Source organism: Vigna umbellata, chromosome 6 (genome assembly GCF_029865625.1).
Source record: "Vigna umbellata cultivar VRB3 chromosome 6, Vumbellata_1.0, whole genome shotgun sequence".
Lineage (NCBI taxonomy): Eukaryota > Viridiplantae > Streptophyta > Magnoliopsida > Fabales > Fabaceae > Vigna > Vigna umbellata.
This window is the reverse complement of record NC_142170.1, coordinates 11,818,307-11,961,654: the sequence shown is the minus strand read 5'-3', so window position 1 is coordinate 11,961,654 and position 143,348 is coordinate 11,818,307. Positions and strand designations below refer to the sequence as shown.

The 143,348-nt window shown below is 32.0% G+C and overlaps 14 protein-coding genes, 1 long non-coding RNA gene, 1 other non-coding gene and 1 pseudogene across 27 annotated transcripts in view; 12 read left to right on the top strand and 5 right to left on the bottom strand.

Moving 5' to 3' along the window:
• Positions 1-10,594, bottom strand: part of VHA-A1 (vacuolar proton ATPase A1) — a 17,508-nt gene extending 6,914 nt beyond the window's left edge. The window contains exons 1-11 of the mRNA XM_088092330.1: positions 10,546-10,594; positions 10,154-10,431; positions 9,419-9,463; positions 8,918-9,040; positions 8,597-8,704; positions 8,154-8,267; positions 7,859-8,032; positions 7,550-7,687; positions 7,069-7,176; positions 6,811-6,918; positions 6,578-6,726 (exon numbers count right to left, since the gene is read on the bottom strand). Coding sequence (XP_087948456.1) covers positions 6,578-6,726; positions 6,811-6,918; positions 7,069-7,176; positions 7,550-7,687; positions 7,859-8,032; positions 8,154-8,267; positions 8,597-8,704; positions 8,918-9,040; positions 9,419-9,463; positions 10,154-10,297 — 1,211 coding nt within the window. The 5' untranslated portion in view covers positions 10,298-10,431; positions 10,546-10,594. The remainder of the gene's footprint in view (positions 1-6,577; positions 6,727-6,810; positions 6,919-7,068; positions 7,177-7,549; positions 7,688-7,858; positions 8,033-8,153; positions 8,268-8,596; positions 8,705-8,917; positions 9,041-9,418; positions 9,464-10,153; positions 10,432-10,545) is intronic.
• On the top strand, positions 1,458-2,434 carry LOC148196799 (uncharacterized; annotated as a pseudogene).
• Positions 10,595-23,740: 13,146 nt separating the features above from the next.
• LOC124830794 (dof zinc finger protein DOF2.1-like) lies at positions 23,741-26,045 on the top strand. Of its 2 annotated transcripts, none has more exons than XM_047304616.2 (2): positions 23,741-24,064; positions 24,414-26,045. In XM_047304616.2, exons 1-2 carry the CDS (start codon positions 24,038-24,040, stop codon positions 25,248-25,250), a joined length of 864 nt encoding a protein of 287 aa, XP_047160572.1. In that variant the 5' UTR covers positions 23,741-24,037; the 3' UTR covers positions 25,251-26,045. The 2 variants fall into 2 exon arrangements, with proteins under 2 accessions (XP_047160572.1, XP_087948595.1); XM_088092469.1 differs by lacking the exon at positions 23,741-24,064 and adding an exon at positions 24,095-24,303.
• A 3,708-nt stretch (positions 26,046-29,753) lies between these two features.
• On the bottom strand, positions 29,754-35,920 carry LOC124830793 (interactor of constitutive active ROPs 3-like). Of its 2 annotated transcripts, none has more exons than XM_047304611.2 (5): positions 35,773-35,920; positions 35,545-35,627; positions 33,905-34,015; positions 32,385-32,556; positions 29,754-31,726 (listed from the first exon to the last, which is right to left on the bottom strand). In XM_047304611.2, the coding sequence occupies exons 3-5, from the start codon at positions 33,925-33,927 to the stop codon at positions 30,071-30,073; spliced, it is 1,851 nt and encodes a 616-aa protein (XP_047160567.1). In that variant the 5' UTR covers positions 33,928-34,015; positions 35,545-35,627; positions 35,773-35,920; the 3' UTR covers positions 29,754-30,070. The 2 variants fall into 2 exon arrangements, with proteins under 2 accessions (XP_047160567.1, XP_087949850.1); XM_088093724.1 differs by having other exon boundaries at positions 33,905-34,001.
• A 6,087-nt stretch (positions 35,921-42,007) lies between these two features.
• On the top strand, positions 42,008-44,523 carry LOC124833442 (tetraspanin-3-like). Its single transcript, XM_088093711.1, has 2 exons — positions 42,008-42,641; positions 44,194-44,523. The coding sequence occupies exons 1-2, from the start codon at positions 42,129-42,131 to the stop codon at positions 44,521-44,523; spliced, it is 843 nt and encodes a 280-aa protein (XP_087949837.1). The 5' UTR covers positions 42,008-42,128.
• Positions 44,524-48,446: 3,923 nt separating this feature from the next.
• CARB (carbamoyl phosphate synthetase B) lies at positions 48,447-53,145 on the top strand. The gene is made up of 4 exons (XM_088092926.1): positions 48,447-49,883; positions 50,165-50,857; positions 51,163-52,730; positions 52,938-53,145. The coding sequence occupies exons 1-3, from the start codon at positions 48,591-48,593 to the stop codon at positions 52,672-52,674; spliced, it is 3,498 nt and encodes a 1,165-aa protein (XP_087949052.1). The 5' UTR covers positions 48,447-48,590; the 3' UTR covers positions 52,675-52,730; positions 52,938-53,145.
• A 5,440-nt stretch (positions 53,146-58,585) lies between these two features.
• On the top strand, positions 58,586-59,703 carry LBD1 (LOB domain-containing protein 1). Its single transcript, XM_047307193.2, has 2 exons — positions 58,586-58,984; positions 59,067-59,703. Exons 1-2 carry the CDS (start codon positions 58,748-58,750, stop codon positions 59,424-59,426), a joined length of 597 nt encoding a protein of 198 aa, XP_047163149.1. The 5' UTR covers positions 58,586-58,747; the 3' UTR covers positions 59,427-59,703.
• Positions 59,704-66,769: 7,066 nt separating this feature from the next.
• On the top strand, positions 66,770-69,268 carry PDIL5-1 (PDI-like 5-1). 2 transcript variants are annotated; one of them, XM_088092266.1, is made up of 5 exons: positions 66,770-67,032; positions 67,233-67,291; positions 67,390-67,565; positions 68,454-68,556; positions 68,919-69,268. In XM_088092266.1, the coding sequence occupies exons 1-4, from the start codon at positions 66,907-66,909 to the stop codon at positions 68,543-68,545; spliced, it is 453 nt and encodes a 150-aa protein (XP_087948392.1). In that variant the 5' UTR covers positions 66,770-66,906; the 3' UTR covers positions 68,546-68,556; positions 68,919-69,268. The 2 variants fall into 2 exon arrangements, with proteins under 2 accessions (XP_087948392.1, XP_087948391.1); XM_088092265.1 differs by having other exon boundaries at positions 66,776-67,032; positions 68,928-69,268.
• Positions 69,269-71,384: 2,116 nt separating this feature from the next.
• Positions 71,385-72,752, bottom strand: LOC148196797 (uncharacterized). The gene is made up of 2 exons (XR_015780044.1): positions 71,924-72,752; positions 71,385-71,632 (listed from the first exon to the last, which is right to left on the bottom strand). It is a non-coding gene; the product is annotated as an uncharacterized LOC148196797 (long non-coding RNA).
• Positions 72,753-76,956: 4,204 nt separating this feature from the next.
• On the top strand, positions 76,957-94,087 carry LOC124845976 (E3 SUMO-protein ligase SIZ1-like). 6 transcript variants are annotated; one of them, XM_088093317.1, is made up of 18 exons: positions 76,959-77,157; positions 77,361-77,471; positions 77,874-77,954; positions 78,533-78,575; positions 80,170-80,242; positions 80,580-80,739; positions 80,927-81,057; positions 81,598-81,666; positions 82,227-82,314; positions 82,395-82,470; positions 82,649-82,722; positions 82,903-83,010; positions 84,787-84,948; positions 85,046-85,150; positions 85,233-85,313; positions 85,414-86,644; positions 93,231-93,331; positions 93,443-94,087. In XM_088093317.1, exons 2-18 carry the CDS (start codon positions 77,448-77,450, stop codon positions 93,491-93,493), a joined length of 2,658 nt encoding a protein of 885 aa, XP_087949443.1. In that variant the 5' UTR covers positions 76,959-77,157; positions 77,361-77,447; the 3' UTR covers positions 93,494-94,087. The 6 variants fall into 6 exon arrangements, with proteins under 6 accessions (XP_047179123.1, XP_087949441.1, XP_087949443.1 ...); XM_088093318.1 differs by having other exon boundaries at positions 93,231-93,378; positions 93,480-94,087; XM_088093319.1 differs by having other exon boundaries at positions 93,231-93,378; positions 93,464-93,642.
• A 1,357-nt stretch (positions 94,088-95,444) lies between these two features.
• LOC124845978 (auxin response factor 4-like) lies at positions 95,445-101,699 on the bottom strand. 3 transcript variants are annotated; one of them, XM_047323177.2, is made up of 12 exons: positions 100,826-101,699; positions 100,640-100,696; positions 100,312-100,497; positions 100,125-100,209; positions 99,944-100,034; positions 99,131-99,295; positions 97,863-97,982; positions 97,684-97,762; positions 97,097-97,259; positions 96,206-96,972; positions 95,926-96,116; positions 95,445-95,785 (listed from the first exon to the last, which is right to left on the bottom strand). In XM_047323177.2, exons 1-12 carry the CDS (start codon positions 101,162-101,164, stop codon positions 95,602-95,604), a joined length of 2,427 nt encoding a protein of 808 aa, XP_047179133.1. In that variant the 5' UTR covers positions 101,165-101,699; the 3' UTR covers positions 95,445-95,601. The 3 variants fall into 3 exon arrangements, with proteins under 3 accessions (XP_047179133.1, XP_047179132.1, XP_047179134.1); XM_047323176.2 differs by having other exon boundaries at positions 96,206-96,981; positions 100,826-101,697; XM_047323178.2 differs by having other exon boundaries at positions 96,206-96,969; positions 100,826-101,697.
• A 10,411-nt stretch (positions 101,700-112,110) lies between these two features.
• TRNAP-AGG (transfer RNA proline (anticodon AGG)) lies at positions 112,111-112,182 on the top strand. The gene has a single exon. It is a non-coding gene; the product is annotated as a tRNA-Pro (tRNA).
• Positions 112,183-113,205: 1,023 nt separating this feature from the next.
• Positions 113,206-119,158, top strand: LOC124845980 (MLO-like protein 6). 2 transcript variants are annotated; one of them, XM_088092631.1, is made up of 15 exons: positions 113,206-113,464; positions 113,583-113,640; positions 113,717-113,931; positions 114,794-114,910; positions 115,008-115,068; positions 115,432-115,520; positions 115,593-115,667; positions 117,377-117,471; positions 117,575-117,624; positions 117,718-117,758; positions 117,840-118,013; positions 118,105-118,140; positions 118,217-118,284; positions 118,372-118,460; positions 118,534-118,833. In XM_088092631.1, the coding sequence occupies exons 1-15, from the start codon at positions 113,345-113,347 to the stop codon at positions 118,698-118,700; spliced, it is 1,455 nt and encodes a 484-aa protein (XP_087948757.1). In that variant the 5' UTR covers positions 113,206-113,344; the 3' UTR covers positions 118,701-118,833. The 2 variants fall into 2 exon arrangements, with proteins under 2 accessions (XP_087948757.1, XP_087948756.1); XM_088092630.1 differs by having other exon boundaries at positions 113,208-113,464; positions 118,400-118,460; positions 118,534-119,158.
• A 5,218-nt stretch (positions 119,159-124,376) lies between these two features.
• On the top strand, positions 124,377-128,744 carry LOC124845979 (MLO-like protein 6). The gene is made up of 15 exons (XM_088092632.1): positions 124,377-124,628; positions 124,719-124,776; positions 124,881-125,107; positions 125,799-125,915; positions 126,006-126,066; positions 126,322-126,410; positions 126,630-126,704; positions 126,936-127,030; positions 127,124-127,173; positions 127,275-127,315; positions 127,407-127,580; positions 127,721-127,756; positions 127,910-127,977; positions 128,087-128,147; positions 128,271-128,744. The coding sequence occupies exons 1-15, from the start codon at positions 124,518-124,520 to the stop codon at positions 128,643-128,645; spliced, it is 1,638 nt and encodes a 545-aa protein (XP_087948758.1). The 5' UTR covers positions 124,377-124,517; the 3' UTR covers positions 128,646-128,744.
• Positions 128,745-132,283: 3,539 nt separating this feature from the next.
• On the top strand, positions 132,284-132,842 carry LOC148196796 (uncharacterized). The gene has a single exon (XM_088092633.1). The coding sequence runs from the start codon at positions 132,393-132,395 to the stop codon at positions 132,702-132,704; it is 312 nt and encodes a 103-aa protein (XP_087948759.1). The 5' UTR covers positions 132,284-132,392; the 3' UTR covers positions 132,705-132,842.
• Positions 132,843-133,951: 1,109 nt separating this feature from the next.
• Positions 133,952-136,792, top strand: LOC124843626 (syntaxin-71-like). The gene is made up of 9 exons (XM_047320422.2): positions 133,952-134,327; positions 134,415-134,540; positions 135,320-135,479; positions 135,572-135,657; positions 135,806-135,874; positions 135,978-136,022; positions 136,137-136,199; positions 136,291-136,367; positions 136,489-136,792. Exons 1-9 carry the CDS (start codon positions 134,172-134,174, stop codon positions 136,499-136,501), a joined length of 795 nt encoding a protein of 264 aa, XP_047176378.2. The 5' UTR covers positions 133,952-134,171; the 3' UTR covers positions 136,502-136,792.
• Positions 136,793-137,135: 343 nt separating this feature from the next.
• Positions 137,136-139,740, bottom strand: LOC124843625 (NAC transcription factor 56-like). Its single transcript, XM_047320421.2, has 3 exons — positions 139,482-139,740; positions 138,827-139,113; positions 137,136-138,145 (listed from the first exon to the last, which is right to left on the bottom strand). Exons 1-3 carry the CDS (start codon positions 139,654-139,656, stop codon positions 137,558-137,560), a joined length of 1,050 nt encoding a protein of 349 aa, XP_047176377.2. The 5' UTR covers positions 139,657-139,740; the 3' UTR covers positions 137,136-137,557.
• Between the last annotated feature and the right edge of the window lie 3,608 nt (positions 139,741-143,348).

Here is a 143,348-nt window from a genome sequence, read left to right as displayed (position 1 = left end):
GTCGTTGCATAAATCGGAGTACTTTGAATTTTTAGGGTTTCTCCCTCTCCATGGCTGCCCAACTTATGATCGGAGTCGGTCTCGCCAACCAGACCATCGCCGCTGTCCCCGCGCCGTTTGTCGCTGTCCCCGCGCCGTTTGTCGCTGTCCACGCGCCGTTTCCCGCTGTCCAGGCGCCGTTTCCCGCTGTCCGCGCCGTTTGACCACTGTCCGCGCCGTTTGACCACTGTCCAGCCACTATTGATCGCTGTCCAGGTGCCGTTTCCGCTGTCCGGCGCCGTTTAGTTTGCCGCTGTTCGGCCCTGTTTGCCACTTTTCGGTGCTAGAGTTAGCCCGATGTTTGGCCCTGTTTGCCGCTGTTCAGTGCTAGAGTTAGCACTGTTTGCTGCTGTTTGGTGCTAGAGTTAGCACTGTTTGCCGTTGTTCGATGCTAGAGTTTAGCCCGATCTTCTTGTGATACACTGCTAAGTATCACCACTTGGGAGTTGTCCAGCAAAGAATTTTGGACCTCCAACATGTCTTTGGATCTTTGATGCCTTTATTTCAGCATTGTAGCTTAATATTTTGTTTTGTTTTAGTGGTTCAGCAACTGTGATCTTTCAGATTTCCACCTTCACACTAAGGGGGAGTACGTTTCCAAGACACTGCAAGTCACATAAATATGGGTGTAGTCCCTGCAGTTTTGTAGATTTCAGCTACCACTGTTGATCCCGTCACCCATCCATCATTGATGAGGATTTAGTGTAGTCCCTGCAGTTTTGTAGCTCTTAGCTTTCAGCTACCACTGTTGATCCCGTCACTCATCCATCATTGATTGGGAATCAGTCCTTGCAGTTTGTCATTGTCCACCATTGCTCTCCTTCATCCACTTTTGAAGTTGAAGTTTCACAAGCTGCTGTGTTTGCCTCACACTCTGAAGACAAATCATCTAGTTCAACACTGAGTTCATCTATTCCAAGCTTAGTTCATACAATTTGTATGCTCCAGCTTGAGGGGGAGTGTTAGATATATTATATCTTTTATCTTTTAGTTAGTTTGTTATTATTTCTCATTTGTATTTTGGGCTTAGCCCATATTTCTTCTATTATAAATAGAGAACCCTATGTGTGTGTATTTAACACAAGGGAGATTAATCTAAATATAGTTTTTCACTATATTCAACAAGTTAGAAGAGAGAGAAAAAGAGTATGGGTTGTTATATATTCTGAGGTGTAGGATGTGAGAGGGGACACGTTTTGTTTTTGGTGGAGTGGGAGGAGAAGAATCTAGATCTTCTCAGGAGCTTGGCGCTGGGCAAAGGGTCCTGGAACCTTCTGAGTTTTCTGTTTTATCATAATAGTGAATTTTCACCATTCCACTTTTCACACTTCATATTTTCGATTGTTCCATTTATTCGTAAACTCTGATTTCTATTAATTGGTCCGACTTGCCGGAACAATATTTCTTGATTGGAAACCATGCCACCAAGAAAGAACAATGTTCAAGGAGAACCAGCAGTTGAGGAGAATGAGGCGGAGCTTGTAGTGGGTGAGGTCGCTAAACTCAAAGCGGTGGTCGAGGAGCTTGTGGTGCAATCATTGCAGAGCCAAACCAACTTAGAGAAGTTGCGTAAGGATTCAGCAGAACAGATCGTAACCCTACGTAGAGAAGCCGCTGAGAACCAATCAAAGCTCCTTAACTTAATGTCGAAGTTCACCAATGTTAATGAGGGGGAAAACAAAGAGTTGGGGTCAGGATTGGTGAATACGCAGAGAACGAAAAGTATGAGACAACTTGAGGGGGACAATTTGACCAATCGATGAAGAAAATAGAATTACCACCGTTCTATGGAGAAGACCCAGCGGGGTGGATTGCAAGAGCTGAAGTTTATTTTAACGTACAGGAGACACGAGAGGCAGTCTGGGTGAATCTCGCTCAACTTTGTATGGAAGGGAGCACGATTCATTTTTTCCACGCTCTATTGAATGAATATGATGAGTTAACTTGGGAAGAATTGAAATGAGAGATGTTGGAGCGATACGGAGGCAGGGGAGAAGGGAGTATTTATGATCAATTGACTGCCATTAAACAAATAGGAAGTATCGAAGAATATATTACAAGTTTTGAATGTCTCATTGCCCAGGTGCCACGAATGCCCGATGAACAATATTTTTAGTATTTTACGCAAGGGATGAAGTATGAAATACGTGCGAGAATACGAAGCTTGCACGTGCCACATCCTTTGTCCAGGGGGCACATGATGAATGTAGCTCGCGCCATCGATGTGGAGATATCAGGGAGAAATAAAGTATGGCAGGGAAGGGAAGAGTCACGAGGGGACAGATCTCAAGTAGAGTACCGACCCATTTCGACTGTGGTGGGAAAAACTGGTCCAAAACAAAATGGGGGAAGTTGGGGAGGAAATGGGCCTGGCCCAAGTGTTCAGAAGGATTGAGGTGCGAAGAGTAAAGGGGGGTCACGTGATAGAGGAGCAAATCATCTTTCCTGTCAAGAACTTCTTGACCAAAAACAAAGGGGCTTGTGTTTCAAATGCGGTGGGATGTACGGTCCCCTTCATCAATGTCCTATTAAGCAACTGAGGGTGGTCATGGTGAATGAGGAAATCCAAGTCGAATGCGAAGGTGATGAAGAGGAAAATGAGGAGAGGGATGACGAAGATGAGGTGGTGGCAGAATGCACAACGTTAAATCTTTGCTCCCTCACGAGAGACCGAAATGATCAACCGAGGACTATGAAGCTACGTGGGCTGATTGGGGAGATTCCGATGTTGTTCTTGGTCGATAGCGGAGCCACACACAATTTTATTTCGCGAAAGCTTGTTGAAGCTTTGGGTTGGCAGTGGGAAAGAACCAAACAAATGAAGATTTTGATGGGAGATGGACACAAATCCGAGACTCAAGGGATTTGTCGAGGTATCAAAGTAAGCATTGATGATGGTAAGTTTGAAATTGATGCTTTTCTCTTCGATTTGGAGGACATGGACGTGATATTGGGGATGTCGTGGTTAACGACGTTGGGAGAGACCACTGTGGATTGGAAAAAATAGCGGATGAAGATCCAAACCCAGCAAGGCGAGAAACTGCTAAGAGGGGTCCCTCATGGGGATTCATTATTAATTTCAGTGTGTGGGGTGTTGGAGGAAAGAGAGAAGATGGAAGTTGCAGAGTTGGGTCCAGAGCAACAGTGTGTCTTAAACCACTTGCCGCAGCATTTCAGAGATGTGTTTGAAGAGCCTAAGGGGCTACCTCCTATCCGTGTAAAGGAACACAAAATTCATCACAAACCAGGACAAGAACCCATTAACGTGAGGCCTTACAGATATGCGTATCATCAGAAGAATGAAATTGAGAGACAAGTGCAAGAGTTAATTGAAGTGGGTCATATCAGGCACAGCCAGAGTGCTTATTCTAGCCCAGTCATTTTGGTGAAGAAAAAAAATAACAAATGGCGCATGTGTGTTGATTATAGAGCTTTGAACAAGGCCACTATTCCAGATAAATTTCCAATCCCAGTTATTGAGGAGTTATTGGATGAGCTGCATGGGGCCAAATATTTCTCTAAGTTGGACCTCCGTTTAGGATAACATCAAGTCAGAATGAGGGAGGAAGACATTCCAAAGACAACATTCCGAACCCATGAAGGTCACTATGAATACCTCGTGATGCCCTTTGGACTTATGAACGCGTCGTCGACATTCCAAGCTCTCATGAATGAAGTTTTTCGGACGCTGTTGAGACGAGGGGTATTAGTGTGTTTTGATGACATACTCGCAGTTGGGAAGAGCATATGCAATTGCTTGAGAAGGTGTTGAGAGATCACCAATTATTTGCAAACAAGGAAAAATGTTTGTTTGGCCATGAGAAGGTGGAGTATTTGGGGCATATCATTTCCATACAGGGAGTTGCGGTGGACCCAGCGAAGGTTAGTAGTGTGTTAGAGTGGCCAATTCCCAAGAACGTGAAGGGAGTTCGTGGATTTTGGGGTCTCACAGGCTAAAATCGTAAGTTCATAAAAGATTATGGTAAGATAGCTAAACCACTAATAGAGCTTACTAGAAAGGATGGATTTGGGTGGAATGAACGAGCTCAAGAAGCATTTGATGAGCTCAAACGAAGGGTCACTTCAGCACCAGTGTTGAGGCTCCTTAATTTTGAAGAAGAGTTCGTCCGGGAATGTGATGTCTCGGGGACAGGGATTGGAGCGATCCTAATGCAGGGAAAAAGACCTATGGCGTACTATAGCAAGGCCTTGAGTTCACGCAACTTGACTAAGTCAGCCTACGAAAGAGAGTTGATGGCAGTGGCATTGGCTATCCAACATTGGAAGCCTTATCTTTTGGGTCGCAAATTTACTGTTTTTTCATACCAGAAGAGTCTTAAGCAATTAATGCAGCAAAGGATAACAACAGGAGGACAACAAAACTGGTTGGCTAGACTATTAGGCTATAATTTTGAGATTGTTTATAAGCCTGGCAAAGAAAATCAAGGGGCGGCAGATGCTCTATCCCGAAGTAGAGATGAAGGAGAAATGAAGAGCATGGTGTCTTTTCCAGTTTGGTTAGATTGGCAAGACCTTAATGCACCGGTAGATGTTAATGATAAATTGAAGAAGTTAATAGAAGAAATGAAGGTTGGACAAGTTTATGTGGGATATGAATATAAACAAGGTGTTTTATATTATAAGGACCGCTTAGTGGTACCGGAGAAATCTGTGTGGGTCAATAGGTTATTGGAAGAAGCTCACTCTACTTCGCAAGGGGGTCATTCAGGGTTCTACCGAACCTATAGAAGAATTGCAGCCAATGTGTATTGGAAAGGAATGAAGAAAGATGTCCAACAATTTGTCCAAGGATGTGATACCTGTCAGAGGCAGAAATACATAACAGCAGCCCCTAATGGTTTATTACAGCCTTTACCGATTCCGGAAAGAGTTTGGGAGGATATCAGTATGGACTTCATTACTAGATTGCCCCGGTCTAAAGGATTTGAAGCATAGTAGTGGATCATTTAACAAAATACTGCCATTTTGTTCCCCTTAAACATCCTTATACGGCAAAGTCCTTAGCTGAGATTTTTGTAAAAGAAGTAATAAGGCTGCATGGAGTACCAAATTCGGTGGTGAGTGATAGGGATCCTATATTCATGAGCTTGTTTTGGAGGGAGCTCTTTAAGATGCAAGGAACAAAGTTGAAAATGAGCACGGCATATCATCCGCAATCGGATGAACAGACTGAGGTAACTAATCGATGTCTAGAGACCTACCTCATGTTTTATTACTGATCAACGCAAAACATGGGTGATTTGGATGCCGTGGGCAGAGTTGTGGTTTAATACCACTTATCACAGCTCCACGCAAATGACTCCTTTTGAAGCGGTGTATGGAAGATCTCCTCCTAAGATTGTACAGGTGGTTCAAGGAGAGGTGAGGGTAGCAGCTGTTCAAAAGGATCTTCTGGAGAGGGATGAAGCATTAAGACAGTTGAAGTCTCATTTATTGCGTGCCCAAGACAGAATGATGATTCAGGCTAATAAGCATCGAAGGGAAAGACATTTTTCTGTGGGAGATCTTGTGTTTTTGAAGTTGAAACAGAATAGACAGCAGTCGGTCATAAGCAGAATTAATCATAAATTAAGTGCTAAATACTATGGACCATTTGAAGTAGAGGAGAAAGTAGGAGAGGTGGCATATCGTCTGAAATTACCACCTACTTCAAAGATCCATCATGTTTTTCATGTATCGTTGCTGAAGAAGGCGGTGGGCAAGTATAAGGTTGTGGATGCTCTCCCTACATGGTTAGATGATGCAGAGCCGAAGTATTAGTTCCTATGGCCATATTAGCCACTACGAACTACACCAAAAGAGGGGAAACTAAGAAACAAGAACTGGTTCAATGGAGGGAACATAATGTAGACGAAGCAACTTGGGAAGATGAAGTAAATATTAGAAGTCAATTTCCTGAGTTTAGCCTTGAGGACAAGGCTTTAATTCATGAAGAAGGCATTGATACGTACCCAGGTGTTAGGGAAGTCAATGAACCCTTGATTCAAGGAGGAGGAAATAATAAAAATAGGTAGGGCAGAGTTTATAAGAGGAGAGAAAAGGGTGACGTGGCTTTGTGAGGGAAATGTGTTAGTTAGAAGAGAGAGAAAAAGAGTATGGGTTGTTATATATTCTTAGGTGTAGGATGTGAGAGGGGACACGTTTTGTTTTCGATGGAGTGGGAGGAGAAGAATTATTACGATTCTTCTCAGGAGCTTGGCTCTGGACAGAGGGTCCTGGAACCTTCTGAGTTTTCTGTTTTATCATAATAGTGAATTTTCACTATTCCACTTTTCACACTTCATATTTTTGATTGTTCCATTTATTCGTAAACTCTGATTTCTATTAATAAACTCAACATGTTAGAGGTAGAACATATACCTATCAGACAGAGGTATGGCATATAATGCAAATTTCTAACTTCAGAAAAGACAATGCATATAAACCTCTCCAAAAATTACTACAAGATATTCAATAATTCATGTGGCAGCTACTAAAGAAACTATACAAGGTCAATATTAATAGTAACTACGCTCACCCGTATGCATCAACAATTTCTTGATATGGATTTGTGAAAGTGTTGGTCCGAAAGTATGTAGGTGGTGATTCCACTGCCTCTAGTGGATGGAAGATTATGCCAACTTGAGAATTGCTATCAAAAGTTGCACGTTGCAGTGCCTCCTGCATCTGGAAAATCATTAAATGCAAGCTCTTTATTAGAAAATGAATACTGATGATTTTTCAATTATTAAAATTTTTGGGAAGAAATACCTGTGTTTTGGCAAGCAGAGGGCACCAGCCCTCTCCCACAAGACATTTTTTTGTAACATCGAAGTTTAACATGTTCAGTGTATCGTACACAGCCTTCTCTCTTCTTACCTAGGACAAATTGATAAGGATGAGATCTATTGGTACAAAATATATATCTATTACACGTGCACATTAATCAGATATTAGGAATGGTTTGTAGTAGAAACTTAGATAAAATAAAGATCTTATTGAATAAGACATAAAGAAGCAAACTCTTACCATGTTCATCCATTTCCCTAGATGGTCTGCAACAGAAGCTAGAGCCTTGTTCCGGTGCCTAATCCCGGCTTCCAAAGTTGCCTCTAAGTCTGTAAGACGGGATGAAACCTGTACCAAAAAATAAACGTTTCCACTATAAGCATCATATTTGCAACTATTTGTATGTGTAGTTAGTTAAGGTGAAACATACAACAGGAATATTAAGTACAAGGTACAGTTGAATTCGATTGAGTATCCAAACTACACTTACCACATTCATACCATGAATGGTACTGCTAAAAAAGAAACTCAAAAAACTGATGGCATATAATTAGGTATAGGTGCTGCTAATTGAAAAAGAGTCTGTATTACAAGAGCAATATATGGAGTTCAAAAGTATTAGTTTAAATCACAGACAAATACGCTCGAACCACATTTCATAATGAAAAAACACTAATTTAAGAGACCAAAAATAACATATTCCTAGCTGAAGCACACTCACCTCTCTAGTTATTTGCCTCTGCTTGCTAATATCTTCAGGAACAGGATAACAATTTGCACCGAATGCCTCACAAATTTTCAGAATCTTTGTTCTTGCCTGTTCCCCAGAGAAAAACACGACAAACACTGTTTTTTCAATCTGAAAAGGAAAACCACAGAAGTCAGAGTTATTATGCATAGAAAATGGGAATACAAGCCAACTAGGATCAGGAACTCAAAATGACAAATACAGATTGAAAGAGGAGGGGGGAAGAAGGAAACAAAGAGCTCAATTATCAATCTTCTTAGAGGTAAAAAGAAGGAAGAAAACCATCTCAGTTGAAGCAGGATCCATGATTTGTTCATCAGCTGGTTCCTGGTTGAATAGCATATTGCCTCTTGTAGCACGAAATAACATTCTTTCAAACCTAAGAACCTTGGATTTACAGATTATCCCACTGATAAATCTTAAACCAGACGAATTTGATGACTGAGGCCTCCTTTCCTGTAATAAACAATTTAGAATAGTGCACTTGCAGAATGAAATAATATTTGAAAATTAGTGACAGTATCTGTCATAATCATGCTAAAAGATATGAAGGATGATAAAGGATACAACAAAAAACCTGTTCAAGCAAAGATGCTGTCTCTACATAGGCATCATTTGAAAATACATTCTCTTGTAGTTCTCTTTCATCTGAAAGTGCAAGGTTATGACTTGAAACAAGAAAGCCACATGCCTGAAATTTACCCAAAAACTTATATCTTGAATACATGACAAAAGGCATTGCGAAGATATTTTACTCATTAAAAGAACATGGTGAATTCATGAATTAAAAATAAATACAATACTGGAATTGGATGGAATACATTATAAAGAAAGCAGATAAAATAATATAAAAAAAGTGTATAACTAATGTTAAATTATGATAATCATAATCATTATTTGCTAACTCAACTTCAACAGGAAGCTTAATGTAACCAAAATAACAGGAAGCAAAAACATCTTCAGTACTTAAAGATAACCTGGAATATGCTCACCACAAAATATACCCAGGGAAAAACATACCTTTTGTAATACAATCTTGAATTCCAAGAGTTCATTATATGATTGCCGGAGTTTATCACTATTAGAGTTCATTTCAATCAGCTCATGTTCATGTTCAGCAAGTTGTATCTGGAATAAAAATAAAGCAAACAAAAAGTATATTGTCAGATTTAAGAATGAAAATCTTTGATCACACTCGCAAAACCGCAAAGTGATTACCACTAAATTATGTTAGAGCATCGTGTTACTATTGACAGCATGGCACAATGTAACCCAAGTGCTAACTCTAAGTCCGTCAGGCAGTAATCAACTGTGAGAAAAGAATAAAAAATAGAAACAGACCTCCAAATCCTCCAAGTCAATATCTGGTTGCAATGCAGTACGAGAAGAAGACAAGAGGCCAGCTTTACTGATTTGATCCTTGAAGAATCTTAGTTTTCTTGACATTTCTGCACATCGTTTGACCTGCCAAAGAGATGCAGTTAATATTAATCATTAGAAGAATCGGAAAGAGAATCTTAAAGTGAAGTTGTAATTCTCAATGTCTCAATGCGAGAGGGAGTACATTTATATAGACTCTGAGAACTGTTTCTAACAACCTAAACCTATACTAGTTGATGACTTAGCACTATATAGGACAGACATAACAGCTAGGCTAACTTGACTGAGAAAAGGCATGTCTCTCTATTATAGATACTGCTATATGATTACACAGTCACTATATAACGAACCCCTGCAGGGATTATATCTCCAACTGTAATAAGGGAGGACACAAAAACATTACCACAATCATAATTGTACCAGTAAATTAACAGGAATTCTCATTTGTGCAATGCAGATTACCTGATTAACAAATGTTCTCTGGAAGGGACTTTTATCAGCATTTAACTGCAAACAAGAAAACAGTATCAATAGAAATGCAATGATGACAAACCACAGAAAACTTTTACTCCAGCAACATCCAATCCATAAAATTTACAAGGCCGGCCAAAATGTATTTCTACTATACAAAGAAGGAAAGAAATTAGTTTGAACTACAAATGTTTCCTATAAGACCATCAAAAGCCCAACAACTCTCAAGACGCGTAGCGACTATTGCATGTTGTGTGGACAGATCTCGACCACTTATTAAGCAACTACCGAGGAGGGCGCCCTATAACATTCTAAAACAGATGCTAATGACCTAATAAAAACAACAACAGTTCTGAAAAAAAAAAGTAATCCCGAACACAACAAGACCTGAGCAATGAAACTGGTCAACCATAAGTGAAACCAAAAACCACTACGTCCTGAATTACTAGCCGAATTCACCGTTATCATCAGCATTTGAATATACATTGAATCCCACAGTGCTGCCTTTTCATCATTCCTAGAGGTCCACACTCAGTTCAACTAACATCCAAACAAAAGAACATACTAATTCAAGCTACACCGCGACGCAGGAATGTATAAGCGCCAAAACTCCACACTCAGCTCAAATAAGACCTTGAGAAGCAATGCAAAGAAGAAAAGTGCAAAGAAAAGAGGAAATGGCAAGGAATCTCGAAAGAGCTTGGTCGGATCTGGAAGAGAACTTACGTCGCGGAATTGGAGAAGACCGAGTTCGCCTAAATAGGAGATGGCGCGGTGTGCGGACTCGGCCGGAATGATGAGCTGAATAAAGGTCATCTTCTCAGATCGCATCAGATCCATCGGCGGCAGGTTTTCGATGAACTGCTCCATTTTCTCGATGGAGAAAATGGATCTTCCTCTAGATCTGAGCCCTGTCAAGTTTCGAGAAGTGGGAGAAGAAGACACTGTTTATCTGCTTTCAGTTCCCCTCTCCAACCGCAATTAGAATCGGAAATTTTCGGTGCCTTGCAAAGTATGATAGAAAAGAAATAAAGTGGGACAAATATTTATAATAACTATATAAAATATATATATGAAGAACTATAAGTTGTCTCTCTTTTGAGTAAAAATTCCCCAACCTCGTCCGCTACGAATGCACCGGGTGACGGTGCGGTCATATATCACAATCTAATGGCATGCGCCCTGTAATTTTAGCCGTCAATGGAGTAATGTGTATCTGGTATGACTTTATTTTTTTAATTGACTTTTTTCACTTTTAGAAGTTGAAAAAAAATAATTTTTATCTTAATGAGTAAAAACACTATCTAAACACAAGTAAAATGGTTTTTTAACTATCACCTAATTATAAAATCAAATTTAACACTCATCTGAAGTTATTTACTGTGTGTGATCATGGAAAATACTTACCACTAAAATTTATATTTACTAAGGTTATATCTTACAATATTTATTTTGATGTATAGAAAAAGAAAAGTTTTCTAAATATATAAACTTTATTGTAATCCGAATTTGTAATAAATGTATATGTATTGCAACAAATGTATATGTATATATGTTAAACACACACCTTATATTTTGGATCTTGAAAGAAAAACAATATTTTGACAAAATAACTAACCGTTTTTATTTGTACAGATTATTTTAATTACTCAGATTTTCTTTAAACTTTTTTAAGTTAAAATAAAAATAATTATTTAGTTTATGTAGTTGACCAAATTTTACAAATTGGCAACTATATTTATAAATAATTAATTTTAGTCTGTATAAACACTTTTTTTTATTTTTACCTTTTATAACTTTAGATGATAAAAACTAGAAAAAGCTAAAAATATGTATTATATAGGTTAAAAAATTTGCACAATTTATTTTAGTCTATATAGACACTCTTCTTATTTTTTACTTTTTATAACTTTAGATGATAAAGACTAGAAAAAGTTTAACGTATGTACTATATGGGTTAAAAATTTTGCACAATTTTTTTTTTAAGTATCATAAAGGTTAATTTCTGCCTAACATACTGTAATAATATAATATAGTTATAAACTAAAAAAACAAATAAAAGATTGGTAGTCTTTAAAAAGAGTCTGGATTTTTTTTTAATTTATTAATGGCATAAATACAAGATTAAAAATAGATGTCATTATGTCTGAAAATGACTAAAAACTTTTGTTTTTAATTTAGTATGTTTTTATTTATTTAGAAGTAGAATTACACTAGTTTTTATTTTCTTTTTCTTTTTGTCTTTTTTTGCATATTTACATTTTGTTTTTCACCAAGTATTAATTTGTTTTACTTTTCTATAGAATAAAAATGATACTTTGAAACAAACACTTACTTCAATAATATAATTTAAATCAACCAACATAACCAAAAATATTAAATTATGCTCATAATTTTCATTTTTGTAGATGTAGAACAAAATAACAAATATTTGGTCAGTTAAAACGATAGTAGAAAAAAAGAACGAGAATGTGAAACTTGTACACATTAGTAGAATATGGACATGGTGGTAACTGATTATGTCTCTTATGGACGTGGTGCGTTTTTTTTTTATAATAATAACTCATTAATAATAATAATAATACAAAAATTTTAAAAACAACAATGACAATTAAAATAAATTCATAAAATAACAATAGTAATAATACAAAATTGTAAATAATAATGATATTATTATTATTAAAATCATAAAACAGTAATAATAAAAATAAAGACACAATAATAATATGATGATATAGCAATAATAAAATATTAAAATAATAATAAAATTAAAATGTAATATTTAAATAAAATTAGTTTATATCAACATTTGATTAATTTGCTAAATATATAATTCAAATAATTTTTTTTTCTCTTAATATCTTTTATTTTTTAAAAGTGTTCATAGCGAACATTTTCTCTAACTAAGGCTATACTACTCACAGATTGATGAGAAAATACAAGAAAAAAATGAGAACGGGTTGCTTAAGAGAAAGAAAGTGAAAATTTGAGAGGAATAAAAAAATTGTGAAAATATGTGAATAATTTAATTTATATAAAAATAAATTTAAAAATAGTTATGATATTATATATTTATAAAATAAAATTATGACCTTTTTATCATAAATTAATATTAATTAATATTAAATTAAATTTATATTGTTATTGTCACTATTTAAGAATTTTAATATTAATTTTATTATCAATTCATAATTATATTTTTACTATGTAATAAATCTCATTACTATGATTATTATTTTATTTTTATTATATTATATAATTATTTATGTTAATACAATTAATTACGTATCAATATATAAAGTAATATGTATCTCTAGCCTAAAACATAGACTTTTTAAATGTTAGAATGTATACAATTATTTAAGAGAACATATAATTCTCAATAAAATATACAAAAAAAAACATATATATGTGAATACAATCAACATATCTAATTGTTCAAAGACATTAAAAGAGAGTCTCTCACAGTCACATATAAAATCACAAAAACTAAATATAACATGAACCATGAAAGAACAACAAATTACAACAAACATAAATTTTATTCAATATGTTACTTCGAAGAAAATTATAATAATACAATTAAACGATGCAAGTGTAATTGTTGAATGGTCTTCACAAATATTAACAAATAAATTATATGGTTACAATACAAGTGCACTAAATGTCTATTGTTTTTCAGAGTGGTATTTGCACTATTGCAAAAAGAAAAAACTTTAAAGCACATAACTTCAACATATACAACACACAAAAAGGAGTTCAAATGACATCTGTCGGAGTCAATCTATCACTACTTTTTAGTTGCTCTTTGTAAGAACTGTGGAGAAAAAGTATATCTTACATATTTTCTTTCAATTATTAGCCAATGTTATTTCATGTGAATGCAAACAAATACTACAAACATGTAATGAAAAAAAATAAATAAAAAGGGAATGATTATCAGGTAAAAAAACAACTATGATAATTTTGGATTTAAAAAAACTTATTATTTTTTATTGGATTATTCATATGACTTTTGTTATAACTTCACTTAGGCCTTATTCACTTGAGTGGATTTGAGAGAGTAATTGAGGAGATTTGAGAGGATTTGAAAATAAATTTTTTTATTGTTTATTTGAGTCAATTTGGAGGTAAGTCAGAATGAATTTAGAAGTAAAGTGTGTGAGAATTAGTGTAGGATTTGATTGACGTGACAGATTAAAAAAATTTACTTCCAAATCCAATCTCATTTACCTCCAAATTCACTCAAATAATCAACAAAAAAATTTATTTTCAAATCCTCTCAAATCCCCTCAATTACTCTCCCTCAAATCCACTCAAGTGAACAAGGCTTTAATGAAATTGTTAAGTGATTTAATGAAATTGTTAGGATCAATCACCGTACATTCAATATATTATTGATTTTAGATGTTGTAGTTCCGTCACAAATTTATTCTTAAAAAACACTTAAAAAAGTGAAAGAAATTTAGACATGATTAAGATCAATCATCATACATTCAAGATATTATTTATTTTAGAGACTAAAGTTTGATCGCAGTATTATTCCTAAAAAACACTTTAAAATATGAAATAAGTTTAAACATAATTAGGATTAATCACCATATATTTGATATATTAATTTTAGAGACAAATTTCGTCTTAGTTTTATTCTAAAACATGTTTTAAAAAGTGAAAAAAATCTGATAGAATTAATCATCATATATTTAAGATATTATTTATTTTAAAGATTGAAAAAAAAAACTCCTTTTGAAAGGTGAAAAAATATTTAAATTCGACTCTAAACTATTAGATGTGATAAACATATATATCAATGTCAATTTTAATTTCATTTTGCTCTAAGTGCTCTACCCATTACGAACATCATCATCGCTTTTCTTCTTAAAACTTCGGATAGATTACTTTGCGTACCACACATGCACTAACTAAAGAAAGCCTTTAAGAAAATGCTATTTTCTTTCTGTCAAAATCAGCAATATTTAAATCATTTATTCAAACATGACGAATTCCAAAGATGTTTGAGAATTGTTCTAAAAACAATTCAGTAAAACCTAAAAACATGAATAAACATGACGTTGTTTTCAATTTGCCTGATTCAAAATAATGTCAAAGGTGTCATATAAAATTTTCATTCGTATATCTGAATTTTTCTTATTACTGATTCATATATCAAAATAGAGTTTACGTGACCGAGCAATTTAAAATACCTTCTTTCCTAACAAAACTTGAATTTTAAACATGATAGTTTGAAACCGTGTGTTATAAACTTAATATAGAAGCCATGTGTTAGAAATAAAATTTGTGCTTCACGTGGGTAAGGTTAGGTTGGGAATTTTTAAATTTGTTTCATTTGATAGAAGTAATCCGGATTTAGTTGAATTGAATATGTTTTATTTTCTATTACATTCTATATTAATATTGGATTAAACCAATTTGATTAATATAAACTACATTAATAAGTACTTAAAAAATTCAATTTACTTTATGATTGAAAACATTTTTTTCTTTATCTATTTATTTTAACATAACATTTTGAATATCTGTATTGTGTATATATTTCGATAAAATAATATATTTCAAGTAATTAAACAAAAATTTCCAGGCTTAGAAGAATATTCTTCTACTTTTAGCACTTTTATTTTCATTTAAATCAAATATATTTATCATTACTTGTTAATTTTTTTCCATACGTTGCCCGTTAAAAGAATGCAGGTATAATAATCAGGGATGATAAACGAAATTGGGTATTATTAAAATCTATTTCCATTTTGAATGAAATTTTTTACATTAAATGCGTATAAGTATGAATACTCTTAAACAAATATTTTAAAGTATCTATATAGATGTATATAAATTTTTAGGAATACAAAATATATAAAATATATCTAAAGTGTCTATTATATAGTAACAATACATATATAATATCCATTTTTAAATTGGTTATGAGACGCAAAAGTATGTATTTATCATTTTTTGTCTCCGTCTTGTTATCATTTTAATTTTTAACTGTTTAAAATTTTAAAATATATTTAATTTATTAAATAATTTAAAAAAATTATATAAAAAATTATTTAATTTTTAGTTTCATAATATGATTATTTTTAATATTTTCTTCATTGACTGATATTCTTATTTGCTATTTACAAAATTATAAATTTGTTAATATTTTACGTTTGTAAAAAAATATGTATATTATTTTAACATTTAATATTGCAAAATATATTTGTTATTCTATACTGAAGTTATTAATTATTTTTTTCATAAGTTAATTGATATATTTTAAATAATATATTTCTTTTTCTTTTTTAATCGAATTATTATTTTTTAAATATTTTTATCGTAAATGATTTTTAAAAGTTTTAGAAACAGTTAATCCAAACATGGAGACCCATTGTGCTGACAACGTAAAGAAAAGTGTCTGTGCATTTCTCCACTTTTTTCCTTACACTCCCATTCCAAAAATATATTTTCTCAATGGATTTTGAAATTTAGTGAAACTTTTGAAAAAAAATTCAACGAATTTTGAAAATTGTTGAAAGATTTTTCTTTTAAAAAATTTCGAAATTCATTAAAAGAAGTGGAGTGTAGGATTTTTTTAAATGCAAAAATAGTTTTGAAATTTTTAAAAAATACGAGAGTACAGGAAAAAGGGTGGAGTGTTGCAGGGAGAAACACTCTGTAAACAGACAACTAACTGCAAACCTTGACAGATCTTAAAACAAAAGCCCATAAAGGGTGAAGCCCACAAGGGTTGCAAAAAATAAAAATGGGCCTGTTTCCTCGACTTAGACATAAAGCCCATTGGGCTGTGAACACGCTTTAGGCCTCGGCTAGGTCCACATATATCCTGTTTCTTTCCGCACTCCATCTAATTTCTTTCCTGCACCATGAATGCTAATTTTATTTTTTGAAACACATTTTGGAAATATTTTTCAGAAAGAAATTCATCTCACCTCTATTTGGGATCAAAATTTTCGCAAGCCTGTGTGACATGCAGGAAGAAATTTGATAGGATATAAGAAGAAACACCGGATAACATTTTATACAAGTTTTCAATATATTTGTATATCCACATATTAAAAATTGCTATTTGGTATTTACAGAAGAGTAATCGAGATGATCCAAAAGCATTTTTAAAAATTTATTCATCAACTTCAATTTGAATTTAATCAACGAGATAAATAAGAACTACTCATTAAAATTATAGATTTTAAAGGAAATAAAAGAGAGAGAATGAAGTGTAAATATGTTAAAGCCATTTTTTAATTAATTTGTTATATACTTAAAAAAAATTCGGAAGGAAAATAAACTCATCTTACTTAAATTTACTTCGACCAAAATGTGTAATTTTGAAAAAATTACTTGTACTGGTTACAAATATAAATAAAAAATGATTTTTTTAATTAAAGGTGTGTCCCTCCATGTATTTCAAAACAACATCTACATTAACTTATTTTGATAAATGAGATAGTTTCTCAAAATAGTTTCTTTTTAGCTTATGCTTTTTAAATAAATTTTAACCAAATATTTAATAAAAATATACAATAAACGTAATTTTTGTTTTAGAAAAAAACATCTGTCGTAGATGAAAACTAAACTAACCCATTAACTAATCTGATAAAATATTTTAAATTATATATGAATTTCAAACATTGGTGGTTGCATGAGTATGAAGAGATTAGAATGACGATTTTAAAACAAGTAGTTACACATGCGTTACATGTTCTGTAATCAATTGCCAAAAACTCCGTAAGCACTTCACTTAACATTCCACAATCTCGTTCAAATTCAAAATTCATATAATTTCTTCTTTTTTTTTTTTTTAAATGGACAACACAAATATGCGTGCCTGGCTAACGAAATTTGAAGTGACGCAAACCTAATCCCATAAAAAAAAAATGAGGACGGAAACAAGTTCCACCGACACACGTAAAAATCCATTTTCTTAAGACACCTCCTACATTCTTTATTCTTATCATCAATTATTAATTAGGGATCACAAAAAAAAATCCGAAGATATACAAGAATAAAATTTACGGAACGGATCGCACGTAAGTATTAAATTATCCGTCTTGCGGTACTTGCTACCCATAAAAAATAAAATAAAAATTTATTTTTTATTTTTAAAATTAAATTTAAAATTAATTTATATTTTATTAGGTTAAATTTAATTAAAATTAAATTTTAATTTATATTTAATTTACTTTATATTATATATATATATATATATATATATATATATATATATATATATTTTTTTTTTTTTTTAATTTTATTTTAAAAATGTATAAAATATATTTTTTTAACTTTTTTGTGGGTATTTGCATGTAATGCTGATTTTAAAATACTCGTGGATATTTTCTAAGTAGTACCCGTGCAGGTAACAAACGGGTAGTGAGTCAGATTTTTTTTGTGGGTCATGTTGCGGGTAGACACTATCCGTGTCCGACTCGACCCGTTGTCATCCGTATTCTATATTGTTTGATAAAAATATTGGTGTAGAGCTTCAAAATTGTTGGATGGTGAAATTATGATGATTAAGTCTACCAAGGTATTTTATATTTAAAATTAAGTGGAGGTTTAGTATGTATATAAAGTAAAATTTTTAATATATATCTTTTATATTGAGAAATATAAATATTGAGTGGAAGACTATATATACGAATAATAACATAAATTTAACAAATAATAAATAAAATTAGAATAAACTTTCAAAGCAGTCTCATAATTAAGAAGTAAATTTAAATTTAATTCAATTTTATAAAATAAGTTTAAAGTAATATTTTTATCTACTTGTATATTATAATATTTTATGTTTACCTGATCTTACATTTCAAATTATAAGGTTAAATAAAACGATTTTTAGTTTTAGTCCTCTGATCAAACTTTGACTAACATCTAGCCACGAACTTCTCTCTCTTCTCTACGTGTCTCGTCTCTACTTGTCCAACCATTTTTCGCAGTGGGCCCCTCTTTCTTTTACTGCATCCGTGTCACATGTGTACACCATGTTTCTTCCCCTCTTTTCGCTTCCTCTCTCCACTGCATCCACCTCCCATTTTATACTCACTATTCTCATAAAATCATAGTTAAGTATGTTTTTTTTTTTATCTGTCCACTAAATATAATCATCAAGCTCTATTAGTCACAACCATGGGAGGTCTCTGCGTAACTTCCATTCTATAAGCATCAGTCTTGATAAACTCACTAAGAATTTGTGCCTCGGTATACTAAGGATAGCGATAGTTCATACTGCCAGCGAGACAAAGTTATCCCTAAGCGATTCCTCTTCCAATTCTTCGAAGTAATGCTTAAACACCTGCTGCAAAAACAAGGATCAATCATTATTCGCACAAACTAAATCGAGAAACTCTGGATTTCGAAAGGATTTAATAAGAGGAGGCGTATGTCGACGATTCGGTGCAGGAAGAACAGGAGGCTGGCGGCATTGCAGTTCTGTCTGGTGGCTATCATGATGTAGACGTTGCTATGCTGAACGAACATGTAGGTTACGCCGTTGTCGACCACGACCAGATCTTGAGACTGCGGATCGGCCTTCAATGAAAAGGAGAGTAGCTAGAGAGTGAGGATTCGCGTTGCGAGAGTGAGTGGAAGACATAAGAGATGTAAAGCGGAAGGAATGTTTCTCGATGAGCTTGGTGAAGAAGCGTTTTGCGTCGGTAGTCAGGCCAGATGAGGACGCGACCTTTGATGTCGAGTAGGAACAGAGCCGAGGCTGCCCCTGCCATTGCTTGTTGCTGTAGTGATCGGATCCTGGGTTCCTATTAGATCAACGCCACCGTCAACAGAAAAAGAACATGAAAACTTGATTTGGTTATCTTCCAAAATTTGATTTGGCCATCTTCACCAGCAGCCAAGAAGCGATTTTGGGTTGTGTCAAACTACATGTGCTTGAAATCGTAGACGCGACATGGCAACCGGAGCACACCTGAGCACACCTGAGCACACCTTTCTGCTCATAGTCGTGGTTAAGGAGCGGAGATGGAGGCAGAGGGAGCGACCCAATAATGAAGAGAGTTCGGATAATGATGGAGATGAATAAAGGAGGGAAAAAACCCTAAGCGTGAAGACGCAGGAAGCAAGCAAGGATCGTTTAAAAAAAAAAAAAATACTTTGATAATTGAGTGTCTAAAAGTATATTTAATCCTTAACTATATTATTGAATTATCTACATGACTCATATATTTATGGATAGTCTAATAATAAATATATAGTATGACAAAGGACCATCTCCCAAAGTCTCGTTAAATCTTATACAAGAAGACTATATGAGCATAATTAAAGAATAAAATTTAGAAAATTAAATAAATTATAATATTAATTTTAAATAATATTAAATTTGTTCAACAAATCAGTTTGTGTTCGTTAGACTCGCAGATTCAGCTAAGTCCAGTTTGCGTTCATTAAGCGAGCGGGTTTAATTAGACAGAATTTTATAATTTTTGGTTTCTGTTAAGTTTATGTTGTGGGCTTTATGTTAGGGCTTATAAGTTTTGTTAACATATACAGAGGTACTAAAGACTCATGCAAACACTTTTAAGTCATATCATATTCTTTTGCATTATTTAAAAGAGAATTTTTTTTGTTATTAATTAAAACTCTGATTTTAATTAAAAATTAACATGCCAAAATTCACTTATCAATATGCTATATTGTGGTTTTTTATTATTATCTTATTATAGAATTTTCTCTTATTTATTTTTGTTATGTTTTTTTGAGGATTTAAATTTAAAAATGATCATATTCTTTCTTAGAGATATATCACATTATAATAAGTTTAACAAAGAATAAATTTTGCCAAAATAATTCTTTAAATAATTATGATGTCACTAAAAATAAATTATAAATCCAATTCAACCTAACCTAATTTATAAATTACAAATCTAAATGTTTCTTATCTCTACCGAACTATTTGTAAGATAAACCTCAATTTTTTTTCTTTGTTGCCCTTTTAATATAGGGTGGTCTAACTTTCTCCAAGTTAAAAGTATAAAATGTTTTTTTATAAAAAAAAAAAACAAAACAGAGAGCAAACACTTACATAAAAATTATTAGCGTAGAGTTCATGTCTTGCATGGGGAGCTTTTTCTCTTTTACGTTGAAAATCTCGATTGCTAATTACCAAAACGAAAACGAGTTTGGAAGCTGTAATTGAAACACCGTTTTGTTTTCATGATGATATCAATATTAGTATGAATATTTCCCTATTCACTCATCATTTTGATCACCTAACTCTTTGAAATTTCATGTGCATTCTCTTCATTCGTGTCTTCATCATTTTGTTCACGTGGCAATTATCATCATTCACCAAACATACTTGCCATATCTTACTCATAATCATAATACTACGTGCTTTTTTAATAAGTGCCAGATTGGTCTAAATTAAATGATTATTACAAGTTTATATGATTGCTTTTTAAGAAACTTTTTCGTTTTCGTTTTCGATCTATGCTTCCACTGAAACTAAGATTAAAAGTCAAACTCAACCTCTTAATCAATTCATCTCTTATATAAGACGATTAAATGAATTTGGCGATTCGACTACACCAAACCATTTAAACATGAAACTCGTAAACTCATTCCATCAAGTAAACTTAATTACGTTTTATATTAAGTTAAACTATTGGATTAGTCTTTATAATAATAAGATATTATTCGTTTTTGTATAAATTTGCTTTTAGTACCACCGGTTTTTTATTATGTAAGAAAAATATTCTTTCACATACTTAAAATTTTTATATTCATTTAGTACTATCCTTACTTTTTATATTTTTCTTTCTTAAAAAAATTAAAATTTTATATTTTTATGACCATTTTATTCTTATACTTTATGTCAAATAAATGTAAAAGTGTATCCATTAACTTCACTTTATTTTTATTTTTATTTGACTTGAGTAAAATCACTAAAGTGAAGTAAAGGTTTTCTTTAGAATTTAACCTTAGTTGAAGTCGAAAGTAGAAATGTAGAAATGGCATACAAAAACGATATATTTACAGTGTATTATGGCATGAGATGTTGGCACAATTTTCATCACTAACTTTTGCTTTATGCATTTGTGTTTCCTGCACTCAAATAAATTTGACTGGTCAACCAACATATCTGACCCACCATATTTTCCATCAATCTTTCATTAATTAACTTGTTTATATTCAACATTCTCCTCCTCCAAAACAATACAAACAAATCTTCTTTATCTCAATCACCCCATTAAAACAAACAACAAACCTACACCACTACTTACATTTTCACAGTATCCAATGGATATTTTATCCAACACTGACACCTTCAAAACCATTGGCTAACTTATTCCACAATCATATTCAAATCATAATAAAACCATTAAATCATACACTAATATTCATTTTGGAATATATAGTATATATATATATATATATTTAGCTGAATTAAAAAACAATAAAAAATTAAAATATATTACAGTTTCCTATATTATAGCTTCTTCTTTTTCTTTTTCTGAGAGTCAAAACCTAAAATCTCCGATGTTTACTTTAATAATTTTAAGTTTCTGACCATCTGTCACATGCCATGCATATTTATTTCTAATTTTATATAATCAATCCATTTTCGGGATTCGGATATGATAGCCATAGTTTATTCTCTCAGAGACTATATATGCAGTTTGGGTGGATTGCATGTTCGATATCTTCTTTGTAACCAGCACCAAAAAAGTGTTCATTATATGAATTATTTAAATTAATCAGGCTTAAATAATTATAAAATTAAAGAACAGAAGTTAACTTTTCTCTTGATTTCGGATAAAAAAAAACAAGTCCAAGATATGTATGGATTGCTTGTGGAAAAAGGACAGAGAGTGTGTTTTTTCTAGCAGCTAAGCGACAAATCAAGCATCGTGCATGTGAGGAAATGTTTAATTATTTGTAGATCAATAAAAAAAAGTAACGACACAGTGAATCTAATCATTTCATCATGCATTGCCAAATAAGAAGAATCACAACACATTCCATAGCTTCCCAAAATCATGAATCTGTTACACAGATTTATGTTGGATATGCAGTTTACAAAAGAGAGGAGAGTCTGAAGTATTTTCAAAGTATGCTTCGGTGAGTGTGATGTTTTGTTCCTACAAATTTCCAGTGAGTTGAAATTAACATCCTCTGGTTACTGACTTAGTATCTTTTAAGGAATGAATGTGCCAACATACTCAAACTTAGCTTGCAAGTTGCCATGATTACAACGTTCAACGATGGATATCATTTACAAATCACAGTATACAAATATTTGAACCAGAGCAGGGACAGCATGGATCGTGGATAAAATAAAAAACTCAGATATGTTAATGTATGACGTGGTCGTCTTTATAAAAAGAAATACATTGGTTTTGGTGTGAACTGACTACAATGGAAATTATGTCTCTCGAGTGGCAATAGAAACAAAACCAGTGAGTTCCATTGAATAGGTGTGTGAGTTAAGACACGTCGTTATAATTCATGATGATCAGATTGAGAGTATAGGAGGGACCACCAGCACCCAAATTGAAGGACCAAAAGACCCAACAAACTGAGAAAAGCAAAGGTGATTGATGAAATGAGAGTGAGTGATGATGAATAACTGGTGAGGTAGCATAGGTATTATGAGTGCACAACGTGTTCCGTGTAACAAATTAAAACGATAAAAGAAGCAACAAGATATACTAGCTTAGTGTGTGAACAAGTGAATGTGAATGATTTGAGTGTGATGAATACACACAAAAAATTGAAGATCCTCTTTCACAGTCATCAGTGTCTGCAACATCATTACCTGTCCACATCAAGCAGACATTCAACAAACAATGTCAAGAATAATTATTGTCTAATTGCTTGCTGTGTGGCCCCCACCACCTCGTCACACCCAGCAAAAACATCTACGCTCTCGCCTCTTTTTTGGACCAAAACCTCTGATTTTCTTTATGTCTGATTATGATACTTTTGTTTATTCACCAAATACACAGACGTGTATTTGGCTCGAATGTTAGTTAGAACTTAGAAACATGGGAATCCATATTGCACGAGGTTTAGGATTGAGGGCTGAGAAAATCGGCTCTGCATGCAAAAATTATTGAATGATTTGGACCACTTAATACTCATGTTAATTTGTATGTAGGTGGTGGTGGATGCATGGTGGGGCCATTGATGGTTGGGTCCACTGACCCACTATAGGGACAAGACAAAGACTGAGGTTAGTGATGGTATGAAACCGTTGCACAATAGATTTTAGTACAATTACTCGAATTTCGAATACTTACCTTCTCTGCGTGCAAGCTAACCTCATTCATCGACCACATTGTACGACAAAAAGAATCATTTTTCTCTTCCTCTCTCTCTATATATTGGGATTGTTTGCTTTATATATAGAGACAAGTCCTTCTGTTTCTATTACCATCCCTCACTTTGCATGAGAACTTCTCCCATCTATCTGTCTATCGATCTCGATTTTCTATATTTGCTCTCTCACTGTTCTCCTTCTCTTTTTGTCCCAGCACGCCTTAGACAAGCAGATAGAAACCACCCACATAACAAAATCACTCCTTTTCAGGTTCCAACCAAGGACTGCTTAGTCTGATTCTGATTCTGTGGATGGATCCTTCTAGTGAACAACCCCAGGTAGGAATTTGGATGCATCATGCAAACACGTTGATGTTGGCTTTTTAAGTTGTTCCTTAGAAGAAATTTACAAGTATAAGCAAGGATATCCATCTTAAACCCTGAGCAATTGGCAATTGATTTTCATTCTTACCCTTTTTTAGTTATATATGCAGTACAAGACTTTTTTATCAAGCTCTTTTATGTGTATATTTGACTGAAGATTTGTTATTTTTATCTTTTATGGTCTTATACTGGATGTATGTATTCCAATTGAACTCTCCTTTTTTTCTGATTATATATGTCTATGTGATTCAGCAACCATTTCATGATGCATTCATACTGATAGGATTTATGTATTATGTTGCAGCAAATGTCTAGCCAGACAGTGGAGAAGAAACCAAGGCCTAATCCAGAACAAGCTCTGAAATGCCCAAGATGCGATTCCACCAGCACAAAATTTTGCTACTACAACAACTATAGTCTTTCTCAGCCAAGATATTTCTGCAAGTCTTGCAGGAGATATTGGACCAAAGGAGGAACACTGAGGAATGTTCCAGTGGGAGGAGGATGCCGAAAGAAGCGATCATCATCATCATCATCGTTAAAGAGGGATCATGATCAGAGTTTCAAACCGAATCTTAACCCACTCACTACATTCCCTCAGCTGTGTTATGGCTCCAATGACTTCACTCTAGCATTAGCAAGACTTCAAAAACAATCATGTGGCCAATTGGGTTACAATGACAGTGAAATTTCTGCGCTGGGGAACCCCACAGGCTCGTTCTGTGACGTTCTGAGCAATTCAGGCATGAATCCCTACTCAGACCACCCTTCATTTTTGGACGCAATTCGAAGTGGGTTCCTTGAAACGCAAAACCATCTTCAGAATTTGTATTACATGTACGGAAATGGGGACATTGGGGAGGTAGATAATGGCAATTCTGGTGGAGTTGGAATCAGTGAAGAGATGATGCTCCCTTATAATCAAGTGATGAGCAATGCAGCCACTCAATCAGTGAGTGCATTACTGAAGCAAGAACAGTGTGGTGGCAGTGAGCAAAGTGAAAGGAAGCTGTTGGGAGGTTCGCCATGGCAGCTTAATGCAGACACAAACATTGCTGAAATTGATTCAGGAAGAGCAATTGAAAGTTGGAACAATTTCACATCTTCTTGGCATGGACTTCTCCAGAGTCCCCTAATGTAGAACCCCAACTGCAAGAAAAATCACAAGGCACTTTCTTGACTAAAATATCAGTCTTTATCAAACTGTCAATCCTCTTTAGTATTGGGTTAACAGGGATATGATTCACTTGGATCCTTTCTTTTCTTGTGTTTTTTTTTCCTCCTTCTGTTTAGTTCCCCAAAACTGTCAAATTTTCTGTACTGTTATCTTCTTATTGATGAATATGGATAAAATTTTAGAGGAGAGATTGCTGTGGCTGTGCTCACTGCAAGATATCTAAATTAAGATCACTGGAGATGGAAAACCGTGGATACCTGACTAAGGTTCTGTCCATCTGTAATGACTACATATTCTGGTTTACACACAAGCTTCTGTGAAGGTTCATGAGAGCAAACTATTCCATTTTTAATTGTTTTGACGACTCTGCTTCTTGAGAGCTAATTAACCAGGGCATTGTTGTGGACATTTTCTTCCTGGCTAGACCAGATAATCACTTTTGCTTCTTCTTCTTTTCCTTCATGTTTTGCTGGTCTGGTCTAACAACATCATACCTTTCATCATGAGAAATACCTCTGCGAAAGGAAAACCGATTGCTCATGTATCTTTCTCCAATTTTTCTGGTTGGTTTCTCTTCATTGTGATCATCTTCATAGGGTGATGGCTTTACATCTTTGGTGATTTGAGGCCACTGTGAATCTTTGTTTCCCTTTGTTTGTGAGCTAATCACGGAAAGAGTTTGACTTTTTTGTTTGTCTATATAGTTTCTGATAGTTAAAATGATGAAATACTTCATGATTATGTACTTTATAGAAGTAAGCCAAGGCAGTATTCAAGTTCTTCTTTACAAAATCAAGCTCCAAAAACAAAACTTCAGAATCAAATTCATCTCTAGTTGCTTTAGGCAAGAAAATTTTGGGAAAGAAATCTGTTTGGCCATAAATGCATTGGGCAGACCAAATCCAACGTAGGATTTGGGCGTGAGAAAGCAGCCAGACATAAGTTTGACAAATATGAATGTCAGAATGTGAGCCAGTAACAATTAACAAACAAGTACTACAAGACAAACACAAAGGGGTTCTGTCCAACTGCATTTGTGAAGAACTTTAAAACCAGCAAAATATGAAATAGAAATATCCTGTTTTTGTTTTAAGAAAACGAGTCTCGAAGCACAAAAGACAACCATGTTAGCTAAAAATAATGATATGTCAATGTGTAACTATTATTAACAACAAGTACTTTTAATGTACTAACGTTAGTATAACGGTGATTTAAAATTATATGACTGACATTGTAGTAATTCTTTTACAATTGCTAATTTATGTATTATTAATATTTACTATTTATTTTCAGGAATTCATTTGTTTCATCCAAAATTTGAGTGAACCTTTCGGTAACATATTTAATCACATGAATAATGACACTATGACACACTTATGTAACATCCCATCTTTAATAGTAAAATACTACTAAAATGAATATTACATATATGATAAACTAACTAATATAAGAAACAAACAAAGACAATATTTACACCTATAGATTCGTCCGACTTCTTTCTTGAATCTCTCCGATCACCTAACACTGAAGTAACTGAAACAGATGTCTCCCTAAGCTCACACCAATCAGGTGATCATCGCAAAACAGAAAACATACAAAGATAGACAACAGAAAAGCAAGAGTAAGCTAGTTTAAACAAAGATTAATCATATACTCATTTACTAAGTTTCATACAAGCATACTTATTCATTCACACCACATAACTCTTCATACATAACACCACACTGACTTTGACCGTCCGGACTTAAAATGATTGCCGAGCTATGGCGGGTCATGCACTCGTGGTGGCTTCTACTGCTTTGCAAAGCCATTGCCAATGAGTTTCACCCTACCACACTCACGAGGTTAGTCCGTTATCACTCACCTTGGGTCATACTGGAAGCACCCAAGACTAGGACCTCCTGCTACTCCTCACGACATGGATCAATCCTCTCTACTTGAGAATGAAATACCATTGGAGTTTCAGGATAACCTCCAAGACTGAGCTCCTGCATTCATTCTAAACATACTTGAATCTCAACAAGAGAATTCACTTTGGACCACAACATGAGGCACCACCATGTAATCTCCCCGTGAGGTCCATGGAATTACGTCCATAACATAGGACACCACAATGTAATCTCCCTGTGAGATCCATGGAATTACGTCCATCAACCATACTTTGAACTTTACACTTTGAATCACCAACTTACACTTTGAAATACAACATACATCAATAACCAATGATATTACATACCACAACTTTAACTTACTTCATACAACACTCAATGTTTCATTTAGAACAACTTAAGATCACAAGAAAAGTGAACTAGAACAGAACCCCTCGCACAGCGCACACATTCGCATAGCGAAACTAGAGGCTTCTCGCACAACGACTTAACTCGCTGTGCGAATCCTCAGACAGAGACACAACTCTCTAAACCATTCGCATATCGGTTAGACTCGCTATGCGAATAAACCTCGACTTGAATCAAACCCAGACCCCTCGCATAGAGTCCCAGCTCGCTACGCGAGAACCCCAAACAGTGGTTCATGCTCCTCAAGCACTCGCAGAGCGAAACTCATTCGTTGTTCGAATAAAAAGAATAATAACCCCAGACCCCAACCAGTAGCATAGCGACTTGATTCGCTATGCGAATCATCAAACAGAGAGCAACCTTCTCAATCCATTCGCACAACACACCCATTCGTTGTGCGAATGCCTTGGTAGAGAGCATCTCGCCAAGGTGACTCGCTATGCGAATCCATTTGCACAGCGAGTCTGCATAATATGCAGAACGAAATTCTACAGAATTATGCAACTCAACCACAACTTACCAATTCTGCTCAATTTTCCCAACTTCTAACACTCCTAGATTGTTGTACAAACTTAATTAGACTAGACTAAGTGATTCTAAACATTCCTAACATCAATCTAAAGTGTTTAAGCACCAAATCCTACTCTAAAACCTCAATTGCATCAACTTAGAGACTCAAATCCAATTTACCACTTTGAACCTGCTTTTGACCATTTTGATGACTCAAACAAGTCACATATGACTTATCTAGACTGCCCCAGCATACCCTAACATCACTTGACCTTAAATACTCAAATTCACTACCTCACTTCCTCCAAATTGACTTTAAACAAGCACCATTCACTTCACTTCCTATCTCATTATTATCACAACAGATTACTCACAACCAGTACCTCCAACATGCACAATTATAACAATTAGATCCATCCAAACCAGTTCATAATCATCATTTTACAGTTTGTTGCCTTCAACGCCAGGATCGCGTAAGCACCTCCTGATCGTCGAACAGATAACTCAGTAGAAAGAAAATCTAGAGAGAAGGCAAAGAACTATAGGAAAGTGGTTTCTAGATATGGTACGTTTTAAAATAATGAAACTCGTTTAGAACAAAACTATTTATAATAAGACCGTTTAATATTAAAATAATCGAGTCTCACTATTTTTAGACTACCACTACTTCTAAAACACCATTTTCTAGGCTTTTACAACTTACATTCCATCTATTTGACATAGATTTCGTAATGAAAAAATGAAGAATAATGTGTCTATGTTAAAAGTATATTTTTTTCTTAATGGTATTTCATCATGTTATTTAGTTTAATTTGATTTAAGTGTTGATATATATATATATATATATATCATCTGGTTTTTAAAGTTTTCGAAGGGCAAAAGTGTGGACTTTAAATTGGACTTTGGCCCCTTTACATAAACTCGCGAGCTGCACTTCCATAAATTTCTCCCTTCACTTTTATATGAATAAAATTTCATTTTTGTCCTCTCTTAAAAGTATAATAGTACAATCTGAAAGTCATTTTTTAAAGTTAGAATATTTTCAGACTCTATAATTTGAAAAAGAACAAAAACGAAATTGTGTAATTTAGAAATAATTCTTTTTCCTTTAAAAAAAGATTTTTGGATTATATAATTGGGATGCCAAATGACTTCTAAATTGAATTATGTAATTTAGAAACTATTTTTCTATAATTTTTTTAAAAATTTGAAAGTTATTTTTTATTTTTAGGTAAAAAGGACAAGAACATAAGTTTCTTTGTGTTCGGAGGAAATTTATGGAGGTCAAAGAATAAACTGACACTGATAATATACTTTCTTTTTGTCATCACTGTCGTATCTCCATTTTTCGCTGTAAAAGAAGAAAAGAGATAATCATTAGAAATTCACTTTTTCAAAGGGTAAAATAGCCATTGGAAAAATTATGGGGTGGGTGCAGTTAAAAATTATGGAGGGGGAGAGAGAAAAAGCCCATAACAAAAGCTCAAAGAGCCTCATTTTGAATCCTGGGTCTATGAAACATTGAGAATATCTTAATCTATAAAAGGAGAATGCTTTTAGGTGCAACTACTTAGGTTATGTTTGAATAAAATTTGGAAAAATATTTTTGTGAATTTTAGTATATATTTTTTAATTCCAACATACATAATTAAAAAAAAAATTGGCTAGAGAGTACAAATATTGAGAATTTCCATGAAATGGAGAAGAAACAAACATTGAGACATTATAAAATCAATGCTTCCTGATACTACAAAGTCACAAAGAAAATATAATTTCCTGGATTTTCTAGATAGTGAAATGGTAGATCATATAAAAGGGCTTAACTAAATAAATAGAATACAAGGCAGAAGTAGTAGACCATGTTCACCAAACAAGGAGAAAGGTTGTGATCAGACAAAATTGCATAACATAAACATTGCAGTAACATAAGATTACATTGCACTACAACATTAGAAAGTGGTCTAAACCAAACAGTGACTATTTTTGAGGTTTCCTCCACAAGATCCCAATCTTCTTCAGCATGTTGCCATTTTTCTTGGTCTGAAAATCATCATCAAGTTCTTCACAGAAAGGTGAGTACTTATTCATCATAGAGTTATAGTTGTTGTCTAAAGACATTGATCTCTCAGTCAGCTTCCCATTGTTCCCTGCTGAGAGCATAGCAGCAGCTGCTTCTGCAGCCTTCCTCCATTGATCAGACTGCACCTTCAATCTTCTCAGTTCAGCTTCTACTATTGAATTTGCTGCCTGAGACGCTTCTAGCTGCTCAGCCACCCTCTCCGCCTTTCGGTTGCTCCTTTCTGCATCTTCCATCAAAATACCAAGTTTCATAACAGCCTCACGTTCGGCAGCCTTAGCAGCCTCAAGTTCTGCAGCAACTTCCACCCCCACTTTACCACCGTGTCCAAACCTCTTACGAAGCTCCAACTTCAGCATTTCATTCTCTTCTGATATGTTTTGCAATGTTGTTTCCTTGTCCATTAGATCACCCTTTAACTCAGCCACACATTCATCTAGTTTTCGAAGCTCCTTTTTAAGTTCAAGCTCTCTTTGGGATGAATTTCTCTTTTGAAGCTGCAAATTCAACTTCTCATTCTCCTCCACAATGCCCTGCAACTCAGTTTCCTTATCCAATAGGTTAGCCTTCAAATGTTCAATATCAGCATTCTTTCTTTTCAATTCTACCTCTTGCTCGGATTCTCTCTGGCTTGATTCTGATTTTATCTGCTCAATCAACTCATAGGCTTTCCTGAGCTTCACTGAACACTGAATATGTTCTTCCAGGTGCTTAGTCTCGTCATCAGTCTCTATGGAAGACCTCAAAGAATAAATTTCTGCTTCAGTGTGATTAAGATCCTCACCCTTTTTTGATATCTCAGCTTTCAGCTCCATGTTCCCATCATCTGCAACATTTAAAGAATGGTTGCCTTTGTTACTAATGAGGCCAAACTCAAGTTTACTGACTAGTGTCTCTAGTGTGTCCACCCGTGTTCTAGATTGGTCTAATTCCGAAGCAGCAGAGTTGTAGCCATGCACAGCTTTTGCAGCATCAGCTCTCAGGAACTCAACAGTTCTTTTTGCAGCTTCAAGTTGTCGCAAAGTCTCGTTGACCAAAGCTTGTGCCTGACCTGACTCTTTAGAATCCCGGAGTTGATTTTTCATGTTCTCCACAAGGGAAAGTGATTCTGCCAAGTTATCCTTCAAGTTCAGTAATTCCACGTCCGATGATTCAGCAATTTGGGTGTGTGCATTCTCACAATTAGCTACCAATTCAAGTTGGACCTTGAGCTGCTGAATTTCATCGATAGCAGAGGTCAGTGCAGAAGTGTTGTCTGAGAGCTTCTGTTGGGCAGCCTTGAGTTCCGATTGCCACGCCTTATCATGCTCTTCTATAGTTTTCTGGAGCTCAATAACACGAGCTTGTTCAGTAGCAGAGAACTTCAGAAGTTGCTGTTGAGATTCTTCAAGTTCCACAGATACGGCAAATAGTTGTTTCTTGGACTCTTCTGCATCTTGCTGAGCTTGCTTCTTGGATGAGTCAGACAAACTGAGCTGGTTCCTCACAACCTTCAAATCCTCTTTGAGTTGAGAAATCTGAGATTCTAATTCAGATATTCTGCTAGGACGCTTCCTCTAAAACATCAATAGATTAGTTATTAGGAATTTTATAAAACAACAAGGATTAGAAAAACCTACGCCAACAAAATAACAAAACAAAAGAGGCCCAGAAGAAACCTAATCTTCCACAAAGCTTGAATATACAATGCCACCAAATATAGTATATAGAACCAATGACAAGTTATTACATGGCAGTGAAGTAGCTTATTCTACCAACTCAATTTATTTGAATGCATCAAACAGATGCTCGAGAACAGAATCCTTCAAAAAGACGACTTTAATATCTATCTAACAGATAACGTGCATTTGTACAGGAATTGAGTGCCCACATCAGTAGACGCCCCATTATTACGTTCTCATTAGCTATACCAGTACATTGTCCAAGAATATCAATAAAAATTAGTAGAATTAAACCCTTCAACGAATTAGACAGCAGTTAACACCGCCTTTCCAAAAAGCAAGCCTTGAAAAATATAAACATAATCATAACAACATCCGACAATTTAGGCAAAAAAACAAAAGCGCTTTAAGTAAGCATAAAGCTAAATTTTTAATTAAAGATAAAGAAAGAAACTAAAAACAGATTTGCCGTGCCTGCTACCTTCTCACGAAAGCACTTTCTAATAAAAAAGAACATTGATTTTGTTACACAAACAAAAGAAGTGTCACCTACCTCTGGAGCTGGACTTCTGGGTGATCTGCGCTCAGTGACTTTAGGACTTCTATGATCCTTTGAAGTTTTGTGAGCTTGGTTTGATGAAGATGCAGTATCTAGTGTGGCAGGCCTGAGTTGGCGTCCACCACCACGAGGGGACACTTTCTGAGGCACTTCAGAGGAGTTACTTCTGAAATCATAAAATCTAAGCGTTATGAATTATCATGTTAGCCAAAAAGTTGCATTGGTATGTGGAAACGCGCATCTCTGAACTCTAGCAATAAAGACCAGCAATAAACAATTTGCCATATAAATCAAAACCAATTTCTTTAAATCACAGGAAAATCTGAACTTGGTAGTTGCTAACACGTTACAGAGTTCCTTTATGTGGTTTGAACATAGAGTACGGTGGATGCTCCTAAACCCAAACCATTAGACAGATTTAAACAGACAAGTAGCTGAGTTAAATACATTTACTTTTGCTGTAATGAGTAATTGAGTAATAAATACGTGAGTAGTACTGCTTAAAGTTACGATCAAGTCTTGTCAGAAGTAACGAACGTAAATGTCATTAACCATTTAATTAATTAATTAATTCAACTTCAAAATTAAAACTTTCTCCAAGCATTGACATCCGTATTATGATTAATGATTTACATGGTAAAAAATATTCAAATTTGAACTTTAAAATTTACATATCTATCGTCAAACATTTACCATCGTACAATCAATGATAATTAGCGACTGGACTGTCTGATGCTTTTTCCTCCATCCAAGAAAATACGATAAAGTTGATACATAAAACATTATAGCCATTTGAAATAGACACTGCTGCAGCGAAATCAATTCCATTTAGAAAAACTAAAACTTTTGCGCACAGTATTAATGATTATAATTATAATTGTAACAGGGAATAAAAGCCCCAGGTCCAATCTTCAATTCCGCAGTTAACGCCGCCTATACAAAACGCACTTGAACAACAAATCATCAGTCTTTTGAAGAAAATGACAATTAAACCGTCAGCGACAAAAGCCCAACAAACGTATTTAACGTCAGAAACATGAGCTTTATGTTAAGGAATAAAATTAAACAAAAAAAAGACAACCATCAAAATTTAAGATTCTTACTACCGAGATTGCAGAATATTTCAACACCATAGCTAATAGCTCAATATGCAAATGACACGAACTATGTGAGGATATTTGTAAAAGTGGGGAAAGTTAAAAGTTGAATCGAAGAGGACAAATTGTGAATAGTTGAAAAACATTTGCTTGAGGTGGTGCTAGGTTAGTAACCATGTGTGAACTTTTAACTATACCCGTCAATTGGAACAGAGTTATATACAGTTTATGCATTAAAGTTTTACATCCATGAGCACATTATGTTCCAGATATAGTAGTTGACATTTGAATTTGAAAGTATGAGAATTGAGAAATGAGAGCATAATTTAAGGTGAACAAACCCGTTGATTTAGCCTTATCATAGCATTTAAACATTCCAATATAATTTTGAAGTAAGAATAGAAAATTGAAGCTTACCTTGTCTTTGGGGTCTGCTGCATGGCTTAACTGCCTTGTGTTCCAGGAAAGTAAAAGGGGTTAATAATTAGGACCTTGCTTGCTACTTGAATGCTCCCTGACCCACAAGGACTATAACAGTTCAGAAAAATATCATTAACTGAGGGAATCCAATGTAAAGGTCAATGAAGTAGGGAGAAAATAAATAGGTTCATGCAGGATGAATGCACTCCTAATCATCATCACATATCAAACCATAAATGCACAACAATTGCATCCACCAAATTTCACTTTATTTCATTTCCAAAAGTTACTCCTTTACTACTCCCTTTTAGACGTACCTGAAGAAAGTATATCTAAAATTGAAGACATCACTTAAAAACAATACTGTCAGGGCAGAGATTCTGGACAGCATTGTAAAAAGATGAAATGAAAATTACAAGAGTTTTGGCACTTGAAATATTTGTATGGATGAAGTCCTTAAAAAACTGCTACTGGCATATTAGGGTGAAATGTATAGAATTCACTTTGCATTGTTGGATAAACATGTTATACATCAATTTAGTTACAGAAAAATAACCCACAAAACCAGTTTTACCTGTGTAATTTGATATCGTAATCACGCTCTAAAAGACAAAAGTATCTTTTTATTAGCTGATGATATGAATGACTAGAACTTTGTGTCAAAAACTCCCAGAGAATATTTAAGAGGCACGTTCTACTGATAGGACACCCCATTAAAGACACGTCCAAATCTTCATCTTGTAAATGACTAAGATACCCATTTTACCCATTTATGTGAGTGAAATCACATTCATGTGCTGTGGGCTTTTCTGTAATTGCATGAAAAAAAATATTCTTAACCTCCATTTAGCCGTGAAAGAAGGGCTTTCACAGTGGCCATCCAATGACTTACACATTGACATTTTCCCATAATATTTTCAATGAGGAAGGGAATAGACACGAACATTATCGTAAGTACAAAAGATAGACATGATGATAATATAGATGAGGGATTCTTATAACAACTTGATATGTGTGCTTGGTGGACAACGAGCATTGAACACGGAGACACCAAAGTAGAAAAAAGGGGAAAAATCGCTTCATGAAAAGGACTATCATTTATTTAGAACAAATGAATCAAATCTTGATAATAAACGAGAAAGAATCGGCAACAAAAATAGGTAATGGAAGATTCATCTTTTGAAATTAAAAATGAAAGTTAAGGAAGTTCTATTTATTAAGCATATCGAAAAAGAAGAAACAAGCACGGAATTAACCAACAAAGAAAGAAGCACAAAAAAGAACATCGTGGAACCAATCCAGCTCTTTTAACACTATGTATTCTACTGTTCAAAACACAACTTTTCCCTCATTAATATATGTACTCAAATTCGAAAATTATGTGCTAAATCATAAAGCAACGAAACCTTGCAACTCCTAAATTTTGAAACAGAGAACCGCGTCAATGCCACTTTTAATATTAGCGTAACTTTCCAATTAAATAAATTGTGTAGCAGTCCAAAGTGAAAAAAGCGGTCAAAAAAGAAACGCAGAAACATCACTAACAAAAATTTTATTTTATTTTTCCAGAAATTAAAGAAAAACATTTCACATTCCTAGCAAGAACAGGGAGTAGGAGATGATGAAGAACTTGGAACCTCTGAGTTATAAGGAACGTAATGAATCACACTGGTGAAGGATGAGATCTTGTTTTCTGGGGTGTGTTACAGTGAGCATTAACCTGGACAAGAAGCAATTAGCGAGTTAACGATTATGCAGTTATATTAATATAATTATAATAATAAACACTCTCAGAACTTTTTCCTGAATAGAAAGAACAATGCAGAAGAAGAAACGACATAACAAGGTGGGTGACAGATTCATACCGCGAGTGAGAACCTGTGAACATATTAACCAAACGAATGAATTTCTGTTGAGTGTTGGAATCTGGCACTGGTTTTTTGTGTTTGTTGTTAGCAACAAGAAGGAGCAGTGTTGAGGTGAAGAAGAGAAACGTGAATGGGTCTGAGAGGAGGAAAGAATAGTCTTTAGACTATAACAGGACGTAACACACATATATATTTGTCCTTTCACAAGGTTAATTGCTTTCAACAGTACTTTTTCATTTTGTCTACATTTTTGCTGAGAAAAATGTTTTTTTAACAATTTTTTTTATTTACAATAACTTATTTGATAGTTTGTTAAATATATCAACCAATAAAATAATGATATATGTAAAAAAATTATTAAAATGTGATGATGGTTTTTTTTAATTATACTAAGTTTCTTGAGTATAAATTGAGGAATTTAATCTCTCTTCTTATGATTATATGTATATTACAGTGTTAAAATATTTGTAATTAATTTGGTAACAAATATGATATTATATATTTTCTAAGATATGTTGGTATTTTGTTAAATTTGTTTTGACAAGCCTATACAAATACATTGGTGCGGGTGTCTTTAATATAGTATTACAAATGATTATTTTGTAATGTATAAGTGCAGTACAATTTTATTTTTGTAAATGGATTTTGAAGGATTAAACCACGTTTATTATTTCTTGCTCCCGATAAAAGAAAAATATTCAAATATTTTTATCATTGTATCACATCGTTATCTTTATTGTAAAAGAAAATATTAGAGAAAAGAGAAAAAAAAATATTGATAGAATGACACATTTTTACATTATGTGACCCATAGTATGTAAAATAGTTATAAAGAAGTCATTTTTTGTATTTAAAAAATAAATAGTGTAAAAAATAAAAAAATGATATCGTCACTTCTATTATCATTGTACATAGAAGAAAAAGAAAATATTAGTGAGAAGAGAATAAAAAATATTGATAGAATCACACGTTTTTACATTCCTTAGATAGATAGTATAAATGTAAAATAATTATAAAAAGTAAATTTTTTATTTTTTTTAAATTAATAGAATAAAAAATAAGAAATGACATAATCACTTCTATTATCATTGTTCATAGAAGAAAAAACAATATTAGAGAGAAGAGAAAAAAAGTATTTATAGAATAACACTTTTATATTCATTTCATATATACTATAAGTATAAAATAGTTATAAAAAAGTAAATTTTTATATTTAAAAAAAATAAGAAAGAATGATAATGTTAAAGAATGTAAAAAAAAATTGTAAAAATATTATTTAAAAAAAAACTTTCTAAGAATAATTTTTCAGAATATATTCTATGCATTTTGGAGGTAGGAATGTGTAAAAAAACTTTCTCAAATATATTATATGTATTTTAAAAAGTTTATTCCAAAATTTTTATTCGAAAACATTTATTTCGGAATGCATTTAATATGTTTTAGAAATTTTATTCCAAAAGATTTCTTTCGAAAATTATATTTCAGAAATTCTGAAAAAACTTGTTCTTTGAGGAAAAGTGGACATTTAGAAAATCAGAGGGGATACACAAAGAAATTATGGGGGTGAAAAAAGTAAAAGTCTTAAAATAACTCAAACTACTGAGTGTACAAGGATACTAAGTATATTGTGGCATTTTCAAACAAGTAATTATTTATGGAATGTTTTGTAATTTTAGTAATTCGTTTGTCAAATCCCTTTTCATATTTGTGTTGAATCTTCTAAACGGATGTGTCTTTGTTTGATCTGTGATTAAAAGATAGAGATTTTAAGTTTAAAATCTATCAACTATTCCCATAGAATAAAATTAACATTTTCTTTTAATTTGTATAAAATATTAGGACTAAAGAGTAAATTTTCAAATAAAAATAAAAAAGTTACGAAGTATGAAGAAAGTAAACATTTAAAGTGAAACGAACACTTATATGAATTCAATCCATATACGTAAACATTTAAAGAACATTTATTTACATTATATGGAATTCAATCCTCGTTTAAAATAATATATTTATCAATTATAAATTCTAATTTTGAATAATTAATTTGTGTCATAATATATTTTATTTTATTTTTGCTTTTGAATTAAAAAATAAAAGACTAGATAATTTTAATTCACAATTTAAAACAAATAATGATTTATATCATCATATTCTAACACGTTTATATTATATTTATGAGTTTTATTATTATTATTTTGTATTTCGAATTTTTATTTTCAAATTGCAATAAGGTGGTTAGCTTCTCTAACATTTCACAATGTTCACATTCTTATTTATTTAACTACCCTATTTACTTAGAGTTTGAATAGTCTATAGGATAAGGGAAAACCATATAACAAGGTTTATTATTGAACGGAACAATAAAATTATTTATTTATAAAAATATCACCCCATTTTTACTACAACAGTTATATAAAAACTTATTTAATTTCAGGAATACAACATGATAATTGTCGAATATTGCCGAATACAATTAATTTTCAAAGTACGAAAAATGATGAATTACAATGTAACAATTTGACATTATGGAATTTATTATAATAATTTTAAAAAAAATTCAAAATAAAATATTCAAACTCTCGTCTTTAATTTAAACCTGGTAAAAGCTTGTAAATAATAAAAAAATAAGAGGAAAACAATGTCGCCATTGAAAATGGAAGTTTTGAGTTTATTCAAACACAAAACGTTGACACTATAACTAGTCAAAGTTTCATTATTGGTTACTTGTCAACTATTAGTTGTTACGGGGTTTTTGTCAATTGACTTCATAAAAAAACATGTGTCTTTTATTTAATTTTAATTTTGTATGAAATTTTTTTGTTTATAAACTATAGTGCATATGTCATAGTCATATTGCAAAATAAAATAATTTCCATCTACGTTGATTTAGTGATGATAAATAAGAATTCACGTGTTAACTACAACATTTTAAAATTTATTAATCATTTATTATCATATTAAAATTTAATAAAATAGAAAAATATAAAACATAAAATTACATTAAGTTTATAATAAAATTTACATTTTACAAAATATAGATATATTTATTATAAAACGTTAACACTGAATACATGGAGATACGTTAAACTAATTATATTGTTCTTTATAAAAGAAAAATTAACTAACTTATCAAAATAATATTTTTTTTCTCATAAAAACTAAGTGTTTTGTTGTGAAAAATTAAATGAACATTATTTTTTTTCCAACAATATAGCTACTAAAATATGCGACATTATATTTTTTACTACAGAGTCGACTCTTTTGCTAATGATATGTTCAAATAAGGGTTTATATATTATAGTTGAAAAAAATAATATGAAAAAGATGGAGTTAATTATTTTATTATTTTTTAGACAAATGAGGATGTGAATGCAAAAAACTAATTCAAATAAGTTTGGTTTACTGCACAACCATCATGTTAGTATATCGCCTTGATTATTTGTCAATGTTTTCAATATCAGCAAAGGCATTGGTTACAAATTGTTAGGTCTAATCGCACTAGATTTTTGATAATGACAGCTAAATATAATTCTAATTGAAATTTTTAAGCAATTTCAGGATTTCATGTAACAAAGAATCTTCCAACCAAAATATATAAGTGTACAATTTAATTTTTTAGATTTTATTTATGTTAGTCGAGTCTCTCAAATATCTCAATTTTATGATTTATATCTTTTATAATTAAAATTGTATTATTTTTATATTCAAAGTGTAATATCTCATAATCTCACACTTGATCATTCATAATTTATATACTGTAGCATTACATTTAAAGTAACATCCCGTAATATCACACTTGAAAATTCATAGTTGATATATATCTATACATGTTTTAAACTCAGATTTTAACTACAAAATCATAAATATAACTTGAATTCTTCTACTTTATTCTTCTATCTCTTCATTGGCACGACATTCCTTCATTTGCTCCCGTATAACGAATTATACGATCATCACACATACACAAACACAAACAAGTAGGGTGAGCTAACATGCAACCAATCATTTATAAAACATGCATATTTACTTTGATACACTCAACAAATCTCATATAATTATGTCAGACACCCTCATACCATCATACAACAATCGCATCATAGATACTCATCCCATAATACCACAATAGACACTCCGTTGATGAACGGTCACGGGAGGTTATGCACTTGTGATGACTTCTACTTCTTTTTACAAGTACACTTCCAAAATACTACATATCATCCACAAGGTTAGTCCTCAACACTATGTCCAAAACTGGCATATAGACCAGGACCTCCTGCTCCTCTCACCACATAATTCATCCTTCTCTACTTGAGACTGGATGATTATTAGAGTATCAGGATAACCTCCAACTTCAGGACCCTCAACATCAACATATACACAAATACTATATCATTACAGAATCTCTCCACGAGACTCATACCATGCTCATATTCCTCAACTCACATTATACCATTATAAAATCTTCCCATAATACTCATATCATGTTCGGATGCATAAATTCAAATCCAATATAATAAAATATAATCATCGCAGGAATCATTCAAAATAAATTAACAATACTAAAATTTCACTATAAATGGTCACCGGAGAAGAATCAAATGTTTGACGAATCAAACTCACCATAAACGCCAGTACATATGACTAGTCACAACTTACTGGATTTGACCATGGCTGCTCTATGACCAGAGATGTACCAACTCCAGTTTTTAAGATTCCTCTATCCTACCATCACATTTATAATTCATAATTCCATATCTACCACAATAACATGAATTCATCAGACAGTTTCGTTCCAACGAGATATATTGCACAATAGTTTAACAATACATAATCTGTTCAACAAGATTTAAGTTAAAAACTTGTCGAGTAGACTTCTAGGAAAGAGAGGTGCGTCAGAATGGACAACTTAAGTACCAAGTCTTTCCTTAGCCAAAGTGTTCCTCAACTAGTTTTAAGAAATTTCTTATTTACGAATTCAAAACAACAGCATATAATATTAACACAGAAATTCAATATAGATAGATATACAGTAAGCATTAACAGTATTCACACAGAATTTCAAGACAAGACATGAATAGTAATAAAACAATACTAAATCATAATATAAAAGCTTAGAAAAGTTAGCTCCCCTACCTCTATTCCAGACTTCTTTTGTTCCGAATTTGTTTCCCCGAAAACCCTCAAGAACCTCTATTCTTCTTGCAACTAAAAATTTCTTCCTAACTCTTTCTTCTCTATTTCTCAAGCTCTCACTTGATTCTTCCTCTCTTTGTGCAGAATACCTCCCCTTTCACGCCTATTTATAGTCCAAAAATTTTACTATTTAAATTTCTTTTAATATTATATATTATTTTAATATTATCTTATTATATTAATATTTTAATCACCACTTGGCCTGTTTGATCCTTCAATAATGTCTTCAAATGAGTGGAGTGCTCATCCATTATAAATTTTATTTTTTTTTAAAAATGTAGAAAAGATATTGAACCCGTGTCCTTGAAATCACCACAATTTTCTATCATTTAAGCTACCAAAATTTCTATATTTAACTTATTAATTATATTTTCTATTCAGAAAGAAATTTATTACTACTAATAATAAAATTATTACAATTAAGGTAAATATTTTTCATGAGTCTTACATAAATAACTTAACTAATATAGTTAAAAGTTGAGAAATTAAAATTACACATTTACGCGTTTAAAACAATATAAAACTAATCCATATACATATACATACATACATATCCATATACATACATACATATCCATACATATCCATACATATACATACATATATATATATATATATATATATATAACAGTTTAAAATAGATTCTTTATTAAATAATACACAGTCTTTTACTGTTGTAATTAATAATTGTAATCAATTACTATTATTTTTTTTATTTGTTAGTCATACTGTCGAGTTATAAATACTACAAAATGATCACTTTCATTTGAATTTGTCCATCGTTTTGTTACTTGTACGATTACCATTGTCAAGGAAAAGTGAAAGATAAATAAATGATACAAGGATTTCAATATTCTGTTTGCCACTCTAAATGGTATTTAACGAGCAACGAATAAGAGTGAACATATTTTTAAGATTTAACTAAGAATAGCAAGAGATTTTTCATTAAATAAATATTTCGCTAGATGTATATCGAGTCAATGTATATAATATTGTAAGAAAATATTAAGAAGCTGTTTACCATTATAATTCCAAGTCAAGGAGTAATTAAGAAATGCCTGTGGTTGTTAATAACTATTCATGAGAAGATGAAACATATATAAGTGGAAGAGACGCATAAAAAAAAGTGAAGAAAATTAGAGAAGAGAAAAAAAAGGTAAAACATGAGAAGAAGCAACAACTTGATAGGTTTACTAAACTTCATCACTCTGGTGTTGTCAGTTCCAGTTCTGGGAGGTGGGATATGGCTGGGCACCAGATCCAACGGCACAGAATGCCTGAAGTTCCTTCTGTTGCCGTTGATCATCATAGCAGTGAGCATCATGGTGACTTCCTTGGCCGGTTTAGCCGGTGCCTGTTACCGCAACCTGTTTCTGATGAGCCTATACCTCGTGGCCATGATCCTCATAATGTTGGTGTTCCTCGGATTCATCATCTTTGCTTATGCTGTAACGGACAAGGGTTCGGGGAGGGAGACAGAGAACCGCGCTTACTTGGAGTATTACCTGGAGGATTACGAGGGTTGGTTGAAGGAACGCGTGGAAAGTGATGAATACTGGACAAAAATTAGCTCTTGTGTTGAGGAATCTAAGCTTTGTCGGAAACTTGGGAGAACCGTTAATGGAGTGCCTGAAACTGCTGAAACCTTCTACTTAAGAAATCTTTCTCCTATTCAGGTTTCTTCTTCGTCTTCGTTATGTACTTTACATTTTTATTATTATTTTTCTTTTATAAACTTAAAAAGAAAACGTTTCTTTGTCAACTTATTTTTACAACCATTTTTCTGGTAGCTCGTGTTTGTCTTTTTCAAATATACGGAACAATAATATATAAGTTATTGTTAAAAAGTTATTAAAATATCATAATCCTACCTAAAATTCACATTAAGTAAAAATGTGAAAATGGATCACCATCTTGAATGTTTTGCTCTACTATGAGATGAAATGGTTACTTACTCAATTCAATTTAATTCATCTAACGAATTTAAAAAATTTAAATCCAATATTACTACAAATTTATTTATTTAATTACAATTTTTTTCTTCAATTAAAAAAAAAGTTACAAATTTTCTTTAATTGAAATCTAAACAAAATTCAATCAAATATAATAAAAGATTATGTTAAAATACAAATAAAATCATAAAAAATACATTTAAAAGTATTTAAATAATATAATTTAATATTTAAAATTTATAAATAAATAGTGAATTAAGTTCTTCGTAAATTCGGTTATTTTTTATCTTCTTATTGTAATTTTTTTAATTTAATCCAATTCAAATCCATGATAACTTTTAACTTATTTTCACAATTCTAAACAAAAGGGTATTTGAGTTTATTTCCGTTACAGTATGTTAAAGTTTTTTTTTTCAATTTACAAAATATATATTTTGTGAACAATCAAAAGCTAATTTGCCTTTATTTCAAGGTATGCTATTTTAATGAATGTATATATAAAAGATTAAAATGATTAAATAAAAAAGTACAACATGATTAAAGATTAATTCATATTGGGCGTCACTTCGGAAGATTAAGTAAACTGTCATCCACCGATATTTTTAAATACCACATAAAAACACCTTAAATAAAGATTAACTTTTCGTATATACTTTGAACCAGTCTATATTATCAGTAACTACCTTCTTCAACACGTTGAATTAAAATTCTAATTCATTTGACGTTCTTGAAGTTTGAACTTGACCAGACTCTTAGATTCATCGGATTTAAGAAATATGAAATTTAGAAGATTACTTTTTTCCATTGTTTATTTGAAGCATGTAACATTTTATCTCAACTGGAAAATGAAGCCTGTCTTGTTTGAGTTGGGCTCTTGGGCCGTGGGCCACCTTCGAATTTCTAACTTTTAGAATGAATTGACAAATTTCCTACCATATCATCTCGCCATTCTCTTTCTTGCTTTAATTGGTAGATAAAGTCACGCCAATTTTTGGGATATTAATCATTCTATCATTTAATTTTCTTTTTACCAATTCATTTTTTTCTACGTTAAAAATAATTAAACAATTTTTTTATTTAAAAAATATATATTTATTAAAAGTTTTAAATTAATTAAAAATAAAATTAACAATGATAACATTTAAGTTCAACGTTCACTTTTTATTTAAAACTTTAAAACAATGAATTTTTCATTTTTATATAATGTTTTTTATTTAATTATAAATTAAAATCTAATTTCATGTATTTCGATTGATGATTTTGTGTTTGATTGAAGTCTGGATGCTGCAAGCCCCCGACAGAGTGTGGTTACAGGTATGAGAACCAGACAGTGTGGAGCTCAGAAGGAGCTGTGGGAAGCAACAACACAGATTGCAGAAAGTGGAGCAATGAGCAAAGCTTGCTTTGCTACGACTGTGACTCATGCAAAGCTGGTGTGCTGGCTACACTGAAGAAAACTTGGAGGAGGGTCTCTGTAGTCAATATCGTTGTGTTACTTTTCCTTTTCCTTCTTTACATAGTTGCTTATGCAGCCTACAAGAACAACCGAAGAATAGATAACTGCCAACCCTGCGGTGAAACAAAGATCATCAAGTTACGACCCTAATGTCACTGATTTGCTGTTCTTTCCTTAAACCTTTTATGTACCTTTTATGTAATTGTTGTCTTTTACCTCCCTTACATTTTGTAATTTGTTTAAACTGTGTGTATGTGTGTTTTGTATCAAAGAATACTGAGAAGAGAATCTCAATCATTATTAATAAAAGAATATTGATCTAGCATATGAATAATATTTTAGAATAGTAACTAAATTAATGATAATTACGTTACCAGTGTTTTTTAAAATTGAATTATTTAAGGTTAAATCCCTTCAGAAATCTCCTATTTATGTGGTTTTTTTTTTTTCAGTTAGATCATGTTTTATCGGTTTCGTCATTGACTCAATTGGATTTATGTCGTTTAAAACCCTAATCTCAATTCCCTCTCACTTTCACTTTCCTCTTCACTCTCAGCAGCAAGTCTCCACCCTCCACTGTTACTTTCTCTCTTTCTCTTAATTTTCACTTTCATTAATACAACATTTTTCATTTCCTTTTAAATTTCACGAAATTCACCGAACACCTAGTGATAAACTGAACTAACTATTTTTTTATTCACTTTTTATTTTGTACTCAACAAACACACTTCTCTTTCATTGCACCATTGTAAGCACATATGTAATTTTAAGCATAAATTTTCAAGTTTGGTTATTTAAAGACAAGGAAGTGGGGAAGAAATTTTTAGGAGATTATATTATGGAATCATGATACTTTAAAACTCATCAGAAGTTATAAGTATTTTAAATTTATACCATGAAAAATTTGTTTTTTCTGTCAAATTTTGTTTGTTTTAGTGACAGTGGGAGGTGGAGGCTTGCTGTTGAGAATGAAAGAAAAAATAAAAGTGAGAAGGGATTAAAATTGAGGTTTTAAAAAATAAAAAGTAAAATTGGTAAAAGTAAAAAGGATAAATTTAGAATTTAAAAAAAATTGGGGAGGTGTGGGGAGAAGATGGGAGTGGTGGAGGGAGCATCACTCTAAGTTTTTTTATGACCTGGAACGTTGACATGGACAATTTTTTTAAACGTGACACTAAGAGAGCTTTATACATGGAATATATAATTAAAAAAAATTTGAGAATTGAAACCCAAGGTTCATCGTCTTCAACCTTACCAATCTAATGATAGGCGCCGACAATGACCTCCTCTATCAGGGTTGATTGGGCCTGCAGGTTCTGTAGAAGGGAGTGAAGCCCGGTTTGGCTAGTGTACTTGAAGTTATGGATCCCTAAACCATCTTTCGATCTCATTCCCAATCCAACAACCCTAAATTCAACGAAGGCAGAGATCCACTCCACTTGTTCTAAACCTTTCCCCGCTCCTCCATCCAACCCAAACCTCCCCCTCCACTCTCCTTTTCATCCTTGCCGATCAAAATTTTAAAAGATTAACTTGAAGAAAAACCATTAAAAAAAATAATTTTAAGCAGTTTGTAGAAATCGAAATATATTTGTATCCGAATTGGGACAACTAAGTTTATGAACACGTAAAGCATCAAAGTTCTAAGTAAAGAATTAGATGAACGGATCACTTAGAAGCAAGGTCTATTTATCACAGATTGCCTATCAGGATTAACTTTCCCCGCTAATTTCTAATCAATTTCATTGTACTGCTGACGCGATGCTGCAAATGAGGGTTCAAGAGTTTCGTGTGGCTCATATTTTGGCTCAGTTGCTGCACAGGAGGAGAGTTCAACAAGCTTGCATCTTCAGCGAAAGACAGTAACTTGTAACACAACTTCCACGTTTCAAAGTTGATTGGTGGAATTGCTGTTATAAGGCCAGTTCTCAAGATAAACTTCTTGATCGATTATATTTCTCCCGCCGAGGTGAATCAATCTTGATAACCTTTTTTCATTTCAATTTTGCTTTCTGTTTCTGAAACATTTCAAATGATAATCAAAGTTTAGGCAGAGGTATGTCATATTTTGTTTTTGCAATCCATGAAGTATTCGAAGTATGCAGAAGTTGCTGGGACTCCTTGTCTAGGGTATTGGAGAATATTATTGAAGAAGATACAGAGTATGGGATTGGAAGAAGAGGCGGCAGAGTATGGTTTGCGTCTAGGGTTCTTCAGGTTGTGAAATTTGAGATTTCTCTACAGGTTTATGTGAGGCCCGATTCAAATGTAATTTGGAATTGATTTTTGAATTTTTTCTCACAGGTTTGATGCACAGGGAAGAAGATTTCTGGGTGATAGACATGGAAGAAGATTTCTGAGTGGTGCTTCATTGTAAATGAAGATGATTTTTTTTTAATTTTTTAATCAAACATTTTTCACGTTAAACTTAGGAATTTCAGGTAACAACATGCTTATACCAAGTATAAAAAATTGTTCACGCCAATGTTTAAGGTTATCAAAAACTTAATTTTGTTAAACTAATTTAACAATAGAAGTCTAATTGGATCAATTTTTTATTTTTAAGAACTAAATTAACGATACTTGAAGTTTAACCATTATTTAATATTCCAAAATTTAAAATATCAACAAAGGATTACTTGAGATATTCCAACATATATATCTTTATGAATTATACAAAAGAAAAATAATTATGTAATAAAAATGTCGCACGAAGTCAGATTATCAATCTTTGTTTGGTGATATTTCACAAAAGGTTTTTCACCTGCATTACCTTAATGTATGTTATACAACCTGCAATGATTGCTATGACATTTCACCATTACCCTCTTTCAAATAAATCATTACTCAACATTTTTGTAATATTTGGAAAATTCCTAAACCTTTTTATACTTGTAATTTTATGATACCCGTTTTTTATATTTGTAATTTTATGATACCCGTTTTTTATATTTGTAATTCTAGTTCGAACACTGCATATACAAACAATGCATAAAAGAGACAGGTGGTCCTAAACAGTAATATATGTTTTTCAGACAAATATTAATAATTTACAAAAATAAACATTCAATCAAATCACATGAATTCACCAATCATCAAATCCAAATTTTGTGTAGCTGTAATTTTATATAACCACCATCACAAAATCAGACTTAATAGAACAGATCACGTGAGAAAGAGTAATTATGGGAGGAAACACTTCAAAATTCAAACATTTGACAAAAATGTGATTTGCATCTTTGACTTAATTTTTTCTACACTACTGCTGGAGTAATCATAGGAAAATTATTTAGGATACTTCAAAATTCTTTTCTTTTTCCTGTCCAAATTCAATATTATTTTTGTTAAACTATATGAAACTACATGTCCAATCTCAATAAAATAAGTAGTTAGCTTTGAATAGAAAAAGGTTATTTTAACATATTTAAAAACGTTAAATATATTTATAATCTCCAATTTAGATACGAAATTAATTTTTATTTTATTTTAAATTCTTGTATATTTTAGTGTTTAAATTTTAAAAATCAAATGATATAATTATTTTAACTTATTTTAAATTTATTAAATAATTTTTTAAACTAATATTGGAGTTGAAATATGTCGGAAAAATAAATAACTTAAACATTGGTTTATAACAAAATAAAAAAATATTATCAAATTAAAATAATTTTATATTTTTCTAAAATTTTGAATATTAAAATTTAAAATATGAATGGATTTTAATCTTGTGTTAAAATTTTTAAACTTAAAATATATTTAATTTTATTTAAAAATATTAAAATTAATATAGTTTAAAACAATGATTACTCAAATTTTAACATCATAAATCAGATTCTAAAATTATTGTAACTTCTTATTTATATTTGTAAAAATTATATATAAATAATTATTGTAACTTCTTAGTTTTATTTATAAAAATTATTTATATATAAAATATAGTTTTAAAAAGTGTAAAAGAGTATAGAATAACAGTAAAAGACGAAGCTGCATTTACTTTTAGTTGGGCAAGATGAACAAGTAGAGCTACAAAACAAAAAAAGAAAAAAAATATATAATATATTGATGTGATTCTCCTTTTGTATTGGGGGCGAACCCTACAGAGCCATTTGAGAAAGGTGACGGGGACGGAGGAGCATCTTCCACCCATTAAAAGGACACTGAAACCCTAAACAGACTCAGTTACCGTTACAGTTACAGTTTCAGTTTCTTCTTCCACAATGCCAATGGCCTATTGCATATCCCATTTCCCCAAGCTTCCGCTCCTCCCTTCTCTGCCACACTCCCCGTCGCGTTCCTCCGCTCTCATCCCATCGCCGAAACCACTGCCCCAAAACCACGCCGTTCCCAAAACCCTACGCGCATGCCCCTCATCCCGCGTCAAACCAACGCTTCCGGTTCGATGCTCAAACGTCGCCGTTGCGGAACCCGCCTCCAAAGTCGGGAAGCGAACCGATATCAAGAAGATCCTAATTCTCGGTGCTGGTCCCATCGTAATCGGCCAAGCGTGCGAGTTCGACTACTCCGGGACCCAAGCGTGTAAAGCCTTGCGCGAAGAAGGGTACGAAGTGGTTCTCATAAACTCCAATCCTGCCACAATCATGACTGATCCTGAAACCGCCGACCGCACCTACATCACTCCCATGACGCCGGAGCTCGTCGAGAGAGTTCTCGAGTCCGAGCGCCCCGACGCGCTCCTCCCCACCATGGGCGGCCAGACCGCTCTCAACCTTGCCGTGGCCCTCTCGGAGAGCGGCGCGCTCGAGAAATACGGCGTTGAACTCATCGGCGCGAAGCTCGAGGCAATCAAGAAGGCTGAGGATAGAGAGCTCTTCAAACAGGCCATGAAGAACATCGGAATTAAGACCCCTCCATCCGGCATTGGCACCACGCTCGACGATTGCCTCAGCATCGCCAACGAAATCGGAGAGTACCCGCTCATCGTGCGGCCGGCGTTCACCCTCGGTGGCACCGGCGGCGGAATCGCGTACAACCGTGAGGATTTGTTGGAGATTTGCAAGGCTGGGCTTGCTGCTAGTTTGACCACCCAGGTTTTGATTGAGAAGTCTTTGCTGGGGTGGAAGGAGTATGAGCTTGAGGTTATGAGGGATTTGGCTGACAACGTTGTTATCATTTGTTCCATTGAGAATATTGATCCAATGGGGGTTCACACTGGCGATTCTATTACGGTTGCTCCGGCACAGACTCTGACGGATAAGGAGTACCAGCGGCTGAGGGATTATTCAATTGCTATAATTAGAGAGATCGGAGTGGAGTGCGGAGGGTCTAATGTGCAGTTTGCCGTTAATCCTGAGGATGGTGAGGTGATGGTCATTGAGATGAACCCCAGAGTTTCCAGGTCTTCAGCTTTGGCGTCTAAGGCTACTGGGTTTCCCATTGCAAAAATGGCGGCGAAGTTGTCTGTGGGGTATTCTTTGGATCAAATTCCTAATGATATTACAAAGAAGACACCTGCCAGTTTTGAGCCATCTATTGATTACGTCGTCACTAAGGTAAGCAATTTGGTAGTTGATCTGGCCATCATCAAATATAAATATGCACCAATGTGGCTTGGCCGTATGCCTTTTTATTTTAAATTCTATTCAGGTGATGAGTCAACTGCTCATGTAATTAACATTTGTCGAGTTTATAATATTTAACATTAATGTTAGCAGGACATGTGAATATATACGCAATGTGCCAATGACAATATATAATTTCAAATTTGTATTTTGTTTGCAACATTTTTGGAAACAAATTAGATTTACTTTTGTCACGTGATTTTGTGGTGCAGATTCCTCGGTTTGCTTTTGAGAAGTTTCCTGGTTCTCAGCCAATATTGACGACACAGATGAAATCAGTTGGAGAGGCAATGGCAGTAGGGAGAACCTTCCAAGAGTCATTTCAAAAAGCAGTACGCTCTCTAGAATATGGATACGCAGGATGGGGGTGCTCCCAGGTGAAGGAGTTGAACTATGACTTGGAGCAACTGAAGTATAGCCTCCGAGTTCCTAACCCAGAGCGCATCCATGCCATCTATGCTGCAATGAAACGAGGGATGCACATTGATGAAATCTTTGAGCTGAGTTACATTGACAAGTGGTTTCTCACACAGCTCAAGGAGCTGGTTGACGTGGAAAGTTTTTTGCTGTCACACAATTTGTCTGATTTGACAAATGTTGATTTCTTTGAGGTGAAGAGAAGAGGTTTTAGTGATAAGCAGATAGCATTTGCAACTAAATCTAGTGAGAAAGAAGTACGCAATAGGCGATTGTCTCTGGGAGTTACTCCGGCATATAAGCGAGTTGATACATGTGCAGCAGAATTTGAGGCTAATACTCCTTATATGTATTCTTCTTATGATTTTGAATGTGAGTCGGCTCCCACTACAAGAAAGAAGGTCTTAATTTTGGGTGGAGGACCAAATAGAATTGGGCAAGGGATTGAGTTTGATTACTGTTGTTGTCATGCATCTTTTGCTCTTCAGGTTTGTTTTCTTGGTTTTTTTATTAATTGAATTAGATTCCAGGCCTTTTTGCTTTGAACAGTTTTAACTAGGGTGTGAATGGTGTTGATGCTGCTTTATATTGATCCAAATTCTGATATTCAGGCTTAATGATGAAATGTTGAGTTTAAAATTTAAATTGTGTCCCTGTCTTAGAGATCAGCTTGGTGTTTGTTTTAAAATCATTCAACCCGTCCATGTTTTGTTAACAGTTGAGCTATGTGGTTATTTTGATTTTTGTGCAGTTGCTACTTTCTTAATATATTTCGCTGTTGACTATTTTGTAGGATGCAGGATATGAGACAATCATGGTGAACTCAAACCCAGAGACAGTCTCCACAGACTATGACACTAGTGATCGTCTATACTTTGAACCCTTGACTGTTGAAGATGTTTTGAACATTATTGATTTGGAAAGGCCTGATGGTATCATTGTACAATTTGGAGGTCAAACACCATTGAAGTTATCTCTCCCCTTACAACAATACCTAGATGAACAAAAGCCTGCATGTGCTAGTGGTGTTGGTCATGTACGTATTTGGGGAACATCTCCTGATTCCATAGATATTGCTGAGGACAGAGAGAGGTTCAATGTGATGCTTCATGATCTAAAGATTGAACACCCTAAAGGTGGAATAGCTAGGAGTGAAACTGATGCCCTTGCCATTGCAGCAGACATTGGATATCCAGTTGTTGTTCGCCCTTCTTATGTTTTAGGTGGCCGAGCAATGGAGATTGTGTATAGTGATGATAAACTGGTGACATACCTTGAAAATGCTGTTGAGGTGGATCCAGAACGCCCTGTATTAATTGACAAGTATTTGTCTGATGCCTGTGAGATTGATGTCGATGCACTGGCTGACTCACAAGGCAATGTGGTCATTGGTGGGATAATGGAGCACATTGAACAGGCTGGGATACATTCTGGTGACTCTGCCTGCTCTATTCCAACCAGAACTGTTCCATCAACTTGCTTGGACACAATCAGGTCGTGGACAGTAAACCTGGCAAAACAATTGAATGTATGCGGGCTCATGAATTGTCAGTATGCAATAACTCCATCAGGGGATGTATTTTTGCTTGAGGCCAACCCTCGTGCTTCTCGTACAGTTCCATTTGTATCAAAAGCAATTGGCCATCCATTGGCTAAATATGCTTCCCTCGTCATGTCTGGAAAGACTCTCTATGATTTACAGTTTACAAAAGAGGTCATACCTAAATATGTGTCAGTCAAGGAAGCAGTTCTTCCTTTCTCAAAGTTCCCAGGCTGTGATGTGTTTTTAAGTCCCGAGATGCGAAGTACCGGTGAGGTTATGGGTATTGACCCTTCATATAATGTTGCATTTGCGAAGGCTCAAATTGCTGCTGGCCAGAAGCTACCACTTTCTGGTACTGTGTTCCTTAGCTTAAACGACTTAACAAAACCGCATCTTCAGAAGATAGCAAAGGCTTTCGTCGAGAATGGTTTTAGGATTGTTGCTACCAGTGGAACCGCTCATGTTCTTAAATTAGCTAATATCCCTGCGGAGCCAGTGCTGAAGTTGCACGAAGGGAGGCCTCATGCTGGTGACATGATAGCCAATGGAGACATTCAACTGATGGTGGTAACCAGCTCAGACGACGCACTTGATCGTATAGATGGTCTGGCCCTGAGAAGGATGGCTTTGGATTACAAGGTTCCTATAGTGACAACAGTTAATGGAGCCCTGGCAACCGCTGAAGCAATACAGAGCTTGAAGGCCAACTCCATCAAAATGATCGCACTTCAGGACTTCATTGACGGTGAATTTAAAGACTGAGCAAGTTTTTGCGGACAGCGTCTTCTCTCTCGCAAATGGTTAGGCGATAGACACCAGTAAGCACCTGTGTTTTAACTCTGTATTTAGTACTACTAATTTCTGTGCCTACGCAAGCTCAACTATTTCCTCTGTTTTCTAAGATAATAAATTAAACAGTATTCGGGATGTGGCGTCGTTTTAGACTGCTCTCCCTCACCAAAGCATATATATCCATATCGTTAATTGGTTTTGTATATTGACTCCGTAAACTTGGGCTATTGCAGCTTCACGTTAGACTGTACAACTTGCTAGATTTGGAAGTGCGGAAGAATTGCTGTGGGATGCTTTCATTTGTAGGGTGAAAGTGTCAAAAATATCGAAAGTCATGTAGTCTGTGTCCTGACTCTTGATTTAAGGCAATAGTGCTTTTGTGTAGAAGATTTTGTAGTATTTGGATTTTTTACAGCTTAATAATTATTCTCATTTTTAAAATCTCGCAACGTGGCTTTTACTCTCACAGACCTCTATGCTTAATTTGCAGAAGAAGTACATGCCAAATTGGAGACACCATGGCTATCATCATACTCCAATTTCAAAATTAAAGATCTTAAAAAATCAATTCAAACACGCCAGGTGCTTACATTCATTATACCTGCATCACACTACATATGAAGGTCGTTAAGATGCTCATTATTCGAATCTGTAGTAGTGTTTGCTTTTTATACTAGGGCGAGTAAGAGAAGTGAATTTAGTCCATATATATTTACAAATATTAATTTGTACGTGCAATGTTTTCTAATATTTGATATAATCTTATTTTGAAAGTATTTTATGGACGCGAGCTTTGCTAAAGTTATCTAACCTTAACTTTATGTATAATACAAAGCTTTTGTACTGGTAATAAAGAAATTCTAATGATGACCTGATGCCTTGCATCACATTAACTAACGTAATTGTAATAGAAGTTCTTGTATAAATAAGTGGGTTTTCCACAATTCACTGCGGAATTGTATCGGATAAAATGATGAAATAATTGCACGCATGCGTAATAAACAATTAGCGACAGCAGTTTGTATCAGTATATCCTTCCTATAGAAACTAAAGCATAATATCTTAGAACATATCAAAACATGACTATGGTAATAAAGATATTATATATTAATAAATCTAATAGTGGAGAGAGAGGAATACAGTTAAAAACTATGGTTTAAATAACATTTAATGGGAATATTCGAAAAGATCATTTCTTTTTGGGTCATAGAAACTAATACTATTACTATACTGAATTTTATAAGCTGACGAAAACTCACTCAATAACTGTGTATCGATATTCAACTTATTTCATCTTCAATGTCGATAAAAATTAGAAAATTGAGAAAACAGTGAGATTGGAAGTCTTGTTTTGGGTCTGTGAATGACATGCATATGTTTTTGTTTGCTCCAAACAAATGCATAATAACGTTGTTGATTTGGAGTTTTACGCTGTTGGTTCTCACTTTTCATGTAAGTGAGTCCAAGCTGCAGTAAAAAAAAAAGTATTTTGATTTGAAAATGGAGGAGAAAATTTGACAGCCAAAAACGTGTCCAAGGGCGAAGAAAGTTAAGTAGCATGATCCTTTATTCTAGATAAAATGAAATAATAAAGGTGCAGTTAAAGAAGAATGAGAGGAATGAACAAATATTCTTGCAATAATGTTACAATTTTCATAATTATTAACTGTCTCTTTAAGATTTGAAGTCGATTTTTGTACAATGTCTTTTAATAAATCTAATTTTTTGTCTACGTAAGTTTGTTTATAATTGAATAATAAATTTAATGCATTCATAATGATACAAAAATATTTAGATAATTGGATCGTGTTATATTAACTATAACTAATAATTTATGTATTTCTTTTGAGGAATCATATTTTAATTATTTTTATTGTTAATGATAGAATAATGAAGGAATCAAAACAAAAATAAAATGGAAAATAATAAATGAAAAAGAGAATAGTGACAAAAGGTTTACATAAATGCAAATTGCAGAAAAAGAAATTATTAAAAATATATTAAGAATTGGTATAGTAAATGAATAAAAGTAATAAATTTCAATTTTTAACGGACAAGAATAAAAAATATATATTCAATGCCTAAAAGTATTAAAATACTCAAAAACATTATAAACTTTTTTTATATATATCAACCGAGACAGCAAAAAGGAAGAAAGAAAATATTTAATTGATTGGAAGAGGTAATTAATTAAATAGAAGGGAAGAGAAAAAGAGAAAAGAGAAAAGGGTGACGAATGATAATAAATGGAAGTAATAAAGAAAATTGGAAGGACTAATGGTATAATTAATAGTAACAACCAACATTCAATATCATTCCTTTTAGGAAGGACAATTGATGATGCTCATTCCTTCCTTCATCAACAACCTCAACAACTTTGCAATTTTCAACTCAAGTTTTACAACAAAACATAATTAATAAAAAACAATTTTTATCTTTGCCTTCCATCCACTTAACATTTCGATCAAACTTAATTAGAGTAAAATTAATAATATGGATAATGTTGTTTAATGTTGGACATTATAGATTGATTAGAAAAATTAAACAAATTATAATATATATAAGCGGAATAATATAGTATTAAAAGTCTATCTTAATCAAAGTTTTTTTGGGTTAATATGATTCCACTATCAAATTATTGATAAACCATTCATAAATATTTATATATTTATTTCTTAAAATGTGTGCGTATGTCTTTATGTCATATGTCTCTTTTTATATGATCTTTTTAATTTATTAAATGTGGTAATTTTAAATTATTGAATTTCTTTTCTTCCATTGTGAGGTTATATTATAGGCTTGTATTGAGTTGTGTAACTTATATAAATTTGGTTGTGTGACATGTGATTAGTAATATATAATTATTCTATAATGTTTTGGGTTGAGTTTATAACATATGAACGTTTTAAGTAATATACCACTTAAAAATCACACTTATATATTTTGAAGGTTTTATTTTTACTTTTGAAAGTGACGAGAAAATAAAAATATCGTTTAATAATCAATTTAGAATAAGATACTAATGTTACACTCCATAAAAAAAAATATAAATGATATATAAGTCATAAAAATAATAATCAAATTATCTTATGAAATCAAATTAAGAAGAATGTTCTTATAAAAAATAACACTTTGTTTATCTAAAAAATCTCGTTGTTTTGAAGTTTCTTTATAAGTTTATATATTATTCCTTTATCATATAAAAAATTAAATTGTATTGCTCGGTTCCAGTAGTGATTAATTAATTGTATACATTTAAAAGCGAAACATTCTTGGTAATCTAGTGTTTCAGTCATTTATAAAACTTATTTTTAAAATATCAAAGAGTAATTAAAATTTGATTTAAAAGAGTAAAATGTGTAAATATAAGTTATCAACGTATTCTGAATTACGGCCGAATGCACTATCATAAATCATTAGAGAAAATACTAGAAAAAATATGAAAAACAAGGTAGTCAATTATTTCTGTAGATAACTGATTATTTGATTATTCTAAAACTCATTTGTAAATCAAGAACACACATATAATATTCTGAAAAGCAATTTATTATCTCAAGTTAACCAATTTATTATTCTTATAAATAATGTGAAACAATCAGAGATATTTGATTACTCTTATAAATAATAATAAATAAGTTATTTTTTTATTACACAAAGAAATAAAAAAACTTAAAAGAAAAAAATGGAAAAAAATTGCCGGACTAAGTCGACAAAAAATAATTACAACAAGAAAAATTAAAAATAATAATACAATAAACAACAAGTAAAAGTAAAGACATTTAATCATTTATAGCATTAATATATTTTGGTAAAATTGTATAAAAGAATTTAACACCTACTCACTACTATGAAAACCCCTCTTAAAACTTATTTATTACATATATTTAAACTAAAACTGCTTTATTGTTTAAAATATTTAAAGTACATTAAAATATTTTACTTTTTTTAATATAAGTAGTGTGAATGATCTAACGGTCCCATTCTTTTTCCAAAAAATGACGTAAAGTGAAGTTATGCATGCTCTACCACAGTGCTACTACGACCCAATGGGAAACAAAATTCTTAAAAATTACAAAAGTCCAACTATTTCCACTGCAAACTTCAAACCTCGACTTTATTTTTTCCCTCAACGCGTGGAAAACTTCATCCCTTCGAGATAACTACTATTAGAACTAATTTCCAGTATTGGATAATGTCTGCTAATGTTTAGATTACCATAATTAAATTACCTTTTCCATCTAAAATCTGATTAGAGATATCTGCAAGATGATTACTTGATTATTAATCTATCATTAACCTAAAAAATTCAATTAAGCTTACTATCAAATCACAACAGATTTATGTTATAGGTCGTCTTCCTTACTTTCATATTGATATAGAACTTAATCTGAAACTGTCCGTAATGTGTAATGTGAGCATAATGCATTAAAGTTAGAAACTTTTCTGGAAGAAATGTTTAAGAAAGAAGAGAAAGGTTATCTACACGCATAATCTTATCATCACAGACACATTGTATGTAAAAGGAATTAATTAATGATGGATATTGCAGAAAAGTCCACTGCAAAACCCAGGACAAATTAGGCATAAACGAAGCAAAATTCAATGATTTGAAAAGTTAGAACTTAATGGAAAAAAGCTTTGATTGATTATAACTAGTTTATCTTTTCCCTTGTGTTCAACGAGCTGAACGGCCCTCCACCAACCTTGCCCCACCCATTACATCTCGTGCAAACATGCAGACACAGACATATATACATAAATTTCTGCAAACAAAACAAATACTTCGGTTTTGGTTTTGGTTTGGTTTCTTACACAGACTTTCGTGAATAAATTATAAAACGCCATCGTCATTAGGTGTTAGTTAAGAAAGTAGATAGCACGGTCTCACCGTGGTGGCAGCAACCCCAATAACTCTGTCCAAACGCACCGTTTCTGTCCAAATCACTGCCACTTGTCACCACCACCACAACCCAACAAGCACTTCCGCGTATACCAAGAAAAACACCCGCGTATTACTTACGTCATTATTACGTACGACTCTGTAGTTAAAGTGAATTTTGGTATGCAAAACTATAAAGAATTTGCTAACAATGGTGTGGGCCACGTGCATGTTGTCCCGAATTGGAATTCTAGAACTCAAAAGGTGGACCCGTAAGTGCTGACCCGCACACACACACACACACTCCAGAGAATGTGATTGTGTTATACACCGTTCTATTGAACGCGTCAATTGGGTTAACTGGGTAAAGTGTTGATTTTATACAGCATTTGGTTCAGAGATTTACACGAGTAGTGCAGACCAGATGTTTGTCAAAATGGGGGAATGTGTTTTGTGTTTATTTTTGTTTTCAGACTGCTAGGCATGCATTTTGTTGAAATAATGTATGGTTTAAATGAAATAATAACTAATGAAAAGGAGACGTGTGGCACGTATTAATGAGCAATTACTGCGTGGTTTAAGCAGTTTAATTGGAGTATGACTTTTTGCGTCGGAAAGAAGTACCACGACTACTGACTAGGGTCCAAAAAAGATGGAGGGTGAAGAGGACATGTCTATCACCCTTTCTTTTCTCTTTTACTCACCAGGAAAAGTCACTTTACTAGACCTAAGCAAGTTAGGCATAATATAATGTTTTTTTCTATGGAAAATGTATGCTAGAATTGCTTCCATGTGGAAGGTTCTAACTTAACTTGCATTGCAGTGATTATTATTATTATTATCATTACTCGATGGTGTTAAAGTGAAAGGAAATGAAAAAAAAAAGGAAGGAACAAGCAGAATATAGAAAACTGTTTTGTCAAACTTGTAAAGAGTTTTCATACAATAAGCCAAAGGAGGCATCATAATCACAACACCTAACAGAGAGTGAGAAAAGAAAACAGAACGCAGCCAGGTTTAACGAATTTCATACGCTCTTTCTATCTCATTGTTTCTTTATAAAACCCTAGTTTGGCTCCCAAACAACCCCACGCTTCTTCACTCTCTGTCCCTCAAACACACGAAATAGAAGCCAAACACAACACAACAAATTCAGGGTCAGCAATGGAGAGTGACGCGAACACCCTCTCTTCCTCTCCCACATTCTCTCATTCCTCTAATACCCTTTCTTCTGCTTCCCCTCCCCAAGTTGTCATGACCCCTTGTGCTGCATGCAAAATCCTTAGACGAAGATGTGCTGAGAAATGTGTGTTGGCACCGTATTTCCCTCCAACCGAACCCGCCAAGTTCACCATTGCTCACCGAGTCTTCGGTGCCAGCAACATCATCAAGTTCTTACAGGTTTTTATTACACACCTTAATGCATTGTATCGAGCATTGAAGAACTGAATTGATGACATTATTGTTTTCGTTCGCTTTCCAGGAACTTCCAGAGGGTCAGAGAGCTGATGCAGTGGCGAGCATGGTTTACGAGGCTGGTGCAAGAATAAGAGACCCTGTATACGGATCTGCAGGTGCAATTTGCCAGCTCCAAAAGCAAGTGAACGAACTTCAAGCACAGTTAGCAAAGGCACAAGCTGAGGTTGTAAACATGCAATTCCAACAAGCCAATCTCGTGGCTCTAATTTGCATGGAAATGTCACAGACTCCACAGGAATCACCCCAACAATCCCTGGACGATTTCATCGCGAGTCCTTCCCACAGCAGTGGCTATCAGAACAATCTCAGTTTCTTTGAGGATAACACCAACCTAAACTCTTTGTGGGAGCCTCTCTGGACATGATTATAATACAAGACATTTCATAAATTTTCCCATCACATTCTCCTAAGGAGAGGTTGAAGGAATCAACTGGAACTAATAAATTATAAAAGTAACTTTGGCAGCCATAACTCATGTAGTTAGTTTAATATATTATATTCCCTCTCTATAGGAAGATTTTGGAGAAAGTAATGCTCTTGCTTTGCACAATGTTGGCAAAGTAATGATTTTTTGAAACATGTAATGGTTTCAATGTTGAAGAAAACAGGGGAAGTGTTATGCTTTCGTGTGTTTGTATGCACTCATTGTTTAAATCTAAACACTTTTTTTGGTCACCTACCATAATCATTCAAAAATTGATCTCTCCATGGTTAGTTCCACGTCAAAGCAACTTTTGACCTTATGACTTTGGATTCGTTATGGTTCTACCAAACCAAAATTTTCCTTTGTGGATATAATGTCAATCAAAACACAAATCTAGAAAATATCAAGATGGAAGACCGAACAACCACAATGCAAGAACACAATTATTACGTTAATTAACAGTGATTTGCAACTTTATTTGACCTCGGATAACTCTCTCCCATATCTCAATAAACTTGCTGTATTAAATTAGTGAATTTTCAGAAAGGATATAGTAAAATATCAGAGAGGTTTAAACGAGTTGAATTTGATTGATTGATCCTTTAAATATTATAAAATGGGTTTGGTGTTGAGTTAATTTGTTCAACTCTTGAACTTACATAATCCAAGATGGAGTCCATTGACTCGTTAGGTTCATATTTTATTAATATAAACTTTTTTGATAATATTTATTATTTTTTCATTAAATTTGGAGTACGTCTAAATATCTAAATATCTAAATAGAAAAATCCATAAACATACTGGAAGTGGTGAGAATAGAGTAATATTTGCAGGGAGCATTGGAAGAAGGCAAAGGTGTGAGAAGAATAAGGAAAAGATGTTTGTGGGTTATGTTATGATGGCATAAACGCGTTTTGGGGGCTATAATTTGAATCATGTGCTGCCCACGTGAGATGATATTTATAAAGCAACCCAACCAGACAACAGTGTCAGCTGTCGGCAACTTAATGATGTGTGTGTGATTCTGGGCATCGTAACTCCGTTTCTGTTCGGAGTGTGCCATCAACATTTGCTTTTTATTGACTCAAAGTGGAGACACACTCACACACTACAATCTGTTAAATAGTCAATTTTTAATGGTTAACGTAAAAGTTGTTATCTTACAAAAGTCATTTCTTCATAAACGTACCCAAGAATAAACCCTCATGACGACAATACTATCTGCATCATAGTTCCAACTTTAAAAATAAATAATATTATCCTCTTAACTTATTTCCATTAAATAGTTATTATATATCAAATACATTTTATGATAATATTTAAATTGTTTACATTATTTTATAAGTTTTGACTTAAGGTGTTAGTTTAAAACATTATTTAACAAATCTAAAAGAAAATAACCTTATTCACTTAAAATAATTATATTCATTCTTTTTTAAATTTTAAAAATATATCAAAGTTTTAGTAAAAATAAATTTTCACATCCAAATTTTAAAACTAAAAACATATTTATACATGTTTTTCAAGTGATAGTAAAGAATAATTTATAACATTTCTAAAACAATACGTCACAAAATGTTATATATATATATATAGAGAGATATGTCCAATAGATTTATTATCAATACCACCTTAGTCAAACTTAAGAGAATAATATCATCTTCGACTCAAGATTTTAAAATAATAAATTTTTATATCTGCTATGTTATAAGATATTTAACTGTTATCGACTCAAATGTGTATTCTAATATATATATAATATGTGCAGTTTTCAGCCCGTGGTTTTGTTTGTCTGACTCAAACGTTAGATGTTTTACTTTTTTCCAAATTCCTGACGAACATGAGATGCGTACTTTCAGTGGATGTACTTTTTGAATGAATGGTAGCCAAATTAATTAAGTAAACAACTTAGTTCAATTCTATCAACAAAAAGTTTGTTTATCCATTTGTTTCCTGCACAGCATTATTAAAAGAATAAAAAAAAATTGGTTATAAGGAAAGAATGAAATAATATAGAAGAAATAGTAGGTTGAGTCTGAATGATATTAAGGTGTGTGTGTAAATGGAAAGAAACCATGCACCAAGTTTGAAACCGCCTAGACGACGAAACTCTACCACTGAAACTTTTGTTCACACAGGACTCAGATTCGTTGAAGAAATTGAAATATTATTGAGTTGCATGGAGAGAAGAGAATGTGTGGTTGTTTCAGAAAGCAAGATTATTAATGATATTGATATTTGGTTCTTCAGGTGGGAACGAAGACTTGCCAAAAGGGAAACGGATAATGCCATGTTTTCATCTTTTTCTCTTTAATATGCTCCATTTGCCTTTAGTTTTTGACGCGTATCTATGGATCTACCACCCACTTTTTTATTGCAATAATCAATACGCAGTCTTTTCATATATCCGTTTTCACATAGATAATGATAATTTAAAAGTATTTTTCCGACAACATTTTAACATCATCTACTTAATGATGTGATTGGTATTTATAATTATCATTATTGATTGTGAAGTAATTCTGAACCAATCACAGAATGACACGTAAATGATATTAAAATATTGTAAAAAAAATATTGTCAAAGAATTGTTATCTTTTCTATATATATCTCCACTTTTTTTTGCAGTTCTATACTCTTTATAGCTCTTAAAACCATTATCCATGGAACACCATACATAAATATTCTACACTGTGTTACTTTTTGGACCACCACTTCTCATTATGATTATCAAGATACATTCATCTCAAATATGAAACTAAATTAATAACGAACTATTTCTTGAATGATATCAATGTTTTTCTTAAAGGAAATATTGAAAATGTATTTTCTTGTAGGAATTTATATGACTTAGAATTAGAATTGTATTTTCTTTTTTCTGGGTCAACAAGACTCCAAATTGTTGACTCTGGGTGGAAACCTAATTAATATATTATGAATTTTGAAGTTGTTTGCTATTCTATATATTAAGTATGAAATCAATGTACCAATTGCTATTAAAATGTTGGCAAAACAGGTTTATCTTTTGACAATCCTGTTTTGTTTTGCTTTGTATTTATGAACAATAACTGACTTGGGGAATTTATTTTGTACATGTTAAACTCTCTTTTTAATAGTTTCTTTGAAAAAAAATTAAGTATAAAAGTTAAAAGTTACATTTAATACAATGATTGATACTCTGATATTACTTTAACAAATTTAAAATCGATATAACATTATTCATTTGTATTTGGAAAAGTTTGAAAGTTCCAAAAAGTTTATAAAACTGAAAAAAAAAGTTAGGCTCTTCATATTTTCAATTATTTTAAAAAGATATATTTGTAAGTAAAGAAATAACACTGAAAAAATTATTAATGAAACTCAATGTAGTGATAGATCATATTGGATAAACCTTCTATTAGTACTCTAAGAATATTGATTAACATGATTTTTTTCTATTTAGAAGTTTACAATAAGATTACTTGTTGTCATTTTAATTACAGAATTATATCTTAATTTTGTTAAACTGATCATGTTAAAGTATTTTCTTATGTAATCATTGTCATATATATCTTGTATTATTTAATTTATGCCTCTTCTTTATAAAATAAACAGAAGGTTGTTTTATTCGTCGATAAACACTTTATAAGAAAATGATCAAACATAACCTAGATAAGCATGTTACTTTATTCAGTCGAATTAAGTTACCTACAGTGCTAATAATTATAATTTTAAAATTACTGTATGAAAATAGTTCTAGATTTCAAAAAGTTGGAGTAGTTATGTGTAATCATCAAGCCGAAAAGCTCAATGATTTATATACTTATATGGAAACTGAGAAAGGCCTCTTTTTTTTAAAATAAGTTGACAATTAAAAAGAGTGGGGGGAAATAGGTCTTTTCTAAAAGTAAATAAACATGGGCTTAACCATCCAGCATCATTGGCCCATAATTTCGGCCCATTTGTTTCAACATCCATACTTTCCTCTGCACCTTCATAGATCCATACTTTCTTTTTTGCACACGTAACAAAAGTTGAAATTATAATTATTTATGATAACCTAGGAATAACTTTTTAAGTGTATGATTTTAAATTTAACAATTGATCTAATTTATCATGGAAACATGACAAATTTTCATGTCCAAATATTTGGTAATTCAAATTATTATGTTTTAACTTAGTTTTAATCTTTTTGTTTCTACTAATCGATTACTAGAAATTTTTATTCGAATTTCAATACTAATAATTGATTTCTATAGTGGTGTAATCGATTACTAATGGAGTCATAAACTCTTTGCACGACTTTAACACTTTATAATTAATTATAAATGTTCAAAATAGATTACCATATGCTAAAAACATGTGAAAGTACACGACTTCACTTTTTTTATTGTGACAGTGTATAAGTCGTATATCCTTTATACGACTTCTTCATTTGAAGTCACTTGGAACTGGACGATTGTATGTAAATAAAAAAAATTTGCCTAGATATGTAATAGGGAAGATATTTTTGTTCAAAAACATAAAAAAAAAAAAAACAGGGACTCAAGCTTGCAACTGCATTTGGGGTGAGTCCAGAGGACATGAGGCACATGGTTAAGGCACAACAGGAAGCTGTGATTCTACCAACTCCACGAGTTGTGGAGGCGGATGCAATTTCAAAGCTTTCAAAAAAATGAAATGGTTTACGGGGTTTTTTACCTTGGTTAAGTTATTTGAGTAATAACATGTGAAATACATTATATATTATAAAGATAAAATGTTGATAAAAAAATGAATTTTTGTATTTATAGGGAAAAAAATTATATCAAATAAATACAAAAAATATGTGTATGCAAGTTATTTAATTATGGTTAGAATTCACTATATTTATTTTCTTTTGTTGGGTTGAGATGATTCTTATTCACAAGTTTTACTGGTTAGTGAATAAAGTTAACCAGTTTGAATGAATTTACCTGCATCTAGTTACACATTAATCTCTATATTGTTTTATAAAAGTAAAAAGAAAAAAATTATTCACTTGAAAAGATTAAAAAAATGAGATACAAAACAAAAAGTTTTTTTTTATCTCAAACCAATGTTCATCACTAACACATTTTTTTGAATATTTTTTGAACATGAGAGTTCTTCAATCACATGATTTAGCAATTTAATATTTTCTCTAATACTATGAAATATTTTATTTACCACTTTTTAGTCATATTGAATGATCAAAGAGTATAAACACAACATCTTACATGAAAAACTCACCATCACATAATAAATTTTTATGACCATGGAGAAGACTTTTTAGAATGTTTTACAAATTATTATTTGTAGAAGTATAGTAAAAAATAATTGAGAAAATTTTATTATCAATACCTCGTTGATTTAGGCAATCAAACACAACATTTTTTAGTTCAAACACTTTTATGCTTGGTTTCAACAGAAGGTAAGAATATTATTTGTCAATTTCCAATTTTCATAAACAAAGTGTGCAGTTAGACAAATATATCCCTTAAAAATAACTGAAACATCATAGTTAAACAAATTCTATTAGGAATTTTAAACATATGCTTAACTTTATCCTTCTGTTCAATATCTTTCTTTTTTACGCCTGATACAGATAGTGTTCCAACATTTCATGTCAACATTAGGATGAATGTATTTTATACATTATTTGATTCCTTCATATTCAACAAACTTATAAGGGAGACTATGTTTAATTATCGCTCTCATAAGTAACTTACTATGAATATTTTGATTGATTTTCATGTATCGAACTTTCCTTCTTGATAAATATTTAAATTAACTAGGCTGTCTTAAACAGTCTTAAATGTGAAGTTCATAATTGTTTTTCGTAATGTGATATTTTTCAACTTTGTAGTTATTGTCACAATACTTACATGCAACATTTTCAGTGTCATTCTCGTCTTTTTCTATTTTTGTGAAAAAATTCCAAAATTTAAAACTTCTTTTTTATTTGTGGTAGCACTTTGAGATGACTAAGAGTTTCAAATACAAAATCATCAACCAAGATGGAAAGGTTAAGGTCTATGTTTAAAGCAAATATAAGACAAAAAAAAAAGAGAAAATCAAAACACATCCAATCGATCGTTATTAAATATGAATCAAATAAGTTTAAAGGTAAAAAAATCAATGTTAAAATCATGATAGCTAAAATCCTATAACTAGATATATATTTTCGGATAGAAGAAGACTAATAGGATATTATAAGATATGAATTTGATTTTAGGAAGTTGCATATGCTACAATATAATATTAAGATATGCTATAATAAAATTTTTATATTGCTAATAATATAAAAATAAATATTAAATTGTCCAGTGTGGAGAATAGAGATACTATTGTGTTGCTGTATGCAAAACTATTACATTCCCTACAAGAAAAACTCAAACTTGGAGAATAACTAATAAGTTAAAATGATTTGTAACAACCTACAAGTCTTGTTCTAAAAGACAATTCTTTGATGGAAAAATAAAAGAAATTCAACGTATCAATGGGCAACCTAAATTACACTAAACATTTCTGAATTCATGATTCCATAATAATTTCCTTTCACAAAACCACGTCACTCTTTAACTTAACCACAACATTAAATTGCACATTACTTTAAAATAGCATGGAAAAGAAACAAGGCAACAAAAATAATTAAGTGTGACCAAACTAATAGGATTTAAGCTCAGTCACATTGATGTTACTCTCTATAAAAAAATCTTAAGTCATTGAGTTAATGAGTCATTTATCTTTATACAGTGTTTTATTTTCTTATTTTTGTCTAATATAAAATTTGGACTCACAATTAGATTCCCAACAATTTTTCTCTCAAGGATGTCTTTTTCATATTCGTACATTCACCTCTCGGCCAAAATATTTTCAATCAGAAGTATCCCTTTGTACAGTTGTTCATCTTAACAGAACACGCTTATCTAGAAATCTTTGTCAAAAATATTTTTTATACAAAACTGTTATACTCGTCTAAGTAGGTCACCAAGACAGACCATCGATCCTGATACCACTCTTAATTTATCAAGAAAAAGATTTTTTAAGTTTGAAATCTCCATATTTCTTTATTAGAATACAAATGAAAATTCAATTGGAAATATTACTCAAATTATTTGAAAATACTGCTCAAATATTATATAACATTTATTTAATAGCAGTTATATAATATTTTTTAAATAAATTTATGTATGCAATTATTAATCTTGACTCAAGATGAACATAAGCTACGTTCTCTAATTTAATCCAAAAGGATAACATATTTCGAAATGTTGCAGTTTTCTTTAGAAATTAAATTTTAAGGATTTACATTGATTCTAAGGAGCGTAGGCGAAGAAGATATATGAAGCACGCGCATAGCACGTGGCTGAAAGATCTGCAGAGAAACATTTGGAGGCGGTGGAGAAGAAAGGAGTAGGGTTGATCAGAGACGACGACCATGGCCATCAGAACTCTCACTCACACTCATACTCAAACTGCAATAACCTTTCTCATTTTTCTCTCTTTCTTTCTTCGTACTCAATCCGAGGTTATAACCTTAACCTCTGATACATTTAATGATAAGGTACGCCTCCAATTCAAATTTTGCACTGTCGAGGGTTTTTTGTTTTCTTTTATTTTTGGTTTTCGTTTGTAAGATCACAATACTTTTCTGTCGTAGCTAGTTCAAGTTGTTTAATTAGGGGTTGGATTGCGTGGAAAACAGCACTGATGTAGAAATGTATACGATCTCATTTCTCAATTACTTTTTTCGTTTATGTCTAGATCAAGGAGAAGGATACTGCGTGGTTTGTGAAATTCTGCGTCCCCTGGTGCAAGCATTGGTGATTAATTCTTTTATATACTGCAATAGCCTACACTACTGAACCTGCTGGTATTGTTTTTGTTTGCTAACTTTTCAAATTATGATAATTGTTGCCAGCAAAAACCTGGGCTCTTTGTGGGATGATTTGGGAAAGACAATGGAAGGAGAAGATGAAATAGAGGTTGGGGAAGTGGATTGCGGCATGGAGAAAACAGTCTGTTCCAAAGTTGATATTCATTCGTATCCTACCTTTAAGGTTTTCTATGATGGTGAAGAAGTAGCAAGATATCAAGGTAATTCGATTTTTTTTACCCTTTGTCAAATGAGACTTTATGGATTCTGCTCTGTTAATTCCCCTGTATTCTTCAACTCAATTCACGTCCCCAAGTTTAGGCTTTTACTTTAAATGACCATCAATGACCAATTATGATTTGTGACTAGTTTGTTTTTTGGTGTGTTTACATGCCTTATTTTCTTGTGTATAACTTGTCTTGGATTAGGATAAAAATATTGGAATTCTTTTGGGTTTCTTACTTGTTAAGTTTGGAAAACCAAACAAGGGATCAACTTAGTCATTGCTCTATACAATCAATCTTTCTGTGCACGTCTTGAATGTGAAAAGTTAAGCCAATACGATTGTTCTAACTTCTAACCATTGCGTATATCTTCTGCCCACGAATGAATGGTCAAGGTGACACCTTTCACTTTTGTTAAGTAATGATGATGATCTAATGAATTTGGTAGTTATCAGAAGGTTGTGTTTATGCCTCTGTGGTAATAACATAGGGTATCATGTATCCTCACAGCATGTGTATCTTAATATCTTAATATCCTATCATTAAGTTCAGTGCTTCAAATCTTTTCTACAGTAATCTTTTCCCCATCACATTTAGTAGTTATTGAAGTCACTGGTACTTGAAGATAAAGACTTATGCAACGTGCGAACTACCTTATAGAAGTGGATTTAAGCTTTTTTATGATTTATTTTTTGTTTTATTTAACAACCCGGAAGGAAGAAATATTTTCTTTAATATGCAAATTGTGGTATTTTTTTCACTGTTAGATTATTTTAGGGCCTACTCCTTTGAAACATGTATATTAGCTACTCCTTCCGAACCAAACCTACGATGAGAAGTGGTGGTTCAGAAATCTAATCTTATTATTTGCTTGCAATCGGTCAGGTTCAAGGGATGTTGAATCAATGAAAACCTTTGTTTTGGAAGAAGCTGAAAAGGCAGCAGCAAAAGCACTTGACAGCGATAAAGAATTATAACAACTTTTGAGGTATGCTATTACCATGATAGCCACCCCTGTACCTTTATTCTTCTATTCTCTCAATGTAATTTTGTAATAACAGTTCCTAAGGAAGCACAGTGCAAATCAATGTGTTTGGTAGCCATCTTTCTTTGTATTTAGCTTCTAGTACTTATTTTTGGGAGAGCTGCTAGTTAGGATATTTTTTGTGAATTAATTTTGTTTAGGATGAGTTAACTGGGAGAATGGTTCGTTAAGTCAACTTATGAACTATTGCACCATTTTTTTGGTAATCTTTTAAATTAGAAATACACTTCCCCACAATCTAAATTATAATTCTTCCATCAATTTTTCATATACTTGTGTATTGCCTGCCAATTGATTCATTATAGTTTCTTCAGGCGCAGTCATCATCTGGATTGCAACCAGCCCTTTACTGTAGGTGGTGCACTTCCCAGATCAGCAATCACCTTCAGGTTCAGTCTGAGACATTCATTTTTCTCTGTTCTGATCAGCATTTGTTTGTTTCACCTAGCAGCTGTAACTAATTCCGTATACTACCACAATTTCTTTCTTTTATACTCCACAATTTTCATTTTTAGGTTTTTTTGTACTCTAAAAAGCTGATAGTGGCTTGTCAATGTTAAAAGTTCCATTCGATACTGTGATTGGTGAGCTTTAATCAGGAATTATACGTGAGGTTCAGGATTTGTTTATATATATCATTCGATCTTTTGAATGATATGCTCCATTTTTTTTGTGGGATTATACCATCCCAGAAACCTATAATGGCCTTCTTATGTGCAAATTAAAACATAATGTAGGGATGTGTTGATTAACAGATAGTGCATGCACTTTTAGTGGTGGACAGAACAACTAAATGGATTTTGCACTAGTATAACCCCTTAAAGTAAGTTGTTATCATCTCCTTCGAGGACTGGGGAGTAGTGTATCCTCCATTTGGTCGACTTTAATATTCAAGGACCCTTATGCTGGCAGAGGAATGATTTCATAGGATGGAGCATAATCATTATGGGACCTATTACCACACTAGTTAAGTAAAACAAATAGGCCAAGTTTTAAGTTTCTGCTTCGGAAAATATGGACATTTAACCTTGACTCTTGCATCTGATAGCAAAAGATCGAGAACTTCGACATGCACCTATACGTAGACACCTCCCGAAAATCATAGTGAGCCATGGAGGGATAAGGAATTTGGGGTAACTATCAGTTGTTATAGGATGGTATGACAAGTTAATCACTTGTTATTTTGAACCTTCGAGAATTAATATTGTTTCTGCAAGTTCTTATTCCTATTTAGTTGAATAGATGGGTAATTTAGCCTTCAAAATTTCTTCTCGTAGCTTCCACATCTTAGACTTGGATGAGTTCCCCAGATAAAAATTTTAGGAAAAAAATGTGTTTTTCTATGTTAACGCTGACATTTTAGAAGAATTATATAATAAATTTTCTTACAAATTGATTTATTAATAAGTTCATTTTTAGTTTATAAAATAGGATTTTTATTTTTCTTTCTATTATGAATAAATCTTTCTTTACAAACTCTTGGTCAATAACAGTAATAAAAATAGTTCAAGATTTTTGCGTAGAGAAACTACGACGCAATGCCACTTGAATCAGAAACCTATCTCTGCAGCAGTAACTACAAATTACTTTTGGAAAACTCGTACTTTAAATACAACAAATAGCTTATGAGAATGAGAAACTAAGTTTATGAGGGCATTTTTGTCCATTTAAATGGGTGACAGACATACATTTGGTTAGTAATTGTTATCACCTGTCTCATGGATGTTTATTGTGTTTATACATTTTATGAATATCTTTGGATATTTATTTTATGCTGAAATTAAATTGGAATAACTTATGCTGTATGATTAGAGACTTTTGAAATTACATGTACAACACGCAAACTTGGCTGAGGCTACTCGTCTCCTTGCTAATTAGTAGATTGGAAAATTTTGGTGTATTCTATGTACAAATATCCGTGGCGCTGGATAAGAAATAATTATTAGTTTAAGAAAAAAATAAATTCGTTGGATGTTAAAGGTTTTTTTTTTTATATATATAGATAAAACAACTCAAATTAGTTTATTTAATTTTTGTTTATTTGAATAAAGTATTTTATTTGATATTGTGTATCATTAGTGATGTCAATTGATTATAATTTTTTGTAAACATCGACTAATAATAATCACCAGAGATTTCAATTGAAAAAAAAATATAGATTTATAGTCATTGATCCAGAGAATTCTCGCAACTAAAATATTTGTGTCCATACCAATTAAAAAAACATTGATTTACATCAATCATAAAGTTATAACAGCCAAAAAATAATGTTATCAATGTTGGCAAAAAAAATCAAATTAACATTTATTAAAAAATAACTTTATTTTACGTCATGATTATAAGTACTCTAAAAACAATTCTTAGTGCCATTAATCTCAATTAATGTTAATAGAGGTATTTGACAACAACTAAAAAATATCATTGGTATTAAAAAAATTCTTACTAACAATAATTGGAAAATAATACCGGTTATATATATATATATATATATATATATATATATATATATATATATATATATATATATATATAACCTCAAAGTAAAAGAAATTTCCTCCTAAATCAACTGAAAAAACCATGGAGCAAATGGCGCAAGTGAATGTCTTTCCTAGGTTAAGCCAAAAAATTATGAAAATATAAATCTAAAAGAGAAATAAAAATACAAAATACTTAAAAAAAATATTTTTAAGGTGAACTTCAAAATTTTATAATTTTAAGTAATAAAATATTTCTTTTTTTTTTTTTGTAAAAACAAAAAGAACTCCCACGTGTTGACAAATTTCTTCATGCAGATTCATTGCCTTAGTAATAATTATAACAATTCAAGATTTTCGCGTGCGGCTGCTACACAGCATACACCAGAACCAGAAATATGCAATACAAATCAGGAAATCCTTTAACTACAGATTATTTTCAGAAAACTCGTCCTCTGAAATACAGCAAAAGATATCAGGGTCCTTGAACTCAAGAATCAGATCACATCCTCAGCATCACACCCCGACAATAGAAATCTCTTGGCCTGATAAATTCAAAATCTCAAAATATTTCCATGAGAAAACTGAAATAAATACATTCTAGATCTTTCACATCACCAGAAAAAACAGTAATTATGCACTTAAAATGAAACCAAAAGCGAATATTCAAACCGTGAAGACCTTAGTGTATAATTTCACATACATAGCAGTCTTAACTTTCCCTTATAGGACTCTCTGGTGGAGTTGTGAGATGTGTGTATCTTTTGAGTGAAATAGAATGCAGATATATTGCTAGCAAACTGCTTCTCTCAAAGGAAAAGACACTTTCTACTTACCTCATCTTCCACTGTCACAGTTTGCATATGGAAGGTTTACTATGCAGGAGATATGATGCTGACAGGCTTTGTTCATGCATACTCAACGAAGCAAAAGATGAATGTAAGTGACAGCGTCATCTCTCCTGCGTAGCAAATCTTTCAATGCCATCACCCCTCCTTCATTCTTCACCATCATTGCGTCTGTGTGTCTTCAATTCTATGCAGGTAGACCAACCAGTGTCCAATACTATATATATACACCACAACTTTTACAATTTTTAATTTTGCTTATCCAAATTTGCAGCTTTCCTGGACTCTCTCTACATATTATATTGGGTGAATTCCAACCACAGAGGTCCTGGTCATTTGCTGCATCATTATTGTTTGAATGTGTTTTTCTCACTTATGTGGGTCACCATTCAATATTGTTTGTACATAAATGTTTGATTGGCGTAGAAGGCTGCATGTGGTCTGAATTCCGATACCTTAAATAAGGGCCATTTCAGCTGTGGTCATCGTACTACCGTCATCTTCTGTCACATCAACATTCACAAAAAAGCTGCTGCATTAGTGCAATAATAATGGTCTTGTCTAATGATTGTACTCGTAATGTTGACAAAGTCTTTGGTTTTCTTTGGTCCAGTGAATTTGTGCAATGACATTTGATTCTGTTCATGAACATGGGAGGATGGAAATTTGGAAAAGAAAGAATGAAGATGTGAGTATGTGTAATATCTATCCAAAACATTTTGTTTCCATTTGTCATTTGAGGATTTCTTCTATTTGTTTTTCTTCTTAGATGAGATTAATTTATTTGGACAAACTTTTTAGGTAAGAACTTTTATGAAAGAAGAAATAAATATAAATAAGTAAATATTTTTTGTTGTGAACTGAAAATAATGTATATATAATTTAATTTATAGAAATTCTTGAGTATAAATTTTCTAAATTTTTTTATTTTTCATTTACTCTTTGGCTATGTTTTTTAAAATAAAAAATAAAATGGAAAAAATAATTGATTTGCTCAATGAAAAAGTTTATTGAAAATTAATGAGACCGTACAAGTACGCCAACACGTATCATTTTTAAAGTACTTAATTGCAAGGTTAGCTCATAACATATTAAGAGAGAGGTGTGCGACAGACTTGTTTTGCATTAAGAAGCAATCATCTAAATTTTAAAAGATTTTATATGAATGAAATACTTTACAAAGACTATTTTCTTTTAAGATTTAGATTTCAAAGGTTCTATAAAGTATATGAAATCATAATGTTTAAGAAAATTATGGATTTGCAATATTTTAAAGGATTTAATGCATGAATTTGTAATATTGGATTTCATGTAGTACAAATATAGTTCATAATGAGTTTTTTTTTTCTAAAATTTGTCGTTAAATTTGTTAATAATTTATTTTTAAAAAATTTATTGATAATTTTGTTGGTAATTCTTTTAATTTCTTGGTAATTTAAATCTTTAAAATTTCATAATAGTTTTGTCGATAAATATTTTTGATGATACTAATTTTTTTGTCACATCTAACTAGATATTATTTTTATAGGATAATGATACTTTGACAACATTTTTTTTATAACATTTTAACATTATCTACGTGTCATTAGTTCAAAATTATTCCACAATCAATAATAATAATCATAAATATCAACATGGACCAACCACAAAATGATACCTAGGTGGTATTAAAATGTTGTCAAAAAAATGTTATCGAAGTAATGAATAGTTCTCTCATATACTCAAATAATTATTACATTTGAAAACATAAAGAGAGAAATGATAGCATTTATCTTAATTTTTTACTCTCACACTTTCTTAATAATTAATGATTTTGTTATGAAATACTTAATATCACGTTAAATAAAATACCAGTTTAAAATTTCAATTTCACTGTTTTATTGTGGATCCCATCCAGATTTGAAGAATCTATCAACTATATTTGAATTATATTGGTCAGAATAGGAAGTATATTTTAATTGAACAATTTTTTTCCCCGTAATAATATATCAAAACAATATTGCAAAACAAAGTGGAAGATAAGTGTCTTATGATTATTTACATTAAAAATAAATAGTTGGAAATTTTAGTTTTGTTTTAATTATTGATGAGTTCAATAATTTGTTATAGTAGTGAAAAAGATAAAATATAAATATTTTGATTACATTATTTTGGCTCCCAAAAATTGGTGGTTAAGATCTATTAAGTTTTTTTTTAAAGAATTCGTTAGAAAATTATTACATAAATGTTTTATGAGTCAAATTGACATAAAATATTGACATTATTTTTAATAAAAAAATATTAAGCAGCTATGTTTATGAATTTTTTTTATTATATTGTATTTGACTTTCTCAATTTTTTTCTCATAATATAAAACTTAAACTAATACTTAAATTCATAACACACAATGTTAGTGCTCTAAAGTCTGTGTCAGTACTGTCAAGTCTATTAAAAAATAAAAAGAAAACAATGAAAAAAATAAAATTAAGGAAAAACGAAAGAGAAAAGATATCCTAAAAATAAAATTTATAAAATGTGGAATTGGTAATTTGTTAACTTATAAAATTATGTAAAATCTATAATATTTTTTATATAATTGAATTTCATGATCATTGTTAACATAGCATAAATTATTATAAAACTTATGTTTGTTCACTTGTATGTTAATGATAGATTAATTAACCAAATTTTGTATTTATTGAAATAAGATTGACATGTTGACTAACTGATATGTCAAATATAACCCTTGTCATCGAATTGTAGCATCATATTTTGCGGACATGAAACCTTCTCTGCAATTTATCGAAGGCTTTTGCCCTTCGGTAAATGCCCACAGTAGGTCATTACCGAAGGCTTCTGGCCTTCGGAAATTATCGAGGGCTTCTGCCCTTCGGTAATTACCGAAGGCTTTTGGCCCTCGGTAATTACCGAAAGCTTTTGACCTTCGGTAATTGTTAGCGACAAGAGATTTACCGAAGGATTTTTGGCCGTCGATAAGCCTTCGGTAAACACCCTTTATCGACGGCTTATGACATTTTCCGAGGGCTTCTGACCTTCGGTAATGCCCTACTTTTTTGTAGTGTGTAAAAGTTAAAAATTATCAAAGGAACACTATAATATATGTTTAAGAGGAATATGGAATCCCAAAATAAATTATAAGTCAAAAGATAACAAATATATCCATTTATCTCAAAATTAAATAATACTAGTTAGATATCAAAATTAAACATTATCTAACTCATTTGTTTGTTTGTGAATTTAAGAAAGGACCATTTTAGACTTGCACATTTTTACCACATCAGTGCTTTAAGAATCATATTTAAATGACTTCACCTAAACTAAACTTAGTTTAACATATATTATTTTCTTTTCAAATAGAAATTGTCTCCTCAATATAGAAAAATCAATTAAAGATAATGTTACACTATTTTTAAATAAAATAACTTTTTCATCCAATAGTTCGAATAAGTAGAGGTTTCATCACTAAACTTAATATTAGATTTTGTATTTGTTTAAAATATATGATAATTCAATTTCTTCAAACAAAAATATTATATTTATTTTTAAAGTTTATTAATCCGATACAACATTAAATTCCTTTCATATATATTTATATATCTATTTTATATTAGATTCCTCTTTTTAATGTCCATATTTATATGACATACCTCTTTTTATATCAACTTCAAAATCTGATTCATATGAAAATATAATAAATTACTCATTATCCATCTTGAATTATTTAACTTAATTTTCTGAAATCTGAATAAAGTTAATTATTTAGTTTTGATAAGGTATTGTATTTGTTGAATAAATGTAACTAATTTTTTTCATATTTTTAAACCGTTTGATAAGGGAAACGATTTTCATATTATTTAAGCAGATGCCAATATATAAATTTGATACTTTTGTTTAGTTATTATATTTTTAAAAAGTGATAAGTCTTTAGTAGTTTATAGAAAAAAAGCTTACGTCTTTCTAATTAAAACGTAGGGACTACAGATAAATTATAAAATTTTAAAGGAATTAAACAAATAAACATATTTATCATTTTTTCAAGAACACTATTTTATGTATTTTTTTTAAATGCATGAGTTAGGCTTTGGATTCAAGAGGAGGTGGATAAAAAAACAAAAAAAAAACGTAAAAAGTTGAATTGTCTGTATTGAGAAAAAAATGAAAAAAAAAATTATGTTGATTTGATTGATATGTAATAAAATAACTTTTTGTATATTAATACATTTAAAAGTAATTTGATATAATTTCTTTAAAATATAAATCAGAGTTAAAATAATTTTTTAAGTAAAATATTTTTTCATAAAATTTTAATAAAATAAGTTATATTTCAAAATAAGAATATATAAAAATAAATTAATTTACTTTTTAAAAGTATTGTTCTACTATTTTCTATTTTAATTATATTTTTTTATTATAATATAAAATATAAACGATTTTTTCATTTATTATTTTTATATGTTAATAAAATACCAAATTAGTTTATTTCATTTGTTATTTTAATATTTTTGGTATTTGTATATTAATATTTTTAAAAATTGATACTCTTTATAATTTACGTAATTTAAACCTCGTCATCTATTATAATTTTCACATAGCTGATTAAAAACATAATTGATAGTATTAGGTTTGTTTTAAAAAATGTTATATCTTTATAAGAGCACAATGTATCTTTTTTTGAAGGTTTCCAAACTTTGTTATTTCATGTCATACAGAATACTCCAGTTACTTAAAAGTTATTTTTTATTAATTATAATCTCGTAACCACAAGTTTATTGAAATATTTTATAACTGTTATTTAAAAAAAAACTAAAAGATATTTTGAAAAAACATTTTAATTGAATAAGAAGATATATTGTAAACATTATTTAATCATTATAAAAATGACATTGTAAGTAACAAGTGCAACTATAGTATCCAATAAATAAACATACATATATTACAATTATCACTATGCATATTTTTCTTTTTGAATGTAGATATAAAAATTAGTCTAATGTCACCTTGATGAAACCCTATATAAACTGTAGCAAAGAAGAGGAACCTGAGGAAATACAGAAAAGCAGATTGTGTCCATTGAACTTAGACGCGCTTACTGAAACCTAGCGTACTGAAACCTAACCCGGACGTGTTCCGGTTGAGAAAACAGGATTGCATACGACCCGATAAGTCCGAAGTTTCAAGTGTAGAATTTGTTGTGGTTCTGAAAGAAACTCACATCAACCCAAGTAAGCTTTCAAAACCCTAATCGCTACTCTTTTTCTTCCTTTTTGTTTTATTGTTCTGTGCTAAGATTTCGATTTGTATGTATGATGTGCATTTTAATCTGTGCTCAATTTATCATTATCACTCGCGCTTCTAATCTTTTCAATTTATTATTTAAATTCTACTGGCTGCTTTTTGTTTTGCTTGGTTTACTTAATTCGAGTAGATTGATCACTGCAGGAGTAGCATGTGCTAGCTTCCCGGGTTTTGTTTGTTGATTGCTCTTCGATCCTTGCTGAAGATTCTGTGCAAAATGGATTTGGTAGCTAGTTGCAAGGTATGTTTATATTTAATTTTTGTTTGAAAATCCTTATTTTGGTTTTTCAAAGGTACTATACTAATGCAGAATGCAGTGTTGATTTTGATGGTAATTGACAATTTTAGTTTTGGAATGGCTTCTAAGAAGAACAAGGAACCTTTTTTTTTTTTTTTTTTTAAAATAAGTTTATTTATAGTGCTAGATGTTAGAATTGGAATTTTCTCTAGCAAATATGGTTTGTACCTTATTCATTGAATGTACTTGCAGTGTTTATTTATTTTTATTTCTTTATCATGATCATTGTCAAGTATGTCATGCAGCAAAGTGTTAGTGTTCATTTTTGTCTTGATTTTATGCTGTATAATATTAACCATGAACTATGACGTTGTACATTACTGATCTAGTGACTTTTTCTTGTAGGAAAAATTGCAATATTTTCGTTTGAAAGAGCTCAAAGATGTGCTCACTCAATTGGGACTCTCAAAACAGGGAAAGAAGCAGGTGAGTCCAGGGAAAAAAAATTCTCTGATTACGCATGGTTTTCAATTTTAGGATTTTGCTTTGAATCTTGAGTGCTAATTGGCATCATTGAATGATGTTTATTGGTTTCTTGTTATTTTTTATGACATTTCCTTAGCTCTTTAAATTGTTTTATTTGGGCTGCACAGTTTAGGCTTTTACGTCTTTTTGTGATGAATTCGCTTTTGAAACTCTTAGAAAAGATGTATCTTCAATTTTAGGATTTTGCTTTGAATCTTGAGTGCTAGAGTAGTTGGCATCATTGAATGATGTTCATTTTCTGATTACTTGTTATTTTTTATTATATTTATTTACCCCCTTTTCAAATTTTTTTATTTACGCCGCACATTTTCAACTTGTATGTCTCTTAGTAACGAAGAATATGCGTTTGAAACTCTTTTAAATGATGTATATTGTCAAAGGGGCATAGACTCTCATGTTCTTTGTTTTGGTTTTTAAATTTTAACTTGGGCAATAATATTATTTTTTAATGCTTAACTTAGTACTATTTTTTGGGGTTTTTAGACAATATAATAATATGAATGCTTCATTTTCTATAGGATCTTGTTGATAGGATATTGTCTATTCTTTCAGAGGACCAAGGTATGGCTATTTATGCTCTCTCTATGATGTACACACACGGTGACTCAACCATTTTGTAATGTTTCTGCTTGAATTTGTCAAAGTTTATTTATTTGAATACCTACATGTTAGAGTTATTAACTTAACTCCTTAACATGCAAATGTCTCAGATGTGTTTGTATGTCAATGCTAATATCTTATTGCAGTGATTAATTGTTGTATATATTCAGCGTTTTAATTTTCTTTTATTCAAGTTAGATGTATTGTAAACTTTCCTTCTTAGGGTTTGTTTGGATAAACATCGCTGCAAACACTTATAGGAGAAGAAAACAGAAGGAAAAATGAAATAATCTTCTTTAGAAGTTAAAATTAGCTCATATGTAAGTTAATTTGTAGAATTTTTTCATATTAGTTTCTCCAAAATTTGTCTTTTAGCTTATGCATAAACTAATTTTAGCCTCCTGCGAAACTTACAACTTTTGTCTTTTAGCTTATCCGAATATGCCCTTAGTATGATGAGTTTGGGTTTTCTCATTTCTTTTGGCTATGTGTTTGTACAGAAAAATTCCTTTTATGGCTTGTCATCGTCCTTTTATAGTACACTTTTAAAATTCAGTCTCATCATCAACTATGCTGAAGTCTAGCTCAATATATCGCATTGGTCAACCATAGTTGATAACAATGCCAAATAGAGACTCTATTGTGGAGCGGCTCAGGCATGCTACGAAAGTTGAATGGGCAAAGTTGTGCAAATCCTGGCTGGAGCAAGAACTGTTGGTGTGAGTGACAAGAAATCATTTTAGCCATGAAATAACGTCATTAATGGCTGTATTGGGAGATTCAATTTGGATTTCCCTCAGTCCCTGGAATCAAAATTGGAACTCTACTTTGTCAGTCAGCTGTGTGCACTCTGTTGTGAAGTAGCATCCACTGTTTTTATGAGGGATACCCACCTATATTTGGCAACATTTCCTTGCCAGCTGTGACAGGTGGGCATTCCCAACTTATGCAGCCTCTTCTCTCCATAGTTTCCAATCATACTGAGACATGCAGCAATTTTCTGGAAAACCTGTCATCTTTTCCATCTGACTGTCACCTTTGCTACCTTGCTTTGTTCTGTTCCTCACGGTTCTGTTCTTTTAATTCCTCTATAGCAGAAAGTCTTTCGTCCCACTATCTGCTATAGCAATTTCAGGTCAGCTGCACTGGCTGTTATTTGGAATTTGCAAATATGTCGTCAACAACTACAACACAAGCCATATACCGCTGGGAATGGGTCATATTGGTCAAACTTTATAAAATATACAAATATAAGTTATGAATAAAATGAGCTTTAGGCAATGACGTTTATTTATACCAGATCAAGTTTTTTTTTTTTTTTTTTTTTTTTATCTGATTCAAGGCTTGAATCAGATAAAAAACCAGTAGAACTCAAGTTTTAGAACACTAGTTTAGAGTGGTGGCAATGCAACTTCTATAAAGGCATAGTTTATTGAATTGAATGTATTTTGGAATTTTTATTTTTTACGCATATAATTTTATTTTGTGAAGTTGCCTGACATGCCTCTATCTTTTCCCCTGTAAACTGAGTTCACAGCTTGTTACTTTTTCCCAGTTTCTAAATTGTGGATCAAGAAGAATGCAGTTGGAAAACAACGAGTGGCCAAATTAGTGGAGGACACATATAGGTTAGTGTTAGAGGCAACACTATTGATGATATTTTTTTTATCTAGTTTAGTATGCTTCAGATAAATGTAAAGGCCAACAATTTTTCAGAGAATGTTTGAATACGAAGTTATAAGTGTTTTTGAGAGGTTCTCTACTGAAAAAAGCGTCTATCTTTTAGTAGAGAAACTCTCAAAAACATTTTGAACTTATCCAAATAGAGCTCATGTTTGATCAGTTTGTACTTTACTCATGGTTTGAGGATGTGTTTCTATGTTTATGTTAAGTTGATCGTGAGGGCATATACTATACTCTTGGTTTGTGTTTTTCTTGTGACTTGTGTGTTTTCATTTTGCTCAGAAAATTGCAGGTATCCGGGGCCATTGACCTGTCATCGAAGGGACAGGGCTCTGATAGCAGTAATGTGAAAATTAAAAATGAAATGGAGGATTCCTTTCTATCAGATACTAAGATTCGCTGTCTCTGTGGAAATGTATTGGATACGGACCCATTGGTCAAGGTGTAATATTCTATATATATGTTATCTATCCTGATCATTTTAATATTATATGCCTTTTTACTCGCCCGAATGATTTTATTGGTCATTTCCATCCCAATCCCCCCTCTTTTATATAATTCTTTTATTAACATCTCATATCAATTTAAGTTTGTTAATCGAAACATTTTTTCTTCTCGTCTAATTGCAGTGTGCAGATACAAGATGTCATGTGTCGCAGCACATCAACTGTGTTGTTATTCCAGAGAAACCTACGGATGGAACCCCACATGTTCCTGATAAATTCTACTGTGAAATATGTCGAGTTGATCGGGCAGATCCGTATGTTGTGTTTGTTCTTTTAGTAGACAGGGTGGAATAAATAATAGTTCAGAAGTTTTCTTTTCCCCCATTCAATGCTAAATATTTGTAATCTTTACTTGCATTTTATTTTGTATTATCAAGGGCTTGTGTTATTTCCGTTTTCATCCGATTTGTTGTCTGTGATATCCTGTAGTGATGCAATTGACTGAACTTATGGATGATAACATGTTTCATGGTGGTAACTTCGTCGTTGATGGTTCTTTCACTAGCATATTGATAGTTGTAGAGAGACTCACCTTTTGTATTTCATTCTTCTAACCTAACATTGTCGTGGCTGCTAGTTATGAATAGAAATTCCAATTTCCACTATTAGGCTTCGATTTTTGTTGAACGATGTCATTTTGAGAATATGATTATGATTCTTAGATGAATGCTATGTTTATTGGCTTTTGAAAAACTCTTCCTCTGTGTGAGATACTCCTGTATGCATTTATTATTTGCCATTTTCTTCAGTCCATCACTCAAATTTTTATTTTTATTCTCTTCTTTATATTACAGGTTCTGTGTTTCAGTGACACACCTTTTGTTTCCGGTGAAGTTGACAACAACCAATATTCCCACTGATGGGTAAGGTTGTAATTGGCTTGTGATATTGTGCTACTGGTTTTGTTTGTGTTTGAGCAAAATGAATGTCTTTTTTAGTTATTATATGCCAATAAGAGAATTTGTTGCGTAAGTTACAATTACAATTGCTTGCATGAGTAGTTATCCTTCATTCAGGCTTGACTACTTTCCATTTAATTTAGAAGGTGAGGGTGGAGTTGTGTTATATTTAATTCTTTTCTTCTAATGCAAGTTCATGTGTCTTGTGTATAGCTTTTGGTTTCTTTCCACGCATGTTCTATGTTGGTTGTTTTGTTCTATTCAAAGGGATACCGATATTAGCGCTGTTTCCTATATTTACATTGTGTGAAGTAAAATTGTTTGGGTGTTGAGTTTGCTTTTTTGAGTTGAAAGTTCTCTCAGGACATTAACCTTTCGGAACTAAAGTCCCCTCCTCTGAGTGTTTTATTTTCTTGTCTCATGGTTTTCTTAAGTCAAATCCTTCACAAATTTATTGTTTTTACCATCTTTAATATAACTTTGTGCTTGAATGGTTTAACCATATTTCTATTTGAATTATTCAGAACCAGCCCAGTACAGACTGTGGAAAGAACGTTTCAACTCACTAAAGCAAACAAGGAGTTGGTATCGAAACCAGAATATGATGTTCAGGTTGGTATGATTTAGTGCTTGTAGTTTGATGCGTAACTGGATATCTAGGTATTAATGTATGACAATTCTTTCATATTTAGGCTTGGTGTATGCTTTTGAATGACAAGGTTTCATTCAGGATGCAATGGCCACAATATACAGATTTAAAAGTCAACGGTATGTTTGCTAATCTTAATCTACTCCCTTTTGTTAGTTTCCTTTTGAGACTTTTGTTTCATGCCTTGGGTCTTACTTTAGTCTGCACATTAAATTAAAATATCCAAATTTCTTCGTGGAATTCATGATTATGGTTGAATTATATTTTTGTCATTGAATTTTAACTATATACCTGCAGGTCTTCCTGTTCGTGCAATTAACAGACCCGGTTCACAGGTGCTTGGGCCTAATGGTCGTGACTCTGGTTCAGTTGTGAGTTTCTTGTCTTCTATTGATTGTAACAATTAAGAAATTTATCTTATTTTCTATGCCTGTTTTGAATGTAAAAATTTATGTTTGAGTGCTGGTTTTAGACCAATTTTTTCTTCATTGTTAATTAAATTTTATTCATACTAGTTTAATCAATTTCTTATTTTATTTCTCCTCTGCCAGATCACACCATATTCAAAGGATGGAATTAATAGGATTTCCTTGACAGTGGTGGATGCTCGCATATTCTGTTTAGGGGTTCGAATTATTAAAAGGCTCACCGTGCCAGAGGTGTTGCATTCTAAACTTGCTGAATTTTTAAGTATAGTATTCTGGCTGACTTCTGGTTCCTTCGGTCTATAACTTATTGGAATAGTCAAGATTATTCAATCAAGATTGCTTTCTAAACTTGCTTAATTTTTAAGTATAGTATTCTGGCTTACTTTTTGTTCCTTCAATCCAAGCTTATTAGGAGTTTGATGTTGAATCTCCTTATATGATGTCAGTCAAAAAGTTTGAGGCTGTTTCCTTTGGGTTTATTTCTGAAAAAGAAAAAGGAAATTTAGCAAAACTTGGAATGCTAATGTGATTCTCAGTTTTTGTCAATTTTAAGTTGGGGATTATTGAATTCGGAAACTTGGCAGGGTAGTTTATGTAGTGCTATGGCTTGACATTGCAGCTGTTGCTTATATTGGCATTTAGCACTCATTTTAATTGTGAAAAGGCATGTCTTGTAATTGTCTCTGACGTGAAAATTGTATTTATCAGAGTTCTTATGCTTTCTTAGTTCCATGCTTAGGAGTTATTGGCATACTATTGGTTTTTTTTTTCGTGATGTTTAATATCCTTCCACATATATATCAAAGGCATGTTTGGGTCTCCCGAACTCTTAAAATTATATAGGAATCTTTTTCATTTGGTTTTTTATGTGATTCCCAGTTTTCTGCTTTGTAAATATGGTGAAGAAATATTGCTAACACTTGTTTTGGATTGGCTTCTTTTGGAGATTTTAACATATTGATCTTTTTTCTTTTTTTATTTGGTAGGGTTCTGTTTTGATCAAACTGCATGTCTTTGATAACCAAAAATTGTTTTTTGATGAAGTTTTGGTGTTTCCAAGCAAAGCAGAATGTTTTATGCTGTCAATATTTTATCTATCGTTCATATATGCTTAAGTGTGATCTGAATTGTGTTTGCTCCTCATTCACTAAATGTGGAGAGTGTGCATGGATTTTAGTGGGAGTGACATTACTTTTAATTACAAAAATTTCTCTTATGGAAAGATAAATTCGTATTAGACAAGCAAAGGAAAGCACAAGGAGTTAGATAAGGTATCCTCCAGAACATGTAGAAATACAGGGGATAAGTAAAAGGACATTAGAAGCTATTTTGCTGAAGGAAATGTGCTTTGTTTCCATTTTGTAAAAAAGGCAGTATTTTCATATGCATCCTGTTTAAAATGATTGTTCAAGAAATGGTGAAAATAAAATGACATTTTTTGTATATGTCAATGGGAACAGAACACATTTTCCTAAATCTAAGGGTCCTTAAACTCAGCAACCATCAAGGTACCAGATCTCTGGATTACAGAATCCCAAACCTCAACAGTTACTGAATGTAGAGAATTGAGAATTAGTTAGAGAAGGTAGCTTGGCATAATTAGGAGTCGAAGGGGATGGATTGAGAGTTGTTAGCATTAGGTTAAAGAAAGCAATGTCAAAGTATAGTTATAAGGGGAAACCCTTGGCTATAATTCAATTTTCTATTTGTTCTGCTGTTTTTCAGTCAACCATGAAATCATTTTCCTTTCTCTGTTTCTGTTATGGGTTTCTTTTACTGAGTCGGCTACTCTATTGAAACAACACAGAGAAGTGCTAAGCATCAAAAGCAAAATATCAAACCTTTATTCCTTTGAAAGATAAAATTTAATTCACGAAGGATGTGAGATTTATATCTCTGTTGTGTTGAAATGCCCGTGGCATGTATGCTTAATTTTTGAAGTCTATATATTCATTTAGTACTATTACACATGCATTATTAAATCAATTACTGGTTCTCTGGTTCTAGATTCTAAGCATGATTCCAGAGGAGCCTAATGGTGAGAGTTTTGAAGATGCTCTTGCACGTGTTTGTTGTTGTGTTGGGGGTGGAAATGCAAATGATAACGCTGATAGTGATAGTGATTTGGAAGTGGTTTCAGATACTTTTAGCATCAATCTTCGTTGCCCAGTAAGGCTTTCATGTGTTGGATTATTTTTAGTTACCATGAAGTTTTATGATTCACTTCCTGAAAGTCTTACAAATTGTGTACTTGTTAAATTTATAGATGAGTGGTTCAAGAATGAAGATTGCAGGAAGATTCAAACCTTGTGTTCACATGGGCTGTTTCGATCTTGAAGTTTTTGTTGAATTGAATGAACGATCAAGGAAGGTATGGTTCTAAAAAGTTGAGCTTGCTTTGTCGGACACCTGTTTTTAAAAAATGTTTGATGAAGCATTAATTCTTTCTGCAGTGGCAGTGCCCCATATGCCTTAAAAATTATGCTTTGGAGAATATCATCATTGACCCTTACTTCAATCGCATCACTACTCTGGTATTGTTTTGTCTCCCTTTATCTTTATTTCTCTCTTGATAAAGCATATAATTGAGTTTGTTGACTCGGTAGTTATTACATAACTGGTTTGCTGGCATAGATGAAAAATTGTGGAGAAGAGATTACAGAGGTCGAGGTGAAGCCTGATGGTTTTTGGCGTGTCAAGGTTAAGAATGAAAGTGAACGTCGGGAGTTGGGAACTCTTGCTCATTGGCACCGTCCTGATGGATCCCTCTTTGTCTCTACTGATGAAATCAATAAAATGGAAAATTTAAAGCTCAAACAGGAAGGTGTTTCAGATGGTCATATTGGTTTAAAACTTAGGAAGAATAGTAACGGTGTTTGGGAAGTCAGCAAACCTGAGAATACAAACACCTCTTCTGGTAATAATAGATTGAATGAGGATCTTGAAAATATTGAACATGTTATTATTCCAATGAGCAGCAGTGACACTGGAAGTGGCCGGGATGAAGATGATCCAAGTGTAAATCAGGGTGGTGGTGGGCATATTGATTATTCTACTACCAATGGTGTTGAGATTGATTCTGTGTTTAACAGTAATATTGATTCAGCATATGGATATTCTGTTCATAATGCTTCTGCTCCAATTGGTGATGCAGAAGTTATTGTTATTAGTGATTCAGAAGAAGACAACGATGTATTGATGTCTCCAACCCCTATAACTGGGTACACGAATAATCAAACTAGTGCTGCAGTTGATGTTTACTCGGTGCTAGAGCCTGGAATTCTTGATTCATATACGGAAGATCCCAATCCTGGTGGAAATGCAAGTTTAGGAGTTTTTAATAGTCATCCCAGTGAAGATGATTTTGGGATGTCCTCCCTCTGGCCATTGCAATCTGGAACTCCAGCAGTCCCAGGATTCCAATTATTTAGTTCTGAAGTGGAGGACGTGTCAGATACATTGGTTGGTTTGCAGAGTGGTAACATCAATTGCTCATCGTCACTGAATGGTTATATGTTGGCCCCGGATACTGCTTTGGGATCTAGCACTCTTATGCCAGATTCCTCGGTGGCTCGACCTGATGATGATTTAAATGGTGGCTTGGTTGACAATCCACTGGCATTTCCCAGAGAAGATCCCTCCCTTCAGATTTTTCTCCCTACAAAACCAGCAGAATCATCCATTCAGCATGAATTGAGTGATCATGCGGACATATCAAATGGTGTCTTCACGGAGGATTGGATCACTCTTAGTCTTGGAGGTGGTGCTAGTGGCCGTAATGGTGATGCTTCCACTGCAACTGGATTGAATTCCAGACCGCAAATAGCATCTGGAGAAGGTGCCTCAAATTCCTTGACAGATACCGGTTCGTTACTCTTGGCCTAAAGCTTTCGTCACTACTTTTTTCTAATTTTTTAGAGGATCTCAATTGTCAATTTGAGTACTGATTTTAGCTAGGGATATCATTTTGTGCGCTTTCATATGTTTGGACTCAGAAGTTTTAGTTACACAGAAACACATGTGGAGGTTAATATCATCCATATCTTCAAGTGGGCAAACAACCATTTACTTATTCTTGACAATGATATTGTCGTGTATTATATCAATATATGAACTTGCTTAGTCATCGCAAAATACCTAAGAATTTGAGTATTTCCCTTTTCTTAATAAATGAGGCCTTTTCGGAGAACCTTCTTAATATATTTTAGGATGTGAATCACTGCATCTGAATGTTCTTGACTAGGAGAATTAATAAATTGACTTACTATGCTCACTGAAAGGTGATGTTGGAACGAATCAAAGTGAGGGAATTTAGATTACCAACTAACCATATGTATCTCCTAGGATTGGTTCTCCTTGGTTAGATACAAGTTTGACACTGGATCCATTTGTGTCCACAAACTTAGTAAACATCATTGTTTCTTTTAAAATGCCGAGAGCATATTTTCTGACATGAACAATCCATCTTTGCATTATGCCACCTCTTTGTCAAGGAAAAACCTAAGGTGTCCAAGCTTTTTTTTCTTGAAATTTTGATCAATATATTGTTTTAGTTGTACAATACACTCTTTATCACTGCATGTTATAACAATGTTTTACTTTTACATATATATATTGAAATAGATACACTACACATTATGTGTGTAATTGGTATAAAGGGAACACTCCCATGGGATGAAAACTAGGTTTGAGTGAGGTGTGAATAGTGGATTTAATAACACTACATAGTTGAGCATCAATCTTTACCCGTTGTTCATGATTTATCTAGAAAGAAAGTAACTTTGCCTCTGAGTGGGCCAAACATGATCTCCCACTAGGAGGGGGATATGAATGGGTAGATCTCAATGTTTGAGGGTATTTGTTAGGGGCTGGAAAGTATATGAGAGGAGGTATATGGGAGAGAGAGAATGGGACCGAACGTTAGACAAGGGGGAGTGAGTTGGCCGAACGGTAGACGAGAGGGAGCGACCAGGCCGAACGGTAGAAGGCAGGGAGCGAGTTGACCGAATGGTAGACGAGGGGGAGCGACCAGGCCGAATGGTAGACAAGGGGGAGCGACCAGGCTGAACGGTTGGAAGCAGCAAGGAAGCATCCTAACTGCCACAGCGGTTATGATTGGCGGGAAATATTTACTAATTATAGTAAATAAAGTCATATCCTAGGGTAATATTGTTAATTACAGTAATTAGAGAGCAGTATCTTAGGGAAATATTGTTAATTACGGTAATTAGAACAGTATTCCAGGAAATATTGTTAATTACAGTAATTAGAGCAGTATCTTAGGGAAATATTGTTAATTACGGTAATTAGAACAATATTCCAGGAAATATTGTTAATTATGGTAATTAAAGCAGTATCCTAGGGAATTATTCAATATAACTTAATTACAATAATTAGAGGTATATCCTAGGGAAATAATAATTATAAATAAAGCCCTGACGCTATGGTTTAGGGCATGCTTTGATTTGTGAGTTTTGTAAGAGAGGTTATGTTCTCAGGTGACTCACGGAGATTATGCTCCCAGTTATTGTTTGTTTCCTTTGATTCAGTTATTCTTATTAATAAAAGAGGTTTATTCATCCAATTTCTTTTATCTATTTATCTCTGAGAGTGCGTGAGAGGTTGTTCTGGTTACGTTTCCTACTCGGATATGTAACAGTATTTTTCTAAATATAAGTGGTCATCTTTTCTCAAGTTGTACCGCAATAATATTTATATGTTCGAGGAGCATGTCTCTGATGACATAGTTTCGTTTGATCAAGTGAGTGTCAGTGATAATGTTTGTCATGGCCGAGAGGGTTACCGACATGACTTTATCTAATGTGGCTCCTACCCAACTTCACTCCAATGTTTGAGCTTTCCTCGAGGATTTTAGGGCTATTAGTATCCTCCTTAACATAGATCCCACCCCTCAAGTATTCCTTCATTTTTATAGTACTCTGTCCTAGGAATGGTTAGCTGGTTGTCTTTAGTTCGGCAAGCAGGATCTTGTTTACTAAACTCTTTCTCTTTATCCTTTAAGACCTATAAAACCGGTTTCTTTGAGTGGTAGTAAATCCTTCTGGTTGAGAATACTTTTACACCGACAGAAAACCTAAATTTCCTTTTTACTAGATACGAGACCCCTGAGGTATCTCAAATGGTTGAGAGATTCCATGCCAGAAGAGGATAGGAAGACGTTGGGATGGTTGGTTGAATTACCTCGCTGACTTCCTACTCGACAAATTGTGAAAATCTTCCTTTCCCCGCATTCCTTTGCCAGCATGTTGGGTATGTTCTTTTTCTTTGTGAAGTTATGGCCGATGTTTTATCTAATCTGAATGTTTCTGTGTTAGCAGGAATCATGACGCTAGCTAAAGCTAAGATTGGAACGAAGAATGTCTTCTTTGACATGAAAAAGATTGCTATTGAGAACAAGAAAAAAGATGGTAGTCGGGGTACTGAAAAAGGTCCAATAGTAGAAACATATCCACCCTGGCTACAACAAGGAGGCAAGGGGATAAAGAGCAACAGGTCGACTAACCCTTGGGAGTATGTTGGGACTTCTTGGTTTGACCATAAAGACTATGGAAGTCTTGTGGTGGACGACATAGATATGTAGAAAAACATAAGCATATCCTTATCTGAGGAAGAGGCGCGTTTGGTTGGTGACAACTCTCCAAATTCGCTGATGAATGCACTCTCCTAAAAAAGGAGATAGAGGATGAGGAAAAAATCAAGATGGACAATGTGTTGGCCAAGCTGAAGAATCAGATGATGGCTATGAAAATCAAGAAGGAAGAATGGGAGAACAATCGATCAGAAATCAACAAGAGGCTAAACTCTTGGAAAAATCGTTGCCTAGAGGCCGAGGGCAAATTAGAAAAGGCCAAGAAGATGATTATTGAAGGGAAGCAAGCTCGGGAGAGTGTGGTTGAGGAGTTGCTGGAAACCCAAAAGTTAGTGGTATCTAAACATGAAGAAGGCTTTAAGAAAGCACTTCGCCAAGTAGCGCTCCTCTACAACATAGATGCTGGTGACAAACGCTTTGATGTGAACAAAAATGTTAATAAAAAAACCTTGGTTCAACTAGTCAATATGTCTGTCTTAGATGCCAGTGAGGATGATGCTAAAGATGTTGAGGAAGTTGTCGGCATCAAAGGAACTCCCTCTAACTTGAGTTTGTCTCCCAAACCTGTTGCTATCGCTGAAGAAGTTAATGTTGAAACCATAGAGTAGCTATGTTTTTTCTTACTTTTTGTTTTTAAGGACCAAAATGTATGGTAAGCATGTATGTAATCATTTGCCTAGTTGTGGCTTATCAATAAAGTTCATCTTTGTCATGGAATTCAATCATTAGCCTATATGGATCTCAGTACGACATTTGATTGATGCGGATGTGCAATAGAGCTGGTGAGGTGCTTAATGCCGAGTGTTAAGTAGTGGACTTTAAGACTAACTCAACCCCACAAAACCGCTTTAAGACTAACTCAACCCCACAAAACCGGCTTGTAAGGTTTGCACCCACTTATATATACTATGAATTGGCCTTATCTCTAGTCGATGTGGGACTTCCAACACACCCCTCTCATGCCGAGGTATATACATCTCGAGCGTGAGACTAGACATTAATGGGTGGTCCGATAGCGGCCCGATAGCGGGTGGGACAATATGCCCAACAAACAACAAATATCTCTAGGATAGGCTCTAACCTGGCTCGGATATCATGTTAAGAAGTGGACTTTAAGCCTAACTCAACCCCACAAAACCGACTTGTAAGTGAGGTTTGCATCCACTTATCTCTAGTTGATGTGGGACTTCCAACACCAAGGTTGGTATAGAATTCTGCCAAATCTTTGTCAATGAACTACCTTCTATTATCAGTTATGATGGTGTGTGGAACCCTATATCGGCACACTATGTTTTTCCACACAAACTTGTACACTTAATTGGCCGTGATGGTTGCTATCGATTCTGCCTCAATCCACCTAGTAAAGTAATAAGTGCCGACCAAAAGGAACTTTGCTTGACCCTTTCGTGGAGCAAAGAATCCGATAATGTCCATCCCTTCACAAAAGGCCATGGGGAGAAGATGTGATGCAACTCCTCTTACTTGATATGTACCAAGTTGCCATTTTTTTTTTGCAAGGTAGACACTTTTTCACATACTTAGCACAATCATTGGCCATGGTAGGTTAGAAATAACCAACTCGTAGTACTTGAGTTGCCATGGTTCTTACCCTCGAGTGATATCCACAAATTCCCTCATGTAATTCTCTAATGATCTTCTTGGCTTGTGTGAGAGTAACACACTTCAACAATGGCTGCTATATCCCTCTTAAAAAGCTATTTGCCAATTAGTGTGTATCTAGCTGCCTTTCTCTGCCATGCTTTTTCTTCACTCTCAAGAAATTCATGTGTTCGTAAGTATTTTATGATGGGAGTCATCCATGTCTGTTCAACCTCTATCGCCATAGACCAATCAAGCAATTCTCGAGGTCACCTACCGCTGACAACCTGGTAATGTTTCAATCAAGCCTCTTCATCTCTTTGTTTTCAGCCTAGGATTCTCTTCCCTCGATGCATCTATCTCCTTAGCACTACTCTTCTTGAACTCAACAAAGTCCTTTTGCGTTGCCATCAGCATGGTCATCTCACTAAGGGATTTCCAACTTCTCTTGCTCATGTCATCTTACTTCTCGCAGACACCATATAGTTTCTTCTTCACAAACGAGCCCCATAGTGGGTGTCAAATGTTGTTGTAGGACCAAAAGCACATTGGGAACTAGAAGCTCCTCTTGTCTTCTATCTTCACTCTTCAAGCTCCTAGCTGAGGTGTATCCAGATCTAGGCTTCGTCTTAAGCTAAAAGAGGGTGTACCTACAAAAAATACTTTGATGCTCAAGTCAAGGGTGTGTGTCAAGACGATCACAAATGTTGTAATAATGAATATGTAATTAATTATCTAATGAACTTTTGCTATTTATATTTGGTTTATGGGCCCTTATCTGGGCCTAGACCACATGGATAATTATCATAATTAACATGCATAATGATTTGATAATATGTTTTTGCTCTCAACCTTTACTAATTCATGGTTAATCCTTACTGTTACAATGTGATGAGGCCGATGTGATCCCAATCATCGCAGGTAATTCATGGCTGCCCGAGACGATCTTGGGTAGGTATGGGCCGAGACCATTTCGGTCATATGAAAAGAAAAATGATTCTTGGTCATGATGGGCCAAGATGATATCAAGGAAGCTTGAGATAACCTCAGTTATATAGGTTGAGATGGTCTCGGATACATATAATACAATTTATTTATTTTTAGAAGAAATGAATCAATATAATTAAAGGGGGAGATTTGATATCCTCTAATGATAATTGACGGGAATAAAAAGAAAATGTTTTTAATAGTACATATATAATCTAGATATTCTTATATAGGATTGACCCTTTATTTCTATAATTATAACATTGTTACAAATAAAGGATGAGAGTGTAATTAGGGTGATTATTATTAATAAAATAATTTATTTACTTAGTTCAAGTTGGTATTGAAGTCTATTCTATTCTGGCAAAGTTTGTTGAAACTATTGTACCAGCTATTATAAAGCTATATACATATCCAGTCACATGTTAGAGATGTCTAATGCTTGACGTGATAGGGTCCATCGATTATAGATATGGTTAATTACATTACATAAAGGAGTGGAAATCCCATCTTACAAGTGATAGGTTGAGTTACGTCTAAATCTACTTTCTAAGAGAGTTGTTATAAGGAATAGGGAAATTCTTAAAATAGCATGTCCCTTCTCGAAGACAATTCTTATGTTGTTCCTATGTTATGCGGCTTTTAACTCTTTCTGTTAATGAACAGTTGACCATCCATTTGTTAGGTTTTTTGAGAAGGAAATACTCTGAATTGTTTTGCAGATATCAGTAAGATTTTTTGTTAGCTCAATTTCAAGTTATTCTTGAGGCTGAGGGATGATTGGAAATATGTATATTTCATTTTCGTTTCATGAAGCATCTGTTGTTACTTCTGATGTTAAATGTTAGAAAGCTTGAATTTGTTTGTTGAAACTTCAGACAGATGCGTTGTTTCTAATTCTTTAGACATATAATAAATTGACCCAATAAATTTGATAGAGATCTCTCCTTAAAAGTGTCCCCTCACGTGAATAATTTATATTCTTCGGGCTAAAAAAATTAATGGTTGCTTAGTGAGCCTTGAAAACGTGGAGAAGATAACTTCTAACTTCTTGACACAAAATGTCAGCCGTGATTGTACATTTTGCTGGTTTGTCTCCTTTCTCATGTTAAAATCTATTATTTTGTCTGCAACTGTAGACATTTTGCTAGATTGATTTGATTTGACCAATATTCTAGTTCTAACTCAGTGATTCTTATATGCAATGCTCTATTTTTCTCCTCCAATTATTGACTTACCACGCCTTCTTGTGCAGCTCCTTTACACCTTGGTATCAATGATGTTAGATCTGACAAGGCGAATGGGAAAAGATCTGATTCAGACAGCCCTTTCTCTTTTCCTCGCCAAAAACGTTCAGTAAGGCCCCGCCCGTATCTTTCTATTGCTTCAGATTCCGAGTAGAGGTATTAGAACCTTGGGTCTCTATTAACTCTAGACGTCCTTCTTAACCCCACATTTTGTATTTAGAAACTGAAGAAAGTTGAGCAGCATTTTTGGTCCTCAGGAAATGGAAGATGATGTGGTGAGGCACCTCTGGTATTATTTTTCCATTGGTGGTGAAGGTGTAGGCTGCAAAGTTTCTCAATTTTTTATGCTTGATATTCAAGTTGTCCATATGACATAATGAAAAGGTCAGGGGCATGCTTTTATTCCCCAGTTTTCAGCCAGGAACTGATGATACTGGTATATAGTGCTGTAAAGATTATTGTATCTGCAATTTTGTTTCTGCTGAGAGTAATTAATCTGTAAATGTTAAGCCAGCAGATTTAATAGTAAAACCAAAAGTAGTTTAATCTTATTCACACCCAGGTAGTCACCCAATTTTGTAAAATATGATTGCCAATATTTGTAATATATTTAGGCAGTAAAGTTACCTCCTGGATTGTATATCCTGGAGAGGATAAACATTTTTCCTGTCTGCATCTGCACGGCTGGAGTAAAATAGTTGAATATGATCTTCAATATAGCGGAATTTTTTTGCCCTGTTTGGGAACAGGGGAAGAAAACAAGAATCGTGTTATATAATTCTCGTTTATTTTAATTGATGTTCTAGTTTACTCAATATTTCCAAACAGTTGATGTCTAAAGAAGGAAGTACTTTATTTGTCTAAATTATACTTTGTTCTATATTATTTTCTTGCACCATTGTGCTACTGTGTTTCTCATCTTGAAAATTTAGATGTTAAATTACTTAGAAGAAAGTTGTTATAATTGTTTTAAAAATAGATCTTTTACATTTTTCATGAATATTGTGTGGAAATATATACTATTAGGAAAAATGAAATACTCCTGTCATTTTTTTCAAGGAAGGATTAAAGGAAGAGTTAAACGAAGAGTTAAAAGAGGTTTAGTTGAAGTGTGAAGTAAGCTTCTTGTTGACTGTCCAACATATTAAACTACTGGAGTTTAGGGTTGACGTACTTATTAAACTATTATATTTTATAACAATTTAATTTATCTTAAAACCTTAGAACTTCTTTCCTCAAATTATGTTTGTAAATATAGTTAGCTATTAGAATAATTATTTTTGATATATATATATATATATATATATATATATTTATCTCGTGATTTAATTTATTTTTGAAAATCGTGAAATTCATGATAAGATTTCAATTCAGATTCTAATTCGAAATTATTTTTATTGAAGACATACTTGGTGGAACTAGTTAATCAACATAATGTATTAAGTTTTTTACGTTAGTTTATTTTACATAAAAGTCATGTTAATTCAAAGGATATATATGTTTTTCTCCTATTTTGTAGGCATTGTCTTTTATTAGTTTGTTAATTTACATTTTCTTCCATTTTACTCATATTTTATAATACGTTGATTTACATATGAATAAACTTATGTTTTTTACATCTATATAATTCTTGATAAAAATAAATCAACAATTTTTTATATTTTTATCTAGATTGCCTCGCTTATTGAATTTAATTGTCATAAAGAAGATTTAACTCATTAATTTTTATATATTGTAAATCTTAAAATAATTTTTCTTGACATTTAAGAATTGATGTTTTGTAATGAACTTAAAATCTAAGTTATTGATAAATCAATAATTAGTGATTTTTTTTAAAAAAAAATATGAGAACTAACCTGTATAAGTGATTGAGAGATAGTCGAATCTAAGTTTACTGCAGTTCAATCTGCTTCTTTATCTTTTCTTAAGTTGGTCTTGTTTTAGTACCATAAATTAATCTTTAACATTCAATCAAATCAAATTTGAAATAATCAAGAATCATGAACAGTTAATATTTATAAAATTTCTATTACTTTAATATATTATATTTAAACTAGCCGTTTGAGATCTTATAAGTTAAATAAAAGTATTCATTTTATTTTAGTATTCATGAACGTTGTACATTCAGTTGTTATTTTAACAGTTTACTCCAAAGTTACTCGGCAATGGCTTTATATGGTAGCAGGCAATATGGTACCCTTATTCAGCAAGTTCAGAGGGCATTGTTGTAGGTTTATTTTTAGTATGCCCTTACCTTGTTGATCTCAGCTCATAAATAGTGTAATTGATGGTGGTATCAATCAACATATGTGCAAAATAGTATTTGATCATATAGCATAAGAATAGGGCAACATCACAATACCTAAGACAACCTTAAAACTAGATTCTAACCACTGTCGGAGAAGAATCTGGCTGACCCACAGAAGAAGACTTTGAAGCCTCTATCATCACTGGTGCCTGTTCCAAACAGCTCTGGGTATCATCATTCATCATCCCAATTGTCATCTTCTCAACTTCTTCTTGTGTATGGATATGAATCTTCGAGACCACCTCGCAGAACTCACTGCAGACAGAAGGAAAACAAAGCAGTTTTTCAGCGAATTTCACCAAGAATGCTACATGGGATTACATGGTCTATGATAACTGGCTGAAAGGCGGCAAAGCTGCATTTGAAAAAATGAGTGAAGGAAGATGGTTACTTACTGCCACGGGTCATCTCCCACAACCATAATGTCATTTTCACTGTCAGTGTATAGGATTCTCCATCCCTTGTTAGGATCTCTTAGAAGGCCTTCCATGCTAAATAGTCTCTCTAGTTCAATCAGCAGGTCACTGTAGCTGTTCAATCTTGAGAGATCAATGGCTCTTCCAACTAAGCTACCTTGCTTGTGAACCTTCATTCAGTGTTATGTTACATGTGTTGGCAAATTGTCAAAGAGAAAAACGCATATCACAATATAACTCTGTTGCTATCATCGCTCACCTTTGTGCAACTTCTTTTAGCTGAGTTCTGTAAATTTTGGGTGGTGGCTTCCCCGGACAAGGGAAATCCAAATAGTTTACAAGCATTTACCTTCCCATTGAAATTATCATCATTTGGAATCCTCACGTTTGTACCTAAAGAAGCAGCACCAGAAATATTGTCCTGCAGCTTCTGCTCATTTTGGATTGTGACTTCTGCTCGTCCAACTTCATTTCTCATGATCCCTGACTGAGAGGAAGGAGAGTTAAATGGAACATTCTCTCGCTGGAAATTGGTAGGTTTAGAGCACAACATGCTGGTGCCGCTACCTTGGCCAGCTTTGTGAATATCACCATAAGGAAAATATGCAGTTTGAATAACTTCTGGTCCTAAAGAGTGGAAGTTGGGTTTGGTTGCCTGTTGCAGGTTGTAATTTGTGAAACTGACACTGGGTTTGCCCCAGGCACCAAAGTTCAAATCAACCTTTCCTGTCAGAGATCTCAACTGACATATTTCTTGACTTTGCAAGACCCTTGGAAACCTGTTAGGTTCCGTGAAGCCTGCATAACTAGGAGGGTGGACCCTCATAAACTCACCAGCAGCAATCTTTCTCACTCCAGTTGATGATGCAAAATTTGGATGACTTGGAGATCTGATCTCAAATTCTGGCTGCTTAGTTACTGTGTCACATCCATAATACAGTGACATAAAACCTGACTTTTCTTGACCTTGCAAGACCTTGGATGATCTTACAGACTCCTCAGAGTCCATAAACCCACTGCCTCCTGCTGCCACACCTCCCAATGCAGAAGCAAAAAAATAAAAGAAATAGAGGACAATTAGAATGCCTGAAGTTTACTGATTTAAGGCACTTTGGCTATCTCAGCATTAGGATCTGTGATTCATACATACCTGTGATGAGGTGACTGGGTGAAGCACCCTGCAGACCTGACCTCAGTTTCTTCAGCCTTCTGGAGGATTGAATGCTCAACGGAGGGAGAGATGCCGAAGGATCGATCTCCCAAGGCGATACTCTATCTTGATGATTAATCTCAATATCTTCATCCCATCTGACCTGTCAGATATCACAGTAACAAACTATCACCATTTGGTCTGAGTAATGTACTGTGTTAAAATTTAAAAGCACTAACTAGCTTCCTTGGGAATGTATAATCACAGCATCAAATTCCCTGAATATGATGATGCATGTCAAACAGTTTAGAGTGAAATGTAGCCGATAGGCTAGTACATTATGCGTGAAGAAGGCAATATAAACTGTGGAAGCATGTTTTATACAATGCATTGAGAGTGTAAGATTTCTTACAATCATTCAAATGTTATGTACAGTAAATCCGTTGACTTCTGTAATAGACTATTTTAAAATTTGTACATAGTATTTGAATGACTGTATCTCAGTGCTGGATGTAGCTTATGCTTTGAAGAGAAAAATATACTTAGTAGATTCACTAGTTTCTAAAGAAGAAAAATAGCAATTGTACCATCAAGCACCTCCATCTTGACTTAGGCCATTTATAGGGATCCAAATCACTCATTCCAGTCACTATACCACTAGTACACCTGCAACATAGGAAGAAAATATCATATTCCTTAAGATTATTTTCCCTTTTATGTTCATGGTAGATGATGGTTAAAGTTTAATAACTATGTTGTAGTTGACCTTCTCTCGGGAGATTCATCCATTTCAAATCTCACTTTGAATCTTGTCCCAATGGTCACTGGATTCTTTATGCTTTTGACATATTTGTGGTAGGGCACAACAAAATCCGCATGAATTGCTCTGTATTATAAAGAAGTTCAAACACGTTACAATTTTTTGCTAGACTCTTGTGCCAATCATGAGTATGCTGAAATCCTTTATCAAACAAGAAACAGATAAAGCCTCCTCACATATATTGTAAGGATCCTATTGGCAAAATAACAGTCAAATAATGTTCAAAACTTTCACCATAGGCTCATTATTATTTGACAATATAATTGGTGTACTAGTGGTACTTTGTCATTTCTACCTATGAAACTTAGACTTACACTTGAATTATTCTCAATAGGTTTAGAAAGACCTTTAGCCATTTCTCATTTTCTGCCTAAACAATCTTCGCTATCCTTGCATAATCATATGCCAAAAATCTTCCCAAGAAAGGATGAAGTTAATAGTAACATGGTATGTTATGAATAAAATAAGAGATTTCTTCCCTAACTTGTGGAACTTCCTGGGTTATGCACTTCCCAATGTTGAAAGACTCCAATTCTCTCACAGTTGACAAGATGGAGAAGTAAAGCATGTCTGTGTCTGTCAGATTCCACAGGAGGGTCAGCAGTTTCCAAAGTGCAATCCTCTCTTGGATTACACCTGATGGGAATATCCTACGGACATAATTTACCAGCGGCTAAAATGATTTCACCTAAGAGCCTCAGCTGGTGTAGTTCTATTTACAGCTCACTATTCATTCCATGTATGGTTTGTGAAATATTTTGGACATCACCCAGATGATACATAATGATATATTGGATGATAATTGATTAAGCTTTCTTGTTTGCTTGTGAACATTAAATCCCTTAATTAACAATTGGCGAGTTTGGAAAACCTTTAGCCTATTTAAGTCTCTTACTGTCTCAGTAGCATATTGGAAGAATAACAGGTAACTACAAGACATTAAATAAACATCTGAGCTATCTCTCTGGTGCTTCTATGTAAGAACCAATGCCTTTATTCGGTGCTTACTATTTTCTGGTGAGCTAGAATATACTATCATTTTAGTGTAATTATAACTGAGTTGATTAATAATTGCAGATAAGTTATCATGACATCACCAAATCAATGTTTCATCCATAATGCCCCAACAAAATGACAACGAAAGGCTAAGTAATTTTGAGAGTTAACTGCTAACATTTTGCAAGACGAAAATTCCTGAGGCATGAATGTAGTACCTTGGACTGTAGAAAACATGAAACATGCTTTTGGAGGATATAGCATTGGCCACAGAAGAAAGGAAATTGGGATAATAATTCTGGCTACCAACAATTGATTCAGGAAGACCATTTCTTGGTCGAGCAGCTCTTCGGATTCCCAATCTCAATTCTCCATTTTCACCCCTACAAAGATATTAATGAGCAATGAAGAACAACCGTAATAATATTATTATCACTCATTCTCCATGCTTCCTCGTGAACAAAAAGCATCAGAGGTTTACCGATATGTTCTACTATGAGAAGAATCTCTTTCTCTCTATGATTTCTAATGCTAATTGGTATTAGATCTAGACTCAAATATAAGCCAAATTTACTTAATTTCACCCTGATTAAAAATGTTCATTAAATTCAATTTAGTGTTCTTGATTTCATAAAGTAAAGAAGGACATTTCCTAAATTACATAACCAATTTTTTTTAGCTTATGTTTAAGTTCAGTGAGAGTATTTCCTATCGTTGTGACATAATAGACACTAATTATTCTAATAGAAGAATAACATACCATTGACTGTTAAAACAAAATATATAAAAAAAAATTCCTATCACTGAAGTTTAGTAGGCATGCACGCTCAATGAAAAAGTTTGAATGCTGTTAATCAATAAACAATCACCTTTTGATATAACTTTTAAGATAATTGTTTTAAAATTTCATGACAATTTGTAATTGAGGGACTGATACTGTGACTGTGTAAAAAATCTTTACACTATGAATGTTTATATTATTTATTCGTAAAACGAAATCCTAATGAACACACTCTTGTTCATCCACACACCTCAGAAAGAGAACTGCATCTCCAGAAACAAGATTCTTTTGGCTAACGAAGATACTCCAGCCAGTAGTGAGCAGATGCCTCCTTGGCTGACCTGAAAGAATTATCACAATGATTTTCTGTATCATTCATAGTCAATATGAAGCCAACCACACACAGTTGTTTATTATTCCTTTTTATTTACCTCTGTAAATATGTCGAAATTTCCACTCTACATTATGCAGGTCCTTGGCAACAAGCTCCTGAGAGGGTCTTTGCTGCTTATAATCCTGCAGTGAGCAGAAAAGCAATTCATCAAGGCAATGAACTCAACTCCTAAACAATTTCATGTGTTGGAAATTATGAATGCAAACTAGAGTATGGTGTCACACCAAAGGAGGAAAACAGTCTTCAGCAGCTCTGCGAGGGACAGAAAAACCCCCATGAGTGCTGGTGTCTGAGGCTGTGAGTGTTTTGCAGAACATGTGAGGAGTTGATTTTGTAGGTGTTGTTTCATTTCCTTCTTCATCTGCTCCCAATTCCTCAATCTCTTTTCCCTCCAAATACATCCCTGCCAACTGAGCACAACCCAAGATTTCAATCCACCACTGCCCTTCTACTATAAACAATGCTCAAGGAATTTAATTAAAAAATCTCATCCTTCTAGGGAACAAAAATGAATCAAAGATGCACCAAAACAGAATAAGGACAAAAACCAACCTCAGCCTGGGGAAGCAAAGTAACCTGTGTATAAACCTCATCATTCTCCTTATTGGCCTAATCATAGTGTAAAAATAAAACAGAAAAGACAATTAAACCAAACAAATAGAAACAATGCAAGGAGGGTGTAAGTTTAAATGAATTAAGCAGGTAAAATACAAGTTCACTCTCAATTTGAGAACTCACAAGTAACTGAATATTGACAACTCTACAGAAGATCTGTGGCTGAAGATCATAGGTTGGCATGTCCATTGGTGAAAAGGGAGAGAAAGATGAAGCTTGTTCTAAGTGCCCTTGTGGAAAATACACGACCACATTCCCTTTCTTTGGGAGGGAAGTGAGGGGGCCAGCACAAGCGTGCCAGAGCTCAAGATAAGAGGAGGACACACGTGCGGAGGAGGAACCAGAAGATGAACAAGTAGGAGAGGACAGAGAGCAAACGCAAGCAGCACCTTTGTCACAGTCCCCATTGCAAGACGCGGTCTTCTCAGGCTCAGTCACTGCATAGTTCAGATCAATTTCCATGAACGCCCCAGTGTGATGGTTGTTGGTTCTTGTGGAGGAGTGGGAGTCAATGGGGGAACCAAAGAGAATAAAAAACAAGAGAGAAAGAAAGAGAGGATAAAGGAGGCGAAGGGTGCAATCAAGTGGGTCTAAGAAAAGGAAATCCAGAAAGTGAGAACTGTAACAAAATGGAAATGAGGTCAAATCATGAAAAAGGAGTTCATGTTTGGAGGGACACCACAAAGGAGAAAAAAGAAACAGGGGAGAGGTGGAAGAGAGGGCATGGTGGGAAGAAGAGAAGAGAATATGAGAAAAAGAGAACTCATCAAATAATAACAAGGAATTCAAAGTATGATTCCACCCCCATTTGAAGGTACTGAGAAGAGGGAGCAGAAGCAGCAGACATAGACAATTGCATAGGAGGCACAGAAACAAAAGGCAACAAAAGCCAATGTGGTAGTGACTTTTGGAGTTGTAGTTGGAGTAGTGTTAGAGAGAGAGAGAAAGAGTGTATGTGTTTGTGAGTGAGTATGTTGTGTTGGGTGGGGGGGACAGGTAAGACAGTACAGATCCCACACTTCCCCACCCTCTTCTCCTTTGCTTTGCATTACATTGCATTGCACTTACCTTTATCTTTTCTTCTTTGTTAATAATTTCCTTCACTTCTTTGTGAGGCCCTCCACCAACACAACACAACCAAAAACACCCCTTTCATTCAATTCATCAAACACCTTCTGTCACATTATTTTCTCTCAAACACAAGAAAATTCAACCTGACACTTTAACCCACCCCACATTTTATTAGGTACGTAAATATTATGGCAATCAATACCGTGCTTCAACTCTAGTCCACTCACACTTAATAGCTTATTTCCTAAACCATCACCACAAAAAAAAATCCTACCTTTTTTCGGCTGATTTGATTTCTAGGCGTGTGATATCCGACACACTCAGCCACACTGCTTCATTTTATAAAATCAGTACCCTCTATACATAAAAATCGGTTTAATTAGCATGTATTATCAGTATATATAGAAACAGTTTTACCAATTCTAACATACAGTGATCAAAGTGGTAAAAGATAGGTTTTTACCATCTTTCATGTAAAAAAGTATAGATAAAAATGTGATCATGTGGATGGTGAGTGAAAAGATTGATGTTAGGGTCAAACATGTCCTAAATTTGCTATGCATGCATTCATTTGAATGCAACAAAAACCTTTTATGTGTAGGATATGTAGTGTAGTTGGAAGCAAATGTGGTGGACGTTTTGTTAGTTGTTAGGACTCTAATCCTGATAACTTTCTCAGACTTGAGAAAGAGAAGGAAAGAGCACTCAAATAAACACACACACTCTCTCTCCTTTACATATCTCACGTCTCATCACTCTTTCCTTTTTTCATATGTTTCTACTCATCAAGCTTTCAACTGCAACTCACGCGCCTGCAACTTTCTTACTTACTTTGTCCTTCTTTTTTCTGTTTTTTTCTATGTCAAAAATAGACCCTTCATCCCCATCACTTTGTTTCTGTACCATACCATCCACTCCGGGGGTAAAATAAAATCTAACAGCAAATGGTTTGTTTCTCACTCGTCTTTTATTCAACATGTTAGAAACCAGTTCAAAACATTCTCAGGTTATAAAACAAAAGTCTTCCACTGACAGTTCACTGTATTATAATCTTACACAGTTATTTGCTTCTATTTATGATTTTAAGCTATCTGCTTATTGATAAATTTCTCACATTATATAGTTTATGATCGAATCATAGTTTGAAAAAGTATTTGTAATTTTGTTTGAAAAGAACAGTAAAAATGGGCTGAGTTAAATGTATTATTATTATGATGATGAATAACTATATCAATGGGGCACCTATGGAATTGACTCAACAGTTGGCAAAACTTGCAGATTGAAATGAATCGAATACGACAGGATCTTTAAATGCTACTTTTCTGATGCTAAAGTATGATAGATAATATATAACTATTGCACGTTACATTCATATATCTTTATTATATGGCAAGCAATTAAAAGGGTCAACTAGGTTTTGTTGACTAACGGTTGCTTAACTAGTGTAAAATAATAATGAAAGGTTCGAGTAATTAGTAGGTTTTGAATTCTATCCACCTTGAGTTATTAAATTCCATTCAACAATCTTCATTCTTGTAGGTAAAACGTCAAAGAGATATAAATCTCAGTAATACTAATTATCAACTGTTCAAGCATATGAAAATGGAATTTTTTTAAGAGGTTGTCATAAGTTTTATTTTGTAATGGTATCTGATACAAAAGAAGAGCTGCTATAACAGTTGGGTTAGAACAGTTTCTTCTGAATAAAATTTCTTAGATGAACATAAACTGAGACAACGCTTTTCAAGAACTTTTGAAAAACAATCAACATTTTCCACTTTCAAATGTATGACTTTGTCAGTGCACACATAATAAAAAACACTCCCATAATAAGTGATTCCTAATAATGCATTCAGTAACATCTTTTCATAAAGTAATATCAGTTAAACATTGGCATGCACGGGTTAATTCCACTTTCTTTTACTTTTACTTTTCTTAAATGGCTATTTTAAAAAGGTGTTAACGCAATCATATGTCACCATCGACGAGGTTAAAGAAGTATCATACTTGATCATATATAGATATATCTGTACAATACGCAGAATATTTATAGTGATTGGTGAGTTACAAAAGTTGGTGGTGTGAAGTAACTAAACATTTAAGATGTTAACATATATTTCCTTGCTTAATGAAACCATTGGAACAAAATGCAAATCACTGTTCTTCCTTTAATAGTAAAAATACACTGCATATATACAATAGCTAGGGTTCTATTCAGAACGTGTATGCATTGTGAAGTTATATTATATACACACTTCCCAGTTACCAAAAGCTGCAAGCTTGATGCTTTCGAAATTCTAACTTTGTTGTCGTATAGAATGGATTGCTTTTATCATCACATTATAGTATTAATGTTGTAAGAACATGATGAACTGATTTCTGCATAGCATCACATATATATATATATATATATATATATATATATATATATATATATATATATATATATATATATATATATATATATATATATTTATATATGTAATGTATATAGTTTTGGTAGTTGTTTGAAGTGAGTTTGAAAAGGGCACAGAATATACATATATGCATATGTTCACATGGCTACAAAGGGATAGTAGACAATTAGATATGGACGTGACTTAAAGGTTTGTCTGTCCTCGTGCTAAAGTCATGCAAGTTTCATCAAAAAAGTTGGTTTAGTCGACATCAAAAGTGGGGTTATATTGACTCAAATATTGGAAATGGCTTCTTATTTTTCTCTTTTCGTATGCCAACATGAAAACATAAACACACCAATTCTATTTTGCTTTGTTATTATGTGTCACCGACAATAAACACCGGTAATTTTCTTAGTAACTGCTTTAAAAACTATGATTATGTGGTCATGTTTCATTCTTGTAAGAAGGAATAACACACATAGATCTTTACACTAGTAAGATATTGTTTATTTTGTACTAAGTTCTCACATATTTGTTTTGAATATCACTCCAAAAAACGTCTTATCAATAAAAGTATCTTATGTGTATATAAACACATGTCTATCTCTTATTTTATCTAACGTGAGATTTTGTTTGTATCTAACAGTTCCTTCGTTCATATTTCAGAATTGCTTACAAATGATGATAAATGAATTACGGATTCTTGCTATTTGGGTAACAACAATATTATTTGCATTAGTAGGGAATAAATGGTTTCAGAAATTTGGGTATAAAGTATAAACCTAAAAGGGACGCAAATATGCACCACAAGACTCTAAACAAAGACTAAAGTTAGTTATATGTAGTCTGCAATTCTTGATGTCTGCCACCAAATGAGAATAATTTTCATATATCTATCTATAGATGCCTCTATTTATTTATTTATTTTTTCATGCTATTTTTATCCCTTTTTCTATTATCACATCACACAACATAACATTTTTCTTATTCTCTCTCTTACTTTTATTTTTTATTTCTTTTCCCCTACTTCTTACACCTCATTTATTGGTACTGTTCAGTTCAATAATAATTTTCTCCCTTTTCTGTGTGTTTGTGTTTGTGGCCTTTATCTTGATTTAGGACACTGACAGTAACAGTCTTGTTTGAGAGATTCCATCTTTTTAAGTGCATGCGCCCTTTTTAAAAAAATTTAGAATTTTTTGTTAAATATCAGGTGACCCTTTTCTAGGGTTATTAATTTTCTTGGTAAACATGGGATTAATGATGGATTGATTATGTTTGAAGTTAAACCCACTGTTAATTAATGATGAGTATTGCAATTTAAGGAATCTTTTCTTGCCGAAAGTGATGGTAATTTAATTTTTTGTTAATATAAAATAAAAGTTAGAGCCTTTCATGATTAAGTTCGTTTTAACGTTTTTATCTTCCATCTTTTTAGGTTTTATTGTGCATTTCTTCACATCATTTCTTACTCCCAACTTTTTGCATCCTAGATTTCTGGCAGGGTTATCTGTACATTTTGATTAAATACAAAAGGAGATGATACAAAAATTAGGAAACTAAATACCTAAAGATAAAAATCAAATCATGATAAAAAAATTACTGTTTACTAAGATCTTGAAAATTAGGGACGAAAATAAACTTGTTTTATAGATATTATTTAAAATTGTTTTAATGGTGATAAACTATTTATAAATTAATTAAGTATGAATATGATGATTATATCTTTTTTTTTAATTGGTTAAAAGAATACGACGAAATGAGTATTTATATATCAAACCCAACTTATTTTTTACGTTTATCTTAATACGTGTTTCCCATTCTTGTAGTTGCTTCTATTTAAACTTACTAAAGTTAATCTAAAATATATTTAACTTTTCTTTGGTTTTATGATTATAATTTTTTTCTTAATAATTCACATTGAAAAACAATGGATATTATTATTATATTGAATACTTGATAATATTATATTTTTTGTTAAATTTTTTATTTTTCGTAAATAAATTATTTAATTGATATTTAAAATAATAAATAAGTGCAAACAAACGTTTATATAGGTATATCCGTTTTTTCTATAGAAATAAAAATGAAACAAAATTTTTATACTCATTAAATAGGAAAATAGGAATAAGATAAAATTTTACTTTATAAATCAGGATAATATATTTAAATCCGGACTTACTTTGCTAAATTGTCATTTATATTAAAAATATTATATTTCTAAATATATCTTATATCTCTTTATATATACAAAAAAACATCTTTTCATATGAGTACTTGGTATCTATTACTTATTCTTCTCTTTGTTACGTATAATAAAGTTAGTTTCAAAGTAACATGTATATAGTACTCATGTGAGAAGATGTTGTTTGACCATAGAACAGTTTATATATACATATAAATGGAACACATACTAAAATCTTAGATAACTTAACACTTAAAAGTTCTATATTCTTACCTACTTTTCCTTTATATATATTAAAAAAGTTTATTAAATATCAACTAGTAACAAATGATTAATTATTATAGTGACTAATTTAAATATTAACTTAATTGATCACTATCAATAATTTATATACTAAATATCTAAAATAATTTTTATCATAAATAAAAAATATATAATTAATTTATTAATTAAATGTTAGATGGATGACTACTATTAACAATCAAAATTTTAATTACGGATTAAAATACGATTTGTTATTTAAGAAACTTATTTATTAATAAAATAATTTAAAACTGTATTAAAAAAGTAAAGACTGTTGGAATTAATAGTGAAAAGTATGTATTAAATGAAGGGTGAGAATTATGATTATTATATTGTATATTAATAGAAAGCTGGAATCTAAAGATGGAAAGAAAAGAAAAGGGTGGAGGAAGAATATGATAGTATTTTGAGAAGATGGAAATTGTGTGGCTATTGATTAAGTGTGGTTTGCATGAGTAAGATATTGGTTGGATAATAATGTATTGAGTATATACCCTACTAAGTAGCCTAAGGGAAGGCAAAATAATTGGTGGATGGCACTGTGTTAGTGTCTAATGAGAAGTTATTATAAAGCTGCCCCATCTTTGGCTTAGTTCCAAAAAACAAACACCTGGTGGGCACATCACACCAGACAAACTCTATCCCATCATTTCTCACTTCCATACTTCCATTTTCCATTACACTCTTCAATATAATATCAAACAACTTTTCCATATTCTACTATTTTTCACCAACCCCAATTCAAGATTAAACATTTAATTCCACTGCCTTTAGATATGTTTCACCATCATTCATTACCACCAAATCTTCACAACATTATCCTAATCAATTTCATTTATCAAAATATTCAGATTAACTTTCATTACTATAATAAGTCAGAAGATGTCATAACTCATTTTGTCTGTTACTGTTTCACTCGTAAGGATTGAAAACTTAAGGAGTAATCACTCAGATTTCTCTCATGGTTTATCACAGTACAAGAATGTGTGCTTTATCTATTTTTCAGTTATTATAGCCAGGGTATTAAAAATAAAAAGAAATTTACTTTCTTCAATTTAAGAAAAAGCGAATTGGAAAGATAAAAAAAGTGATAGATATGGAAAAGTTTTGTTTTTAAATTGTCTTTTTTTCTTTTTTATGAAAATCAGGTTGTTTAATATCTTAACTCAAAAAAAAAACTTCTTTTTAAAATTACAAAGCTAAAATTGTATACAAACTTTACTTATATTATGAAAACTGTGGTTCAAGAATGTTCTTCATACCTAATTTAAGGTTATAGTTATTTTAAACAATTTAGAAGCAAAATGTCATTTTAGAAATTTTATGGGGTGCACAAAGAAATTGTAAAGGTAAAGAAAGTAAAAGCCTAAGTTTCATTCTGCGTTACAAAATGATTCTTAAAAGCCCACTAATAAACATAAAGGAAGGGGTGCAACAAGTAAGCATAAAGATTTAAACTAAACTGGTTTAATCGGTGAAAGCTGTAAACTACTTACAAGTAACTTATAAACTAGTTGGGTTAAGTTTAAGAGTGAAGGCTTCGAAAATTATTATTGACTATTACTATTATAAATGAATTCGCCATTCACCAAAAAAAAACATTAATATATATTGTATTACTTAATTTCAACATTTGCAGAGGTAAGTTTATTAATGATATTGTTGGAGCAACTTTATCTAAATACAATAATTAGTAAACGTAATTTATGTATTATGGTATTTATAATATGTTTATAGTATTTTTATTTGAATGGTCTAATAAATGTGGTTAATTATTTTGAGTAGACTTTGATTAATAAATTTACTAATGATACTTTAATCATGATTTTAAATCACTCAATTTAGTCAACACTTTTGTATGCCAGTTTCTGTTGACTGATACGTAGTTGGTTAAACCATCATAATGCATACTCATATCATAAGAATGAAATATATCTAAGCATAAATGACCAAAATATCCTCAAACATATATGATACATACTTAGTTGGTCATAAATTTGTAAATTTTGTTTAATTAAGGTTTTGAAAATTTGGACTTACTTATGAAAGAAATTGATATTCTAAGTTTGATTTTATTTTAATTGTTATTGATTAAAAGATTGAGCTTGACTTGTTTAATAGGACATTAAACTTGACTTTTCTCATTTATAACTTAATTAATTTTGTTTTATGAAAACTTTCTTGGGTAATGTTTTCACAATATAATGAGTTTAAAATATGACCGTAAAACTTTTTTTTAAGAAATATTTCGTTACTCAAATGAGAAATAATGATTAAAAAAACTTATAAATACGCACTTGCAAAAACACCCATGTTTTTCGTATTGCACCCTTAATCTTCATTTATTGTGATGTCCAGTAAAACCCTAACCTATATATATATATATATATATATATATATATATATATATATATATATATATATATATATATATATATATATATATATATATATATAATTATTATTATCCACCCGCGTTTACTGTCGTGTTATTTACTCAACAGCCCAAGTCACGTACTTCATTTCTTCTCCTCTTACAAATTTCTCGAAATCTAGTTTCAAAGTTTTTAGAATTTCGAAATCTCATTATCAAAATTCGATTCTGGATTTTAGAAAAACAAATTTTAAAATCTTAGGATTTTTTCGGATTTTGAAATTCTATTTTATAAGATTTTGAAATCTTATTTTTGAATTTTTTGGATTTCGAAATCGGATTTTGTAATTTTATGGATTTTGAAATTGAGTTCTGGATTTTCTCATATTTCAAAAAATCTGGTTGACCGATGACTATTTTTTTAAAATTTTTTTATTTAAAATTTAATAATTATTTAATTTAATTTAATATTTTAATATAATTTAAATATATTAAATCAGATTTTATATAATTATTTTTATTTTTATTATTTTTGTTTTTTTTATTTTCACTATTACTGCTTTCATTTTATTTATTTTTATTTTTTATTTTTTAATATAACTATTATAATAATAGAAATTATATTTTAATAATTATTAAAATATAAACTTATATTAAATAATATTAATATTTTAAATTAAATTAAATTATTATTAAATTTTAAATTTAAAAAAATTAAAAAAATTTGTTAATTGAATTTCAAAATCGTTATAGGTAATAAGGTACAAAATGACTTTTTAATAAGAAATGAGAAAAAATTAGAAGAATATTTATTAAATATTAGAGGATAGAATGAAAGCCGACATTTTTTTTTTATCAACGATAAATAATTGTGTCGTCGTTAATTTTGTTCTTTTAGATGATGATTATATAAAAATTCTAATTACAGGTTAAGGAAACTACAAGAGTTTAAATAATCAATGTTTTGCTGGACTTTCTAATAACAATTAATTCAAAGAAAAATTCTAAACTATGTTATAAACTTATCATAATTTTAAAATGTCGTTAAAATATTTTTTTCTTCTTCTAATGATATCATTTATAATCAAATAATAATATGTTTTTAACTTTTAAAAGTTGTTTTCTTTATAGTTAAACAACTTTACCTATAGTTGCTTATATAAGATTTTTTTTTATAAAAATCCAAGTGGTAGCATTATGAATTTTTATAATTTGTTAGAACTTTCATAAGCAACTTGCTTGAAGTATTATGAATAGATATGCAAGTAGAAACGACGAATGAATGGATGTAAAATGAAGTAGGACATTTAAAATTCTTACGTGGTTGTTGAAGCACCACTTCTTTTCATTTCCAAATTCTTTCATTGACTTCCAACTATTCAACTCTGCATTATTATTAATATCTAATTATAATTATTAATATTTAATTATAGTTTAGGAATATAATTTTTACACTTTTATTTCAGAAATTAAATATTATCACGCAAAGTCACTTACTTGCGTCAAAGTGCCATTTACCCACACAGCTTGGACAAAGAGAAGAGAAAGTGAATAACATAATTGGAATAATGGAGGATCATCAAGAAGTCAATTTATTCTTCAGAACAACTTTGAATGTTTTGAACAAAGGATCTCAATCCCAACCTGAAACACTATATATTGAAATATTTTAAGTTGTCTATATTTTTAAAACATAAACCAAATAATCAATCAAACATGAAGAAAACAAAAACTGTCATACAATATCAAAAGTGCATCGATTAATTTTAATGGTGTATATTCTATTTTAGTTTGGTGCTTATATAGTAATATTCTCATCAGTGCTTTTTGAACATTTACTTAGGATTTGTTTTATTTGATTTAGATTATCAGTGTTGTATGATTTGTGTGCGTAAAATATGAGATATTGTTGTATTATGAGTTGAGTGATGACATAGAAAAATGTTGTTGAAAGATAATTAACTTCATAAATTTGTGAAGATATCAGATGTTAATATCTATATTTCTTGGTAAACAATAACTAAAGAGAAATTGAAATATAGTTTCAAAATAAAGATTGTTGAAGCGAGAGTCCACCATGATATTTTTATTGTTCAAACAATAATATCACATTCAAATAAAGTTCTCCTATTTCAAAATATAATTATTTATATAAGGAGTTTTAAACATTCTAAGTACAGTGTTGTGTAATTCTAATGCATTATTTCATATAAATTGTTTAAATTTGGTTTTGATTGGTAAGTATATTACAAACGTGAGGATGGAAAATCAATAAAAATTGTCATCTATTCGAAAGTTAAAAGTCATATACATTAATTAAATCAATGTAACTTGTCAACTTGAAATTAGATATGCACTTGGTTTTCATATGAATAATTCAATATTTATGTATAATGTGAATATATGATAGGTATTAATTCCAAATACTTAAATTATTTTTGGTGGACAATACATGCGCAGGAATTTCGACATAAAATAAATTATATATTTCTTTACATTTATTTTATTCTAATTTTTTGTTGCTTATTTATATAATTGACATAGAACAATAGAATTTCATGTTCATGTTTTAGACACTTGCGATGGAAGCATTTTCCGAGCACCTAACCATAAACTTTGCCACAGATTTAGTTAATTGGAAGAAAGAATTTTTAGATTCTTCTAGCACTCATTTCTACACAGAGACAGCAATGTCTTCATTTTTTTTACAATTGATTTTAGCAGTTCTTTATACATTTTTTTAGAATTAATTAAATATGATTTTAATTATTTAAAATTAGAATTAATTTATAATTTAACTAAACAAATTATACAAACTAAACAAATGCTTAAACACTTTACAGCATGTACTCTAATGCAATTATTAAAGAGTAAATATATTTATCTATAAAAGATAGTATATATATTCATGTCATTTTATAAATTTTCATATGTAAGCAGCGTTCTCAATTTCTTTTTAGTATAAATAAATATACATTATCAATGATCAATTACTTTAAACTAATTTTATAATCATAAAAATAGTATATATTGAGAAAAGGTCTAATTAAAACTAGTTTGAAGATATAACAAATGAGGGCATTTGGTCTAGTGGTATGATTCTCGCTTAGGGTGCGAGAGGTCCCGAGTTCAATTCTCGGAATGCCCCATTCTACTTTTTCATTGTGCGACACGAATATTCAGAAACATTTTTTTAATACAAATAACTAGTAATAAAAGAAATTATTATGAATAGAATTAACTTGTTTGCGTGAGGAAGTTTTTTTGGATCCTTTTGAGCATTTATTAGTATTTAATTATGCAAGTAAGCAATTGCAGTGACATGCTAAATCATGGGTCAGACATTATGAAAGTTTGCCATGAAATCCAAATGGCAGTGTTGCAACAACTATATTATCTGAATGCTTTAAAATTAGTAACTCTAAACGGGGTTTGATTAAAGTAGTTTGGCACGTAATTACGGTCCCTTATCTACTTTCATTGAACTCATAGTCTTCAAGAAGGAACAGTTTCTTAATTACCAAGAATAAAAGAAGATGGAACCAAAGTTGTACGTTAAACTAGAAATTTTAATTCCATCACCACCGAGACTGATCCAACGATCATATATATCATATTGTTTCTCTCTCTGGGTACGAATTGAACCACCAACAATGCTTGTTCATTAATTTTGTTTTTAATTTTGTGGCCTCCAACGTTAATTAACCGAGGAATTCCAAATGAAGTTTGGATCTGCGAATGCCAAATTGACGGAGCATTGGTCCAAAACACTCTTGAAAATAAACTAAAACACAAGGATTCATGCGGTAACCAACTTCTCACGTCGTCATTCTAGTAATTTACACCTACCAACACAACTTGTACATAGACTTCAGCTACACTAGCTTTTTGGATTTCAATATCCAAATTAATACTAATATCTTATTGTTGATACGAATTTTTCATTATCATTATCATGTATTCTAATTTATTAATAATGTAATAAAAGGAAAATTTTATGAAACTTAATTTAACTTTACAAAATCAATTTTTAATATTATATTTGCATTTATTTACCTGTTATAAAATTTTCTCAATCTCCAATAAATTTTAAATAACGACACGTCAATATAACTGAACATATATTTCATATATAAATAAAAATGTAATAATACTTGACAACAAATGGATTTTAATACGAAGTTGGAGAATTTCAGCAATTGAAGGGAATTAATGGTACCTATTTATACACCTACATTCTAAGGGACAAGAATAACAACAAATAATAAGAAAAAAAAAAGAAAGAAAAAAAAAATAGGAACTTGAGAAGAATGGCAGGAAGTGGAGGAAGGAATTTAGACGAAACACCTACCTGGGCGGTGGCCACTGTTTGCTTTGTTTTGCTCTCGGTATCTATCATCATCGAATACATCTTCAATCTAATAGGAAAGGTATATATATATATATATACATACATATCCATATTATTAGTTGTTTTTGATTTAATTAAGAACCCTAATACATACTTTCACTGTCACTGTGCTATGTGTATGTTGTTGATACGAGAAGTGGTTGAAGCAGAAAAACAAAAGAGCTCTGTACGAGTCGCTTGAAAAGATCAAATCAGGTTTGAGCCAATCTGAACCATTCAATTAATTTCTTTGAGTCAGAAACTAAATTATAGTTCATGTATATATATGCAGAGCTTATGTTATTAGGGTTCATATCGTTGCTCCTAACGATAGGGCAAGGTCTGATATCGAGAATATGCATATCAGAAAATGTTGCAGGGACGTTTCACCCTTGCAATCACAGAAGGGAGGAGAAAAATTACCCCCCGCCGTCAGAAGACGACTATTACCACCATAACCGCCACATTTTAGCGGCGGAAGCAGGTTACGACAAGTGTGCCGCCCAGGTATTTATGTACGTAGGGTTATATCCTCTCCATGCATATAAATATATATATTTTTAATACATCTGTTATACGTTAGATTTATTCAATATTATAATTTATTATGCCTATATTTATCTCCTTATATTTCCTTACAAAGAAAACATGAATATACATCTTTATGATAAGGACTTGTTGGCTCTAATAGTTAGTTTCTTAGCCAAAAAATTTCAACCAAAGGAACGCACACTGTCCTTTGCCGTAAACTCAGGGTTATTAGAAATATCCAGCATTAATTATTAATTAATTATGCTTTCAGTTTTATACCTTATTCGTATTTAGTTTGAAGAAAATCCACTATGTGATCAATCCCTCCTCCGAAAAGAAGAAAAATATTTTAAACTTTTTCTTAATTAAGTGCTTTCATTCATTTCATAATTTTTAGCTTCGTTTAAAAATTTAACTTTTTAAGTTCAACAAGGAGTGAGTAAGGAATAGGTTTCGCATGAGCTTAATTATCTTTATCTTGACTTCAATCTGATTAAGACTTTAGTTATATATATACAAACATATATATAATGTTTTAGAAATTTATCTATTAAATAAAAAAATTTATTATGAATACACAATTGCTAAAAATGCATACTTTTAAGCAATTCGAATCACAACCCAAACTATTCTTTAAAATGCATTAAATCTAATTTCAAAACTCAACTTTCTGTCAAAATCAACGATTTTGAAATGTACCTAATTAAGTTGATAAAAAGCATAACAAGACATGATGTAGATATAATCACTACTTTAATTGCATAATTTATTTATCTGTAGAAAGTTAGTTTAGGATAAGGGTGGTAGCTAATGTGATTTAATTTGCAAAACTGCATAGGGTAAAGTCCCATTTGTCTCATCGGGAGCCATTCATCAACTCCATATATTTATCTTCGTGCTAGCTGTTTTTCACATCCTTTACTGCATTCTCACTCTGGCTCTGGGTAGGGCAAAGGTAACCAACGAAATATCTATGTATATTAATTCTTTATCAACTTATATATACCTTTATCTGAGTTCTTTATATTATTCATTTGTAACTCAATATATAGATGAGAAGATGGAAACGATGGGAAGTAGAAACCAAGACAGCTGAGTACCAATTTTCACACGGTTCGTCCTTTGCATACGATAATATATATACCTAATTTTTCCCTCAAAACATTATATTTTAAAATTTAAGTCTTAGATAATTTTTGTGTGGTAATTCCTCGAAAGATACACAAAAAAAGGAAATGCACTATTCAAATGTAATTTTCAATATTAATTTGAGAAAAATGTCACTGTGAATTCAAATAACTACAATAACAATGTGATTAATGGTGATTTTACTGGTACGAGTAAAAGTTCTTTAGCAATATTGTTAAGAAAATTCTTTAACAACCAAACAAGTTTTGAATTAAATATTTGTAACTTAAACAAGTCGGAAAAGGTCAGAATTATAAGTGCAATATTTGTGTGGTTTATTTAGCGCAGATCCCCAGCGATTCAGATTTGCAAGAGAGACATCGTTTGGAAGAAGACACTTGAGTTTTTGGACCCAACATGTTGTCCTGCTTTGGATAGTAAGCACACATTCTGTCTCTGACCAATGTTGTCCTTGTGTTGGAGCAGATACATGAGATATTTCTGTGCAGGTTTGTTTCTTCAGGCAGTTTGTACGCTCGGTTCCTAAAGTTGATTACTTGACCTTGAGGCATGGATTTATGATGGTAATCACATTACACTGCCTTAATAATTTCACATCCTTATAAAAGAAACGGATTTACTAACACACAAAATATGTATGTGAAAACAAAAATGTTTCAGTAATTCGACAAAAAATTGTTAATAACGAAAAATTTGTCAATAATTATCTACATTTATATAAATATCTATTAATAAAAAAATATCAGTCAAAAGTTATTGACGATTTTTCTTAAGTAAATATTTGTAATTTAGTTTTCTTTCCTTTTTCTTTTTTTTTCTTCTATTCTTGATTTCATTTTTGCTTTTTCCTCTTCATTCTTTTCCTCTTTTGCAATTATTACCTCCATCATATTTGACTTCTTCTCTTTCTCTTCTCCTATGGTTGTTGTGTGACGTTGCCATCACCTCCTTCTCCTTCTTTATCTTTTCTTCTTATCTATCTCTCTTTAATTTATAACACATATCTAATCAATATTTTCAAAAAAATATGTATTTTTCAGATTTATCAATTTTAAAAATTTAATTATTAACAAATTTATTGACAATTTTTAAAAAATTTAATTATTAATGAATTTACCAACCGATTTTAAAAATAATTTATTATTCATGAATTTACTAACATATTTTACCAATAAAAATTTTCCATATGAAAATATCCACTAATAATTAAAATTCTAAAATTTATTAATAAATTTTATTTTATCAATATTTTTTCTAATCAGTGTATTTTTCTTGTAGTGTAAATAAACATACTACAGCAAATGATATAAGGATGACATACTAATAAAGTTTGAGGGAGGGAGAAGTTATGAACTTAACTCCTAGAAATAACAATTTGGAAATATAAGATTGGTTTAGAAGATTGAGGATGAAGAAATTGTGAGTTAACTTCTTCACAATGACAAATATTGAGAACTGAAAAATATTATAAATTAACATAATGTAGCATTGTCAAAAAAGGGATAAAACTCAGGATGTCAATTCGGTCTATCACATATTCGAGTTGGGTTGACTTTAAAAAAAATAAATTTTTTTGATACACACTAATTTTTAACTCAACTCACTTATAACCCAGTTCACCACCAACCCACCTAGTTTAATTTAATTATTTATTAAATATAATTAGCTAATATTTTTTTATTTTATTGTAAATGAGAATAAAGAAAAAGATGTTCCAAGAGAACAAAATATTATCAATTTATCCATTCAAGACTCTAATATTATAAATGGATAAATGTTTGCTTTTGAATTACATTTGAGTTGTATATTAATTTTTTTATTTTGAATTATTTTTGGAGTTTAACATCATTTTATAGTAAAATTATTTAAATTTGAATTACAAAAAAATTGTAATTTTTTTGGATTTAAAAAAAACTTATAACTAAGTGAGCCAACCAGTTTAATCCATCAACCCGTAGTGAGTGGAACCGGATTGAAATTTTTTCCGCTTGCTAATAAATAAATCGGATTGGATTGGTTCACTAAGTGACCAGTCCATGATGAAACATGTCAGATGACCCATTTTGATCACACTGATTGTGGATAAAAGAAGAAAAAAAAGAGATATTGCAATAAAGTTTATATTATAAACTTAACATGAAACTTATTTAACTGTTTTATGAAATTTATTGAAGTAAATTTTTGAAAAATATCAAACAGAACGATGCAGAGGAAGTTGGTATAAACTCTCTGAACTTGTCTTCTTAATGAAATATAACTTGAATTTCTTTAGGCGCATTTGGGGCCTCACAGTCACCAGAAATTCGACTTCCGGAAATATATCAAAAGATCTTTGGAAGAGGACTTCAAAGTGGTCGTCGAAATCAGGTTTTGACATCTGTGTCCTTATTCTAGTTTAGTATTTTGGAATTTCAAAGTGCCATACATATATTTATACTATATAATAACTGCTTCCTTTCAAATTTTGTAGTCCTCCAATCTGGTTCATTACAGTGTTTTTTCTCCTGTTTAACACTCACGGTGAGTGGATACATCTCATAATTCGCTAAGCCGAATCAATCATTTCATTGATCATTATGTGTATACGCACTGATCATTTGTATATATGTTCAGGCTGGTACTCTTATCTGTGGCTTCCATTTGCTCCTTTGATTGTAAGCACATGCTTGGCTTAATCAATAATAATGATATTTCATCTTTTGTAATCATAATTAACGTGGTGAAAATGCACGTAGATTGTTCTATTAGTGGGAATGAAGCTGCAAGTGATAATAACGAAGATGGGTCAAAGAATTCAAGAACGAGGAGAGGTTGTAAGGGGCATGCCTCTGGTGCAACCAGGGGATCACCTCTTCTGGTTTAACAAACCTCGACTTATTCTATACCTCATTAATTTTGTGCTCTTTCAGGTATATACGTTGAACAAATAGCATCAATCAATTTAATGTATTTGTCGGAGTTTTACATGTTTCTTTTCTGGTGTGCTGATCATTGGAACAGAACGCTTTTCAGCTTGCTTTCTTTTCATGGGCTGCGGTAAGTCCTGCAAAACACAATGACGTTATCTGAATTCTGCTCACATTTTCATCTTGTTTTCTTTTATGTTTTTCAGCTTCAATTTATGATGAAGTCCTGTTTCCTTTCCCAAAAGCAGGATGTGGTGATCAGAATCTCAATGGGGTGTGTCCCATTTTCTAGATCCATATACCTATTTAGCAACTCATTCAAACACATTGTTTTGCCAATAATATAGTCTCATGTTTATAGTATAAAATTACCATGGATAATGTGGCAGGATCTTCGTTCAATTCCTTTGCAGCTACGTCACTCTTCCTCTCTACGCTCTCGTGACGCAGGTACTTTAATCCATTCTACGTTTTGGTGATGAAAGTAATTATAATTTGTAAGAGTTATTTATGGGTTGAACAGATGGGTTCAACGATGAAGGCAACGATTTTCAACGAAAGAGTAGCGATGGCTCTGAGAAATTGGCACCACACAGCGAAGAAGAACATAAAAGAGAAGCGTGGATTACGATCGCAGAGTCCATTGTCAACGAGGCCTTCAACTCCGAAGCACCCAAAGTCGAAGTCTAATCTGCTGAGACGGTATCACAGTGAAATGGCCACTTATCCATCTTCTCCGATAAGGTTCGATTTTGAGGCACATCTTCCTTATGAGATCCATTCACCTCCTTCCTCCAAGGTTAATGCTGCAGCTACTTCTTCCATTGATCAGCATGAAATGGAGATGGAGGTGGAAATGGAAATTGACATGGATCAGGTCTCAGATCTCGCTCAACACCAGATTGATATTGAAGACAAGCAAGAATTTTCTTTTGATAAAAGATGACACCGTTTTTTATTAAATGCCAAAACGACAAAGGTGATCAACGATTTTAGTAGCATTTCATCTTTGTATAACTCCAGGGAAGCAAAGCATGGAGGTTATATATTGTTTGTTTTATGCGTTTTTTTTTCTTATGAAACTTGTACTTGGTTAACTTATGTATCTCATTAAAAAGTAAATTAAATAGTTACATTTTTTTTATTTATTTTGAAAATGTCATGTTTCTAAAATGCAATTTTTTTCATATATTGTCTCCTTTAGATATAAAAATAGAGAAAGAAGTTACTGGATTGGATAAATGCTTATATATATATACCTACTCTTTCCTTTTTCTTTTTCTTTTTTTACTTTATGCTCCCTTGAGTACTTTCAAACCTAACTTAATTCATGAAAACAAGTGCTTTTGAAAACAAGTGCTTTCAAACGTGATGAACCCCATGTTCACGTCCATAAGCAAACGAAATCGTCGCAGAGCTCCCAAATGAATCGTTCTACACCTAGTCTTGCAATCATGGAAGAGAAGGAGTCCTCAAAGTCAAAACCGTCATCAAGTTCCATGGTTGAAAGAAATCGACACGACACACCCTCTTCATTGGACAGTTGAAACACTTGTCTCCTTCGTTGAAGATGCACTTCTTCTCTTTTAGCAGTCACGAAATATAAGTTACAATGGGAATCCATTACAAGATTCGTTCATGGTGTCCACTCACAGTCATGAAATTTCATGGAATCGATTATAAAAAAAGGTGGAATCGGTTATTGGTGGCTGGAATCGATAATAGTCCACGAACTCACACCATGAAATTGGATACAATGCTGAAATACATATATGTTGGTGGCGGAACCTGTTGTAAAAGCTTAGAATAAAACAATAAAGATCATGAACAAAGAATTTTCTAAGACATCTAGATCATTGTCCTTAACGACTTATCAACGGTGTATTGCGCAAGCTTCAGGATACAACAGGAACTTCTCAGAATTTCTAGGATATCAAAACTAACAAGGATCTCTAAAAAATAATAAAATAAACCCAAAATAAATTTAGGAAAAGAAGAAAAGTAAAAGAATAAAACCAAGAGAAGAGAGAATGAGAGAATGAAAGAAGAATGGTTCTGATGATGTGTTTTTGAGTGAATGAAATACTCTATTTATAAAGTTGGTGAATCAGGCTCATGATCCAAAAGATCCAAAATATCTAAGATATTTACTAAAAAATGATTTTTTAATACAATAGGAACGTCGCAAATAAAATAAGAACGTTGGCGGCGTGAAGTTTGGGAAATACCTCCAAATCAAAACGTTGGAAGCAAAAGCTTGCGGTCCAAGCTCATAAAAATCTTCCACATTTGAAGGCATCCGCAACTGATGGCACAAAGCTTTTACAATATTATATTAAAAAATAATAACAGAACCAATGACACGTAACAAATGATAAATGTCGTTCTCTCTTAAAATATTTGTGCAATATATGACAACTCTTTCTTTCATAACTTAATTAGACATTAAAGTACACACAAAAACGCAATAACCTTTTTTTGGTATTTTTAACAAAGAGTTGGTGTGAACATAGAGTATTTACAATTTATTAAGACTATTATTCATTTACTTCATTTCCATGTATTCACAAACATCTCAATTTCATCCATTAGGTGTTCAATTTCAGTTCTAGGTTCAAACCATATTTCGTAATGTATCAAGAACCACAATTCAGGCATGGGTGGTGAATCTCAAAGCAAGCATTAAGCATAGGAATTGAATACTAACATGAATTGAAAAAACATATATTATTAACATTACTAAATACATAAGAATTTCATGTTTTACCACTAATCTCAACAAATAGGAAAAACCTTCCATGGTGAAAAACTTAGGATTCTACAAAATTAGAGAGATAAAGAAAAAATTGAAACTATAGATAGATGTACTGCCTTTCCCAAGGTTCTTTGCAACTGCTCCATGTTTCAGTTATGTTTCTCCTTCACATTTTCATCTCCAATTCATTATTCATCTTCTTCCTCAACCCAAAGGTGGAACCACTTCTCCGTTTCCTTAGAGAACAATGATTTATCTTTAGAATTTTTTTTTTCTCACATACCGTATCAATATGCTATTCTTGAATCGATCGAATAATATTATTAAGGTCGATTGCATTCAAGTATTGTTTTCCATTATACCTAATACTTCCACATTGAGCAAGACATATGAAAGTTTAAATACATATGTTGCCTTTAATCCTCCGGGTATTCTTTTAAGAATAAAATTATCACATATTTTCAAGTTCCAAAATAAATTATATCTCAAATATGATGACTGATGTAAATATTCATAAAAATTATATCAATGAAATTTAATAAATATGAAAAATCAAATATATATATATATATATATATATATATATATATATATATATTAATATTTTTAAAATAAGTAGGTGTGCGACAATACTAATAGTAGTTTCTAAATTAGTGAGATTAATAATATATCTAATAAAAAAACAAAAATAGCTTGTGTATTTTGAGAAAAAGAAAATTGGAGATTTTTTAGTATTATCATGGAATCTGGATGGGAATTTGCTTGGCAGGCCAAAGGTCAGTCAACTAAGTGGCAGCATTTATACAAGCCTTATACAGAAAGTTAACCCTCTAATTAAGTCATTATCGATCGCAGCAAGTAAAATATACGCCTAGCTAGATTTTAGTTTTTAATGTTCATGAATACTTATTTGATCAGTTCTATGCCTTTTTTTTTAATTTCAGCAAGTGGGCTTATAACTTATTCTGCACCTACTTGCATTCAAACGCACTTTCTTTCCTTGCTAAATTAATTCCTCGAAATTCCCAAAGAAAAATATAATTCAAATTCAACTTATCACAAAGAAGAAGAGTTGTAGCCACTTCTTGCCATTATGCGTAGCACCCTATCTATAATTATTTTTAATTTAGACCATACTAATAAGGTAAAAAAATTATATATATTAGATATTTCGGCTGTCATATTAATTATGATTTAAGTTATAATATTCTACTTGGTATATAGTCAATTTTTTTAATTTACTACCGTAAAAATTAACTGTGCATTACATGAGGAAAAAATTATACTGCATAATGTTACTTATAATTTATAAACGTTGATTGAGTTTTTTTTTTTCACGTAATATACACGGTTCCTTATCTAGTTTCAATTATGGTAACAGTCAGAGTTGGCAAACTAATTAAGCAGTCATTGTCTTCAATAGAAAAGATCTAATCGAATTAACCTATAATCTAAACAATCCGAGATTAATCCAATAAATTAAATCATCAAATATAAATTTTAATATATTAAATTCAAATTATACAATATTTATTAGATTAAATCTAAATCCAAACCGATTCTCACATACGGGTGAACGTGTTAATTTGTTTGCGACCATAGATCCTTTGACCTTTACGGCGTCATCAGCAGTATCCAATGCATTGGAAGATTAGGTGCGCTTGCCCACTCTGCACGTCATTCTAGTGTTTTAATACACAAAACATTTATTTTATAATAACTTTTTTTCCTTTTTCAAATATTACCACAAGTGGTCTACGTCAAATCATCAATCAAAATAGTACAAAATAAATCATATTTTAAATACCTTTTTAACCCCTTAATTTTGAAGTAACCGGTCTAATCTAAAATATATCTTTTATTTATATGTTTCTTTTAATTTTTTCTCTTATTTAAATCCTGTTAAAAAATTTGTTTAGATTAATTATTAATAGATAGATGTTATTTATATAATAATCTATTTCAACAATCTGTAGGATAGTGATTGGTTTTGGTCAAATTTTGTGAGTCACCAAGACCATAATTTTTCGAACTTCTCTAAGCTTTATTTAAAAAAAAATAATATAATGAGTAAACACTAACACAAAACATAAAAATTGCACTAACATTTTATGCTGGTTTTAACGAAATTGATGTGAAATAAAAATGCTATAGCATATAGCATGATTATAATTATAATATAATTTCATCTTTTTCAATCTTATTTTTGTTCAATTTTTTCCTTCGTTCTCACTATTTGTTGGTTTTTAGTGTTCTTGTTTGTTGTGTGATTTTCAAGTGTTTTAAATTTTGTTTTGTCGTTCTTCGTGATTTACTAATGCAACTTTTATTGTCGTTTTCACAATCACATTAGTAGAGTTAACCTTTGATCTTTTTTCATTTTTTTTGTGTTGTGCTATCTGAATGAATGGGATGATGATGAATGGCTAGAATATGTTGTGTGCCCCCTTCTCTATGGGATGAAGTGCGCAAGGGAGATGAATGAAAGATTTTTTTTTCACTTCAATGTCATATATTACATCGGGTGTTTTACAAATGATACAAGAGGTTTTATACTTATTATATTTGTGGTACCTACATCAATCCAAAATTGACTCTAAATAACTCATGTACAAAGTAATTTTTGTACCAATGAAAAAAGCAACAAATTAAATAATAAAAAGTTTATATATATATATATATATATATATATATATATATATATATATATATTTGATATAATAAATAAATTTAACCAAAATATAGTAATAGAAAAAGTATATCAAGCACATCAAATCATCAATAAAAACAGTCCATATAGTATTGGTTTGATAAAAATCTAAAAAACATTCACTAGCGGAAAAAGAATTTTTATTCTGGTTAAAATAAACTTTTTATACTAATTTTAGGATTGATCGATATAGATAGACGATATAGAAAATTTTCACTTTCTATAGCAATTCCATAACTAGTATAAAAAGTTACTTTTTCTACCGGTTAAACGCACCATTGATATAAAAAAATATTTCAAACAGCAAAATTCTTATTTCTAAATCTTTCACACAACTTTCACGCATTTGACATAATGGATCAATTACTTAGTTTATCTTGTATGCAAAATAGTCCAACAATTACAAACCTCTCGTTACAAATAAAAAATATAAGAAACTATTTTTTATATTAGTTATAAATGAAACTACTATATAAAGTTTTTTTATTTATTATAAAAATATTACTACTTTTACTTTTTATACCTGTTACAACCGATAAGTTTTGTTATTTATTGTAAAAATGTCACTGCGTCTATTTTCTATACAAGTTATAATTAATTTTGATATAAATTTTTTTTTATTACAAAAATGTTACTACATTCACCTTCTAAACATGTTATAACTAGAATTAGTATAAAAAACGTAGTTTTATTTATAATTATGCCATCCAGAACTTTTTATACATGTGAATTATAACTAATATAAATAATCATTATAGAAAATGTTTTCCATGTTATTTATATGATTTTGATCATAATTAACTACTATAAAAATAAGAAAGGTATCATGTTTACAATTTATTATGAATGACAAAGGTACATTTTTGTTCTTTTGTCCAACTTTGTGATGATGACCTTCACCACACTGCACAACTAGGAAATAGATTTTTTCGTTCAAAATCGGGGAGCTAGCTAAGCTTTCTACTTGTCATTCCCCTTATCACTCATAATCTACAATCTATTTATACATTCAAAGAAATTAAGAAGGCAATAACTGAAGAAGATGGAAGGAAGAAGCTTGGAGAATACTCCGACTTGGGCTGTGGCCGTTGTTTGCTTCGTTTTGCTCTCGGTATCTATCATCATCGAATACATCCTCAATATAATAGGAAAGGTATCTATGCGTACGCCATCCGTATCTGTAACTGTTTAATCTTAATTATCAATACTTTAACTAATCTCTGCACCATGCATCTTCGAGAAGTGGTTGAAGAAGAAGCACAAAAGAGCGCTGCATGAGTCACTTGAAAAGATCAAATCAGGTGTGTCAATCTGAACCTTTTGAGTTTCGTGTGTCACGGATTAAAGCTTGATTACTGAAAATTAACTTTTATTTTTTATTGGATTAACAACTGTATGCGTGCAGAACTTATGTTATTGGGGTTCATATCGCTGCTTCTAACGGTAGGACAAAGTGTAATATCGAGGATATGTATATCGGAAAAGGTCGCCGGAACATTCCACCCCTGCACTCACCAAAGCGACCACAAAACCGATGCCCGGATATTACTATCGGAGCTTTTCGGTTCCGATCATGACCAAAATCCACGCCGTATTTTGGCAGCCGGAGGAAGTGACAAGTGCGCGGCACAGGTATATCTTACTATGTCAGATTTTAAGAATATAACTTCTAAGTATCACTTCTGTTTATTTTTTTTAAGAATAACATACGTAGGGAAAACAAAGTAGAATTTTTTTTAAAATATTGATTGAAAATTTAGAGAAAATATAAAAAGGGATTTTATTTAGGAATGAAATCGTTTTTTTTTCTGTCAGTTTTTTCTTAAAAAATATTTAATTTGACTGCTATTGACTTCTTCATATTCGTTTAAATGTCTGCTTTCATAGAAAATTTCCATGAACATAGGCAAAGGAAAGGAGCATTTTTCTTTGTCTTGAAACTACAAATTTTTCCAGCAATATTGTTTTGACTTCTGTACCATTTTATTTTATTTTAGGTTTATAATAATAAAAAAAATCCTATAAATCTATGAATATTTTTAAACTTTATCTTAATAAAGAAATATTGAAAAAGAATAAAAATACTGTATTTGCACTAATTATTGGATTATCCATAAGAAAATACAAAAAAGATTTTTTATTAATGATGGGATTCTTATAAAAGATCATGAATATACTTTTAGCTAAAATTTTAAAACTATAATTTTGTAGATTTTTCTTCTTATACTCGACGTAAGATTTCAAAATCATATTTCAATTCCTAATCTAACTAGAAACCTAAATTTGGTCTATTAAATATAATGTGTTTTACATTGTGAAATAGGGTAAAGTCCCGTTTGTCTCATCAGAGGGCATTCATCAACTTCATATATTTATCTTCGTGCTGGCTGTTTTTCACGTTCTTTACTGCATTCTCACTCTGGCTCTTGGCAGAGCAAAGGTAACTAACAAAATATATGTATGTTTACTTCTTCTTTTTTTAACCTCTTAACTCTGGTTTACTCATTTTTGTTGAATGAATCTATAATAGATGAGAAGATGGAAACGATGGGAAGAAGAAACAAAAACAGCACAGTATCAATTTTCACACGGTTTGCCTATATACAATTATACTCTTCAAATTTCAAAATGTGAAAAATATTCACGCCTAGCTTCTTGTTCAAAACATTTAAGAATTAGGTTAAAAAGTTGGTTGATTAAATCCTCTCTTTATTATATATGTCTTTTAAGTCTTAACTTCCATTAATGAGTAATAAAGATGTTTTAATTAAAGTATAACAACATTTTATGACAGTTTGAAAGAAAAGTAGTGCATAAACTCACATTTTGTCTGTTGTTTACTACAGATCCAGAACGGTTTAGATTTGCAAGAGAAACATCGTTTGGAAGAAGACACTTGAGTTTCTGGACTCAACATACTGTCCTTGTTTGGATTGTGAGTCTTCTCATGCTTCTCTTTCTTCTTTTTTCTGAGTGCATGTATACATCAAAAAGAAAATACATTTTCTATTAGTATAAAAGTATTTTATACATAATATTTCTCTTAAATGAATCAAACCATTATGAAATGTCGTGATTATTTCATTGTAGCAGAACCTTTTTTTTAACACACATAACAATTTCTTTACTTTACACTTGTTTTTGCTATGTACAGATTTGTTTCTTCAGGCAGTTCGTACGCTCAGTTCCTAAAGTTGATTACTTGACCTTGAGGCATGGATTTATGATGGTAAATCACATTACACTCCTTTACTAATTTCACCAACTAGAATTAGTCTGCAATGAACAATTTATATTCACATCCCTAACATAAGTTTTATACACAGCAAACTTAACATGAAACATATTTAATTCCCTAATGAAATTTATCGATGTTTTTTTTTTCCTATCAAATATGAAAAAATTATATAAAAAACTCTTTGAAAGGTCTTCTTGTGAAATATAACCTGAACTTCTTTAGGCACATTTGGGGCCTCAAAGTCGCCATAAATTTGACTTTCGGCAATATATTAAAAGAAGTTTGGAAGAAGACTTCAAAGTGGTCGTTGAAATCAGGTTTTGTGCTTGATTTATCCTCACTGTCTATTCCTCCCTTCTGAATTATGGCAAAAGTAGTAAAACCATTGTTCTCACATTCTAATATTTCAGTCCTCCAATCTGGTTCATCACTGTGCTTTTTCTCCTGTTTCACACCCATGGTACTTCTTACACTAACTCACACCAAGCTAAGTAATTTCTCATGATTATGAAGGTGTGTACGTAACTTACGTTTCCTTACATAATTTTTGCATATGATCAGGCTGGTACTCTTATCTGTGGCTGCCATTTGCTCCTTTGATCGTAAGCACATGCAAATTAAGCCTTGGCTTAATCAATAATAATGATATTTTAATTTCTTTAATCATAATTAACGTGGTGAAAATGCATGTAGATTGTTCTATTGGTGGGAACTAAGCTGCAAGTGATAATAACGAAGATGGGTCAAAGAATTCAAGAACGTGGAGAGGTTGTAAAGGGTGTGCCACTGGTTCAACCTGGAGATGATCTCTTCTGGTTCAACAAACCTCGACTCATTCTCTACCTCGTCAATTTCGTGCTCTTTCAGGTATGAATGCGTACACCACTTTTTCAAAAGCATCAACATCAATCAAATCCAACATTCTTAATTCCCTCGCTGTTATTCAATCAGTGACTAATTAATCCAAGTCTTCTATGTCTCTTTTTCTTGCATGTTCATCGGATCAGAACTCTTTCCAACTCGCCTACTTTTCATGGACTGCGGTTAGTCGTGCTTCTTTTTTTCTACATAAAAATTTCCACACTAAAATACATAAATTCTTTTGCTATATGTAACTATTTCCACATGATCAAGACTGTCGTGTTTTTTACCGAGGTTGATTATACTTATATGAATCATGGAACTTTCTTTTTCAGCTTCAGTTTGGGATGAAATCTTGTTTCCATTCGCAGACGGAGGATGTGGTGATCAAAATCTCAATGGGGTGTGTCCCATTTTCTAGATACATATCTGTTTCATAACACATCATACTAAAACTTTGCAGATATTAATCTGAAGTTAATTGTATAAAATTAACGTAAATGATGTGGCAGGGTTTTCGTTCAATTCCTCTGCAGCTACGTAACTCTTCCTCTCTATGCTCTCGTCACACAGGTAGTTTAATTAGTTGATATCATTTTATAAAACGAATTTGTTTGTGTTTAATTTTTGCAATTTAGGGTTTCTGAAAGAGGATTTAGGAATGAATGAAAATTGATTGGTGATGTGTTGGAACAGATGGGTTCGACCATGAAGCCAACCATATTCAACGAACGAGTAGCCATGGCTCTGAGGAATTGGCACCACGCAGCCAAGAAACACGTGAAGCAACAGAACCGTAGATCACAGTCTCAGACCCCTTTGTCAGGGCCCACAACCCCCGATCATTCTGTGTCTCAGGCCCATCTCTTACGCCGTTGGCACAGTGAAATGAACACCTATCCGACTGACTTTGAAGCCCATCGTCCCTGCGAGATCGATTTAGGCCCATCAACCAAGGTGCATCATCAGGAAATGGAAATGGATCATGGCCCACCGCAAAATGTCAATGACCAGACTCAACACGAGATTAATATTGAACATGGCAAGGAGTTTTCATTTGATAATAGATGATTAAGATTTTACGGTACGCGCGAGTATTAAACTTTTGTATAAAATGTGAAAAACTCAAAATAACACGACAGAGGAAATAATAATGATCTTTTATGTATAGTTTTGTAGACATAGTTGTAGGAATTCCCCCGGTTGAATTTCATTGGACAAAGCTTTTGACAAGAATTTATATAGACAAAATAAATAAGAAGGAAAAAATGAAATATTTTTTTGTAAAATTTAATCCATACAGATCCTTTTATATATATTTTTTAATTTACATATCAGCTACTTATTAAAAAATTCATCTTTTACATTTTGCTTGTTGCTTTTGTCTTTTAAAAAAAATATTATTTTTCTCCTTAAATTTTTTTTATGGACAAACAATTTGTCTTAATATGTTTAGGAAATTTATTCTATAAGTGTTTGAATTTCGTATTGGACTTATATGTTTTTATCATTATAGTTTTCCAACGAATTATACACTGATGCCATTCACAATAAAACAATAATGCTTAATATGCATTTATTTACTATAAATAATATAAAAAATCAATATGCAAATAAAAGAATAATGCTTAATGTGTATTTATTTACTAGAAATAATATAAAAGTTCAAATGCAAATAAGATAATTCTTTATCGTTCCAAATTGAAACATTGAGTTTTATTTAATTAATAATAAGTAACATTACATTAATTATTACATATATAAGTCTTTCTAATGTTTTTTAAATAAATCTTCTTTAAATTTAAAAGGAGATAACTAATTATATAAATATATATTAAAATATCAACAAAAAGAAAGGTTATATCATGATAACTTTGGGAAATTTTTATCAACTTTATTATGATAACCTTTTTATAATGGAAATATTCATCAACTTTTACTACTTAATATCTTTCTGTATATGAGTCCAATATTAGTAAAGTTATAATGATCTCATTCTCAAAATTATCACTCAATACATTTTAAAATCATTTAATGTAATATTTTCTTTCTAGAAATAACTACATTCACACTAAATACATATATAGATATCAAATAACATTCTATGATGGATTTTTGTAAAACACTTACTAAGTCATATATTAGACTCTGGCAAAATCCAATGTTATATTAGGTCACACACATTCAGTAAATTTTGGCAAAATCCTAAGTTTTACGAGGCTACACATAAACTCAGAGTAGATTTTAGTAAAACCTAAAGTTCTACCAAACCACAAAAACATTAAGAATGTTTTATTTTATTTTTAAAATATTTCCCTTTCACTCAATGGATATAGAAGCTCACTCAACAAGACCAAGCTGAGAAATCTTCAAAACTCAAACTTATTGATCAAGCACTCTCACTTGTTTAGAAAGATACCTCTGAAAATATGTATACTTGATGAATCTTCAATCATCTAATGTATAGTTTATTCTAAGCTCATTGTATTTTCATCAATTTATTTTCGTTTATCGAAGGAATAAGTTGTTCAACAACCAAGCACTGAAAATAATATCACATAAATTGACCAAAATAACATGTCAAGATAAATAAGCACTCCCAAGAATATTTATTTTATTTTTAAAATCTTTTCCTTTCACTCAATGGATATAGAAGCTCACCCAACAAGACCAAGCTGAAAAATCTTCAAAACTTAGATTCGTTCATCAAGCACTCTCACTTGTTTTGAAAGATATCTATCAAAAATATATATGATTAATGAATCCTCAATCAACTAATGTATAGTTTATTCTAAGCTCATTGTATTTTCATCAATTTATTTTCGCTTAACAAAAGAATAAGTTGCTCAACAACCAAACACTAAAAATAATATCATATAAATTGACCAAAATGACGTGTCAAAGATAAATAAGCACTCTCAAATTCATACAATAAAATACATTTCAATTTTATTATATATAATTCAATAATATTGATAAAAACAACTCATATTTAGACAAATTGTCATTCTATCAACATAAAATCAAATATTTTAGCAGCAAAAATGAACAAATCACCATATATTTCTACAACAAATTTCAACCAAAACAAAATAATAAAAAAACGAATTAGTTTTTCTTACCTATATTAAACTTTTACTATGTTAAAGACTCTAACTCTCACATGATACTTTATCTATATAAAAATAACTCAGATTAATGATATAAACACATTCTAATAATTATAGACAAGTAGGTATTTATCTTGAATATTTTTCAATCACACAAATCCGTAAAGACACCATATCATGCAATATTTTCAAAATAATCAGAAAAAAAAATGAATTTACTTTAATAAAAGTTGGGATCAATTAAGGTGTTAGTATTATCCGCTATAACTCTTATAATAATCTTTGATCTCAAAGAAATAAGTATAAATAACATGCAATATTTTCAAAATAGTTAGAAAAGAAAAAAAATGAATTTACTCTAATGAAAATTGTGATCAACTAAGTTGTTAGTATTATATGCTATAATTCTTATAACAGTCTTTGATCCTTTGAGATAAATATAAATATCTTAAGTTTATATAAATAATTTTAAAAAAATTAATACGGTAATAAAATTCTTAAATAATAACCAATTTTTGAGAAAAAAAATATAATTAATATAGTCACAATTTAAATACTAATTTATCTAAAATATTTTCTATTATTAAAATAAAAAATCATTATAAATAAGAAAATGTGTTCATTCATTACAAAAATAATTCAAAATTTAAAAGATAAAAGAAATGAAATAAGTTGGAATTTTGATATACTTTATATTTTGTAATAAAGTGCAAAATTCATTCATTTTATTTTTTTAATTTTACCAATCCAAATAACTTTCTTACATAAAATTCATCTCAACTTTTATCCTCTCCATGTTTTCTTCCATTCTTTTCTTAGACATCTCATATTTAAACCAACAAAATATTTAGCGTAAATCTGATTTAATTTTATGAAGTCTTCAAATTAATTTCAAGTATGTTTTAAGGTAATTTTTTACAATATTAAAACTCGCTAAAGGAAAATATCCAAATTTATAACGTAGTAATAATTACTTTTCCATTTCAAAACGATCTATGATATTCATTAAATAAACTTAGTTCAAGATATACATTATTTAAAATATAAGTAAATATAACCTATAAGATTAATTATTTACAAATATTTAACTCATCCCAATTATAGAAAAATAATAAATTATTGAAATTTATGAATTTTATTTTTCAATATTTTTAGATAAAATAAATCTATTGAAGGATTATTCTGAGAGAGATAAATGCTTCTCTTGGCCGACCAACTACCCCATTAATAATTTCTTAATCCAACTCTTTTATACTATAGAATCAAAAGAAATTCTTTAAAAACATGCAAAAAAAAAAACAAAATAATTAAGATAATACAGTATAATTTATTTTATCAATCTTGTTATAGAAAAAAAAAACTAGATTTCTTATCACAACTAAAATTAAATGATTATAATATTTAAAAAATGATATATTATACCTTCTAATTTTTCTACATTTATTCCACACTAAATAAAAAACTAATATTTTTTTAGTTTAAAAATAACACGTAATTTTGTTAGTATTGAGTAGGTATAGAATAAAAAAATAAAAGTTTACACATAATTTTGTTATCACATTATATTTTAATAACCCACGAAAACGCAAGTTTTATGAGACTCTTCTAATTTTACTATTGTAACCCTAATTCTTTCTTTCTTCTTCTCCTCTCGTCAAACTTCATTTCCCAATTTCTCTGCTACCTTCTTCATCCTTGCGTTTGCGACATGGCCAGAGGTTCCTCTCAGTCTCAGTCCTCCACTTCAACGGCCGCCCGACCAGGAATCGCGGCTCCCCGTGGTTCCGCTGCTGCCACCGCCGGCATGCGCCGTCGCCGTGTTGCTAGTGGAAACAGCTCCACCGCCACCAGTGTCGGCGGCGGTGGAGGCGGAAACATGCTGAGGTTCTACACGGACGATGCTCCCGGGCTGAAGATTTCACCGACGGTGGTGCTGGTGATGAGCCTCTGCTTCATCGGCTTCGTCACCGCCCTCCACGTCTTCGGCAAACTCTACCGCTCCAAATCTGGCGGCGCCTGATCTTACGATCCTCTTTCGGATCTGTTGTTCTGATCCACCTTGCTTTATTTTCGGCTTTTTATTGACATTTGCAATTTCAGTATTTTGTTCTTGTGAAGTCAAATGCGCCTTTAAATTTCAATCTATGTTGTTTCTTTATCTGATCACGTATATCAATTAGTTTGCTTGTTATCAACATTAGCTTTGTTTTTATTTTCTAGTCCGAAATCGAATTGAGATATTTTTCTGCAGGAATGGTTTTCAGAACACATCGTTAAACTGAATCAAATGAGCGATTTTGAAATTAAACAGGTGGAGTCTGATCATTTCTACCTTCATTCTAGAATGTGCTCGGTGTTTGATGGTCCAATCCAATTGTCTTTCTCAATTTTTACAAGAAACTAGGTTTTTTGGTGAAAAAATCCATATTTATAAAGACATAGATGTTTGTCACATTGTTACACACGGATAGAGATCTTTTAGAGTTGATTTCCAGAAGATTCAATCTAACCCAACACAATGGAGATGTTTTTTCTTAATTGGGGTGAAATTCAGTATTTTTCTAATATTAATATTATACTATATTTTAAAATAATTATTAAAACAACTAAAAAATAATACAAAAATCTAAAATTAATCTAATATGAGATTTATTAAAAGAAACTGTTTAGTTTCTAAAACTATTACAAAATTACACAGAGATATATATACTTCAACTAAAATATATTTTTCTCGATTTTTTGGGTGTTTCTATTATAAGATTTGCGTATTTACTTTTATTTACTTTATGTGATATAAATCTTATTTCTCACTTATAGAAGGCTAAAATTAAAAAATAATCTTTAAAACTAATATAGACAGCTTCCTTTGTTTGGGTCGCCGCCTTGTGCACTTGTGAACACGATGGGAGGCCATTCATGGTTGAAAACGAAGAGAAAAGATCCAATTTCTGATTGAACATGATAGAAAAATAAGAAATTTAAATTTTTTATTTACAAAGTATTGTTTCATTTTCTTTTAATATTATCCTTGGTTATTTCTTTCTCTTACTTTTATTCTAAAAATCATTTTTCATGGAAATACATTCCTAAAACAACCAAACAACAAAAGAACCTTCATATACATTATTTTTCTTGGTAAAATTTATAAAAAAAGAAAAAGAAAAATTGAGTTTTGAATTAACTAACTTGATTAACAGTTAAAGCATTTATTAATAAAAAGGTGACGGTAACTATAATGAGGCGAAAAAGGTAAGGGAAAGACATGCATGCATTGGCAATGGTAATGCGTGGAGAAGGGTTGTGGAAGCGAATTGTGCGTTGAACGGCTGGTTTGCGTTTGAGATGGAAGAGTGGAGAGTAACAAAAAAGAAGAACTTCAACAACTTTCTCTCTCCCCATTCTGTCACCGTATCCATTGCCACTCCTTATTTTGCAGAGTTTCCCCCGCAGAGAATCAACCTGAGGAGAATCCACAGCAACGGCAACAATGTCTGTCATCGACATTCTCTTCCGCGTCGATACCATTTGTCACAAATATGACAAATACGACATCGACAAGCAGCGCGAGCAAAACGCCTATGGCGACGACGCCTTTGCTCGCCTCTATGCAGCTGTCGAATCCAGCATTCAGACCGCTCTCAACGTTCCCTTCTCTTCCCTTCCCTTTTCATATCTTTCCGCGTTGCTTTTCTTCGAAATTCACTGCATCTCCCTCTTTGCTTCGATGCAGAAATCGGAGGCTGCTTCCACGGAGACCAACAGGGCAGTTGCTGCGGCTTTGAATGCGGAGGTTCGTCGGACAAAGGGTAGACTCATGGACGAGATTCCTAGACTGCGCAAATTACTGCATAAGAAGGTCCACCAACCTTCTTTCTCAACCTATTCATCACCTCTAACGTTTCTCTGTTTTGTTTCTTCACCGTTTTCCCCTTTATTAAGTGCACTTTTATTTACATTTAATGTATGCTACAACAAAGGACTTGTTTTTCTATCAGCATGTCAACAGGGGAGGTGATTGTGGAACATGCCAGGGTAAAATATTATTAACAGACAGAAAATCCATTCCAACTTTGTTTAAACAAAAAATACCGTATTGACATTTCTTTTTTTAATGTTTTTTATGGCCTTAGAAGGAATGGCCAACCTAATTGGCCCAGTGGTGGGAGATTTGAGTAGTTTAATAAAAATCTTCATTTAGTTATTGTACACCAAATAAAGAAAGAAGGAATGACTTTTACATAAAAATCTTCAGAAGGATGAAGATATGGATGAGATGCAGATGATTCTGATCATCAATTTGAATAATTTGTCTGGTTGAACAAGCTTAAAAAATAAGTTCCATTCTTTAGTTTTGCTTTCACTACAGTCCCTTTGTCACTGGTTGAGGGTAGGCTGGATCAAGATATTGTCTTTCTGAAATCTTTCAAATGTGCTTAATGGCCCACCTTCTATTGGTGTATACGTTTCAGCGAGAAATCGATGAATGAAAATAAAATAACTGCTATTCAGATATATTTTCAGAATAGGGAAGATATGCTTCAGTTTGCTTTGTGCCTTGGGTCTATGCTATCTTCAACTTGTAATAATGGAAGCAAGGCTTTGGTTGCATTTAAAATCTAATGGTAACATTAACAGGTTAAAGGTCTCACAAAAGAGGATATGGCCATTCGTCAGGATCTTGTTCTGGCATTGCCCGAGAGAATCCAAGCAATACCTGATGGTATTTCTGGTGCTTCTATTCAAACTGCAGGATGGACTGCTGACTCATCACAGCCATATGTCAAGTTTGACTCAGGTGATCCGCATTACTAGTATTAAACGCATTTACCATCAGCAGCATCTGAATTAATTGTTAATTATGATCGTCTCTTTCATTCACAACCTCAGAGGGACAACATGATACTGAATATTTCCAACAAAGTGAAGAATCCAGTCAGTTCCGACAAGAGTATGAGATGCGCAGGAAGAAACAGGTTTGCAAGATTTCTTCAGTATTCCAATTACCTTCTTGTCTACGTTAATCGTTAAATCAGGAACTGCCTGCGTTTATCGTCATTTTATGGTATTTTCCACAGACTGATCTATGTATAGTCTTGATGAGTCAATTTTTTATTTGTACAGGATGAAGGACTTGATATCATATCGGAGGGATTGGATACCTTGAAGGAACTGGCCCAAGATATGAATGAGGTTTGTTCTGTTATGCATCTATCTCTGTTTGGGAATTTTGTTGAAAGATGTTGGGTTTTTTAAGAAGGTAATCTTTTTCTCATATTCCCCCAACTATGTTCAGGAATTGGATCGGCAAGTTCCACTAATGGACGAAATTGACAAAAAGGTAAAACAGATATTTCTTCAGTCATGCTTTTCTCTGTTCAGATAGATAGATAGGTAGATTTCACTGAATAATATTGTCATGAATGCATATGAATTGCGTGGTCTGATTACACAGGTGGATAAGACAACAGCTGAACTGAGAAACACTAACGTGAAGCTGAAGAAAACTCTTAACGAGGTAACTGACATGATTAATTGCACTCTCCTTTCTGTGAAAACTTTCAAATTGCAAGTTTCAATTGATTTGCAATCTTTTGTTTCCTCTCCAGATAAGGTCTAGTCGAAACTTTGTCATCGACATCATTCTACTCTGTGTTCTTCTTGGAATCGTTATGTATTTATACAAGTAAGCTGCGATTGTTTTCATCATAACAAAACTAAGCAAAAGTGTTTATTAATTTCTTTATTTATGCTAATTCTGTACTCCCTCGTCTGCTGGCTAATACAACATCTTCTCTTTATTTCAGTGCTCTGAGGTGACTTGATCTTGAATCATTTCCCTTGTTGTACTGGTATCCGGTTGTAACATGGTATTGCATCCTTGTGCTATCTGAGGGCTGTCACTGTAAATTTCGAACACTACATCATGGTTCAGCTGCTGGAGAATGGCAACATACACTTTACCAATGTGCTTTGTAATTCTTTGATGTATTAATGGCCACTTTAATATATCATCGCTCTTTTCTATAAGTCTTGCCTACTGTTTCTCTTGGCATGTAACTCTCTGCATACTAAGTTAGAAGATTGATGTTTGGGGCACACCTGTCTTCTAACGCCATTGTTACATAACCTCTCACAAAACAACTTTTGTTATTAAATATGACCTCAATTACCATTTATGTTAAATCAGTGACGGAAACAAATGGTTCAAAGTGAACTGCAAAATTTTCTGAATGCATATAAACTTTTATGCTGGTTCGACGCTAAAGTATAATAAATAGGCTCAGAGCATGTATAATAAAGAGGTCTTCATAACAAAAATTAATTATAATAATTAAATTAATTTTTGGAGTGGTAAAAATTAAAGTAAAATTAAAAAGTAATAAAAATTGTAAATTTATAAAATTTGACCTTTCGATTAAAACATGCAGAACAAATTACAAGTGATGTGAAATGATACAAGTCATTTAAAAGTAAAATAAAAACTCCTGAGAAGGTATTACAGTACGCCAATACGCAGCAACTTGTAGATGTTCTTGTTACTTACATGAGACTTTTAAATAAGAAGCAACTCCTGTAGGTTGGATAGATACAAATGTTTCTACACGCTATGATTACTAGGTAGGATAAAGTACTAGTTGAACTGACACAGGTCACGCTCAAGAAGCTAATTGGCTGGGGCATTATTTACATTGTTTCCTAGTAATTTCACGAATACATGGAAACTTCTATACTGCCCCATGTTAGCCATGCATAAAGAAAAAGATCAATCATTCGCTTGAATATTTCGGGCTATCATCCTTCCGGTTACATCTACGTCATACCTGTGAAGTGAAAGAACGTCGACTGTCTTATAAATTATAATAAGAACTTTCATCACTGAGGGTACCTTCCTGTAAAGACTAAATCGTTAAGCTCTTGAAAATTGATGCCAGTGTCTGGTGGGTTCCCGCTGAAAATGTCATCTTCAGACTGGTTTTGGTTATAGCAGTTCAATTCTCTACTGGCCAACACCTTGCTAGGTGATTCGTCCATTTTGTCCTCAGCGTTGAACTTCCTGTTAAAAGAGATGAGATTTCCATACTGTTCATCTTCATTGGATTTTCTTGTCAGAGGGTTGAAGTAACTGTCCAAAGAAGGAAATGTCATTTGAGAATTCACTTTAGTGAAACCATCTTCAAAAACTGAAACTAGATTGGTGCCTTTGCAGCCCTTAAAGCTCATATTTGGCATGTTTTCAGTGGGAGATACAGGTGCACCGACAAGAATAGAGGCTATGATCTGATAGTCTTTGTATTGATAATCAGTGATCATGTCAGCCCGACAGTTCATGTTTGTTGGATATCCTTCACTCCTCGGTAGTTTTGCAGACAGGTTTAGTTCACTAGGATTCTCTTGATTTTCACCTGATATCTTCGAAGAGTAGCCTTTATGTCGAACCCGGCATAATACCCAGTCATCCAACTGTCACAACAAGACAGATGCTTATTATTGCATGAAGTTCATGTACTATGAATAAGGTATCGTAGTTTCAGAAACACGTTTGAAAATACAAAGAATAGACCTCACAAGTTATCTTAGTAGAAAAATAATCCTAGCATTTTAGTAATCCATAAATCTAATTTACGTGCATAAAACTGAGCTCTAAATTCGTACCTTTGAGAAGTTGCCCGTTTCATGCTGTTCATCAATGGAATCTATACTATACTTTACTATGCTGTTCAAATCGCTTTGTTACGAGTTTTTAGCAGACTGGTTGAAGTTTACTTAATTATGTTAAAACTTAAAGAACTGTTCATTCTTACAATAGTTTTATATCTCCTTAAAATTGGGAGTGATATTTTTAACGATGGAATTTTTATCTCCATTTTCATAGGGACATCAGACCGACCCTTTTAGCTGGACAAGATACTGTTTTTATTTAGACTGTAATATACTGCATTTCTTTATTCAAACACTCGTAAGTTACTAGTAGTAATCATGTCTGTTTAAACCTACTGCTAGGAAATATGAAACCAAATGGAATTGCTAGTTTATGTGGATCAAGATCCTGTTTGAAAGAAATTCTGCTATAAATATCCTGTTGTCCTAAACTGGTTATCTTCTTCCCAGGGAACCAAAATGTTTGTTTACAAGAATACTTACCCGCATGGAGCCTTTTAGCCTGGGGGATTTGGTAATTGTATCAATCAATCTATACTCATTCATGATCCAATCCGTCTTAGATCCCTTAGGAGGTCGACCTGAATAAAACACCAGAGCTTTCTTCACTCCTATGCGCTTTGATCCATTGGAAGAAAGAATTGGCTTGTCAGTTCCTGTTGCCTTCCAGTATCCTGAGGCTGCTGCCCTGTTTGGTCTCAATCCATTTGGGTACTTTCTGTCTCTTGGGCTAAAGAAATACCACTCTTCTTCTCCAAATAAAGACTTATCTGCAAATTCACAACAAAAACAAAAAAAAGGCTTCATTTTTCTCAACTGCATTCATCAACATAACTTAGGAAGTCTCTCAATAAACTTTTTTCAGAAACATTTATAAGAGAAGAAAATAAAGTAAAAAATCTCATAAGCTAAAACTAGTTTATAATATAAACTTTCTCGTCTCATCTTCTCCAGAAATCTGCTTTTCACCTATGCATAAGTTATTTTCTTTTGAAGAAGCTAGTTTAAGCATAAGTTTAACACATGAAGAAAAGTTCTTCAAATTTTAATTTTATTTTCTTCTCTTTGAAAGCATTTCGGAGAAGTTTATCTTATCCCATGGTAAACAGAAGGAGTGAGTGCATGGCGAAGGACAAACTGGGTAGCTCCCACGGGTTATACTTGTAGAGATCTATCTCAGCTATAATAGATGCTGGAAGTGGACGTGAACAGATTTTGTTTCGCAAGTAATGAACTATGAGTTCTTCATCAGAAGGGTGGAATCTGAAGCCAGGTGGAAAAGAGTAACCAGAGCCCAGTTGATCTCCCTCCATCAAAGAATACTTTGCTCTTAGCAAAAGAGAGAGAGAGAGAGAGAGAGAGAGAGACCAAGGGAATCAACAAGTGCCGATAATACCAATTAGGCTGCCTTTAAATAAGAGAGTAAAATGTTATCTACTTATCCGCATTATATATAATATGGCTCCAGTCCCATGCAGATATTACCAACATTGTGGAGAAAATACTAGGGACAGGAACCAATTATTTGCAAGTAAAGTTTGAGAGAAGACAGAGAAACCCATCAATTTGGCTTTACTCAATGAATTGACCTTCACCTACGTACTAGATAGCAACTTGCGCATGATAGATAAAGCACAATCTGCTTAACACCTCATCACCACAATGCATAGTTCTGCTATAAATTGAGCTTTGCGCAAAGTTAAAACTGAGATATAAAAATAATTTTGTGACATAATAAGTTAGTGTCACTTTCGCAACCTTATTGTGGACAGGACTCTTGTGCAAAAAGAAAAATGTATCCAAAACGAAGCAGATTAACAGGTTAAGATACGTTGCTTGTTTGATTGGATTACACAATGCAGACGACAAATTTAAATAGCCTCTGATACTGACTCTCTATTAATCAAAGTAAATAATAACTCCCTCTCTCTTCTAAAAAATAAAAAACCGAAAGGGTACCTAAGGGGCTTTTGTTTTTCTTACTGTTTGTTTGGCTAGGTTACAGAACCCTCTTCAACTCTAAACAACTATGTAGTATTTAAACTTAAGGGCATGGTGATGAATCTGATTGCATAGGTTTCTGCGCTAAGCTTGTGTCCTTGGAGAACTTCGCGAGTTGTCTTATTACAACGACATAATAAAGTTGCTTCAAATGTCAAGTCTTCTAATGCCTTGAAACTTCCTCATTTCAATATTAGCCTTGTCTTCATTTCTTGTCCTTTTTTTTCCAATTTCCCAGCAGTGAAACATAAACCAAGTCTAGTGGGGACTACATCAACACATGAGTTTGTGACATTGTTATTTTTTTCATTATTCAAATGCTAACGAATTAAGAAATGAAAAATAGTCGTGCTGAACTATAATCTCGTTAACAAAAATAGAGCTAATCAAAAGCAACAGGGAAAGTATTACCTTCATTCAAACTTTTGCACAAACATTTTGGTCGCAAACAAAAACCGATGATACCCAGGTTTTTCAATTTGTTCTTCACCAGCGAAAGCAGCTTTTGATTTGGAACCTACCTCGCATAAGTTGTAAATAATCAATATTTTGGTTCACGTTGACACAAAAAACTTAGTTCCAATCGAGTTTCTTCCTCATGTTTTGTCCTTAAAGACCTCAAATCCTAGGAGTTTTTTTATGCGTCCATCACTAAGGCTGTGTTTGGATCATAACATGAATTTCGAGAAGTGAATTTGAGTTTACCAGAAGATAGACATGGAAGAATGAATTTGAGTTGATTTAAAAGGAAAAGAAGGTGACGTTTGAATTGTTTAGTTAGGAGTAAAAATGTCTGATTTAAATAAATTGGAGATGAAAATTTGTCTATAATTTATGGATATTATATATTTAAAAGAATATTATAATAAATAATATCAGATGTTTACTAAATTATCTTTGAGTGAAATTGTGATATCTATTATTATTATATTTATTATAATTATTTTATAAGTTTATTATAATTATTATTATTTTATTGTAAATACGATATAAACTAATTTATATTATCATTATATTTTTATTACTTTTTATTAACAATATTTTAATTTTTGAATTATTGGAGAGGGAAGCGCTCTCTTCCTCATCCTTCCTATTTGTTTTCTGCACTGGGATTTGGATATGTGCAAAGCACGGGGTGTTTAAAAATATAATACATTTATTAGGTTAATTTAAATTTATAAAAATTTAATTATTATTTGAAAGTTATATAAATTAAAAGATTTATGTAAAAGAATTGATAAAAAATTAGAAATATTATAATAAAAATATAAAGACATAATCCTATTTGTACTTTAGTTGGAATATTTGTTTTTTTTTTAAATTAATTATGTATTATTTAAAAAAGTTTTAATTGTTTGTTAACTTTTTGAAAAATTATTTTAACTAGGCTTTCTTCAAAATATTATTATTTTAACTGTATTTTAACTTTATGTCACGTCTTAATATGTGTATTTTTAAATTTTTTTTTTGTGAAAAAATAATTATCATATGTTAAACTTCTAATATAACACGTGATATTATTTATGTCATATAATTCAGAAAATGTCAATATCAAATATTATTATCTTTATTTTAATTTAATTTTTATTTTTATCATAATAAAATAGTATTGTAGTCGTAGGACAATATTTATTATTAATATAAATGTTATATTATATTCTTTTTATTAAAAATAACTTTTTAATATATTACTTATATATTATTAATTCATAACATAATTAAAATTTATTAAGTATAAATATATTTAAAAATAAATAAATATTTAAAACTGATACATTATTAATGTATGTTTTCTTAAAAATAAATTAATTAATATTATTTACATAAATAATAAATTTAGTTTTTTAATTGATTCAAATTTATTATTCACATAAATATTATCAGAAATATTTATATTAAAATTTAATGATTAAAGTCGCAAACAATGCATAAAATAATAATATATAATAATATAATATTAAAAAAGTATTTTTAATAAAAAATATCAGTATAATATTTATTCAAATAATAAATTGTGTTTTAATTTGAGGAAATATTATTTTATTTTAAAAAAATTAAAATTAAATTAAATTAAAATAGATTAAACTAAAATCAAATCAATTAACATCTGTCATGAAAGAAACTTCTAGTTTGAGTTTCTGAACATTGCACTGTCAAAGATTCCTTATAATAAACTATGATTATATAAGAATTGAATTAAAATAGCAATAGAACTAAGAAAAATACGGGATTTTTCTGAAAAATGTAAATAAATTTTGTTATTACAAGTAATGAGACGTTTGTAAAAAATAATTATTTTGATTGTTTTACTTATTTGTATAACAATATAAGTAATTAACTGGGTGTGTAAAACACATTAAGTACTTCTGCATATATACATTTCAATATTTAAAAAATGAAATAAAGAAAATATTACAAATATAAGAGTGTACCATTTCATGATATTCACCGACAATGACTTATGATAATATTAAAATAATAATAAGTTCAAAAAATGGATTAGGTAGACATACACATAATTTTAAAAAATATATAAATTTTAATTTATAAAAATATAATTAAAATTTAATATAAAACTTCTATTTTACAAAAAAGTTAAATAATAATATTATTTTTATTGTAAAATATGTTGAAGTTATTCATATATTCTTTTAATAAAATGTATCATATCATACAAATTGTTTCAAATAATATATAGTAATGGAGTCAGTCAAAATTTTAAATCCAAATGAAGTAAAATTTCACATCGGTAGAATTTTGTGAGATCGAAACATTGACTTTTGACTTGTGTATTCTGCTTGAATTCTTTTAATTTATATCGATCGGTCTTTTTTAGTATTAGCCGCTACCTCTCGGTCATCCTCGTGACAAAAAAGGGGAGAGGTACCTGCAAAAGACACTCTGACGCTCAAGTTAAGGGTCGTAAATAGGGCGTATTAGAGTGTGAGTTGAATATGAGTTTACCTCAAACCTAAACCATATTTACAGAGCTTAAAGGAATCTA

Coding starts and splice junctions, on each gene's coding strand:
- LOC124830794 (XM_047304616.2), top strand. CDS start 24,038: ATGGATCCTTCTAGTGAACAACCCCAG. Junction 24,065..24,413: donor CTTCTAGTGAACAACCCCAG/GTAGGAATTTGG, acceptor ATTATGTTGCAG/CAAATGTCTAGCCAGACAGT.
- LOC124830793 (XM_047304611.2), bottom strand. CDS start 33,927: ATGCAGCAGACCCCAAAGACAAG. Junction 32,557..33,904: donor CAGCAGACCCCAAAGACAAG/GTAAGCTTCAAT, acceptor TTATGATTTCAG/AAGTAACTCCTCTGAAGTGC. Junction 31,727..32,384: donor CCAGAAGTCCAGCTCCAGAG/GTAGGTGACACT, acceptor TTGATGTTTTAG/AGGAAGCGTCCTAGCAGAAT.
- LOC124833442 (XM_088093711.1), top strand. CDS start 42,129: ATGAGAAGAAGCAACAACTTGATAGGTTTACTAAACTTCATCACTCTG. Junction 42,642..44,193: donor GAAATCTTTCTCCTATTCAG/GTTTCTTCTTCG, acceptor GTTTGATTGAAG/TCTGGATGCTGCAAGCCCCC.
- CARB (XM_088092926.1), top strand. CDS start 48,591: ATGCCAATGGCCTATTGCATATCCCATTTCCCCAAGCTTCCGCTCCTC. Junction 49,884..50,164: donor TTGATTACGTCGTCACTAAG/GTAAGCAATTTG, acceptor TTTGTGGTGCAG/ATTCCTCGGTTTGCTTTTGA. Junction 50,858..51,162: donor ATGCATCTTTTGCTCTTCAG/GTTTGTTTTCTT, acceptor ACTATTTTGTAG/GATGCAGGATATGAGACAAT.
- LBD1 (XM_047307193.2), top strand. CDS start 58,748: ATGGAGAGTGACGCGAACACCCTCTCTTCCTCTCCCACATTCTCTCAT. Junction 58,985..59,066: donor ACATCATCAAGTTCTTACAG/GTTTTTATTACA, acceptor TTCGCTTTCCAG/GAACTTCCAGAGGGTCAGAG.
- PDIL5-1 (XM_088092266.1), top strand. CDS start 66,907: ATGGCCATCAGAACTCTCACTCACACTCATACTCAAACTGCAATAACC. Junction 67,033..67,232: donor CTGATACATTTAATGATAAG/GTACGCCTCCAA, acceptor GTTTATGTCTAG/ATCAAGGAGAAGGATACTGC. Junction 67,566..68,453: donor AGAAGTAGCAAGATATCAAG/GTAATTCGATTT, acceptor GCAATCGGTCAG/GTTCAAGGGATGTTGAATCA.
- LOC124845976 (XM_047323167.2), top strand. CDS start 77,448: ATGGATTTGGTAGCTAGTTGCAAG. Junction 77,472..77,873: donor ATTTGGTAGCTAGTTGCAAG/GTATGTTTATAT, acceptor TTTTTCTTGTAG/GAAAAATTGCAATATTTTCG. Junction 82,315..82,394: donor AACCAGAATATGATGTTCAG/GTTGGTATGATT, acceptor TTTCATATTTAG/GCTTGGTGTATGCTTTTGAA.
- LOC124845978 (XM_047323176.2), bottom strand. CDS start 101,164: ATGGAAATTGATCTGAACTATGCAGTGACTGAGCCTGAGAAGACCGCG. Junction 100,498..100,639: donor CTTTGCTTCCCCAGGCTGAG/GTTGGTTTTTGT, acceptor GGTTGTGCTCAG/TTGGCAGGGATGTATTTGGA. Junction 97,260..97,683: donor CAAGATGGAGGTGCTTGATG/GTACAATTGCTA, acceptor GATATCTGACAG/GTCAGATGGGATGAAGATAT.
- LOC124845980 (XM_088092630.1), top strand. CDS start 113,345: ATGGCAGGAAGTGGAGGAAGGAATTTAGACGAAACACCTACCTGGGCG. Junction 115,069..115,431: donor TGAGTACCAATTTTCACACG/GTTCGTCCTTTG, acceptor TATTTAGCGCAG/ATCCCCAGCGATTCAGATTT. Junction 117,759..117,839: donor TTCCATTTGCTCCTTTGATT/GTAAGCACATGC, acceptor AAATGCACGTAG/ATTGTTCTATTAGTGGGAAT.
- LOC124845979 (XM_088092632.1), top strand. CDS start 124,518: ATGGAAGGAAGAAGCTTGGAGAATACTCCGACTTGGGCTGTGGCCGTT. Junction 127,031..127,123: donor AAAGTGGTCGTTGAAATCAG/GTTTTGTGCTTG, acceptor CTAATATTTCAG/TCCTCCAATCTGGTTCATCA. Junction 127,978..128,086: donor GTGATCAAAATCTCAATGGG/GTGTGTCCCATT, acceptor ATGATGTGGCAG/GGTTTTCGTTCAATTCCTCT.
- LOC148196796 (XM_088092633.1), top strand. CDS start 132,393: ATGGCCAGAGGTTCCTCTCAGTCTCAGTCCTCCACTTCAACGGCCGCC.
- LOC124843626 (XM_047320422.2), top strand. CDS start 134,172: ATGTCTGTCATCGACATTCTCTTCCGCGTCGATACCATTTGTCACAAA. Junction 134,328..134,414: donor GCATTCAGACCGCTCTCAAC/GTTCCCTTCTCT, acceptor GCTTCGATGCAG/AAATCGGAGGCTGCTTCCAC. Junction 135,658..135,805: donor AGATGCGCAGGAAGAAACAG/GTTTGCAAGATT, acceptor TTATTTGTACAG/GATGAAGGACTTGATATCAT.
- LOC124843625 (XM_047320421.2), bottom strand. CDS start 139,656: ATGGAGGGAGATCAACTGGGCTCTGGTTACTCTTTTCCACCTGGCTTC. Junction 139,114..139,481: donor TAACCCGTGGGAGCTACCCA/GTTTGTCCTTCG, acceptor GTGAATTTGCAG/ATAAGTCTTTATTTGGAGAA. Junction 138,146..138,826: donor GGCTAAAAGGCTCCATGCGG/GTAAGTATTCTT, acceptor TTGTTGTGACAG/TTGGATGACTGGGTATTATG.